General features: G+C 41.0%; 1 protein-coding gene across 6 annotated transcripts; it reads left to right on the top strand.

Annotated features, from left to right (window-relative positions):
- The first annotated feature begins 8390 nt into the window (after positions 1-8390).
- On the top strand, positions 8391-107138 carry SNX9 (sorting nexin 9). Of its 6 annotated transcripts, XM_073337768.2 has the most exons (20): positions 8391-8580; positions 28919-29022; positions 42759-42845; positions 46624-46698; positions 47582-47704; positions 58148-58231; positions 62619-62793; positions 65463-65616; positions 70119-70203; positions 71961-72086; positions 72488-72605; positions 75339-75469; positions 77162-77265; positions 80717-80820; positions 83629-83706; positions 91347-91423; positions 93299-93388; positions 94616-94730; positions 96053-96144; positions 105235-107138. In XM_073337768.2, exons 2-20 carry the CDS (start codon positions 29020-29022, stop codon positions 105280-105282), a joined length of 1869 nt encoding a protein of 622 aa, XP_073193869.1. In that variant the 5' UTR covers positions 8391-8580; positions 28919-29019; the 3' UTR covers positions 105283-107138. The 6 variants fall into 6 exon arrangements, with proteins under 6 accessions (XP_073193869.1, XP_073193867.1, XP_073193868.1 ...); XM_073337766.2 differs by lacking the exon at positions 28919-29022 and having other exon boundaries at positions 8393-8580; XM_073337767.2 differs by lacking the exon at positions 28919-29022 and having other exon boundaries at positions 8393-8580; positions 65466-65616.
- The last annotated feature ends 24003 nt before the right edge of the window (positions 107139-131141 follow it).

The following is a 131141-nucleotide window of genomic DNA, read 5'->3' on the forward strand; positions in this document are numbered from 1 at the left end:
GTTTCTGCAGAGATCTGTTTATTAGGCCATTTCTCCACAGATCATTTCTAAAGGAAACAGTGATTTACAACAAAGTTAACAAAGAAAAGGTTGTACTAAGGCCTGGTTTTATCACTTGGTAATGCTGCCATGAAAGCATGTTGCAAGTCCTTTTTCAGTGTCTGTTGTCAGAGTGGAGCAGTTACTTTACTGGGATGACATGACAACCGAAGGATTGTATATGCTTTAGCTAATTGTGTTTCCATAATCAACAAGTTCACTACTATGCTGACAACATGCTTTCATGGCAGCATTACCAAGTGATAAAACCAGGCCTTAGTACAACCTTTTCTTTGTTAACTTTGTTGTAAATCACTGTTTCCTTTAGAAATGATCTGTGGAGAAATGGCCTAATAGATTTCTGCAGAAACTTCCTGATAAACATGTTACCAGTTAGAGCTGAGGAATTAAACACCTTGGGACTGTCATTATAGATCTGCTCAGAGGAAAAAAATGATACCCTCAAAACAGTCCCCAAACAAGTGTAACTATATTTCATGTCTATGTTATAGAAGCACAGCTTTGGCACTGCATCTATCTGTGTTGCTTTAGTGCCATAATGTTGATGCTGCCTACATCGACAGAAGCAGTTTTTCTGTCATTATAATTAAAGCACTTCTCTGAGAGGTCATAGCTAAGTTGATGGAATAATTCTTCTGTCAACCTAGCCATGTCTACACTGGGGGTTAGGCTGACCTAACCATGACACTCAGGGCATGAAATTTTCACAGCACTGAGCAACGTAGCAAGGTCAATCTAATTTTTAAGTGTAATCTACCCCTAAGGCTGTCACCATTTTCAAAGGAGCCTAATGGAGTTAGGCATTCCAACTCTACTGAATTTCAGTGTGAGTTGAGCCTAAAGCCACATTAGCTGAGCGAGATTTGTCTTTTGTTAGTCATCTGAAAGAAAGTCCTAATGCCCCTCTTCCTTTAAACTTCAGAGACTGGAGAAAACAGGTCCTAATCTTTGATCTTCAACTAAAATCTGGTCTACACTTAAAAATTAGATTGTCCACAGCCCTGAGCAACATAGCTCGAGGTTTTTTTTGCCCTGAGAGCCATAGTTAGAGCACAGATGGCATAGATGTGGCTACATTGATGGCAGAATTCTTCCATCAATCTTGGAGAGGAAAATTTATTACATTGATGGAAAAACACTATCCATCAGTGCAGGAAACATCTATACTACAGTGCTACAGAGGCAACAATGCAGCTGTACTGCTGTAGCATAAACATAGCCTGAGTCTCATATCCTGCCAATAAGATTCCTCCTTGTCAAGGTTCCCTCCCCACTCTGAACTCTGGGGTACAGATGGGGGACCTGCATAAAAGACCCCTAAGCTTATTTCTTCCTTCCCCAAGGCACAAATCCTTCCTTGTCCTTGGATGGGTACTGCTGCCACCACCAACTGAGTTAGACAAAGATTCAGGAAAAGGACCACTTGGAGTTTGTTTCCCTAAAATATCCCCCCAAGTCCCTTCACCCCCTTTCCTGGGGAGGCTTGAGAATAATATACCAACCAAATAGGTAAACAAGGTGAGCACAGACCAGACCTTTGGGTTTTTAGGACACTAAAACCCAATCAGATTCTTAAAAAACAGACCTTTATTATAAAGAAAAAAAAAAGTAAAAGAAGCATCTCTGTAAAATCAGGATGGAAGGTAATTTTACAGGTAATAAGACTTAAAACATAGCAGATTCCCCCCTAGGCAAAACTTCAAAGTTACAAAAACCAGGGATAAACCTCCCTCTTAGCACAGGGAAAATTCACAAGCTAAAACAAAAGATAATCTAATGCCTTTCCTTGCTATTACTTACTATTCCTGTAATTTTAGATGTATCTTTTGGTAGGAGCTGGATTACTTGCTTGGTCTCTCTCTTTGTCTCTGAGAGAACACACACAGATCACTAAAACAAAGCCTTCCCACCCCCCACCCGATTTGAAAGCATCTTCTTTCCCCATTGGTCCTTCTGGTCAGGTGCCAGCTAGGTTAATTGAACTGATTAATCCCTTACAGGTAAGGGGATTCTGTACCTCTGGCCAAGAGGGATTTTATATTACTGCATACATGAAGGTTGTTACCCTTCCCTTTATGACACTCATCAATGGAGATAGCCACATAAGTACTAGAAGGTAGGGGAATGATTTCTACATTTGTGATTACATACCAAGAAAAAAATCCAGATATTTTCCTGTTATTCCAAGAAAGTTTGCAAATAACTGGTACAATATATTTTGTACTATTCATTAGTGGTACGTTGGAGTGCAGGCACTGACAAACACCTCAGATGAAAACCTTGGCCTAGTTGAAGTCAACAGAAATTTTGCAATGGATCAGAATACCCAGCCACTTTGATGTAGTTTACAGTAACTGTTGCTTTTGGGATGGTATCTTCTTGACATTACAGTTCATTGCAGCTGGCAGACTCCTTCCTCCATAATAGGTAAAACTGAAAATAAACCACAGATTGTTCACAGCCCTGTCCAAAGTGACCAACCAAAACTGATGGCTTTCTACCAATCAGGGTGCAAAAGTAGTCAAAGCACAATATATTTTGTCTACACCATAAAGAAAATGGGAACATACATTACATTCACAATCAACACAAAATAAGAAAAGGAGTACTTGCGGCACCTTAGAGACTAACCAATTTATTTGAGCATGAGCTTTAGTGAGCTACAGCTCACTTCATCGGATGCATACCGTGGGAACTGCAGAAGACATTATATGCACAGAGACCATGAAACAATACCTCCTCTGTGCATATAATGTCTTCTGCAGTTCCCACAGTATGCATCCGATGAAGTGAGCTGTAGCTCACGAAAGCTCATGCTCAAATAAATTGGTTAGTCGCTAAGGTGCCACAAGTACTCCTTTTCTTTTTGCAAATACAGACTAACACGGCTGTTACTCTGAAACACAAAATAAGTACGCTGGCCGAGTATATAATAAAGTGAGTTAGACCGAATATCCTCACTTTAGCCAGAGGAAGAAAGTGAAAAACAAATGAAACAGGACTGAGTTGGAAAAATTACAATGTAGTACTCCAATGTGGAGCTAAATAATTAAGTACTAATGACTGAGGTGCTGGACATCTCATTGTGATCAATTAGCAATCACAAGGAGTTGATGGGCTGAGGAAAGAAGTAAAGAAATTACAAACAAAGCTCTTCTCAGAATTGTTTCCTGGGAGATAAATCCCCAGAATGAAAAATTATAAGGGGAAAGTTCTATCTAGACCAGCTGTTAGGACCTAGAGAAGTCTGGACTTGACAACTTATGGGATTTCAAGGTTAGCTGGCCCTGCCAGTTTGACAGTACACATGTGATCTGATCCATCGTCATTGCTGTGAGGTGTGGAATAAGAGAGTAAAAATGTGTCCACATCTTTGGCAAAATCGCATCACATGAACTATAGTTTGCACTGAACATGAAAACACTTGTTTCAGCATGAGTTGCGATAGTGCCAAAATGAAGAAACTGATACTGAAAGGAATTCTTAGGTCTTCATGACCAAGGGATGAATTTTGTCAACTCCGATCACTGCAACAGGAGGAAAAGAACCATTTATATGTTCCATGGCAGCTAATTTAATGTATTTTCACAAATACTACTCCAGTTATTGTCACATCAAATTACTGTTCAGAAATACTCACAAACAAAAGGGATTCATTGCTTTGCTACGATGTTGCATTTGTATATGCAAATCAGTGTTTAGGTACCTCTCAGCAGTGGCTGGAGATGTGGGAAAGGAGCAGCTCGCATCACACCCTGGCAACTGGAATAGCAGTTACTAGGCTCAACCAAAGGCACATCAAATCAGCTAAGAGGAAGTTTGCCATGATTTCAGAGCCTTTGAGGTCAGAGTTAAATAAGACAAAATGTGTGTGTATGTGAATCCTGAAGGAAAAATAAAATCCATGAACTATTATGACTGAGTCAAAGATTAAATCATGAATGGACTGCTTTCAACCACTAGAAAGCTTTGGAAATTTGAGATTTTTTTTTTTTGCAGAAAAACAAGAAAAATGTTCTACTGTTAGAGGGCAAATAAGGTGATGAGGTTAAAGGGGGGAGAGAGTGAGGCTTGAAGTATTTTATACTTGTTTCTGGCTATTAGTCTTCTCTGATCCCATAACAACATCTGGAAGAACAGTAAAGATTTTGCTGGTGGAGCTTTTGTCAACTTTGCCATAAAATTTTGTGGTATGAGACTCTCAAATATTACACAGTGACACAATTCATATAGGCATGAGGCAAAGATGGTGGCACAGGTAGCCTTTTAACCTTTTGACTTTAGTGTGGTAATGATAATTTACAAAACATGTTGGAAAATAAAGAACTAATGGAATTAACTGTCACTGTGTCTGCTGTCAGGAATTTAGATTATACTTATATTTGACGGAAGCTTCCATTTGCAAAGTTGTCTACTGGAGTATTTCCAGTTATTTCATCTGATGTAACAAGTTTAGTTTTAGAACAGAATATTTCCATGGCTGTGGTAAATTCCTCAGCTTCCTTGGCCATTACCTCCTTAGTTCAGATTGTAGCATTAAGGCACTGCCCTTTGTTGGGGGCAGTGGCTCTGTCAAACTAGAGGGAGATGCTGAGGAAAAGCCCTTAGGACAATGCAGAAAGAACGCCCTTCTATAGCTGACCAGCCCTGCTGTTCAGCAGTGGGTAAAGATCTGGTCCTGCATTTACTCTACCCTACCAAATTTGGATAAGCTAGCACCCATGGCAGCATTAACCCTCTGCAGCCCTTGTGCTCAGGGTTGTTCAGGAGCTGCAACTGTGGTCAGAATCTGAGCAGGAATGAGAAAGATTTGAGGAATGCTCTTTGCCCCCTTTCCGATCACAATGGGTGGCCACAATTCATCTCAAATATAAGTATTTTGAATAGTGTGTGTTTGACAACAGGGTCTTCATTTAACTAATTCAGCCCTTTCTAGTGAAATTGTTAATTTCTTCACTGGATTCTACTGAAGTGACCATTTATATCCCTGGAAAATTTAGTTCAATAAACTGAACCACAAGAGTACATATTTACTAGGAAAAGTCATAGCGAGGGGAAATAACAAAATCCAACATATGTGCTTGCTTAACAGCTTTTATGGAAAGGAGATTTTTCACTTCTAAAATTTATATTGATACCTCAATTTGAGGTATGGGGCTTTGGAAGTACAAATTGGGTGTTGAGTAGCTAAAGTCATATGTATCAAATAGAAAATATGAGCTTGATTCTGCAAAGTGCTGAGTACTTTGGCCCTTATCCAGCAAATTATTTAGGTATATGAACAGTCCCATTGAAGTCAGTGGAATTACTCATATGTTTAAAGTTAAGAATGTGGTTAAGTCATTTTACGAACTAGGGCCAAAGTCCTCAGCACTCTGCTAGGCAGCAGAGAGCTCACCTATGCAAAGGGTTTTAGAAATCACTTTAGGTGTCTCCCCTTGGCAGTCCGTTTGTGCTAAGGCTTTTGTGTTAGCTTATAATGAAGGTTTCAGCTAGGAAGAGAAATGTGATCTGGCAAGGATGTAGAAATAAGCAGCTGTAAGGATGCTCCTATCCACCTGTAAACTTCTCCAGTAAACCTTCTTGTTAGGATCAGCCTGTGGAGGAACATTGTCTAGAAGATCAGAGATTTTAGATGTGTAAAGAGGCCTTCAAATCATTACTTTGTTTCTATGTCTAAGACAGACAAATGTTGTTTAAGTGGCCATCAGTCCTAGAGTATGAAGCCCTTCCTGGTAGTTTTCAGAAGGCAAGATGTTGAGAACAAAGTGGAGAAAGATTGAAGCATTAGGAGGAAAGGTGTGTGTATGAGAGGTTCACTCTCAAGACATGGTCTAAAGAATGAAACAACTAGAATAAACACACCATAGCACATTTGTTTGGATTGTAAAACTAATTGAAAAACCACATCAAAATGGAGTTTGAATGTTTTTCAAATTAATCAGTCCTGACCGTTGTTACAGCAAAAAAATGGTGTGGTTGCTGCTAAACAGCTGCTTTTCAGCTCTGCAGCAGCCACATATATTTTTTATTGCTCCTGTTCAAGATGATAGCTAGAAAACTGCCCATATATTTCACTTGATCTACATAAAAGGTGGGGAAAGTTGCAACTTCATTTTCAAGTTAAAAGACTTGTGGGTATGCTGTTTTTCTGTTTTATTAAAGTTGTCTGGCTCAGCAGAAAGAGTTACCAATAGCAAAAGAAGCTTGTAAGCACTTCAGATACGGAAATATGCATGTAAGGCATTATGTTGCTTCATAATATTATACATGATTTTTAGGAATAATAATGTTTGGCTCATTGACAATTTGTACAATTACACTACCTTTTTAAAAACTGGGATTGAAGGTGAGACCTTGCTTGCTACTGATCAAAAACCAAACAAAATACACCCTCAAATAGCTATATTTGCAAACTATGCACATAGATAGTCTATGCAAAATATGTTTGCATTACAGTCACTGTATTCTGTCCCCCTCCATTTGTTTCCCCCTTTTACCTAAGACTGTAAATTGATTGGGATAAGAATTGTCTTTTACTATAAATTTGTATGATGAGACCACAAGCCATGATGTTGACCAGTATTGTCCCTTTGATTTCTTGTCCTTCTGCTTCTGTCTGTATCTTTCTGTGGTGTCTTGTCTTATACTTAGGGTATGTCTACACAAAAAAGCTACAGTGGCAGTTGCAGCTCCACCACTGTAGTGTCATAGAGTAGATACTACAGCGATGGAAGGGGATTTTCCATTGCTGCAGTAAATCAATTGCTCTGAAAGATGGTAGCTAGGTTGACGGAAGAATTCTTCCGTTGACCTAGAGGTATCTGTACTAGGGCTTAGGTCTGCTTGCCTGTGTCTCTCAGGGCCTTGAATTTTCTGCACCCAAGCAACGTAGCTAGGTCAACCTACATTTTAGGTGTAGACCAGATCTTAGTCCCCGCCCCAAAGAGGGTAGTCTGTCTTTTTTGTTCTTAATTTGTACAGCACGTAGCACAATGGGGTCCTAGTCCATGACTGAGATACTGGGGGTATATCCAGACAGCCTGTGGCAGCGAGACACCCAACCTGGGTCAAAAGACTTAGGCTCACACTACCACGCTCAAAATAGCTGTGTAGACATTGTGGCTTGGGTTCTGAAGTCCATCTCCCTCCCTCGGCTTCAGAGCCAGAACTGCAGCTCTAACATCTACACAGCTATTTTTAATGTGCTTTCTGCAATCCCAAGTCTGTGGACCTGGGCAGGGAGGCTTGCTGCCGAGGGCTATGGAGATGTACCTCTAAGCACTAAGGTCTTTTGCGTGTAACTGTAATACTATCAGCTTGCTGAGGCCCAGATGACACACAGATCACAAATGAATTACACATCAAAAGACAGTAATAGAGGAAACTTGATGTGATAGTAGATTCATTTCCTTGAGGTCCAATTTTCTGAAATTACTGTTCCAAGACTGCATGGAAAATACTTTCATAGAAAAAGCAACCCCCCCCCCCAAAAAAACAAAAAAAAACAAAAAAACCCAACAACACACAGACAGTCAAATGTTGTTTTGTCTGCATTTTAAAGAAATATCTGGCAGTGGGAATGGTTGATTACAAATGCATTCACTTTTGCATTAGTGGTATTTTTTTGGTAGGAAGGTAAATATGCCAGCAGCTTCAAGTGAATCTACCAGTGGAGATTCCTCCAGTACATTAATGGCTGAAGCAAAAAGAAGTTGAATGAGGATGCTGACGCCTCCTCCCCAAAAAGCGAGATTTCAGATGGCTAGAGAGATTGTACAAACTGCCTAAGAATGTTATTTGCCACTGAATGCATCGGATGAAGTGAGCTGTAGCTCACGAAAACTTATGCATTGGTTACTCTCTAAGGTGCCACAAGTACTCCTTTTCTTTTTGCGAATACAGACTAACACAGCTGCTACTCTGAAACCTAAGAATGTTAATAACCCAAAGGACCTAGTCTTCCAGCAAATGGGCGAGGCGAGCTGAAGCAAGTCTGAATATTCAGGGCTAGATTCTGTCATCAAGTATGCCAGTGTAAATCCGGAGTCACTCCGAATTTACACCTATGTAAGTGAGCAAAATGCGGCTCACCGCCTTTCTGATTCCAATAATCTATCCTCACAAAGAAACAAGGGCTAAACAGTGCAAACAACAGTGTGTGTGCCGGGGGGGTGGTGCGGGGTAGCTGGGGGAAGAAATGTGGGCCGCGGACGAAGCGGGGGTGGGCGAGAAGGGGAAGCGAGCAGGAGGAGAGGAAGGAGAGGAGCGAGCGGGGAGGGGCCGGGACACAGCCTGGCCGCTGCCCGGGTGCTACATTAGCTCCGGCCCGCCCAGCGCGGCGGGTTTCTGCTGAGCAGCCAAACAGCCCCGGCAGCCGGAGGGGGCGGTGGCGGGACTTGTGACTGGGCGGCTCGGAGCAGCCGCGGCCCAGCAGCGGCAGCGGCAGAGCCGGGCCCGTCGCGGGGCAGGGGAGGCGCGCGGCGGGAACCCCGCGCCAGCAGCACCATGGCCACCAAGGTGAGGGGCCGCCGCGGGGCCCGGCCCGGCCCGGGCTAGTGCCCGGAGCCGCGGGGAGGGGAGCGGGGTCGGCCTCCCCCGCCCCCCCCGTCGGGGGCGAGTCCCAGGAGACCCGCGGTTGGGGTGGGGGGAGGCTGGTGTTTCTCTGCCCCCGGGCCAGGCCCAGGGGCCGGCGAGGAAGGGGCTGGGGCAGCCCCCGGGGCGTTGTGGGGATGAACCCCCGCCACTTCGGGGCTGGGCTCGGCGGCCCCCCCCCCCCCCCCGTGTAACCGCCAGGGCCGGGGGATCCCGGAGACCCTCACCCCCGGGGCCCGTGTGATTGTGCCTCGCTTGGGCCCTGGACCCACCCTCGGGCCAGGCAGGAGGGGAAAGGCGTTTCCAGCGTCACAAAGTTTTACAGTCGTCCCCCCCCCCCCCGCTCTTCGTGGTGTTTCGCCTGACCCCACATGCTGCAGGATGGTCTCAGCCGCCCCCAACGTCAGGCCAGGGGCACAGTGCCCGGGGTGACTTGTAACCCGCAGATCAGAGGGGACCCCCTGAGTTACAAAACCCAGTGGCACCTCGTTTAAACACCCTCCCCGCCGGATACGCTCAACCGCAGCTTCCGAATCTGTGCTGCTAATAATAGCTGGAAGAATTAAAATGTGTGTCGCTATTTATCATGTGGGCATGGGCATTTTACCCTGTCCGGACGGGGATGATAGATTGGTCAGTTTCACTTTTGCGTCTTGTTTCTCTTTGGTTCTCCCGAGTCCTGATATGGGCAAGAGTGGCATGATTTAGTTGGGAACATTGTGCTTGGATTTAAAAACACTCCCCCTAATGTTCATTGAAATTTCAAAGCAGTGGCATGGACACATTTCTGTTCATGTTAGGTTTTGTAAAACAAAGAAATAAATGTTTGGGGGCTGAAGTACCTTAGGTTGTCCCTTTAATTTCACAGCTGTGCAAGCAAAAAACCTGGGCCTTGGCTTTTCAGAGTTGCTGAACTCCTTGCTGCTCTTGTTGACTTTAGTGGCAGTTGTGACTGACTGGTCAGCGCCCTTGAAAAAGTCCTTACGGAACCAAACTCTAGACATTTCAATGTCATTCAACTTTGCGTTTTGTTCTGTGTTTTTCTATACAGTACTCAGCATTCAAGCAGGAAGGAAAATGACTGTGTTGTTAGGTCTGGCCTACACTTGAGATTTAAGTCTAGCTACATTACTCGGGGTGAGACCCCGAGAGAGACATAGTTAAGGTGACCTAAGACTTGGTTTAGACAAGAAGCACTGCAGTGGTGCAGCTGCAGCACCTTAAGTGTAGACATAGCCTTAGTATTTGATACAATGACTTACATTACAAAAAGATCAGACCCAAGACTCAGTTGCTCAATGGAACTCTGCCTTGTCTGTGGTTATGTATATTTGCCTGGAAGTATTGCTTGTTTTCTGTATATAGCATAGTAGGTTTATACACCTGATAATGGCCAAGTATAGAAGGTGTCTTTTCCGGTCAGTTTGATTGCAGTGGGATAAATTCATTTATTCTCTTCTAGTGATGCATGTGTGTGTGTTCCACTTTATAAAACAAGACTACCACTAATAGATTGGAAAAGGCCACATGTATTCCACAGTTGCTCTTCAAAGAACTGATGCATATTTGTTTTATATGATCTTCTGAATAATGTTCTGTTTTTTGTAGCTCATATTAAAAAACTGTTTTCCTGCTGCCATGTGATTTTTGTAGCATGTGAATTAGCAGTGTTAGGAGTTCTACGGTCTGATTTTGATTTGTAGTAGTGTATTTGGTTTCTAAAAAGTATGAGACTAAATTATTTTGCTTTGTTTCTGAACATTATTAGAAAACTAATGTAGTAATTGGACTTTGCATATCTGAAACCAGTCTAAGTAATCTACAGTATTTATTTGCTAACTTAGCTGAATATAAAAGATTATGCTGTTTTCATTAAAAGGTGTGTTGTCTGACTAGTAGTTTTTTATTTTCTTAACTTTTTAAAGGCCAAACGTACTTATTGTGACGTGTCACAATATTGGAAACAATGCTTTTGGGATACAACTGGTTCCATAAACTAGTTCTGCAGCTTAAAAAGTTCCATTTTGTTACTAGTAGACCCTATCCATAGAGAATAGTGATAGTATATGATTCTGGATGACTTAATATTTGACAAATTCTGTATCTTGTATATATCCAATTTAGTGCATTAATAGTATTGTATAAATAGATGCACATTACTCTTTAGATAAGAAGCCTAAATCCCAAGTCAGATAGGTGCTTTAAAAATTTTACTGTTACACCTAAAATTGGAGTGTATATGCATCAGAGGTTTAGAATGTTGATGTTGGATTTGGCTTGGTTTTAATATTGTTAGTTTGAACTAATTTGCGATAAATGTGTATGCGTGTGTGTGTGTGTGTGTGTGCACGGACACACCAGAACACTTCTATTACTTGTGGTAGTTAGAAGGAAAACTGCATTACTTTTGGCATATATGTACTTCTGCAATTGCGGTAATCACTTCAAATGGTGCCTATTTCAATGTGGAATAGGACCTGCACTGTATTGAAAGGAGGATATGAAGGACTACTGTTGATTCTGTGCCTGGAAAGAAGAGTAATTTAATTGTATAAATGTGGAGACTTAAACACTCTGTTTTTCTTTAAATAGCTCCCCAGTTTATAACTTCTTCAGAAACTAAAGACAGATTATGCTATCCCTGATTTAGCTAAAATTATATTGTGGGTAGAAGAGCAGCAATTATTTTTCCTTCTTTATTTCTTAATTTTTGGGGAAAACTGTTGCATATTACTTCCTGATTTTAACCTTCAGTATTTGCAAATTAAAGACTTGTTTTTTTTGTTTTGCTATACTGGTAAGTTAAGTTTCTATTAGAGTGGTGCCAAACTATTAAGTTTTTGTTGTATGGCATGCATATGAGATACAGCTATTTAGGGTTAAATTTGGTAAACTTGTTTAATTGTCAGCTGTGATCCTTGTAGAAGCAAAAAGAAAAGGAGTACTTGTGGCACCTTAGAGACTAACAAATGTAGAAGCAATTGACCTATTATATTTTTCTTTTTAATGGTTGGTGCAAGAAGACTGTTTGAATTTCAATACCCAGTGTTCAGAAAGTTAGCTAAATAATAATTTACCATATAAATGAAATAGGATTGTATTTATTATTTTTAATCCCAACCCTTCTGAAATAGCTGACTCCAATGAGAAACATGCCAAATGTTGGAAATACACATGCAAAAATCTGCAGAACATAATCCTAGAGTAGGGTTGTTGACCTTGGATATTTATTTGTCCTAGTTTAATAACATTTTAACCACTGTATACATAGATTCAAAGGCCAGAAGGGACCATTGTGATCAGCTAGTTTGACCTCCTGCATAACACAGGCAACAGGACTTCCCTGAATTAATTCTTGTTTGAGTTAGAGCATATCTTTTAGAAAAACATCCAATATTGATTTAAAGATTTCCAGTGACGGAAAATCGACCACAAACCTTGAAGTTATTCTAATGGATAAGTACCCTCACTCTTAAAAAATTTGAGTCTGAATTGTCTAGCTTTAACTTCCAACCATTAGATCTTGTTATACCGTAGTCTGCTAGATCGAGGAGCCCTGTATTACCAAATTTCTTTTTCCCTGTGGGTACTTAAACTGTGATCGAATTATCCCTTGACGTTGTCTTTGATATGCGAAATATACTGTATGGAGCTCCTTGAGTCTTTCTCGATAAGGCTTGTTTTCCAATCCATTTATCATTTTTGTGGCTCTCCTCTGAGCCCCCTCAGGCAATTGTCAGCTTCCTACTGAAATAATAGGAAATACAGGAGGAGAGTAAAAAAATCCACATTTTGTGGCTGTGACCTTTTAAGCATCCTTACAAACTGAGTAACCTGTTTAAAGGGAGGAGCTATGGCCCAGGGTTGGGATGCAATACTGATAGAGGACTGGGGTATTCCTGACTCAGCTGTGGATTTTCTTTCTGACTTCGGGCAAGTCATATAGGCCAACATTTTCAGAATTGTTCACTGATTTTTGGGTTCCCCAGTTTTTGGATGCTTAACTTGAGATCAGTAGATCCTGATTTCCATTAAGTTCTGAGGGCCAGCACCTTTCATTGACTTAAATGGAACGGATGGTTACTTAGCACCTCTGAAAATCAGGCTCCTAGGTATATCAGAGCGGGTACTTAACATCTGAGGCATCCAAAATTAGTGGACATTTTAGAAAATGTTGATAACTTCTCTGTTCCTCAGTTCTATGTATAAATGGGGGAGAACACTTCCCTAATTCACAGATGTGCAGGGAGGCTAAATTAATACTTGTAAAGTTTATTTCTATACAAGAGAAAAACACTAGGTTTGCTTCTGTGGTACCCTTTCAGAAAAGACACTTTAGATCAGAGGTGGGCAAACTACATGTTGCGGGCCACATCCAGGGAACTGGCCCCTGAGCTCCTGGCTCGGAAGGCTAGCCCCCAGCCCCTCTCCTGCTTTCCCCCGGCCCCTGCAGCCTCCGCCCACTGCGCCACTGGCACAATGCTCTGGGTGGCCTGACCCAGCGCTCTGTGCTGCGCGGTGGCGTCGCTGGCTCCAGCCGGGCGGCGCGGCTGCCTGTCCTGGTGCTCTGGGTAGCACGGCTGTAGCGCCGCCAGCCACCGGTACTCCAGACAGCGCAGTAAGGGGGCAGGAAGCGGGGGGGTTGGATAGAGGGCAGGGGAGTTTGGGGTGGTGGTCAGGGGGCGAGGGTGTGAGTAGGGTTCAGGGTGGTCAGAGGGCGGGGAACAGGGGGTTGAATGAGGGCAGGAGTCCCGGGGGGGGGCAGTCAGGAAGGAGAGGGGGCATTGGATGGGGCAGGGATTCTGGGCGGGACAGGGAGAAGGGGTGGTTGGATGGGGCAGGGGTTCCAGGGGGACAGTCAGGAATGAAAGGAGGGGTTGGATGGGGCGGTGGTGGGTCTGGGGGCGGTCAGGGCACAGGGAGCGGGGCGGGCGGTGGATGGGGCAGGAGTCCCAGGGGGGTCTTCAGGGGACAGGGGGATTGGATGAGGAAGGAGTCCCAGGGGGGCCGTCAGGGGGCGAGAAGCGGGGGGGTCGGATGGGGGTGGGGGCCAAGCCACACCTGTCTGTTTTGGGAGGCACAGCCTCCCCTAACCGGTCCTCCATACAATTTCAGAAACCCAATATGGTCCTTAGGCCAAAAAGTTTGCCCGCCCCGAGTTAGATTCTTTCTGCATTTGCCTACTTGATTTCTTGGAGGTAATTGACCCAACCATTTTTCTCGTTATTTGCAATGTTGTAATTTCACTTTTATTATGTCATTTGTCACATTTAAGCTTCATTCAGTTGTGGGGTGCTGGAAACACCAAGGAGCTGTATGCTGACTTCTCAAGAATGTGATCTCAGGCTCAACATATTTTTAGAGACATATGTTATTTAATAGATAATTCCTTTCCTTGGGAGGTCTAGTTTGGAATTTGCTAAGTCACTCTTCCAGCAGGAAAAATAAAGACTATAATAAGAGGATCCAGTATGTCAAGTACACTGTGCTTTTGTGGTACTAATGTAAGATCTGGATTTTAACTTGAAATCAATCAGCCTGACTGATTCTCTTGGTCCCATTGGAGTCAATGGGTAAATGGCACTACTTGCGTGAGCAAAGACACTTGTTTTGCAGGATCAGATCCTTAGTTGCCAGTTTTGGGCCCTATTCCTCAGGGAGATCTATACAGGCAGATCTTTACCCAGCATGGAGTCCCATTTTAGTCAATGGGACTCTGTGGGCTAAGGTTCCACATGTGTGGATCTGTTTGCAGGATTGGGCCTTTTTTTCATATGTTGAGGTGTTTTAGGAAGAAACTTTTTAGGACACAGAGTACACTTTGGTTCTTAGAAAAAAGTGTTAACTGGCATATTTTTAATACTTGCAAACAAATAAATGCACTTTTAAGGAGGACAGAGAGAGGATCTCCAAAATTTAGAAGTAAAGCTTTATGCTCCCTATCTGCACCCTTATTTTTTAAAAATTTTAATTCCTTAATTTCCTTTCAGTTTTAGTCTTTTTCACTGTTAGGTTTGCTGAAATGGGTAAGTTTTGAAGTGTTCTCAGCTGTATTCTTAGTGACAAACCAAAGTAGAACTAGTTCTCTTCGCTGTCTTGTGTGCAGAAGTGAACTCCCCTTTGGGTTTGTTGAGATTAATTCAAACCAAAACTGAGAGGCATCTCTAACAAATGAACTAAATTAAGTGTTCTAAAACTGTCTACTCCTTTGTGCAGAAAAAATTAAACCTTTTAAAGACCATCTTAGCTATTGAAATTGATTTCTTATGGAGGAGTATTTAACAAAATATGAATTGTGTCTTAATAGCATTGTTAGGTGGAAGGGAGTTATACAAACCATTTCCTGCTTCTTTCAGCACTCTCCACCCTTTGGGAGTTCAGTGAAGCAACACGTAATACAAGAAATGAGATCACTATGCTGTAAACTGTATTTACAAACAAAGAGCTTGCTCCTGTGCACCCTTATTCAACAAGTAGTCAATTGAAATCAGTGGGTTTACTAATGTGAGTAAGGATTTGCAGGATTAGGCCAAAAGAAAACAAATGCCAAGATGTTAACAGCAATAAAAATGTCAAGCAGGAAGAAGATTTATTGGGTAAGAATGCTTGGTAATGCAAATTTACCCTAAAAAACCACAATCCACCCATAGAATGAGAAAAACAAATGTGGACTTAAACAGGGCCATATAAAAATAAGTTAGTTTGGTGTCATGCCTCAAGTGCATGACCCACTGCTTTCTTAATTTATTTCTAGCTGTTTTTGTTTATAATCTTCATAAACTTCCTGCAGTCAATGGATACGTGGTTTCCCTCACATTTTGGCGATTGCCAACATGAGTTTGTTTTCCTTGTTGCTTTTGTTTTTTAATGGACCTGATCTTATTGTCATTGAAGTCATTAGCAAAACTCCAGTTGACGTACATGGAAGAAAAGATTGGGTCCTGTATGATGATTTGCTCAGATGCTGCTGCTGCCTATATGACTCAGTATTTCTAGGTTATTTTTACCATCTAGAGATTGAGTCATCAGAACATCATTTCCCCAGAGCATATCATTATTTAAAAAATCTCCTGTTTACGATAGCTAAAGGGGAGGAGAAGTCTTACCTATGCAGATTTCATCTTGTTTGAAAACTTGATTCTTAACATTATTAAATGTTTGTAACCAGATAAAATTCATTTCTAGTCTCTCCATATACTGATTTAATTTCTGGAAAAAATAAATAAAAGCCCTTTTAACTTGTGCCTTTGTTTTTGCTTTACCAATTACATGGCTTACCTCAAGACCATTGTGGTTTTTTAAGACGAATTGTAGTACATCTTATGAGTTGTTCAATAGATTTCTATCTGTGAATTTTCAGAGTAGTAGCCGTGTTAGTCTGTATCCGCAAAAAGAAAAGGAGTATTTGTGGCACCTTAAAGACTAACAAATTTATTTGAGCATAAGCTTTCGTGGCATGCATCCGATGAAGCGAGCTGTAGCTCACGAAAGCTTATGCTCAAATAAATTTGTTAGTCTCTAAGGTGCCACAAGTACTCCTTTTCTATCTGTGAATTGTCTGCCAGTCTGTTAAAACATCTAATTTAATGGTCTTTTGAAAATCTTATTTAAAATTACAAGATATGCATAGGTATATTTCTTTTGTTTACGTGACTTTTATCTGACCAGAAACAATTTTGTTGTGACAGGAAGTTGTGTAATTGATCTTAATTACAAAGGGATAGAAGCCATCACCTCTGAAATTTGTCAAACTACTGTGAGAACTGTATTGTTAAATATGCTGGTTCCTTCGTGTCTTATTTTTATAAGCTATTCCAACTTTAGTACTATTGGAATTGTCACCTCATGAACAGGTGACATAATAGGTTTCAGTGTTGTAAAGCAATGGGACTATCTTGTTGCTTTGAACAGCTTTCCACAATATAAAATACCATGAAATTTAGAGAACTAGAACTGTTTAATCAAATTATTTGACTAGTTGTGAATATTTAGTGTCACAGTTAAAAATAAAACTGCTCATTTTACAAGTATATTCCAAAACATAGATGGTAAGATTGCTTTGGACTATTGAGGCACTAAGCTTCATAATTTAAAAAAATACTTCTTTCATTTTGTAAGTGGCAGAAATCTTGGCTCATGTGTTTCTATCTTCGGGTATTAAACCCTGCCAACATAAACAAAATAAAATGTGTATACAGTACCCCAACAAATAAAGCTAATGTGCTACTGGAGAAAAACAGATGTTTTTAACACACTAAATATATGCTTACTCTATATTAGAACCTAAGTTAGACTTGCCCATATTCTTGCCTCACCAGTTCCAAAAGCAGTCTCCCTGTGTTTGGGCTTTGTAAATAATAAATTTCCCCAGTATAGGAAGCAGGCATTAACACCAGAGTCCTCTTCCACTTTGAAGTCCAGCCCAAAGTAATGGATTGTTATGGCTTGCCTGTGATGGGGGGGGGGGGGTGTCCATGATTTATAAGCACCAAGAATGAAACTCCCTATAGAAAGAGTTGAAGTTTCCATATTGTAATTGCACCCAAAAGCAGTGGTGGATTTAGAGTTAGTGGGGCCCTGTGCGCAGCTTCATTTTCGCCATGGCCACCCCCCTTTCCCCCCGATCAGCCAAGAAAAAGAACATTCGCACTTATCTCTCCCCCCCCCCCGCTTTTCATTCTTTTTTTCTTCCTCCTCCTCCTCCTCCTATATTATAAGAAATGGGAAGTAAATGAAAATAAAGTGAGGTACCTTGATTGGGGCAGGGGTGCAGGAGGGGTTGGGGGGGGGCTTTGTGAGGAAGTTTGGGTGCGGGCTCTGGGCTGGGGAAGGGGGTCGGGGGCAGTGCTTACCTTGGGTGGCACGCCTCCCACAGCGACTGGCACACCCCACCCTCCGGCAGCGGATCCTAGGCGGCGGAGGGAGGGGCCCAGAGGATCTCCCTGCACTGCTGCCCGCAGGCACTGCCCCGCAGCTCCCATTGACCTCAGTTCCCAGCCAATGGGAGCTGCGGAGCCTGCGCTTGGGGCAGGCATAGTGTGTGGAGGCACCCTCCGGAGCTACAGGGACATGCCGGCCGCTTCTGGGAGCAAAGCGGAGCATAGGGAGGGAGGCAGAGCGGGCAGGGAGCGTCCAGAGATGTGCCAGCAGCCAGCTGCTTTCGGGAGTGGCGTGGGGCCACTGGCCATGGCATGCAGACAGCCTGCCTGCTTGAGCCCTGCTGCGCTGCTGGGCGGGTCTTGGGGAAAGGTTGTCAGATATTTGTTCTGTGTTTTGGGGCCTCCCTGTCATTGGGGGCCACTGTGGTTGCTTTCATGGTAAATCTGCTCCTGATCCAAAGAGTCATTATTGTGTGAGTTGAAGAGCTTTCCTTTGTCTGGCAGGTTCATTGATTCGTAGGCCAGTACTCTGGCGCTCCAGCTGGGGCGCTGGGTTGGTCCTGCTCCAGCCGGGGCGCAGGGTCGGGGGCCACACCGCGTGGCTCGGCCCTGCTCTGGCACTCCAGCCAGGGCGCAGGGTCGGGGACCGCTCCATGCGGCTCCCGGAAGCTGCGGCATGGCCCTGCTCTGGCTCCTACGCACTCCAATGGCCCCCTCCAGCACTCCAATGGGAGCTGCAGGGGCGGTACCTGCAGGGACAATATCTGCAGATGGGGCAGTGTGCAGAGCTGCCTAGTCGCGCCTCAGTGTAGGAGCTGGAGAAGGGACATGCCACTTCTTCTGGGAGCTGCTTGAGGTAAGTGCTGCTTGGAGCTTGCACCCCGGAACCTCTCCCCATGCCCCAACCCACTGCCCCAGCCCTCATCCCCCTCCGACCCCCTCGGTCCCATCCCAGAGCACCCTCCTACATCCCAAACTCCTCATCCCCAGCCCCACCTCAGAGCCTGCACCCCCAACCCGAGCCCTTACCCCCTCCCACATACCAACCCCAATTTTGTGAGCATTCATGGCCCACCATACAATTTCTATTCCCGGATGTGGCCCTCAGGCCAAAAAGTTTGCCCACCCATGATTTAGACCATCCTTACAGTTTAAAATCTCCAATGATGGAGATTCCACAACCTCTGTAAGCAATTTATTCCAGTGCTTAACTAGCCTGACAGGAAGTTTTTCCTAATGTCCAACCTAAACTTCCCTTGCTGCAATTTAAGACCATTGCTTCTTGTTGTATCCTCATGTTAAGGAGAACAATTTTTCTCCCTCCTCTCTGTAACAACCTTTTATGTACTTGGAAAAGGTTATCATGTCCCCTCTCAGTCTCCAGTCTAAACAAACCCAATTTTTTCAATATTCCCTCAGAGGTCATGTTTTCTAAACCTTTAATCATTTTTGTTGCTCTTCTATGGACTTCCTCCAATTTGTCCAGATCTTCCCTGAAATGTGGCGCCCAAAACTGTTCCAGTTGAGGCCTAATCAATGTGGAGTAGAGCAGAAGAATTGCTTCTCGTGTCTTGCTTACAACACTCCTGCAAATACATCCCAGAATGTTTGCTTTTTTTGCACCAGTGTTACACTGTTCACTCATATTTAGCTTGTGATCCACTATGACCCCCAGATCCCTTTCTGCAGTACGCTTTCCTAGGCAGTCATTTCCCATTGTTCCTTCATAAGTGGAGTACTTTGCATTTGTCCTTATTGAATTTTGTCCTGTTTACTTCAGACCATTTCTCCAGTTTGTCCAGATCATTTTGAATTTTAATCTAATCCTCCAAAGCACTTGCAACCTCTCCCAGCTTCGTATCATCCGCAAACTTTATAAGTGTACTCTCTATGCCATTATCTGGTTATACAATAACCACTAACAGCTTTTGGTGTAGAATTTGAGTCTTGCTTGCGTAAGAACCAGAGATCTTCATAATAGTCACTAAAAAAAAAAAAAGTGTACCTGTGCAAGGATTAAGCAGTGAGCCACATTATTCTTAGGCTATATGTGTGTGGCTCAGGTGTGCTGAGGATTGATGCCAGTCCTTCAGCCACTGAAGATGTGTCCCAGTTGCTCAGAAATGAACATACTGCTATTCTGATATGTTACCTTAAATTTTAAATGTCACTTAAAAAAAAAATCCTTTAAAAAATCCTTTGAAAGAGTTCAGTATTTAAGTAACAGTTGACGTTTCAAGAAGTCCAGCCACTCCTGAAATATTTTGAGAACGGCTGACTGCAACAGGTGAAAAGTAGCATTTCCCTTTGAAATTGGTCCACCAGCTTAGTTCCCACCTGCCTTCTGAAGCTGTTTTTGCTTGAAAAGGCACATCTGTTCATTCTACTGTCTTAAACTAGTAAATTGTTTTGTCCTAACTTTTAAGTAAAGGATAGCACAGGTATAGCAGTATGCTTTGCCAGATGCAGTGGTTAAAAATTGCTAATATTTTCTATTAGCTGCTGTTAACATATACAAGACAGACTGAATTCTCAATTGCTATGACTACAAGAGCAGGCCTTCAAAGTGAAATGAAATACTAGTTTAAGCCTGTTGGCTTTTGCCAAGTAATGATGTAATAAAACCACAACATTTGAGTACGTTATCTGAAATGAGGCTTTGTTACTTGACTAGTATAAGTTGGATGACTTGATATTTAATAGTAAAAAAAAAAATTGTATTTATTTACAGTTCTTTGCTATTAAAGCGACTACTAGGAGCAGTGCACGATATTTAGTTCTATTCAATATAATCCTAGATCTATATGTATGTGACCTTTTTGAAGTTTTCGCTATCCTTTATTTTATTACTTTGTCTTTATGGACCAACGTCAGCCATTTATCCATGAGCTTGAATTACTCTGTCATTTCTTTGTCTTCAATTTATTTAATACAAATTTTGCACACCTACTTATTCTTTTTTCCAAATGATTAAGCCAGAGAGAGTACAACTGGAGGGTGTGATCCAAGGATCCCTTGGTGCCAATTGACAAAAGGCACAAGGAGTGCATGGGGCTTTACCGGAATCACCTGGATCAGATATATGCGTGATAGTTCACCGAAAGTTGTCATGTGAGGGCTCTACTGAGAGCCAGTAGCCCACTGGTGGTCTTAGTCATTGCGACATATATGGAAGGATAATCTTTAAGGAGTTGTGAATCTATACTGAAAATTGTGTTCTTGTCGCCTTGGCATTAAGGCAGATCTCCAGGTGGTGACATACTTAGGGTGACCAAATGTCCCGATTTTATAGGGACAGTACTGATTTTTGGGTCTTTTTCTTATATAGGCTCTTATTACCCTCCACCCCCTGTCCTGATTTTTCACATTTGCTGTCTGGTCACCCTAGACATACTCCTTGCCTGAAAGGAATATTTCCAAGGTAACAGACGCCTATCTCTGTGTCTGGTTATTTTGCGTATCATTTGCCTCACAAGGTATGCCTGTTTGCATGAGCCACTGGCAAAATAAGAGATTGCAAAATCTACAAGAAAGGAAATCTATAGGATGAAACAAACAATGGGGAGGGGTGTGTGTGTTGGTCCCTGTTTATGAATAAAGACAAAAGATTCTTTTTGTATATCTTGGGGTAACAAGCAACACACGGGCTCTTTCACTGAGGAGAGAAACAGCATGTTTCTCATGAAAAAAGGGTCACAGCGAAACTAGCTGTAAAATGCTTCAGGATTTTGCATGAGGAGTACTTGGTTAGACAGGATAGTATCTTGTTAATTAAGTCTAGACTTTAGAAAGCATGTTATGATTTTATTTTACATTTTAACATTTGTTTCCAATACTTTTACTTGAATCTCTATTCCTTGTTAAATAAACTGACACTTGATTTCACTGTAAACATACCTGTAAGAACAGTGATCTGTGGTAGACCTGGTGAGCTGGGTTATACTGTTTCTCTGGAAGGAGTGAATTTCTGGATAATGTGAGTGTGCAGGGGACCAGTGGCTGTATATTACAGGTTGAAGCTTGGTGGGTTCGAGGCTTGGAGTGTGCCTATTGCTAACCTGTAGAATATCAAAACATGTGTTCCATGTAAGAGTAACTGATTTATTAAATAAATTACATGAATTGAGCTGATTGTTTCTAGTCACTGTGTCCTTCAGGATTTTAGAGTTAGCCAGATCTCCTCTCACACCTCAGTTTTATTCATAGCTTGGAGAGAAAAACAAGGCTTCCTTCTTTTTCAACTCCCAGTTAATTTCTCAGTTTTGAATGAAATGAAATAGTCTTTGAAATGAACTAGTTCAATAGACTGAAATGAAGAAAGTATTTTCTCTGCACCTGCAGAAGAAGCTTACTGCTGTCAAAAGCTGGTTTAGCACTTCAGCAAACACTGGCTCCGGGTGCTTAGCCAGGGACTTCCACCAATTCAGTGGTTGAACTTTCTTTAAAATTTGACAGCAAACATGTACTGATTAAATTAGAAAGTAATATTGAATTGTTTTAATTGATTATAAAATTTATATAGATTAATATTATTAATAATTTAGATTAATAGGCCTTAATATAGATTGTCTTAATAGAAAAATTAGTTTTAATAGGTTGATTTTTGAAATAAAAATATTTAATTTAAATAAAATATTTGATTTAAATAAATTTTAATTTTTTTTCAATCAAGTTTTTTTAATCCACCCAGATTCGTGGGTAAGTTCCTAATCAAGCCCTCAGGCTAAACACTTCCAATTATAAATGGCAAAGTGTGTGTTGAAGTTGGCTTTTGGCAATTGCTACTTTGTACCTGATATTCACTACAAGAAAATAATTGTAGGTTAGGTTCAAGAACTCTACCTGCTGTATACCAGAAGCTAATGTAAACTGAGATTGGTTGCACTATGGTTACAGAAGTCTCCAGTCTTCTCTAGTGCCCTTTGAAATAATTTGACAATTTCTTACAACTAGAGAACAGCTATCCTTGTCTCTGTTTATAGGGGTTATTGTCAAGTACATTGCCATCAGCTTTTTATATCGAATTGTACCCTCTACCATCCCCACACTCGATTCTGGTATCTCAACAAATGAGCTTATACCAAGAACTCTCTAATTAATATTCGCTAGCAGTTCAGTTTTGTGGAGGAATGGAATTTCATCTCCTTTCCTTTCAGTCCTGCAGGTGGGGGGTGTATTCAGAGGCTTCCTTGAAGTGGCTGGAGGCTAGCTTGTAATCACAAATACAGTTTTTTACTTCTTGAACAAATATTAACTTTAAAAGTGTCACTGCAGAGCATTTAAAATAAAGTCCTTCTTTAGGCAGCCTGCTACATCAAAGAGCTGAATATCAACTTGGAGAGTTTTTCCAAAGGAAAGTGAGGAAAATAAGAAAAGGAGTACTTGTGGCACCTTAGAGACTAACCAATTTATTTGAGCATAAGCTTTCATGAGCTACAGCTCACTTCATCGGATGCATACTGTGGAAAGTACAGAAGATCTTTTTATACATACAAAGTGTGAAAAAATTCCTGCTGGTGGGGTGGGAGGAGGTATTTTTTCATGCTTTGTATGTATAAAAAGATCTTCTGTACTTTCCACAGTATGCATCCGATGAAGTGAGCTGTAGCTCATGAAAGCTTATGCTCAAATAAATTGGTTAGTCTCTAAGGTGCCACAAGTACTCCTTTTCTTTTTGCGAATACAGACTAACACGGCTGTTACTCTGAAACCTGAAGAAAATAAGTTGCTGTTTTATAACTTAGTATAGATAAGGCTGTATTTATCATTTTGAAAAGCTGTCAAGTCATTTCCCTTATTTAAAAAAGTCCAAATATAGATATAGTGTTTTGATAATGTAATCTAATTTTAATCAGCAAGATGCCAATGGCATCAGCTAGGGCCTTAGCACTGCCTCATACTCTACCAAGGCTTTTTGAAATGTGTGTTTCAGCAGCCATTTTAGAATCTGTATCAGTGCAGATTAAATTGTTTGAATGCCCAATGCATTTAAGGGGTTCTTACTAAATTTCTGAAACAATAGTTAGAATAACACTATATATGTAGAATCCAACGTTAATATATATTTTTTTAAAAACCTCTGTCTACAATATTTAGACACAACACTCTGGAAAAGAATATTCTCTCATCAGAACTTCATCTACTAGCAGGATAGAATGACTCAAATCTGTTCCCTGGCTTTTTATCAGTATTAGTAGAACCCTTAATATACGTATTTGTATTTAACTATTTAACAACATTCTGTTTTGATTATAATTCACCAGTGGGTGATGAACCAATCAGCAGAATTGAAGATGAGTCATAAAGAGGGAAGGCCTTTCAGCTTCTTGCCAAATGACGAACTTAGACACGACTCTAAAGTTATTAGAGTAGCATGAGTTACACATGAATCCATCAATTACAGATGGAAGAAAATATTATTCACATAATGGCATATAAATATAATGATTTCTATTGAAGGAGTAGTGGTGGAATAGTATATCTGAGTAAATAACACATCAGCACTTGTTAAAATTAAGAACTGGTGAAAGTATTTTAAAACATGTTTTGAAGGAGCATATAATTTTGACAATCTTACAGGAAAATAGATTTTAAAGAAAAATCTAATATAAAAGTGACATTAAGTAAAAATTCATCACATTTTAAAAAAAATAACTGTTAGTTGTCACTCAGATCACCCTAAAATGTAAATCCATCTTGAGAGGAGATTTCAGTTTAATTAGATTTTCAACTTGGTTTTATGCAAATATTGTTTGTATGTGTTGAGCAGATGCAACCATTCTGGTGTATGATCTTGTTGATATACTGCTGTAGAAGCTGTGGGTCTCCTTTCCCATACACTCCCTAAAATAATATGACAGGTGAATAGCTACTGTGTGTGCAGCGGTAAAAATATTAAGTGTATAAATGTGATACATTGTTCCGTCACATTTTGAAAAGGTATGTTTTAAACTTTATCATTTCCATCCAACCACATTCTACCCTCCCACCCTGCATTTCATGGGTTTGCTCTGGGAGAGTAAAGTAGGAACCTTGATGCTGGAATTCATCCTCAGTGCTTTCTTCCTCAAGCTGTCTGTCATCTCTCATTTCAGCTGCTACAACTGCCATGGAATTTTCAGAACCTGACATTCCAACCAGCAGTTCTCCAAACACTGTATTACTCTCTTTAGAACTCCCTAGGTGCTATTCTCTAGGGGAATGTTAAGAGAAGGGGAGGGGCCTTTCTGTCTTCCCTCTTGAGTTCTTTCCCTTGCTCTCACCTGTTTCTGTGCGCTTGTCTAGACTATAAAATTAAGTCAACTTTACATTGGCATACAGATACCACAGTAATTACGTAGCTTATGCATGTCTACATCTTGCTACTTATGCTGGTGGTGCGCGTCCTTACCTGGAACACTGGTATCAATTGTACTGTCAGTGTGGGGCATTGTGGGAAGGCTAGTGAAAATCAGTAACAGTCAACATGAGTAATGCAGTGTCTACACTGCCATTGCATTGACCTGCTACATTGATGTTGGCTCTACTCTGCTCAAGGAGGTGGAGTTAAGATAGTGTAGCTGGGCAGTTACATCGATGGGGAGTGAAATGTAAGTTACTTCTATAGTTAGCTTGACATAAGCTGCCTTGCATCAATCTAACTCTGTAGGTAGACCAGACCTGTCACTTGTTTCTCTCAGGTTGGTTATGGAAAAGGGCATATGTGTCTGGGTGCAGGGATTTCGTAATGTTACCATTTCTTCATGAAATTAGATTCTTCCGATCTTTTTTCTATGCTATATTCACTCTAGCTGTGTTCACACTAGCATTCTTCTTCAAATTTCCTAGTGTCATAGCTCCATCAGTAATAGTAACAATAGGAGAGCCAGTGTGGGGCATTTCATCGTGCCCTGCTCAGAGCTGGTCTGGAGGACACAGTGAATAAAACGCCCATGGCCTATCCACATTGTTGCTTCTGGCATTGTTACAATTTGAAGAAAAATGGTAGTGTAGACATCCCTCGGGTAAACTGGTGTAGTTCTGTTGACTACAGTAGAGCAAATGCGAGTTTGTCACTTGAGGATCCAGCCCTAAAAGTTAACAGTATGCTTTTTGGGATAGTGGTAGAATCTAGGACTGCAAAGACAGACTAGCTTTTTGCTTATAACCATCTAGCATTATGTGTTTTTTTTCTTAATACTGATATTCACTAGACTGATACTTTTTTTTTTTTTATAAAATATCCCAGCATATTATGCCACATCTTCTGTAGTCTTGCAAAACTGCTAACAATTTTTATACCAAACTATCCACACTTAAATTCCACAATAACTACTGTAATCCTTGAGATGCAAAAGTCAAATTCTTCATTATTGAGATGTTTTGACAGACATAATTAAAGTATGCTGCACACTTTTGTTTAGAAATTATTAGGCAGCCAAACTTCTTCAGTTCCTGCCTGATACCACGTGGGGGTCTTACGATAGAATCAGAGAAATGTAGGGTTGGAAGGGACCTTGAAGGGTCATCTAGTCCACCCTCTTGTGCTGAGGCAAGACGAAGTATACCTAAACCTATGTGACAGGTGTTTGTCCAGCCTGTTCTTAAAAACCTCCAATGACTGGGATTCTACAAGCTCCCTTAGAAACCTGTTCCAGAACTTAATTATATTAACCAATTATATTTCCTTAATTAGAATTCTTTTCTTAATATCTAACTTGAATCTCCCTTGCTGCAGATTAAGCTGATTACTTTTTGTGCACCTGCTTTATAGTAATTTCATCTAGACTATATTTCCCTTATTTGCTAATGAGAATGTCATAAAAGACTGCATCAAAAGCTCTAGTGAAATCAGGATGAATCCCATCTACTGCTTCTTCCCATACACTAGGTCAATAACCATGCCAAAGAAGGAAACTAGGTTGGCTTGGCATGATTTGTTCTTGACAAATCCACGTTGACTATTGCTTATTATCCTCTAGGTCAGTGGTGGGCAACCTGCAGCCCGTCAGGGTAATCCGCTGGCAGGCCGCAAGATAGTGTTTACATTGACCGTCTGCAGGCATGGCCGCCCGCAGCTCCCAGTGGCCGCAGTTCGCTGTTCCAGCATGTCCCTGTGGCCCACGCCACTTCCCGCAGCTCCCATTGGCCAGGAACGGCGAGCCGTGGCCACTGGGAGCTGTGGGCAGCCGTTACTGTGGATGGTCAATGTAAACAGTGTCTTGCAGCCCACCAGTGGATTACCCTGATGGGCCACAGGTTGCCCACCACTGCTCTAGGTGCTCACAAATTGGTTGTTTAATAATTTGGTCCAGTAGCTTTCCAGGTATCAGTGAGACTGACAGATCTTTAATTCCTCGGGTCCTCTTTATCTTTAAAAAGGGAAATAGGTTCTCCTTTCTCCAGTCTTCCAGGACTTCACCAGTACTCTCTTAGTTCTTGAAGATAATGGCTAAAAGGTGCTGAGATTGCTTCAGGTAGTTCATTTAAGTACCCTAGGATGAATTTTGTCAGGCTCTGTTGCCTTGAATATATCTAATTTAATTAAAAATTCTTTAACCTGTTCTTTCTCTGTTTTGGCTTGTTTTTCTTTTCCCATGTTAATATGAATTGTGTTAAGCATCTGGTCACAATTAACTTTTTTAGTGAATACTCAAGCAAAATAGGCATTAAGCACTTCAGCCTTAATTAATGCCTTAATTATTAGCTCCCTTTCCCGGCCAAATAGTGGACTTATACTTCCTTTGTCTTTCTCTTGTTCCTAATGTATTTATAGAACCTCTTCTTAGACTTTTATGTCTCTTCCTGTTCTTTTATAGCCCTCCTTATTATTCTTTTATAGCCCTCCTTAGCAATTTGTCTTTGTTTCCACTTTTTGTAGGATTTCTTTTTGATTTTCAAGTCATTAAAGAGCTCCTGATGGAGCCATATTGGCCTCTTGCTATTTTTCCTATCCTATCTTTCCTTCATATTGGGATAGTTTGCTGTTGTGCCTTAAATATTTTCTTTGAGAAACTGCCAGCACTCCTGAACTTCCTTTTCCATTAGAATTTATTCCCACTGGACCCTACTTCACTAATTATCTTGAGTTTAAAACCCTGTTCCTCTGTGTTCCGTTTCTGTTGTTTGTCTTAGAACCACATATGAATTCTGTGACTCATTTTCTAAAAACAAAGCAACACATTTTGAGAATTTATTGCTTTAATATTTATAAATTCAGTTGTAAATAGAAGTGAACACTAACTTTAATTTTTATTTCAATTTAGTTGCATTTTTAACTGCTCTTAATATAATGCACATACAATGTTATCTCTCTTTTATAATGTGACCACAATTTTAAAATTGTGTCTTTACTGCAAAACCTAAGTTTCTGTGTAATCTGGTGTAAATGAGGCACTAATTATTTCTGAACATTTATATCAATGAGGATATCGTGATTAAGAAAAACATACATAGAATGTAAAGGTTATATACTCGGCTCTTGATGGGAATTTGCTTATTTTTGACTTGCTAATGTGTGTTCTACATGAAACTTGGCTGCAAAAGTTTTGAATGCTCACAAAACAAAAAGATTTTCAAAATAATACCAGTGTGATTGGTAGCATACGTATTTTAAAGAGTGAGAACTGCTGTGACAGGATTCAAAGGTTCTCTTTCTAGTTGGGCTTCTAACATACTCATGCTTTGCTGAATTGTGGTTTTAACCTGTTTGACTTTGTTTACCCACTTGATATATATCATAAAATGGTAATGATTTTTTTTTAAAGTGCCCAACTAGATGGATTCCTTCTTGCTTCTCATGGGCATTGTGAAGATGAATGTTTGAAGTGCTTTGAGACGTTTGTCTGAAACGTGTTAGATAAACAAACATAATTATTTATATTTTTTTAATTTTGGGGGTCTGTTAAAGCTGCTCTTCCCTTTCATTTCTGCTTTTCTCCTACCTCCTCTATCTAGGAACTGTATAAGATGTTTAGAGAATATAATAAAACCCAGTCTTGTATAATTCAAAATGAATAAAACAAATTAAGGGGAGAGAGACCCAGATGAACTGTTAACCTGAGTTGTCAGTTTCAAGGGCTCCCATATTACTTGGCCTATTGGAAAATGCTTTTCAGGTTATCTGTATATGTATTATTATTTGCATTTGTAAATTTGTCATCAACTCTAGCATCTGGTTACGTTACAGTTAATTGAATTCCTTGAGAGGGCCAAAGCCCTTTCATTACCCTTTCCTCTGAAAGTTTTTAAAATGGATTTTCTACAAAATTCCAAAATCTTGTTATGCTTATAAGAAGCACACAGGATCTTTTTCAGGGAAAAAGGCAATATGCCGCATTTATTGAGAATACAGCAGTTAGCATATGCTTTTCAGTTTCACACTCACCCCCCTCTCTCTCTGCCAGTTGATGTTACCATCCAGAGACTGGATCAATCTAGTGGCCAGCCAGATTCGTCACAGAGGGGAGCCTGGCTCTGTCGGTCGCGAGCCGATGCTCCTGGAATTATGGCAAGTTGAACCCAAAGCCCCATGGCCAAGCACCCTGTTCTTATAGTCTTTTTTTCTCTGTTGAAGTATATGGGTTTTGCTGTGTCAGTTTGTGACCGGTTACTCCTTAATTGGTGTTATCTTTTGATGTTAACATTCCAAAACACCTCTTAGAGGGTCATCCTGTCCTGGTTTCGATTTAATCAATTGTTTTGTCTTTAGGGGGGCAACCTCCACTTCAGGGTCCTCAACCTGCCCTTCCTTCATTATGGATGCTTGTTGATGGTTTTCTGGTGTCGTTAAGTCTCTTCGCTCCTTCCTTGACCATCTAGCTATAACAGTGGCCTTCACACCTTATCTCTTCCTGATGCATACATTCCTCATTCACACAAATACAGAGACCTTTTACAGAGACCTTCAAAGGTATACAGCAGTTGAGCAAGAAAGGCATTGTAAATTAAACCTTACTAAATCTTGTAATCAAAACAGTTCACATTGTGGCCTGGGCCTTCAACATTCCTCTAATCTCATTAACATAGACACAATACAAGATCCTGTCTCTTACTTACTAAACCTTAAAACAAAGAAATGCATATTTAACTAGAGTGCCTAATTTATAATACATATAGGAAACCATAGTAGACATTATAACTTATCCTAAAACGAAAGGGTGACCATAATCAGTCATAAGGATTGTTCTGGTCTGTCCCTGCCTTAACATCAGTATAGACACTGGCAGTCTGTCAGATGCGTTTCTACCAATGTCCCAGAGGGTCATTCCTTTCTACTATTCAAAAAGGGTGGCTGGCAGGATGATCAAATCGTACATTAATTCTTATAGTACAAATATAAAATCCTGCTCTTACAATCTTACCCATGGCCCAGGCCATCTACTACCTTGGGATATTGCTTGCAATGAGAGAGCTGAGTCTGTGTGCAAAATCAGAACTAATGAAACGGGCAGTAACAAGTGACAGAAAAGCTGCTTACAAGCTCTTTGGGAAGAGCTCAGCTCTAAGGCTCAGGAGTTCTTCCACTCCACTCAAGAACTGACTGCAAAATAAAGGCCAGCACTGACTATAGGAATTTCATGACAATAACACTGTCTCAGTTCAAAGTCACTCTAAGACCTTAAACAATCATTGCCATCTCTCCTGGAGGAACTAACCGCTTTCTTGGTGGTATCAGTTTTCTAACCTCCAACAGATGATTGAAACAGATGAACCCATTTCCTTCCATATGGTCTGGTTTTAATGTGAAAAATACCATTGATCAGTTATGGTTCTACAACGTATTTTTAACTACACTCCTTGCTGTTTGCCTTAGATTAGTGCATACTGTTTTGTAACACCAGACTTTTAAAGGTTTCATAGTGGTAGCTGTGTTAGTCTGTATCAGCAAAAAGATTGAGGAGTGCTTGTGGCACCTTAGAGACTAACAAATTTATTTGGGCATAAGCTTTTGTGAGCTAAAACCCACTTCATCGGATGTGTCAATTCCAGGAGAGGCAAAGCTGCTTTTGTCCAGGAAGATTGAAGTGTCCTGTAGTAGGTGGCTTCTGGGTACCTGTCTCCCCAAGCCCTAAGATGCAACCAAATTTGCTCCAATCCCTCAGACAGAGACAAACACCTACAAGATCTTTATCAAGCATTCTTAAAACTACAATACTCACCTGGGGAAGTGAGGAAACAGATTGACAGAGCGAGATGGGTACCCAGAAGTCACCTACTACAGGACAGGCCCAACAAGGAAAATAACAGAACACCACTGGCCATCACATACAGCCCCCAGTTAAAACCTCTCCAGCACATCATCAACGATCTACAACCTATCCTGGAAAACGATCCCTCACTCTCACAGACCTTAGGAGGCAGGCCAGTCCTCGCTTACAGACAGCACCCCAACCTGAAGCAAATACTCACCAGGAACTACACGCCACACCATTGACACACTAACCCAGGAAGCAATCCCTGTTACAAAGCTCGTTGCCTACTCTGTCCCCATAGCTATTCTAGCGGCACCATCAGAGGACCCAACCACATCAGCCACACCATCAGAGACTCATTCACCTGCACATCTACTAATGTTATATATGCCATCATGTGCTGGCAGTGCTCCTCTGCCATGTACATTGGCCAAACCAGACAGTCTCTATGTAAAAGAATAAATGGACACAAATTGGACATCAGGAATGGTAACATACAAAAGCCAGTAGGAGACCACTTCAGTCTTCCTGGACATTCTATAACAGATTTAAAAGTAGCCATCCTTCAACAAAAAAACTTCAGAAACAGATTTCAAAGAGAAACTGCAGAACTAAAATTCATTTGCAAATTTAACACCATGAATTTGGGCTTGAATGGGGACTGGGAGTGGCTGGCTCACTACAAAAGCAGCTTTGTCTCTCCTAGAATTGACACTTCCTCATCAATTTTTGGACTACATCCACCCTAATCAAATTGGCCCTGTCAACACTGGTTCTCCACTTGTGAGGTAACTCCCTTCTCTTCATGTGTCAGTGTAATAATGCCTGCTTCTGTAATTTTCACTCCATGCATCTGAAGAATTGGGTTTTTTACCCACGAAAGCTTATGCCCAAATAAATCTGTTAGTCTTTAAGGTGCCACCGGACTCCCAGTTGTTTTTGTGGATACAGACTAACATGGCTACCCCCTAATAATTTGGGTAATCTGTCTGTACAACCTATGAATTCTAGCTGATATTAAGAGACTGTTACTATGATGATTGCTGTATCATGGAATGCCTCTAGGTCTGTGTATCCACCATTGCTGGCCAGTCTTTAAGCAAGTCCTTCCTAGAGAAAGAAAAGTAGCCTATTGTTAAGGCTATCAGCATGTGAGCGGCTCTTACCTGCGGAGAACAAAGAGTAACTGCATCCTAGAGGAAGCCAGTTTTCTCCAACATTCTTCATTTGGAGAATGTAAAAATCCCAAAATGTAGGACAAAAAAGCCAAGTTATTGAGGCTAGCCTTTAAAAGCCGCAGAGTGGGAAGACTGAGGGCTTGTCTACACTGGCAAGTTTCTGCGCAGTAAGGCAACTTTTTGCGCTCAAACGGCAGACCTGAACATGCTGCCAAGCCACTTTGTGCACAGAAACTCCTCAGTTGCAGCACTGCAAAAAACCACTTTGACGAGAGTCGTAAGGGTATTTGCACAGAGGCTCCAGAGCTCTATTGCCAGTGTAGACACTTGATTGCTTTCTGCCCTGTAGTTTCTGACAGCGTTTGCATGCTGTGCAGATCTGCTCTGGGACACAAAGCAAACCATTAATGTGGAATGCTCATGCTGTTGAACACAGGGGTGTGTGGGGGTGGGAGAGTGAGGGAGAGTGCTGTGCAGAGAGCCCAGGGAGGGAGGCGGGGCTGATGTCAGGGTTTCCCTCTGCCTCAGGACTAGTTGCTTCCTGCCGCTGTATGAACTTACAAGACAGCATGGTGACACACACTCTGGCCCCCAAAATACTGTCTCTCTCCCCCATTCCACCCACCCACCCACACACACACCCTGTCACACATTCGCCCCACTTCAGTTGAAAAGCAGCTGGCAATGGAGTAGGATGCCCATGGAACAATGGGATTGGGAAACCTGCATCGTGTGCCTGCCCCATGAGGTATTGCAAACCCTTCCCAAAGCACCCAGTGGCCAGTTGCACAGTGGGATAGTTACCACAATGCACTGCTGTCTTTTTGTCATTGCAAGAGCCGCTAATGTGGATGCACTCCAGCATCACAAGGAGCACAGTGTGGACACACAACAGCGGTTTAATTCCAGCTTTTTAATAAAAGTGGTATAACTTGTGGCACAGAAACTTGCCTGTGTGGACATACCCTGAGGGTATGTCTGCACTACAAACCTAGGTCAACCTAATATAGGTCGACTTACAGCTGCTGCAGTAATTACTGTGGTGGTGCATGTCCACACTACCCTCCTTGGGTCAGTGGTGTGTGCCCTCACCAGTGTGGGGAGCTGAGAGCCCAGTCTCTCAAATCTGCTGGCAGGAGCCTGGCTAGATTAGGTCTATGCATCTGTAATTAAAAAGTGATCATTTTGGGAATTGTTCTCAATTGTCTGCCGCTCAATTGTTAGTCCTTCATACTTAATCCCTGTTAGACCACTGTAGTGTATTGGGTAGAAAACGAACACACTAACTTTTAAAAAATAAAATGAATCCATTTTTACATAGCTTGATGGCAAAAGTTAGGATATGTATAGTGAACCATTAAGATGGAAGTTGTCCAAAATCTTGCCTTTTGGAAACAGAGTTTGCATAGGTGTAAGAAGAGAAAATAATACTGTAGACTCTGATGAAATGTGTTTAACTGTCATGTGAATCATTCTTGTCAAAAGTTCCTTATCCATATTTCTGTGCAAAAGACTTGAAGGTACTTAATGTACAAAAGAAAATGTTCTCTTGTTTCACTGCCTGTTAAATCTATAATCTGAGACAAAGGACAGATGATCCTAGAGCTTCAGGGTGATGTTTGCAAAACTCCTGGATGATTTTCTTGTAATACATTCTAATAATTTACAAGCTTGCACTAAAAATTTTAGATGTTTCAAAAATCACTAATCAACTTCCCTTAATGTGTGTTGGAACCATAAGCTTTGAGATACTCAAGCTATGTACACACTACCATTTATGTTGGGTTGTGAATAAGCCACTCTCCCAGAGTGATGTAAGTTACACTGATCTAAGCGCCGGTGTGGACAGCGCTATGTTGGTGGGAGAGCTTCTCCCGCTGACATAGTTACTACTGCTTGCCGGAGGTGGAGTAATTAAGTTGACCAGAGAGCTCTCCCCTGTTGGCTTAGAGCATCTGCACTAACAGTGCTACCAGGGCACAGTGGCAAGCTCTGTAGTGTAGCCATAGCCTCAGTTGTGGTTCTGTAGCCTCAGATCTGCCCACATGTGTTTGATTTCAGTTATATTTTTACATATTGCTGCTAATTTATAATTTTGCAGGAGAAAGTTTGTCTAATTCTAAAATACTTGTGGTATGTAGAAATCAAAATAAGAATTAAAAAGTCATACTACTATATACAAGCAGAAGATTAATAACTTTTATTTCTGTATCATGGTTTTCATTTTGAAGGACCTCAAAATGCTTTACAGGTTAAATATGTTCATATCAGTCACACCAATAAAAGACTTAGTGCGCTATCTTATTACTACATTATAGCTATACCAAGCAAAACTGATGATACTCAGAATTTCTGAAAATGACATCAATTTCATACTACAATTTGACATGCCTGTAAATGAGGAAAGGGTACTCCAGTATTTTTTTTTCCAAATACAGTTTAGGTTGATATCTCCTGATTGCAATGAATAAAATCTAGTGATGATGCCGTGCTGCAGAATGATTGGTGGTGATTTGTTTTTCTTTATTGTGGTACCCAATAGGTCCCAAATCAGGATTAGGTCCCATTGTGCGAGACCCCATACTAACGCATAGGAAGGTCTCTGGTAACTGGCCTGAAGAGCTTGCAGTTGGATTTGGTTGGAAAATTTTGACAGGATGAACCGTTTTCCATTGGAAAGTGCAGTTCTGTTGAAATTGAAACACTTTATGAAATGGTTTGGATTTCACAGCAACTTAATTTTGGAAAAAAACTGGAAATAATATCGGCGGAAAAAATTCCAGCAACATCAAGACATCCTATGTAGACGTTTTTATAATGAAACGGTTAGGGTTTTTTTGTTTTGAAATTACTTCATTTTGAATTTTAAATGTATTATAAGATAAAATGAAAAAAGTCAAAATCATAACATTTTGATTGAGTTGAAACAAATTTTTTAAAATTTTCTGTTGCAGAGAATTTTGAAATTTGTTGGTTTCGTTCTTATTTTGAAATCTCAAAATGCTTTGCCAAAAGGAATTTCTGTCTTCTGTCCAGCTTTATTTGCAGTCTAAGTTAATTCAAGATACAAGAAGTGAATCTAATGATACAAGTTGAGGAGGGGGGAGGATACATAGATTATATGTAAAGGAATTTGAATTTGAAGTTGGTTGAAATAGCCCATAACATGCAAACACCATTTGCGTTTGAAAATGTATTGTTGCTCACTCTTGCTTTTTACCGGGGTGTGTGTGTGTGTGGTGAAAATCAAAGTTTTGTTTTATGTTGGCTTTGTCAAATTCATTATTAGGGATTCAGAACACCGGAGCACCAAGCCGGCGAGTACATAAACCGCCAAAGGTACTTTTCAATAGTGCTGCAAGCTCTGGTGGATCACAAGGGATGTTTCACCAACATCAATGTGGGATGGCCGGGAAAGGTACATGACACTCGCATCTTCAGGAACTCTGGTCTGTTTCAAAAGCTGCAGGAAGGGATTTTATTCCCAGACCAGAAAATAACTGTTGGGGACGTTGAAATGCCTATATGTATCCTTGGGGACCCAGCCTACCCCTTAATGCCATGGCTCATGAAGCCGTACACAGGCAGCCTGGACAGTAGTCAGGAGCTGTTCAACTACAGGCTGAGCAAGTGCAGAATGGTGGTAGAATGTGCATTTGGACGTTTAAAGGCGCGCTAGCGCAGTTTACTGACTCGCTTAGACCTCAGCGAAACCAATATTCCCACTGTTATTACTGCTTGCTGTGTGCTCCACAATATCTGTGAGAGTAAGGGGGAGACGTTTATGGCGGGGTGGGAGGTTGAGGCAAATCGCCTGGCCGCTGGTTACGCGCAGCCAGACACCAGGGCGGTTAGAAGAGCACAGGAGGGCGCGGTATGCATCAGAGAAGCTTTGAAAACCAGTTTCATGACTGGCCAGGCTACGGTGTGAAAGTTCTTTGTTTCTCCTTGATGAAACCCCCCGCCCCTTGGTTCACTCTACTTCCCTGTAAGCTAACCATCCTCCCTTCGATCATTGCTTGCAGAGGCAATAAAGTCATTGTTGCTTCACATTCATGCATTCTTTATTCATTCATCACACAAATAGGGGAATGACTACCAAGGTAGCCCAGGAGGGGTGGTGGAGGAGGGAAGGAAAATGCCACACAGCACTTTAAAAGTTTACAACTTTAAAATTTATTGAATGCCAGCCTTCTTTTTTTTGGGCAGTCCTCTGTGGCGGAGTGGCTGGTTGGCCGGTGGCCGCCCCACCGCGTTCTTGGGCGTCTGGGTGTGGAGGCTATGGAACTTGGGGAGGAGGGCAGTTGGTTACACAGGGGCTGTAGTGGCAGTCTGTGCTCCAGCTGCCTTTGCTGCAGCTCAACCATACACTGGAGCATACTGGTTTGGTCCTCCAGCAGCCTCAGCATTGAATCCTGCCTCCTCTCATCACGCTGCTGCTACATTTGAGCTTCAGCCCTCTCTTCAGCCCGCCACTTACTCTCTTCAGCCCGCCACATCTCCTCCCGGTCATTTTGTGCTTTCCTGCACTCTGACATCATTTGCCTCCACGCATTCGTCTGTGCTCTGTCAGTGTGGGAGGACAGCATGAGCTCAGAGAACATTTTATCATGAGTGCGTTTTTTTTCTTTCTAATCTTCACTAGTCTCTGGGAAGGAGAAGATCCTGTGATCATTGAAACACATGCAGCTGGTGGAGAAAAAAAAAGGGACAGCGGTATTTAAAAAGACACATTTTATAAAACAGTGGCTACACTCTTTCAGGGTAAACCTTGCTGTTAACATTACATACATAGCACAAGCACATGTGCTTTCGTTACAAGGTCGCATTTTGCCTCCCCCCACCGCATGGCTACCCCCTCACACCGCCCCGTGGCTAACAGCGGGGAACACTTTCTGTTCAGCCACAGGCAAACAGCCCAGCAGGAACGGGCTCCTCTGAGTGTACCCTGAAGAAAAGCACTCTATTTCAACCAGGTGACGATGAATGATATCTCACTCTCCTGAGGATAACACAGAGAGATAAAGAATGGATGTTGTTTGAACGCCAGCAAACATACACTGCAATGCTTTGTTGTACAATGATTCCCGAGTACGTGTTACTGGCCTGGAGTGGTAAAGTGTACTACCATGAAGGACGCAATAAGGATGCCCTCCACAGAAACCTTTTGCAAAGGCTTTGGGAGTACATCCAGGAGAGCCGCGAATGCCAGGGCAAAGTAATCCTTTCACATGCTTGCTTTTAAACCATGTATAGTATTTTAAAAGGTACACTCACCGGAGGTCCCTTCTCTGCCTGCCGGGTCCAGGAGGCAGCCTTGGGTGGGTTCAGGGGGTACTGGCTCCAGGTCCAGGGTGAGAAACAGTTCCTGGCTGTCGGGAAAAGCGGTTTCTCTGCTTGCTTGCTGTGAGCTATCTACAACCTCCTCCTCCTCATCATCTTCTTCTTTGTCCCCAAAACCTGCTTCCGTGTTGCCTCCATCTCCATTGAAGGAGTCAAACAACATGGCCGGGGTAGTGGTGGCTGAACCCCCTAAAATGGCATGCAGCTCATCATAGAAGCGGCACGTTTGGGGCTCTGACCCGGAGCGGCCGTTCGCCTCTCTGGTTTTCTGGTAGGCTTGCCTCAGCTCCTTCAGTTTCACGCTGCACTGCTTCGGGTCCCTGTTATGGTCTCTGTCCTTCATGCCCTGGGAGATTTTGACAAAGGTTTTGGCATTTTGAAAACTGGAACGGAGTTCTGATAGCACGGATTCCTCTCCCCATACAGTGATCAGATCCCGTACCTCCCGTTTACTCCATGCTGGAGCTCTTTTGCGATTCTGGGACTCCATCATGGTCACCTCTGCTGATGAGCTCTGCATGGTCACCTGGAGCTTGCCATGCTGGCTAAACAGGAAATGAGATTCAAAAGTTCGCGGTTCTTTTCCTGTCTACCTGGCCAGTGCATCTGAGTTGAGAGTGCTGTCCAGAGCGGTCACAATGGAGCACTCTGGGATAGCTCCCGGAGGCCAATACCGTCAAATTTGTGTCCACAGTACCCCAAATTCAACCCAGCAAGGCTGATTTAAGCGCTAATCCACTTGTCAGGGGTGGAGTAAGGAAATCGATTTTAAGAGCCCTTTAAGTCGAAATAAAGGGCTTTATCGTGTGGACGGGTGCAGGTTTACATCGATTTAACGCTGCTAAATTCAACCTAAAGTCCTAGTGTAGACCAGGGCTTAGGATAGTACAGAAGGGTGATAACTAGGAACAGTGGGTAAAATTAAGGAAAATTCCCTCCCCCAAAGGAATGGGTTACTTAAACAATTTCTGTTAGTGTTGTGTATGGTTAACTATATATTGCATATGATAAATATACAGCTTGTGGTTAAATTTAATTGGATTAATTTGGGGAGTAATTCAGGAATCACTTATTGATTTTATATTATGGCCAGTCCTTCTCTGAATCCATTAAGCAAATGTTTGAGTGCCTAGAAGTTCCTGTAACAGTTGAATTGTTACACTTTTTTTGTTGGGCTCCTCTGAGACCCTCTTCCACTCAGTTACAAAAAACGCAGTTTGACTCTGGAATTTGTCACTCAGTTACCTTTTATTTGGCATACAGAAACACTGTGCCCAAGCTGGCCAGGATCAAACAGGGAGTGGATGCAGGGTACATCACAAATCCAAAATTACACAGCAAATCTTTTTCCTTATATACATCTTTTCTAAGACCTGCATTTCTGGCTATACATTGCATCACTTGCATCTAAGTTAGGCTTGCACAACATAATCTGGATGTGCTGAAAGTCTCCATTCATAGGGGAAAAGTTCCCCGTAGTGTGTAGTAAGTATCAAATTTGCCCAGAACACATGATTTCTTAAGAATGGTGCACTTGATTAAAGCAGAAGAGTATTTAATAGCTTGATGTAATCTTCATGTTATGTAGACATAGGATTAGGTTCAAATCCATATGATGTTTTTTGTTTTCCCATTTTTGCTTCTCTTTAAGCGTAACTACTTAAAACACTAATTTTTATTTTAGACTTTACAGAAACATTTCTATGTGTACTGACACTAACCATGAGAAATTTTACAGCTAAAATGAACCTTCAAATTGAGTTTGGATATGAGAGCAAAATCTGAGGGGATGCTAGCATGCCTCCATAATGACCACAAAGCCATGTGTTACACCAGTATTCTGTGCTGGTGCTCTCTTGCTCTCCTGTCCTCTGCTTTCTGTTTGGAGTCACATTGTGCAGCCTTAGGGTTTGTCTACATGGTGGGGTAATGCGCTCGATAGGGATGTAATTTCTAAAAGCGCTCTCCCCCCACATGGGATCTTAGAGCCTTGGTTCCAGCCCAAGCCCAAACCTTTACACTGCAATTGTATAGACCCACAGCTTGAGCCCAAATCGGCTGACCTGGGCCAGCCACAACGGTTTTATTTCAGTGTAGACATATCCGAACAAAAAAAAAAACACCATCTATTTATTCAGATCTGTAATTGGCTATCAGGAGATGCTATGAGGCAAAGCTCAAGTTGACTTGTTCTCATTTCCTAATGAAGAGTGTCACTTTGTATAACATGTTTACACTAGCCTATTCTGAGGTCTTTTCTTCCCTGCTAAATGGCTATTTTTACCTCAGGATAACAAACACATGAGCTATCCCAAGATTAAAACACACAGTGAAAGACAAGGTATTTAGTTTTTCCAGAAGGTAAAAGTAAAGTGAAGTCTTGAAAGGGGTTGAGGTAAAACTAAGTGAGGTCAACTGTAGGTAGAGTTATAGGGCTGACTGTGCCTAGTTTTATTGCTGTTTTATTTTATTTTATTTTTTTTAACCTTGGGTTAGGTCATATGTTAATTACCCTGCAGTAAAAACAAACAAGCAAAAAAATACCCAACACCTTTTTATAGCAATGAAGACAAGGCATAAATTCTTCTCTCCCAGTATATGGCAGTGTTCATACAGTTTGATGTATGTGATTTTCTAGGAATAACAAAGCTTATATTTTGCATGTTACACATTTGTTACTGTTAAACTTGTAAGAATGGGAGGAATAGGATAGAATCGCTATAAAGACAATACATTGTTTACAGGAGAAGAAACATTCATAGGGACAAGTTTTGTGTTACTGCTGCTCCCCTGCTGTGGACTTCAGGCTCACAGAAGTGGAACTGTTCTCTTCCTACGCATTTTAGGAACCTGGCATAGAAGAATACTTTAGGCATGCAAAAACTTTCATTACTCCATTTTTATCTTTTTTTAAAAGACTGATTTCTCTTTCCATTAAATAAATTCCTACACACAAGATACTAAACCTCTGACTGTTAGAACCTGGGACTAGATGACAGGAGATGAATCACTCAATAAATTGCTCTCTTCCATTCACCTCCTCTGAAGCATCTGGCTCTGGCCAATGTCAGAAGACCGGATACTGAGTAGATGGACCATTGGTCTGACCCAGTATGGCCATTCTTATGTTCTTATGACACAAATAAAACTGGAAGCTGCTGCATGAATAACTTGCTAGTTGCAAAAAGAATATTTCCTCTTGGAAATGGACTGATTATTATATTTATCATTTATATTTTCATAGTACCTTGGAGCCTGTCATGGGCCAGGATCCCACTGTGCTCGGTGCTGTACCAAACAGAGAACAAAAAGATAGTCCCTGCCTCCAAAGAGCTTAGCATCTAAATATAAGACAAGAGACAACAAATGGATACAGACAGACCAACAAGGAAGTACATGGAAACAGAGACACTACTGGTCAGCATGACAGGCAGTGGTCTCAGCACACCAGCCACCTAAGATTTTTTTAACTTTATTTTCCTGTTTTGTTTCAGTTCCACAGGAAAAGACTTTTGTACATGGCTAAAATTTTTTAAACAGCTAAGATATGACATGACACTTACAGTTAACAGTACTAATTTGGACCTTCTAAATTAAATGTTTTAGTATTCTGTGTTTACTGCTGCTTGGCACTTCTACAGTGACATCCACCAGAGCAAATCCTACTTTAATTATCTGTGCACCCCTATGAGCACCATAGGTAGAGAGAGGGAGTGTTTTATAAATGACAGCTTTTTGGTTTAGTGTGGATTGTGGTGGTTTTTTTCCTGTTGGGTTTGTTTTTGTGGGGGAGGAGTGGGAGGTTGGTAGGGGTGAAGAGAAGTTGGGGATGGTAAATAAATATTGGTACTTTTGGTGGGGATAAGGATATGTCAATATATATGGAATATGTATAAATGTAAACTAAAATTTTGATCCTAAACCTCCTTCAAGATGTTATGGGGGTGAGGAGGTGTCCTCAAATTATCTCAACGTCTGTTTCAAAAGTTAGAGAAAAATGAGATTTGATTTATTTTTATATTTCTGCCTTAAATGTAGAGTAAAGATTCAGGAAAGGGAATTTGATGGAAGAAAATTAAAGTAGTAATATAGGTGGAATTCTGTATGACTGTAACGATAATGTGTCTTCAAATATGTTAAGGGCTATTAAAGTAATTGGCTTACTCTGCACCAAGGGGGATTTAGGTTAGCTATGAGGAAGAACTTTCTAACTTTCATTTTCTAGTTAAAAATGGATTAATAACTCCCCTTCTTTATGCAAAATACAGTTTATTTGCTCCAAATTTTGGCACATAATGTAAGTAAAACTGTAATTTTCAGTATTTTCAAATCCTATTAATTGGCTTCCGAGTTCTAAGCAGTTAAAAACTACCTTTAAATAGTTAATTTGGAGTTTTACAAATTTTTTGCCTTAAAAAGACTGTAAAGGGCCAAAAATGTGTACCTAGTGAGATTTTTTTTGTGAGCTATCTTGGTTGGTCTCGTGTGCTGGTGGTAAGTTTGTGGAAGAGTTGTCTGAAGGCTGACATCCCTAGAGGTGGTAGAATTCAGGTTTTGGTGTGATTAATGGTGGTTCCAGTGGTGAGGTGTCCCTCTCTGGTGGAGCAGAGGGGAGGTTCTGTCAGTTAACTTTAAACTCAATCTAACTTTTCATTTCTATGCTTTTGTGGTTGTGCTTGATATGTACAGACCAACCTTAACTCTCTCACCAGAAAATGTTTGTGTATTACTAAATTATAACTTAGATTAATTTGTAAAAAACCAAGTTGAACTACAGTTAGGTAAAGGCTAATGGGTGAGCACTGTCTACATACTTTGGGGATGTGTATTCTATTTAAGTTAAAACTCATATTGTTCAGTATTTATTTCCTTTAACTTACAAGAGGAACAATCACAATAAATGAATTGTAAGATTCATGTTGCTTTATGTATAGCTGTGATTACCTGAACATGTAAAATGACTTCTGTATCCTCTTTTTGAAATGCTCACTTCATAAAAGTCGTCCTACATGAGTCAGAGTAGAAGTGTTTCCTACAGAATAGCACATTAGGGGAACTGATTTTCTTCTGCCTCTAGCACTGAAAGAAGATCTGCTAAAAATCAGAGTATGGGCTCTCACTTTAGTTCTACCAATAGGTCCTGCATGCTGCAGACAGTGGTTCATCTGGCTGCTTGCTGAGATATAATGCTTTGGCTGTAGAATTAGATAATTGCTGTTTGCCTTTTGCAGAGAGCTATACATCGCGGATCCTGATTTGTGGGATATATCACAGATCCTGATTTTGTGGGGGTGGCTTTGTTTTTTGGATGCATTTTAAAGTTTTTGCTGGAAGCAGATTTTGGCATTGACATTGTCAAGTTCAAATGCACATTGTATTAAGATTTGTGTGATATGTCATTTGTGTTGCTCGGCCCACGCCCTTCTTTCCTCCCACCCAACCATTTCTCTTACTGGTTATGAATCATGAAGTTCTGCTGATATTTTCCAGTGTGAATGCTGAATATTTAAATAGCTTCTTTCTGCCCATAGGCTCGGGTGATGTATGACTTCGCTGCTGAACCTGGAAATAATGAGCTGACAGTTAATGAAGGGGAGATCATCATAATTACCAATCCGGTAAGAGAAATCAAATGGAAACCAGGCTACAATGCACTGACCTACTTCTAGGGGTTTGTGCTGAAAAGAGAGGCTGAATGGCATCTAATGGGAAAGCTCTTGCACAGTCTCCCTTCCTCCTTCTAGGGTAAAGGCAAATAAATTAAATGCAAAAGATTATTCCAGTAATGGTAAATTTAAATTAATAAAAGCAAGCTCAGAGCGCAATTAGGCATGACTTTACTTCTCTGTACCTAGGCATGTTAGTGGTCTCTGATCATCAGTATTGTCCTCTCGTACCATCTGTACTTTAGTGCCATGTCACAAGAACATGCTAATGATAGTGACACCATTAAATCTGAATTTATTGTCTTTTTGGGGTTGAGGTAGTTACTCAGCATTTTTATGTAGTCTCTTTTTGCATTGATTATTGTTTGTATCTAAATGGTCATTCTAAAATACTGATGAATTTCAACTTAAAAAACATTTTTCACATTCAAATCTAAATGTTGTCCAAATGCAAGGACACCAATTTATACAGGCTTTAACACAGCAAAACTTCTGTTTCTAATTGATCCTTTTATTGTTAGGGCAGTGTTCATGGAGTGGGAGAGAATATTAAGGCTCTGATCTTGTAAAAGCTTAAGCTTTATGCAAAACTTTGTGCCCTCTGAGTAGGTCCATTAACTTTAATGGGACTATTCAAGTGGTATGAGGCTCTCTACAAGCAAAAGTCTTTGCAGAATCAACAATTTTACTCCTAACTAAATATCAGTCAGATTTTAGGAAAATTTTTAAATCTTCTCTACCAGAATTACTGGTAACACTTGCAAAAATTTTTTTTTTTTTAATTCACACTTTACTATTTATGCTGTATGTATTTTTATGTTTCAGTCATCTTGGCTAGTGAAAGACTATTCTTTTGCTGTTAGGCCATTGTTGTTAGTCCATAGTCTCATAGTAAATCTCTATAATGGGTTGTTGAAACTCTGTAGGAATAGATTTTGCTTCTGTACAAACACTTTGATTGAAATTTGGCATCCATAAAAAGTAATGAGAACACTCTATCAGGTTTTATAGAAAACCTTTTTTTTTGGGATACTGAAGTGTTCAGGTTATAGGCTAAAAGTAAAAAGTTAGAGTATATCTACACTGCAGTGTAAGCCTGTGCTTGGGTCTGGGCTCAAGTCTAACCCCCCTTATGTCTACACTTTAATTGCGCTAACCCAGGGCTTGAACTTGGGGTCCAGGCCCCTAGAGGGTGTGAGCTCGAGTTAAGCTGGGACCCCAGGGTACGAGCCCTATTGCTTTGTGTGTAGATGCAGCCTTGCTTGACTTAAGTTCTGGGAGTCAGCCAGCAGTATCCCACAGTTCCATGAGCCAACTTCCTTAGTCCTCTCTCTCTCTCCCAGCAATCTGCAATTTACTCCATTAAAAATGGAAGCCACCCTCTCTTTGCAAAAGGCAGCAGCTCAGGTCAGTGTTAACCCATTCTCTTCTGATCACCGAGCTGCAAGCGCGCTATCAGAGAGCCCTCTGGGTTTGCAATGGAGAGCAAACCGATCATAACTTTTATAAAGCAAGCTTCTTCCTGATGATAACGTGCAGAATAGGCAGTACAGTTTTCCCACAGTGCACCATGGTCCTAGGGCTAGAGTAGCCAGGTGTGGGGGTGGGCATTAGGGACTCTGGGATATGGTTACTTTGGTCTACTCAGGTCTACAGTGCAGTGTGGACACCAGAGCCCTAGGTTCGAGCATAGGTTAGAAAAGCCTTTACCTAGGTTTAAAATACCATGTAGACGGGGTGGTCAACCTGTGGTTCCAGAGCCACATGTGGCTTTTCAGCAGTTAATATGCAGCTCCTTGTATAGGTACGAACTCCGGGGCTGGAGCTACAGGCGCCAACTTTCCAATGTGCTGGGGGGTGCTCACTGCTCAATGCCTGGCTCTGCCACAGGCCCTGCCCCAACTCCACCCCTCTCCACTCCCTCCCCTGAGCCTGCCATGCACCCGCTCCTTCCTCTCCCCCCCCAGAGCCTCCTGCATGCCACAAAACAGCTGATGGGGAGGGCAGGGGAGGCGCTGATTGGCAGGGCTGCTGGTGGGTGGGAGGTGCTGGGAGCAGGGGGGGAGATGATGGGGGACTGCTGACATATTATTGTGGCTCTTTGGCAATGTATATTGGTAAATTCTGTCTCCTTCTCAGGCTCAGGTTGGCCACCCCGATGTAGACATCCAGGCCAGGGTTCCCTAACACCGGTCAGCTGACTCGAGTCCCACTAACTCAGGGCTTACATTGCAATGTAAACATACCCTTAATGTCCAAGCACCTGTCTTGTGCACCAATCAAAGGTGGCCTTAAGTTTTGGGTTCTGGTTCATCAAAGCACTTCAGCAAAGTATAATTCCTACTGAAGTCATTGGAACTACTATGTACTTAATTTCAAGCACTTGCTTAAATGCTTTGCAGAGTTAGGGCCCTGGTGAAGAATAGGGTGCTGGAGAGCAGCAACAGTAAGTGTTTTCAAAAGATAGTGCAAGACTTTTTAGAACTTCAGGAAACTGCTTATTCAGTGGCTTAGCTTGGTTCACATTGACCAGGCAACCTGTCTGTAAATATTATCAGATCATTCAAACAAACAAAAACCTTCAAAAACTGTTTCAGGGAGTGTTAACTGGGCCTTTGTTTATATATAAATTTCCCTTCAGTCAGATGTAATTGAAGATTTGTCATCAATATAAATCACCATTTATCTGTATATAAACTTCATTTGGTTTTGTTTTTTTCACTTAATATGCTGAAAATGAATATATATTAAAACAGTTGAGATTCAGAAATTTGAAGGCCAACAGAGATCTTTAGCATACACAGGCCTAATTTACCATATATGAATCAGCTCATTGTACAACCGGTGGTTGAGAGACGCTTTGATTTCTAATAGGCCCAGTTTATTCCAGGTCATGTTGTCCTGCTATCAACCCTAGTCAATTTCTTTTATGAAGGCTGCAAAGCCTTAATTATCTTGTTGTTCTTTAGTATACATATTATGCTAGTGTGGAGTGGCTCCACTGAGATCTAGCGCACACACCCCCCACCCCTCCCCCGGTCTTAGGCACTGTACAAATACTTAGCGAGAAACAGTTTCTATCTCTAAGAGCTTACAAACTAGACAGACAAGAAAAAGGGTGGGAGGGACTATTCTCTGAGTTCTTTGGTATGGCATTCACCTGCCATAATGCATGAGACAATCCTTACTCTTCCTGCAGTTCCCTGCCTCCATTCAGTTCCAACATCTGCAGCAAATGAGGTGGAGATCCTACAAACAGTCTCATTGACTATGCAATTCTGATTCATTCCCTGAGCATTGTCTATCCTGTGTGTTGAATGAGGCAGGGGTACTGTACGAAGAGTATGTGATCATGTAATTTAAGTCTTTTATCACCATGCATGTGCACAAGGGGGATGAATTAAGGTTGTGTGTGCAACCTAAATTTTTCACGTTCTTTTGACTTTGCAAGCTAGCTAATGTTCTGTTAACTTAATTTTTTAATTTCCTACAATTTTGAAAACAGTTAAAATTCACATCATCTATGTGAGGGAGGCCTGGTTAATATTATCCTCCTCTTATAATGAGAAAATTGATGCTCTGGAAGGTTTAAATGAATTTGCCCAAGGTCTCAGTCATATCTTTCTCTCAAATCCTATTTTCAAGTATCAACTACAAAACTATAGTAGATGCTGAAGTATGCTTTAATCTAGAGAAAATATTTGTATAATGTTTATTTTTATTTCTTTAGGACATAGGTGGAGGTTGGTTGGAAGGAAAAAACAGCAAAGGAGAGAGGGGACTTGTTCCAACAGATTATGTTGAAGTAAGAGACCACAATATAACAATACAGAAATACTTGGTAAAGCAGAGCTAAGGCAGATTCCATGCTTTTATTTTATTTATTTATTTATTTATTTTAATATTGGAAACCTTCATTTAATTCTCTAGACTGAAGCCGTGATGAAAGATGGCAGTACTTAGTTCCACTAAAAATCATTTTGTATTAATAGTTTAGAAGGTCAGAGTAAACACGTATCTGAATACCATATACAATTACTATTTAAAAAAAAAAGTCAAGTGATCATATCATGTTTACTGCCTATTCTAAGTATAGAGAGGGGATATAGTAACTTCTGGTAAATGCTGACTTTTCAGTGTTGCCTAGTGTACTGTATCTCCTTTAGAGAAAGGAGAAGTTGTACGTAGTGGAGATTGTTTAATCTGTAAAATGTTAATGTCACTGGTAGTTCACAAGAGAACCAAAAATAATACGCACATCCTGTTCCAGAATAATTGAACAAGTACAAGAATGAGGATTTATTTAAAAAAAAAAAAAATCTGATTCTGGTGTAGGCTTTTTTTCCACAAATTATCTAGTGATGCAACTAACATGGCCATACAACAATAGACTTCTTCCTGTCCTCTTCCAGTTCCCATAAAACAATGGGCCATACTTGCTGTTAATACCCAAATTTGATAAATCGTTGAATGCAGGAAGTGTACACAATGCTCTGGATTGTTAGTTTGGAGCTGATTCTATTGTCTGCGGTTAAAGATGGAATTCTATCAATTCATTTTTAAAATCCTTTAATTTCAGTAGTTCTAGTGACCCTGAGAACAATTGAAGTAACAACAGCACATAAAACAATGTAACTTATTTCCTATAAGAATGACAGATGTCTTAAAACAGCTTTGTCTGTTTTCAGATTCTAACGGAAGGTGCAAAAGATGGATTTCCTTGTGGCAATTCAGTAGCTGACCAAGCCTTTTTTGATTCCCTTTCTTCAAGTACAGCTCAGATCAACTCAGCTGCTAAAAACAGTAACCAGGTACATCGTCAGTTTCTTTTTGGCACTGTAAGCATAATAGGCTCTATTGACAATGCTACTTATGCTCTTAAATTGCACTGTACTATATTCGTACAGTAAAACCTCAGTTACGAACACATTGGGAATGACGGTTGTTTGTAACTCTGAAATGTTCATAACTCTGAACAAATTGTTATGGTGGTTCTTTCAGAAGTTTACAACAGAACATTGACTTAATATAGCTTTGAAACTTTACTATGCAGAAGAAAAATGCTACTTTCCCTTTTATTTTTTTAGTAGTTTACATTTAACACACTAGTGTACTGTATTTTCTTTTTCTTTTTTTTTCTGTCTCTGCTGCTGCCTGATTGTGTACTTCCCATTCCAAATGAGGTGTGTGGTTGCCTGGTCAGTTCGTAACTCTGGTGTTCGTAACTGAGTTTCTACTGTAAGTCCTCACAAAAAGCATGGAAAAGGCAATTGTGATGGAAGTATCTAAAATTTTGCTGAAGATTAAAAAAAACAGCTCATTTGTTCATATTGTGTAATTTTAGAAAAGCTGCTCCTGGAAAAGCTAGCGTAATTCTAACATAAATAATTGCTTATTTTCTTATTTCTAATTTTTGTTCTTTTCCTGCATAAAGCAAAATCATAGAAATCTGTGAACTAAACTAAATCTCCTACCTATATTTTCTTCTTTTGTACCCTGATCTTGTCAGAATGTACACCTCCACTAATTTTGGTTATTAGCAGCATCTGCTTGTAGAATTGCAGCTTCTAAGATCTGATATTCTGACCTGTATAAAAGAACTCTACCTTCTGTTCTACTTTTCTGTAGAGTACCATGCAAGTTTGACATTGTAGAAATAATATTATACATTTTTATCAAAATAACTTTTCAGCACTCAGCAATAAAGGTTTTCTTTTTACTTGGCACATCTGGATCTGGTATTTGCTGTTAGTTTACCATGACTTTATAGCAGGTCAGTTCAGGACTCAGCAGCGTGCCATTTTGTGAGTAGGAAACTATCTGGTAAGTGGGGAGTTTAAACCGTCTCTTATGGCTGCAAAATAACCCTCCATAAGTGAACCACTGCAGAGCTGTCTTCCTGAGTCTGTGGACAGATGACTGTGCTTCTGCTGTTAGTGGCAGAGTGAAACTCATAAGACCCTGCTCAGTTTCACTGCTGCTTTTGATAATCCTGTGGACCTCAGTGAAACTGACATTAGTCCTGTTGATTTCACTCATCTGCTGCATGGAAAAACTATGAACAGTGATTATGGAGTTATTTGTGGGAAGATTTCTCAGGATGTGGGGAGGGAGAGGTGGGAAGAGGGGGTCAGCTATTAGTTCCCTTCCTTTCCAAAGTCAGGAGGCTTTCAGGGTGTATGGAGAATGAAAAGAGTAAGATTCTTTCCACATCCCGAGTGGGTGGAGTTTCCAGTTTATTGGGCTACTGCTATCTGGAGGTCAACATTATTATTATTATTATTTTATTATTTATTATTATTATTATTAATAATAATATGTATTACCACAGCACTTAGGAGCTCAAGTCATAGAGACAGAACTAAAGGACTGCATTCAGCAGCATCATTTGCAGCGGTTGAAGGGGGAGGGGCTGATCTTCTTACCTGGGCACTGTCCTCGACCTTACAAGTGGGGCATATCCCCCTCATCATTTGATTAGCCTTTGGCTAGTAAATTTTAGGTACCTGGCTAATATATATCTGGTAATCTCATATGGATCTACAAACTGTATCCTTTCACATGTCGAAATCTCGGTAATAATTCAATTTTTTGAAGTCCAGAGGTCAACAGCCAAATACATTATTCTTTCCAGCAGTGCAGTGCAGTGCAAAGGTCTCACATGTTGGAAAGAAAATAGCTTTCTTATCAAAACAGTTGTAGAGGCACATCCAATTCATGGAACTCTCCAAAAACAGCTGGTAGTTTTCTGAATGTACTTTATTTATTTGCACTGCAAGACTGCGTAAAATGGATGGAGATCTTTCACAACTCTGTGTACTAGGGTTTTGCCCATGAGAGTGAATGCAATTGTTCTTTTGCTTTGTAATATGTATTGGTCTCCCCAGCATTTTCAACTTCTATGTGAAGCCATCGGGTATGTCTACACTTCAGCATAAGCCCAGAATCTGTTGGACTCGAGGCTGCACTCTCAGTGTTTGTGAGTACGGGCTTGAGCATCTACACTGAATATTCATCCTTGGTTTAGAATTTCTGGACTTGTCCGAGCATGGGTGTGAGTCCTGTCTACGCTACACTACACAGACCTGAGTCAATCCAGCCTTTCTCTGGCATCATAGTGCCATCCCCAGCTGTAGCTGTTCTAGTCGTTGGTTCTGGGGGCACTGGGAAAACTTGACTGGTACTTTATAGGAAGTTTGTTGTAGCCTGCCAACGTGTCCTGCCAAGCCGTCTTTTGGGTCTGTGCACACCTAGCAACTGGAGCCAGCAATGTGGAGGAAAACATCCATGAGATGGTAGTGTACGTTTTGGTGGCATTTTCTGTCCTACCAAAGGCACCTGCCAGAGGAAGATGATACAGACGTGGCAGACTCAAACTAGCTGATGCTGCTCACAACTGTTGGTATAGCTACTGATGCTCCCTGTGTAGACTGCTTCTAGAGCATGACCATGAGCACAGACTGGTGGCATCACATCGTCATGCAGACATTGGATGACCAACAGTGGCTCCAGAACTCTCATATGAAGAAAGCTATGTTTCTGGAGTTTTGTGAGTAGCTTACCTTGATCCTCCAGCATCACAACACACACCCGAGGGCGACTATGAAGGTTCGGAAGTGAGTTGCTATAACTGTCTGGAAGCTGGCTACCCCAGATTATTACCGTTGCTAATCAGTTTGGTGTTGGAAAGTCAACAAAGTGGAGACTGAGGTTTTTGAGGCAATTGGATGTGTGATTTACCCAGAGGTGTTGGGCATAAACAATATCCCTGAAATAATTGCTGGTTTTGAGAGAATGGGGTTTCCAGACTGTGGTGGGGCCACTGAGGGGACTCATGTGCCCATAGTTTTCCTTCCTGAAGGAGCACATGAGTACATTAATCACAAAGGGTGTTACTCCATTGATATACAGGCCTTTGTGGACCACAGAAGCTGATTCATAGATGACAACGTGGGCTGCACTGGAAAAGGTTCTGATGCCAGGATTTTCTGCTAAGTGGGAGTCTACCTTCTTGGACGTGGCAGGGGCACTATTCCCATTAAAAGACATTGTCAGAAATGGAGTAACTGTCCCCACTGTTGTTCTAAAGGACCCTGCATACCACATTTTGCCTTGGCTTATGAAACTGCTGTGCTATGGACTTTATTTTATTACTAGTTTTGGTGTTGGTTTATTACTTGTGTTTTCATGTTATAATGGTAGCTTGCCTGTCTAGCAGTGTTTTAATGTGTAAGGCCCTACTTGAATTGCAGGATGATTGTCAAAAAATTGCAACTAAGTTGCGGACAAGCCATGGAAAATTGCAGAAAAGTAATAATGGACCTTATTATTGTAAATAATAAAAGTCCACTATTACTTTTCCGTGTTTCTGCTGTCGACAGCTCAGGGCTGAGAGTGGGGACCTGAGCCTGAGAGCAGCCGCCCAGGGCTCCCATTGTCAGAATTGTAGTGGAAGCATAATATTGTGGAATCTGCAATATTGCAAGTTAAGCAGAGGCTTATTAATATCTCTTTTTTGGTAGTATAGCCATGTTCACAAATAAAGGCTTTTATTTTAAAAGTTTATTACTATCATTGCATCACATCGTATGATGTACATTTTGAAGCATAAAGATAAACATCGTAAGGTGCAATGAGGAAGTTGTATCCAAACAATTTCTCAGTACATCTGTTCAGATCAATCCATAATGAAAACCCAGAATTCATGTCATTAAAAACCACTCCCTCTCCCTTCCATGTTGTATAAGCGATCATCACATCCACAATTGACAGTTCATGACAATCACACAAACACCCCATTCGTAGTGTACAGCGAGTACTTTAGTTACAGTAAAAAGTGATGTGCAAATACATAAACATACTATTCTTCCTCTTCCATTCAGCCATGCAAGTCCACAATGTGAGTGCACAAAGCTCCCTGATTCTGTTGCCTGGGTGCATCCTGCTCCAGCTGTGACAGGTGCACTTTCTGGCTGAGTGTGCCAGTTCAGCAGTCCATTACTGTCAGAGGTACATTTGGGAGAAAATGGCTCCCCTTTTGGATTCCCAAAGATCGTGACGAGCACAGCAAGCCACAATAATGCAGACAGAACTGATGACACTGGCATCCAAATTGTTCCGTAAACTGTGCCAATGGCATTTCAGTCTGCCAAACACACATTCGGCCACCGTTCTCCTCCTATTGAGAGTGTAACTGGACGTTCCTTTCTGAGGACCTCTGAGATCAGCCAAACCCATGCAAGATTTAGTTTGAGTATGCTAATGGGAAGAGGGAAATGCTTCAAAGAACTTGCCTTTTTTTGTAACATTGTCCACTATCTAGGACCTCAGATTATTAAAAGTGTCTATAGCCTTGGAGTTCCTCTTTCAGAGATTTATAGAATTTAAGGCCAGAAAGGACAATTAGATCATCTAGTCTGACTTCCTATATATCATAGACTATTAAATTGTACCTAGTTACCCCATTACTGAGCCCAACCTGATTCAAGCGTATCTTCCAGAAAGGCATCCAGTCTTGATTTGTACGCACTGAGATAAAAAAATCAGTCATTTCCCTTGGTAGTTAGTACTCATAGCTAATCCTTCTCACTTTTATAAATTTGCACTTGATTTTTACTTTGACTTTGTTTGGCTTCAGCTTCCGGCTATTAGTTCTTGTTTTGCTTTTCTCCACTAGATTAAAGAGCCCTGTAGTACTCTGTATTTTCTCCCCACCTCCCACCCCATGAAAGAACAGCAACTCAGCACCTGCTCCGCTCCCCTGTCTGTCTTTCCACATCCTGTGAAAACAGTAGTGTCTTCAGTTGCTTTACACCCTCCTAAAAAAAGAATTAGCACTGCCTAAGCTATTATTCCATTCCTTCCTGTCATCACCCCCAGAGGAGACCTTTAGTGCCCAGAACCCCTTGGTGCTTTCCACACACCACTGTTGCCAACTCATGATTTTATGAATGCATCATGGTATTTGTTTTTCTTTAAAGCCTTAGCTCTGGAAGTCAGTTGACTTGCATGAGAATCTGTTTTCAATTTAAAAAAAAAAAAATTCTAGCTCCCATGTTTGCAGAGAAATGCTTGAAAATGTGAGTCAGATGCAGTCTAAAGGCTCAAAAACCAGAAGGAAAACAAAAAGGTTTCGATTTTTTTTTTAACTCTCTTGATATTTAATTTTTTGGTTTGTTTGATGGCTGACTCATTTTGGAGCTGTTGAGGTTGGTGATACTGAGAGACACAGGAAAACAAAAGCGTCTACCTCAGCTTACCCCGCTCTGATCACTTGCCGGGAACCTTTTGCCTACTTACCCAAAATGACCAGGCAGGTGGGTTTTTAAAGCCCTTCATCTAGATGTGCTTTAACAGACTGAAGTATTCAAATGGGACAGTGCGTGGTCCCATCCTAGGTGTGCCACAGATGTAAAGTGATAACACTTCACACACAAATGTACTTTCTGGTGATGAGAGGTAAAGAAGGAAGTTCTGCATGGAGCCCTGACAATTCTCCCGTCCTTCTTTCCTTCACCAGTCTCTCTAACCACTGGCCTTCCAGTGGCAGATTGGACAAGATCCTCAACTGCACAGCTTCTTAAAGGGACTCTGTCAGTTTAAGTTACACATCTGACTGAAAACTTTTACCATATGATCAATAACACCAATGATTACTGCAACTGAAAGATTAGAGAGAAGAAAACACTTTTTTTCAGTGGTTACTTTGTGCATTAGACAGTACTTCTTGTAGTCCGTTTCATTGTTTCCTCTATCTAGACAGTTTCCCCTTTTGTTCTCTTGTGTATGTGGGGAGGTACCACTCAGCAGGAGGGGAGAGGAAAAAGTCATCAGAAATAGGAAAATGTGATTGTAAAACTACAACAATTGGCAGGAGGCTGTGGGCAGATATTATATCAAACTTCTTTTAACTAGCTTTGTTTTTCTTTAATTAACTAGGTTTCAAGTTGATAACCTTTTAAGTGCCCAAGATCGTGGTTGTTGCATGGTACTTCAGTGAGTGTCTGCCCAACACTCTTCAGCACCTGCAGTCCTAGAGGGGGCCAGAAATCACTGGGGTTTTGCCCCAAGTGGCAGTGCAGACACACTAGCTTTAGACCACTTGGTGGATCAGTCCTAATGGATAAATGCATTGTATCTGCTAATCTTCTTGGAAAGGCTTCAGAATTACATAAATCGATTCAATATTTTATGTGAAAACTATTGGTACTCATTAACACAAAATTTAAAATAACATTATTTACAAGAGGTAGCTAAATTGGTGCACGCTAAACCAGATCTCGAAAAGTATGTTCGAGAGAGATTAGAAACTTGGTGGTCTTCACACCTGCCATACTTTCCCTTGTATACTGAAACAAAAACAATGGAATTTTCTTCAGCTTTGATTTTTGAGTCACTTCCAGGAACTGTAACCACAATGGATTTCCTGTTATGTAAATACTGTACTTTATTTATTCAAGATAGTTTCTGTCTTACGCAACTGTCTTATTGTCTGACTGTCTTACGATATCATTTATTTGCAAGGAATTATGTTGTCGGATCTGGGGCCAATTGTCATGTCCAGTTGTTAGTAGATTTAAAAAATGTGGACTTCATTATTGTTTTAGGTCAATATTTGGTTAGAATACAAAAAACTATCAGTATGATCTTCCCATTTTTTCTGAAAAGGTAATGCCTGCTTCGTAGGATCCTGTTGATCTTTGGGACATTTCAGAATGCATGCTTGAAATATAAGTGTTTATATTTCATTCTGGTTGGCTCTGTTAAGTAATCCTTATGAATTTTTCCTTTTGGTGATGAATAGTAATGTTACTGTAATCAAGGGTCTGCCAACAATTCTAATGAACGTTTCCCAATTTTAGTGTTTGTATTCTAACAGCAGAGTTTGTCAGGTGGAAAACTGGTAGTGAATATAAGATCTCTTTGCATCTCACTGAACAATTATGGGATTGAGATGCTTGTTGTGCATTTATGCACCTTAACTTTTTTTAAAGAATGTAAATAAATATGAGTGTGCTATTTGTTTTTTGTATTTTGAGGGGAAAAAATCACTGAGGTACTTAACTTTTGAAATAAGACCACTGTACATGCGTATTAACAAAATTACAAACCAGTTGGGCCAAACATTCTTAGCAAGACGTGTATTTATTGTTCAGGTTTGGCCATACTACAGTTATGAGCAATCTTGGTAAAACCAATAAATGCATCTCTAAGTTATCAATATGCATGATAGACCATAGTATGTGTGTGGCTACCAAAAAAAGAAGCCATAATGGGTATGTCTCCACATATGGTAGCAACTCTATGGTCTTTGTTATATACCTTTTTTTAAAAAAAGACCAAAAAAAGGACAAAAATAATTGAGTGTATTTTTGCTTGGAATATTTTTAGTGCGTAGCAGGATTTTACCTTAAGTAAAAGCTAGAAACATAGTATGACTAAGATTTATAAGCTTGCTTGCTAGCTACTGCCGGTTAAAACTTAAAGGCTATCCTTCTTTGTGTTTCAGGGCATAAGCTGATCACCAGCTGTCATTGAGGGAAAAGCTCTGCAATGTGGCAGTGACTTTAGAGTATCAAGCATTCAGCTGTATGTTGGTAATGAGGAGTATTTAGATAAGTTGTGCTTTTTAGATTAGTTTTGCTTCCATTTTCTTGACACCACTTCTCTGATGAGGGGCAAAATTATTTCTGTCCCAAAATGACTGTGTGGCTCTCTAGTTCCTGATTAAAATATGTATACTGCAAGTTCAGCTTTTTGTGAATTGGAGGTTTAAGACTCTCTTCCATTCTCCACAGTATGTCCTGGCAGGCACGGTTTCCTCTTTCTAAAAAAATAAATAAGTAAATAAAAAATCTTGGAATGACTCTTTCCATACATTGTTCAAAGAAAGTTTGAGCTAAATAGTATTGTCTGGTTTTGAGTTATGAGTGTGTGGGAAGGGGATGTGGAGGTGGAGGGAAATAGCTTGTATTTTTTTTAGCAATAGGAAATTTGTCACTTGTATAACAAACTCAAACTTGGCATGACAACTGGCCTCAGTGAGGAATGCGAATCAAGGCAAATTTAGGAAAAGATCTTGTATCTTTGAAAGTGAATAGCAGTTAGTTATGTGTTTGTGTGTGCAAACACAACTGTATAATTTGATAATTTGCCTTGGGATAAAAATAGCTAATTTTGTTCCAATTTGGCATAAATTACATACTGTGTATTAGGAGCTGGGAGAAGGTTTGCAGCTGGGGGAACTCTGATCTGTCCATATAGTGGAAGGAAGGATTTGGTCAGCATCTGAACTCTCAATGGGGACAAAGGAAGCGGTTCCACAGTGCTTGGACTCTTTTGCATGTTCAGTGGAGGGTCAGAGGAGCTGCTGGAGTCCTACTGTTCCATGGAAGAACCAGTTGTCTTATCTGTACTCTGCAGTTCTTACAGGAATGATACCAGTGCACAGTTACTCCTAGTTAGTAATATGGTTTCTTAAGAACTGTGTCAATGTCTGAATGTACGTCCGAGAACTTTGCACTGATACTGTTTGATGAAGTTCAGACTTCATTTATTGCCTGGATGCTCGAAGGACTTCTGGAACCCTTCCTCTTTCCACTCCGCTTTATCTTACAAAGACATTTTGTCCTAGCCCCTGTGAAAAATTAAACACATTTCATCAAAATGTTTTTGGGGCAGATCCTCAGCTAGTGAAAATTGCAGGCAGTGGAGTCATGAGAACACCAGTTGAGTCTGCCCTTTTGTGTTTTGGGTAAAGGTTGATAAATGAATAATGTGGAAGGAAATTCTCAGAATGAAATTAATGTCACTGTAGAAACTTTACCATTTTGCATATACTGTGTGGGTGGTGATGTGGTTGGTTGGTTTTTTTTCTTCCATGTACTGTAATTTTAAACTTTTGATGTTCCCTGATACTTATGTAGATACTGTATATTTCATGGTATGCACTTCAGAAAATAACACAATGCCCTTGATCCTACACATTGCTCAGTGCAAGAATCTGTCCATGTGGAGCTATTGCAGGATTAGGGCCTAAAGCATTAATTCACACACTTCACAACACCGATAATCCCTCCCCCCTTTGAAAATATTGCATATGTGCAGTATGCCAGAGTGAAGAGTCCTACAGCAATGTTAATCCATATTTATTGCCCATATGTAGTAGTTTCTGTTAAACAGTTAGTTACCATGAAATGTTCCTTTTGATTGAATGTCACCACAAAATAGACAGGTTGTCCAGTGTGGAAGAGTTAACGCAATTATAGGGACTGTATCTTGTGAAGTGTACTAATTTTTGCTACCTTGGCTTCTCAGGCTTAACTTTTTGCATAAAAGTGAGTGTATAAAGACGTCATACATTCAATATAGTCTAATAAGGTGCATATTATAATTACCAATAATGTAGCATTAAGGGTTGAAATAGTAGTTGTTCAAAAGTCAGAAAATTCCAAAGAGAACCTTAACTTTGCCTCTTCACATGTGCATTAAGTGAGTTATTACATGATCACACAACTAAATAAATAGAAATTCATGAAATATTTCTTTAGAAAATGAATGATTCCACCCTGACATACAAAAGATGCTCTTTTCTCAGAGTTCTCTTTAATGTGGTCCAAGTTGGTGTATCTGACCTCCTGAGAGCAGAACCACCAATGATACTTTGGCATATACATTGAAGTTCTAGAAAGCAAAGTGTCAGCTCTCAGCAGAGTGTGAGATAGGCATGGGTTCTTTGGCTCTTCACCAGATCTTTCATTGTGGCTTTCCACTGTAAACACTACTGTCTTTCAATTCCCCGTTACAAAATGGTTGCACAACTCTATGCTCCATTTGCAGATTTGTTAGAATGGAACAAATACAAAGCAGTCTTAAGACTGGAAACTTAACTGGACTTCTTCCTAAAACAACTAATATTCAGCAGCCTATGCTGATTGCATGCTTTTGTTGTTGTGGGGTTTTACCCTTGCTTTTTCGTTTTCTGTAACATGCCATTGTGATCTGGAACTTTGCCAGGTATATAAAGAATGCTTAGAACCTGGCAGCCATGACAGTCACACTAGCCTTGTATAAAAGTGTTTTGCCTTGCATGCCATGCACGTTTGTGATGCTCTGAGGTTTGTGGCATGCATGAGTTGCACTGATCTGCCTCACTGCAGAAATGAGTTTGCTGCATTGTATTGAAAACTGATATGCAGTCTCTTCTTCCCTCCTGCTTTTGTTTTTCTTGTTCACTGAGCACTTCTTATTTTAAGGTGGACTCTTTGGCACCTGTTGCTCAGACTGGTAATCTGGAAAACCTTAGCCAGTCACCTCCTTCAACTCATCCTACAAGACAGGTAAAAACCAAAACCACCCCCACCCCCAATCCTTTATTACCATGTAAAAATACTTGATCCCTTCCCTCCTCCCCGCCCCCGCAATTTTTCTTTTAATCTTCATCATTACATGAATCTGTATAACTCCACGGACAAGGAAGTGGGAGCAGAACAGAAGGAATCCTGTCCTGCACTGGACTAGCTCAGTTCCCGTCCTATTCGTCCTTTTCCTGCTCATTCTGGAAGTAAGCATACTCTGCCACTTCTGTCTGTCTTCCCAGAAGACTTTCCATCAAATAAATAAAGGAAGGAAGCTCTCAAGAGGGAACCTGTAGCCTGGGACAAGGGCTCAGAATCTCAGTAGCCAGTCCCATTCCCTCACAGGAGTCAACTCAGCTTTTTCCTCCTGCGTTCTCACCTCTTTCTAGCCCTCTGAGTGTGTCACTTTTCAGATCTACCTGAGCTTGTCTCTGCTCCTCACCCTCATCCTTTTTAGTAGGCCACTCTATTTTTCTTTCCTCACTGTTTTGCATCAGAGGTTAGATTTCCTGTGCCATCCACTCACTGGGTTCTTTACTCTCCCTTCCGTCAGTCTTCCCACTACTGAGCTGATCACTACCAATCAGCTGAGCAGTGTACAAGCAAATGAGTATTATGCAAGCAGTTCTTTCCTAGGTGCTGCATACGTAAAATCTCTTGGTGGCTGGTTTTCCCAAATTATTGGTCTCAGTATATGCACTCCCTTTTTAATCAGCATCTCAGATGCTCCATTGTGCCTGGACTATGTGTCCATCCCTGCCTATGCATGTACCAAATAACCAAAGATGCAAGAACAAATTCAGATTCCACAGATTACAGATTATTTCCCTTAGTTTGAATGAGAGCAACAATGTTTCAAATTAGGGCCAAACAGGAACAGGAGGACCCCAGTAACCTAGCAGTTTCTCCGAGACAATTCTTCTCAGATCAATTGTGTCTGTGGGTTTGAAAGTCCTCGTTGGCCATGTCATAAATCTAAAAGGAAGGGTAAACACATTTAAATCCCTCCTGGCCAGAGGAAAAATCCTTTCACCTGTAAAGGGTTAAGAAGCTAAGACAATCTCGCTGGCACCTGACCAAAATGACCAATGAGGAGACAAGATACTTTCAAAGCTGGGGGGCGGGGGAAACAAAGGGTTCTCTCTGTCTGTGTTGTCTTTTGCCGGGACCAGAGCAGGAATGCAGGTCAGAACTCCTGTAAAAAGTCAGTAAGCAATCTAGTTAGATATGCGTTAGATTCTGTTTTGTTTAAATGGATGATAAAATAAGTTGTGCTGAATGGAATGTATATTCCTGTTTTTGTGTCTTTTTGTAACTTAAGGTTTTGCCTAGAGGGATTCTCTGTTTTGAATCTGATTACCCTGTAAGGTATTTACCATCCTGATTTTACAGAGGTGATTCTTTTACTTTTTCTTCTTCTTTTAAGAATCTGATTGCTTTTTCATTGTTCTTAAGATCCAAGGGTTTGGGTCTGTGTTCACCTATGCAAATTGGTGAGGCTTTTTATCAAGCCTTCCCCAGGATAGGGTGTGTAGGGCTTGGGGGGATTTTGGGGGCAAAGACGTTTCCAAGTGGGCTCTTTCCCTGTTATATTTATTTGTTAGATGCTTAGTGTGGCAGCAATAAAGTCCATGGGCAAAAGGTAAAATAGTTTGTACCTTGGGGAAGTTTTAACCTAAGCTGGTAAAAATAAGCTTAGGGGGTTTTTCATGCAGGTCCCCACATCTGTATCCTAGAGTTCAGAGTGGGGAAGGAACCTTGACAGGCGAGAAAAAGCTTATAACCTCAGAAGAGCCCCAGATCCAGCTCTCTGCATGATGCTGGCCTGGCATGGAGGTAAATAGATTTCACTTTTTCTGGCTCAAAGGCAAGTATCTAGTCCTCCTAAGAGGCACATTTCCCCCCCCCCCCCCCCCCGGATAGATTCTTAGCTGGTTACATTGTATGCAAATTGATCCCTACTGATTTGAGGTCTGGTTTCACCATCCAACATTTGCAGAAATTTTATTTAAATGTGTGTGCCTCTCTCTGTAAAGTAGGTACTTACATGGCCCCCATCCTCGGAGGTTCTGAGAACCTCCCAAGTATTGCAATGGTTCCCTAGTGTAGACAGTGTATGTGAAGAAATTTTTAGGGAAAGCTAAAGCCAATAACTGAGTTCTACATTCAGTCCTGAAAGTGGTGAGGTCCATGGTCATTCTTGGCTTTTGTGGGAATGAGTTCCACAGTCTAGGTCCAATTCCTTTCAATCTCCTGCACTTGTAAGCCTCCCTGTGTTGATAGACTGTTTCTTTGTTCTGGTGGATGTTAGGTGTTCTGGGAGGTGCTGGTTGAGGGGAAGAGGTGATATCCTAGGTACTATAACTATTCACAGTTCTCATGGAGGGTTTGAATATCAAAGCAGAGCTCTTTAACTAGACTATGTGCATTAATTGATGGAGCCAGTGCAGAGCTCAGAGCACTGGGTTGAGGTGTTCACAGCCATCTGTGCTGCTAAGTAGACTGGCTACTGCATTTTGTGCCAGCTGGAGCTTTAGGGTGTGTGGCTTTGTTCATATGTATGAGTTGCAGTTAATGGAGTTGGCATGTCATGAATGTGTGGATCACCACCATTGCCAGCTCTGTGTTGGATAGGATGGGGTGCAATCTTGAAAGTGAGCAGTTTTATTAACATGGCTATTTTGGCATCCAGTAACATTGAGCAGTCTAAAAGGACTCCATGGCTGCAGGCTGCATTTCCTCCATGCATGAGATTTGAGGATTAAAACTTTAAAATAATTAAGTTTCTATCAATTTTCTGTTCAGCTGTAACTACACAAATCTTTTTTCCCCTATCAAAGACCCAGATAAGCACATATCATTGAAATAGTCATGGATGAATATAGACTTAAAACTGCCAAATGAAGACGGGGGGAGGATATATTTCCCATGGTATACCATCAGTCATTTTCAGTTATCCCTCCTTAATGGTCCAGTATGGCTGCACTTTGAGGAGAATTTAAACAATTAACATCCCCATACATATGCATTCATCCCATCCTCAGACAAGCTGTGATTCCCCTCCCCCCACACCCTACCAGTGCAGCTATTGAAAAAGTACCAGGCTAACTAGTGAAGTTGTGATGAATGAGAGCCTCATACAAGTTTTAAAAATCTTTCCAGAATCCCCATCCAAAGTGGCCTGCACATAAATCCTCGGGATTAGATGTCTGAAAAGTTTCAAATTCTAAAGTTCAGCTGTTCTGATTTATATTTGTGGACAAAAAATAGTCTTTTGTATTCTTTCCATGCTTGAGATAAAATATTTCAACTTCTCATAACTGAAACAGTGAAGCAGATTTTGCTCAGACCTTTGCACAAGAAGAAACTTATTTTTAAGCTGTGACCAAGCATGGAAGACTTCAGCTGGGAAAAAAAAGGGGTTGGGTGGGGAGAGAAAAGTGTGTATGAGTGTTTAAATATAAAGTTATGATCATGTGAAAAACTCTGCAGTAGGGGTGGGTGGCCAGGAAGAAGTTGACAGTGTTTTGTAAGATCTTAATGAAATCTTACACCATTTGCTAGGGTAGACTGCTGTAGGTAGTCAGTATTGTAGTGTGATAGAAATTCATTGCTCGGGATTGCCCAGTTGGGATGCTACTGTGTGACAGAAGTGTTGCATTCACTGCTTTGCAGAGTCTATGCAAAATGCAAGAATCTCCGGACTAATTCTGAATTGTCTTGTTTTTCTCTTTGTCAGAAAATAAACATGACTGTCAGGTTGTGTTTTGCCCTTTAAATGTAATATCTCTGGTAGAGTGCTCTTCTTTGCACACAAGTAAACATTTACCTATTTTATTAAAGTACAAATCGCAGAGGAAAATTTGTATTGTTCAGCTTTTAAATATTTGATCATTGGTTTAGTGAAATAAAGGTAGCAAACACCCATACAGGAGTTGATGGAATAAAACTTCACATAAAGATGTCAAGACTTGGATTTTTCTTTGATCTGCACATACTTTCAGGGCAACTGCTGTGGATAAAAGTGCTTTAGAAAATTGTTAGAACCGATAATTTATTGACTTAGCTTTAAGTGATTAAAGCAATACTGTTTTCAGTGATGTCCCAATGTCACTATCAGTAGAAAGTTAATCATAATCCATCCAGATATTTATATGGTCCTCAGACCTGTAGTATATGAGCATTTGAGATTTGCCTTGGTTGGGTTACGAAGTCATTGCCAAGTGCTGAACACAGAAAACTTGTAGTCCTTTTTTTTTAATTTAAGGAATTTTGCTCTCTCCAGTGATGAAGATTTAGGATACATTTCCCCTTGTGTTTCTTCAGCAGCTTTTTAAATTTTTTTTTCTTTTTTATTTATATGTTGTAGGTCAACAGTGCCCATGACCCCTGGTCACACTGGAAATCTGGAAATGTGGACAATGCGAATTCTGGTGATGGCTGGGCAACCAAACCTGAAAGTGCAGCGGGGCAGAAAAATACCACTTCAAACAACTGGGAGGGTGCAGCACAATTTGGGCACCCACAGGCCTATCAAGGCCCAGGTCAGCTAAATGCTCCCATGAATGATTTGTTCAGTCTCTAAATAATCTGGACCAGAATGTTGGTATAAATGAGGATCACCTGTACAGTAGTGTCCCTTTTCTATACCATGAAAAGTTTATAAACATAGCAAACCATTCACATGGTAGGAAAGGGTAGGCACATTACTCAATGATGAGGGAAAGACAATTGCAGAAAATGTTGCAATGACCAAAGTGTTAAATACCGTTTTTTCTGTTTCCACCAGAAAGGTTAGCAGTGATGGGACCACTAACATAACAACAACATAACATAGTAGATGCATGGAGTGAAAAATTTTCACTCCATGCATCTGAAGAAGTGGGGTTTTTTTACCCATGAAAGCTCATGCCCAAATAAATGTTAGTCTTTATAGTGCCACTGGACTCCTCGTTGTTTTTGCGGATACAGACTAACTTGGCTACCTATCTGATACTCACTAACATAATGAACATCAGTGTAAATGAGGTAGGGTCTGAGGCTAAAATAGGAAAAGAACAAGTTAGTTAGGTGTCTTTAAGTTGGCAGAGTCTGATGAAATACATCCTAGAATACTTAAGGAACTGGCTGAAGAGATTTCTGAGTCATTAGTGATTATATTGAGAACTCGTGGAGGGCAGGAGAGATCCCGGAGAACTGGAAAAGGGGAAAATATAGTACCCATCTATAAAATGGGAATAAGGACAACACAGGGAATTATAGACCAGTCATCTTAATTTCGGTACCTGTAAAGATAATGGAGCAAATAAAACAATCCATTTGTAAGCATCTAGAAGAAGAAAAGGTGATAACACATCAACATGGATTTGTCCAGAACAAATCACGTCAAACCAACCTAATATCATTCTTCGACAGGGTAAAAAGCCTTGTGAATGGGGAGAAGCAGTAGATATGACGTATCTTGACCATAGTAAGGGTTTTGGTACTGTCTCACATGACCACCTCATAAGCAAACTGGTAAATGTAGCCTAGAGGAACATTCTCTCAGGTGGGTGCACAACTGGTTGGAAAACTTTACTCCGAGAGTAGTCGTCAATGGTTCACAGTTCAGCTGGAAGGGCATATGGGGGGAGGCGGATCTCCGCAGGGATCTGTCCTGGCTTCAGTTCTATTAAATATCTTCATACATTATTTGGATAATGGCATGGAGAGTACACTTAAAGTTTGTGGACAATACCAAGTTGGGAGGGGTTGCAAGTGCTTTGGAGGATAGGATTAAAATTCAAAATGATCATTCAAAATGATCTGGACAAACTGGAGAAATGGTCTGAAATAAAGATGAAATTCAATAAGGACAAAAGCACAGTACTACACGTAAGAAGGAATAATCACTATCCCATATACAAAATGGGAAATGACTGTCTAGGAAGGAGGACTGGAGAAAAAGATCTGGGGGTTATAGTGGATCACAAACTAAATATGAGGAGTCAATGTAATACTGTTGCAAAAAAAAAAGTGAACATCATTCTGGGATGTATTAGCAGGAGTGTTGTAAGCAAGACCCAAGAAGTCATTCTTCCACTCTACTCAACCCTAAGGTCTCAACTGGAGTACTGTGTCCAGTTGTGGGCACCACAGTTTTGGAATGATGTGGACAAATGGGAGAATCTCTAGAGGAGAGCAGCAAAAACGAGTAAAAGTCTAGAAAGCATGAACTACAAGAAAAGATTGAAAAAATGAGTGTGTGTAGTCTGGAGAAGAGAGGACTGAGGGGGGCATGTGATAAGTCTTCAAGTATGTAAAAAGGTTGTTATAAAGAGAAGGATGATAACTTGTCCTCTTTGCCCACTGAGGATAGGAGGACAAGAAGCAATGAGGCTTCAGTTGCAGCAAGGGAGATTTAGGTTAGATATTAGGAAGAACTTCTTAACTGTATGGTAGTTAAGCACTGGAACAAATTACCAAGGGAGGTTGTGGAATATCTGTAATTGGAGGTTGTTAAGAACAGATTAGACAAACACATGTCAGGTATGGTCTAGAATAGATAATACTTAGTCCTGCCTTAGTGCAGGGGACTAGCTAAGATGATGCATCAAGGTCCTTTCCAGTCCTATGATTCTAATTCTATGGAGAAAAGTGGTGGACTCCTAAAATACTTCCTATAAAATGGCAATGATCTACATCAGTGCACCCTTTCAGAACTGCATGAAAAATTAGCAGGTGAGAGCCATGAGTGTTAAGAACAGAATCTTAGACATGTTGTTCAGCTCACATAGCTGGATCTTTGTGGGCAACATAAAACTTTAAATCTGTGTGTTCCTGTTTCTGCCAAGGCATGGTCAGTAATATAAGCCCTCTATTTTAAAGCATTGCAGCCAGTATTTCAAATAACTTTCTAGTCTTTTTAACACTGGAAGTCTGTGTGAAGAGAGAGATTTATATTTGGGACATATTAACTGGGAAAGTGTCAATTAAGTGCCCAATTAAAGAAAATATTGGTGCATTAAGGCAATCTATTTAATAGATTTGTACTGTTTTATTTGGATGTCTAGGTTTTTGGGGATACATTTTAAATGAGGAGACAAAAAACATTGGGCTGAATTAGTTCTTTGATTTTTCGTTGGAATATTGTGGTGGGGGAGAGCAGTCTTTGGCTCAGCAAAATTAGTAATACCTTTTTTCCTATCTCTTTACCCTTCTCCTGCTCCTTCAGCAGCTGCTGATGACGACGATTGGGATGATGACTGGGATGACCCAAAATCAACGGCACCATCTTACCTTGGCTATAAGGAGAGTGAGTCTTCTGAGGCTGGGGGCCCACAGCGTGGAAATACTCGTGCAGCTGCCATGAAATTACCACTTAACAAGTAATGATCAGCAAACTGGGAAAAACAATGTTTGAGATTAGAAGAAATTAAATATGGGGGCAGAGTTAAAATTGTAAAAGTTTATTTGAATAGGAATTCTCCTCTCCGCCCCCCTGCACATGATTCATTTTGTCCTTCCACTTAAATGTGCAGTGTAAGGGGTTGATGTGGAGATGTCACAAATTCAGCATTATCATTTCACAGCAGGAGCATGTAGAGAAAGATAGAGGCTACCTGACAACACATGACATAGGCATGTGTGTCTGGTGTGTTGTTTGTAGCCAATTAACTCATGAGTTTCCAGGATACTTATTGCCTTTCTAAACTTAAGGCCTAGTCTACCCCTAAAACTTTGGTTGACCTAACTCTGTTGTTCAGGGGTGTGACCCCTAAGGGACATAGATAAGCTGGGTTGACAGAAGAATTCTTCCATCAACTAAGCTACTGCCTCTTGAGGGGATGAATTTACCACAGTGATGGAAATACCCTTTGCATCACTACAGCAAGTGTCTGCACTACAAATGCTACAGTGGTGTAGCTGCAGTGTCACAGCTGTGCTAGTATAGTGCTTGTAATGTAGACCTACCCAAAGTCTTTTAATTTAGTGGCATTTAGTTGTGTATTTAGTGATCTTGGTAGGTGAGGTCTCTTATCCACGGAACAGGATGGACTGTGCCTGGTGCTCCAGAGTGTCGTCTTATTGCACTCCAACTCTGATCTGAAAAGACTACCACCAGGGATAGAGGTAGTACAGTCTTTGCAACTGCTGTGACAACTGCCAACTCAGCAAGGGTTCCAGTTGTGGCGATATTGCAGAACTGGTTCATTAGGAACCAGAGTGAAACTAGAAACTCATTCTTGATGCTGTCTGCTGCATGGCCATCAGTTGTTGCTGATATAGGGGCCAGCTTTAACAACCTAGACCTGAAAGGCCGTATTACCCCATAATCTTCTGAGCCTTGCGATCCCCCTCTATTAGTTTTTTCTGTTTAAGATGTGAAATCAAGTACAATCAATTACACTGTACAACTCCCTGAATTTCTTTTCAAGAGCACAGAATTCCCTTCTCCGCCTTCTTTTGATAGATCTTTTCCCCTCCCCATCCATGCTTAACAGAAACTATTGGGGTTCAGCCCTGCAGCCTTCAATAGAGTGAGCCAGATTTTGTTCCCAGTTATGCCAAATTGGCACTGCTTTAACTCCAGTGGAGTCACTGGAATATATCAGTAATTGGTGCAACTCTGTTAACTCCAGTGGAGATGTGCCAAATTGATACCAGAATAACTGGGAGCAGAATTTAGCCTGGCATCGTGTCATAATTTAATAACCCCTTTCAGCTGTGCCTTTGTGGTTTAAATGTGGGAGGAAAAAGAAAATCTAGTCTAAGTTTGCACAGATCTCAATTTTTTAAACAGTCTTTAAATATCTTAATTTTAAAACTTTTGAAAGATATAAACACATTACAGGTTTTAAAGTCTAAGGATGTGTCAACACTGCAATGTAAACCAAGGGTTAGAAACCCTGTTGGTTCCTGGGCCTAGGGTGACCAGATGTCCCAATTTTTATAGGGACATTCCCGATATTCAGGGCTTTTTCTTATATAGGGACTTATTACCTCCCGCCCCATCCCAATTTTTCACACTTGCTATCTAGTCACCCTAAGGTCAGCATGATTTGTATGTAGACTGAAGGGGGGTTAGGCTTGAGCCTGAGTTCGAACCTTAGGATTTCATTACAGTGTAGACACCCTACATGGTGCTGGGGAAGAGGCAAAAAAGACACTTGTAGAATTGTGGCCACTTAGCTTTCAGTTATCACTCCTGTTAATGTAGAAATGGATGTTGCATTATCCTTTAACCTATTTTCTGTGTCACAAGGGATTTTTTTAACTTATTAATTTAAAACATTTTATTTTGTTCTCAGCATCCTGATGTCATTTCCTTGGGAACAGCGGCAACAACAAAGCTCTTATAACTCTTGTGTAATGCAGAGGCTTGAGTGCGTTGTTGTTGTTTTAATAAAAAAAACTGTCTCCTGATCCTCAAAGAAATACTAAATTTTAAAAATGTAGGAACATATTCAAACTAATTATTACTTAATAACTTTTTAATACCCATTGATGTACATGGGAAAAGACTCTCCAGTCCAAACTTGTGTGGTTCTGCTGCATTGCTCTGCAAGTCAGTACTTAACTAGTCTGAAGCCTGATTGATTTTTTTTTTTTATGTTTCTTTTTAAGCTTTCCAAAGATCTTTCATAATGTAATTAACAAAAAAAAAGGTCCAGGGAAAATGCAAAATGCTTGAATAGTATATATTTTTAAATGTAAATTAATAGTATGTTTTAATGTTCTCATCCCTTTGAAAGGTCTTTTTTTAATACAAAGTTACTCATCATTTCCATATCTCTGTTTGGGTCTACGCTATCATGCGTATTTGAGAGTCATTCACTTTAGCAATGAGCACTGCACATCTGTGATACTCTCCTTTTTTAATTTGGTTTTGAATCTAAATAAGACTAGCTTCCTTTAACTTTTAGGCTAATAACCAAAACTTTATAAGGCAGTTTGACCAAATGGCAGCATCATTCTCTAATAGAAAAAGAATAATTGTCTCTTGCTAGCTCTTGATTTTCTTTACATGTTCATAATAGATAAGTTAGAATAGAGAGTTTTTTACAGTGTTTTTTTAAGTAATGTAAGTGCAGTGTCTCGCTTTCAGACACAGTTCCTTCACTTGTCACTTCATTCTTTTTGGACTGAGATTTGGTCACGTTTATCTTTATTATATTTATCCATTATTCCTTATAGCTATAACCAGAATGGTTATTTAAAGTAAATCAGATTGAGCATAAGACTTCTGCAATCAATGACAAAGGTCCCAATCTGGCAAATACAAAATTAACGTTCCTCATATGAGAAGTCCCATTGGTTTCAGTGAGCCTGCTCATGTGCATAAAGCTATGCACTTGTATAAACATTGGTAGGATTGGGGCCTTTGTCACTGTACTGCAAGAGGGATAGTTTATGTTGAATAACTGTTTTGATTCGTTGGATTTGTACCTTTTTGAAAATACTGAGCTTAAATCTACAACCCTTCATGTGAATAATCCTTGCTCAAGCAAGTAGTTTTACTGACTTTAATGAATGAATACTTGCATGAATGTGTGTTGGAGAATTGGGCCTGTTATTACAGGAAGTCTAATTTTATTTACCTTACCCATTTAAAGTTAGTCCACATTTTAAAACAGGATGAAATCTCACCTAAGATCAAATAGAATATTACCCCCGGAATAATAAATAGGTATAAGTGGATAAGCGTCTATCACTGGTTTTGAGTAGCTGTTACGTAGTTACAGTTGAATGTCAGTGGAATAGAAAACGGATGCAGGATAATGGCCCCTGCTATGTAGCTAGTAGTACAAGCCATGCGTTTTTGGGAAACTGACTAGGTAATACAGACACAATGGCTTTTCAAAGCAGGAGGTACTTTTGGTCCTGTCCTGTGACAGTGTTCTTTTACAATGATAAAAGAAAAGGAGGACTTGGGGCACCTTAGAGACTAACCAATTTATTTGAGCATAAGGATGCATCTGATGAAGTGAGCTGTAGCTCACGAAAGCTTATGCTCAAATAAATTGGTTAGACTCTAAGGTGCCCCAAGTACTCCTTTTCTTTTTGCGGATACAGACTAACACGGCTGCTACTCTGTAACCTTTTACAATGATATTATTTCACTGTTGTATACTACAACTTATTTAAAAATCCAGCATCACCACCAACAAAGCCCCCTATTTTAGGGGCATTGCAAACTAATTTAAATCACACTTCATCCGTGTTGTTGCTCCATGCAAACAGCAGCTGCTTAGCAGCACTTCAAGGGGCTAGCTGTTTTTGGTCCAGTCTTTTCATTGAAAAGACTGAGGAAATTGGACTCCTCTGGTTAGTTTTTGTAATGTAAACTTTGATTTGAGGGCACAATAGCTTCACTTATTAATTCTGGTTAGTGGATAAAACATGAGTGTCACACTTATGTCATGTCCAGAACTACTAGATAAAATTATAACATTGTCGTTCATAGTAAATCGTTATTACTGTTTATCAGATGAAACTGATGTGAATTCAAATCATTTTGGCTGATGAGTGATGATGTAATAGAATGGCAGTTGCTGCTAATTATTCCACTGTCATACTTATTCTGATTGGCTTTGAGTACCAGACCTATTGTGCAGTTCAGCCAATCAGAAACAAGCTTAGTATCCTGTACTTTCATGAATAAAGATGATTACTCAATAGCTGAAGCTTTACTGGGTTTTTTTTCCAGTGAATAATTAGCCATCAGAGCAATCTGTGATTAGCACAGATTTCATTTAGTTTAATTAGGCTATCACCTCTCCTTAGCTCATCAGGAATAATGAGTTTTTAAAAACATGGCAGGAAATTGTGAACCTGTCAAAGAAGGGATTATGAAAAAGAAATTCAGTCACTTTATTTCTTTGATTAGATTCCCTGGATTTGCAAAACCTGGAATGGAACAGTATCTGTTGGCAAAGCAGCTAGTAAAACCCAAAGAGAAAATTCCCATAATTGTAAGTTTTTTTTTTTTCCTCATCTGAATTATTTTTAAGACATGTTGAGGCTAAAAGAGGGACTACTGAGGGACACTAATATAAATAAAAGCTTAGAACCTAATGCCTCGTGTACTGCAGACACTGTTTTTTATGTATATTATTTTATTTGGGGAGACTGTGCAGTTAGGGCATGATCCTGCCAAGGGTTGAGAATCTCCAATGCCACCCACCTGCCTCAACAGGTGGGAAACTTGATGGGGCCATTGGTGATTGGGACAGCCCCAGCTAAATGGGGACAAGAGCACCCACTAATAGGATGCAGAGGTTGTCCCTTCCCCTCCAGAGTATCTAGCCATTCATTGGCCATCTGAAGGGAGGAAGGGTGCTGATTGGTTCCTCGCCCTCCACTTTCATTAATTTAAACCCTAGCCTGGGCCATGTGGAGCCTCTTCTTACTCTGTTCCTGCAGCCCATCCTTTGACCCCTTACTGATAGCTTTGGAGATGTGTTTTGAGGATGCTGCAGGTCTGACTGATCACCTGTTCTGGGATCAGGAAGGAATTTTTTCTCCCCGAAGAGACCAAAATGGTATATGCCTTGGGAGTTTTTCGCCTTCCTCACAGCATTGTGGAGGGACAACTAGGTTAATTAGGAATAGGATTTGTTAATTCGTGGTAGTACTTGGTAGGCATGTTAGTTTACTGCAGTTTACACCTAGTTTCCAGGGCAGTTAAAAGGTTAAATAAAAGGAACAGTTCCCAGAATTAAGACATGGGATTTTGCTGATGGGCCTTGTACAGATGGGATGGGGGAGACATTATGGGCTGAGGTCCTCCCCCCCCTTTTAATATCCTCTGTCCCCATGCCGATGTGAGGGGTGGTGGTAGGACTCTGAGTGAGCTGAGTGCTGGGGGTAGGCTGAGGAGAGTCTACCCTGGTGAGAATGAGGGTATTTCTTCACTACCTGCTGGATCGGTGGGCGGGGATCGATTTATTGCATCTAGTCTAGATGCAATAAATTGATCCCCAAGCGCTCTCCCGTCGACTCCTGTACTCCAGCGCCGCAAGAAACACAGGCAGTGTCGACGGGGGAGCGGCAGCAGTCGACTCACCGCGGTGAAGATACCATGGTAAGTCGATCTAAGTATGTCGACTTCAGCTACATTATTCACGTAACTTAGATCGGTCTCCTCCCCCCCCCCCCCCCCGTAATGCTGCTTACAATGTATTCTGCTTGGTTGTGCAATATGTAAATGGGTCTAACATATAGGTAACATAAAGCCCAGTCTGCAAACCCTCACTCGTGCAACTATTGCCATCAGATACAGTGGGAATACTTACATAATGGTTTAGAAGATCAAAAGACCTGCAAATTACTCAGTGGAGAGAGTTGGGAGTTTCTGGTGAAAAGTCATCAAGGGCAACATCTTCCAGTTGTAGCCTTTGTTCATTATCAGCTATTCTAATGCAGGTACATTGTTTGCTACAAGAAAAACACCTTATGCTATTCAAAATTTTAAACAATATTTCTAAAAGACATTTCAGTTACATTATGTACCTCTGATTAGATTTATAAATGAGAGGTAGTGGACTCTGCAAGAGTCTAAGGGCCATGCTTCGAATAGCCCTGAATGCCTCCTGCAAGCTGCTGAGCACCCTCAAATATCAGTATAGTCCCTGGATGCTTAGAATGTCCAACACACGTTTTAATTGTTTTCTTGTTAAGGATGGTCTGTTTACATTTATAAAATTAATATTTTTGAAACTATTTGCAGGTTGGAGATTATGGTCCTATGTGGGTTTATCCTACCTCTACGTTTGACTGTGTGGTGGCAGATCCCAAAAAAGGTTCCAAAATGTATGGCTTGAAGAGCTACATTGAATATCAGCTAACATGTACTGTAAGTGTGTGTGTGACACCGGACTTCCATTCTGTGTGTAAAGTTGGGAAGATGGGGAGTGTGGGGAGATGGGGAACTATGACAGTAAATAATAGCAGATAGTTTAAGGCAAAGTTACTTTTTCCCAATTGGTAACTGTGCTATGGGTTTTAGCCCACGAAAGCTTATGCCCAAATAAATTTGTTAGTCTCTAAGGTGCCACAAGGACTCCTCATTATTTTTGCTGATACAGACTAATATGGCGACCCCTCTGAAACCTGTATTTAAAAAGTAACTATTTTGAGACTTTGTGCTAAAGCTTTACTTGAGCTAGTTAATCACATTAACCATTTGTTGTGACTTTACTTCAGTTTTTTAAAAGATCCATCAAAAGTCAGAATTTTCTTTTGCCTGTTCCACAGAACACTAATCGATCTGTCAACCACAGATATAAACACTTTGATTGGTTATATGAGCGTCTTCTGGTTAAATTTGGATTTGCCATTCCAATCCCGTCTCTTCCTGACAAGCAAGTCACAGGTAAATATTCCAGCTGTGAACTCAAAGAAAAAAATCTCACCTGATAGTGACCTTCTCCTTATTTATCAATGGTTTTGAAAAGTGTTCAGAATAATTCTTCTTTTGGTGATGGTGGCTTGATGATAGTCTAACTCATGGCATATGTCAAGATCTGTTCAAAACTCAGATTTGATCCTTTTGCCACTGGCTGGACAACTAAGCACTACGGAGGAGTGTGCTCAGTCTTGGTAGTGGAGAAGGTGTCATCGTTCTGAAACAACCCCGTGGACAGTTTTGGGAGTGCCATGATTCAGAGAGACCATTATCATGACACGGGCCTTTCAGTTGGAAAGAGAAAAATAATAAAAGTGAAAATTGGTGCGGGGGAGAGGCAGGACCCTCAGACAGAGGGTATGCTGTTGCTTTTCTGTTCATAAGTAAAATGTTACATATGGGGTTTTTAATAGTTTAATTTCACACTTGCCAAAAAAGGTCACATGAAAAGTGTTTTCTATTTATTTAACCCTCTGCCCTGATTAGTGCTACTAAACAATAACGGCTTGACACGAACCCTTTTGAAATCAATGGGAGCCTTGATTTCAATGGATATTGGATTGGACCCTCAGTGATCTCAGCAGCTCAGTCATCATAGTCATGTGTAATCTCAGAATCTGTGCCTTTTGGTAGAATTCTGTGGCACATTAACCAGGAATGTATTTGTTAACAAGTGCAGTGATTTGTGCATTTAGTGGAAAGTGGAGACCTGTGCTGGAAGAAAACATGTAATTTCTGTTTATATTTAATTAATGCTGCTGCTTCCTCTTTTTTCTGGTGAGACTTTCACACACACACGCAGGCATGCAGCCAACCATGTGGCTCTCTGTACCTCTGAAAATGCAATAGCCTCTCAGTGTGTGAAGAAAGTTGAGCATTGATGCAAATGCTGGGATAAATGCCGAGGAAATTGAAAAGTGAGGAAGTGATTTTGTTTTTGCTTAGCTAGCCTTATGCTTAGAATTGCACCAGTATTTTTATTTAAACACGTGCACATGAACTAAAAAGAACCCAGAAGACCTGATGTGTGTCTAGCTTTCATTGTAATCGGATCATAAAAGACTCAAAAGAGAATCTGGCATCTCAGTTAACCTTTTGTCTTTGGTATTCTGTGAGCAAGGGTGATTTTCTCGATTTGTGCCAAGAAAAGGGTATTTATTTCCTTTAGAAATTAGCTTAAATAAAACTTTCTTTTAAAATGGTAAATATCTTTCAGCATGCTCAGGAGGCTTCTTTCAGAGGACGGCTGGACAGAAAAAAAGCTATTCTAGACACTAGTCTTTGGAAAGCCTGCTACTGTGCCAGCTAACTATTACTTTTGTTTAGACAAGAACTAGAACAGGAATTCTGTTTTTGCTGGTTGCTATGGATTATGGATATGATTTGCAAAGGTTCCAAATAGGTTACCATTCGTGTCTCCGTACACTGACTCAGACGCTACTGCAGCTTTAGTGCAGCTGGATGATAAAGCAAGTTATAGTTATGGAATATGTTGTCTCATCTTTCAGTCTTAAATTATTCTGTTAATTGACTAGATGCCATTAAGTGTGGATGTAGTTTCCTATTGTTTTCAATAGCTCTGTGCATGTCTATCATGCTCCGCTCTGTGTTTGTATCTCACCACTTGAGTTTTCTGTGGGGGTTTTAAGCTGCTGCCATGCACCTATGTCAAGTTTATGTATATATTTTTTTAAAAGTGTACTCCTTCAAGGACTGTTATCTACATTGCTATGTGGATCAGAGCGGTTAGTATGCTGTAACAATGCCTTAACCTTTTCAAATGTATACTATTGTGTACTATGTTGGACTCATCAAATGAATGAGGTTTGTTTTTTCCAATTTTAACTATAAAATGATATTGTCTTTTTAATTTTAACAAAACAAAGGTAATTATCAATACACAATGGCAGAAATTACTCTCTAGAAATAGCGTTTCATCAATTACCTACTTTTAAAATGTAATAGTTTCAATGATATGTGCTAAATATCTCTGTAGTTACAAAGAGCTGGCACTTCATAAATGCCAAACTTTGCTATTCTTTGAGCTTCATCTTTTCTAGTTTGTGGGGGAAAACATCTTGGTATGTTGGTGGATACAATATTTATACATTTTGAAGAAGTGAAAAGGTATTTATATGGTGGTGTTGGTGGGTGTTGTCTTTTGTGCATCTGCCTTCCATGTATGAACTTGATGGATGTTGGACCTTTCAAAAGCATTATAAACATGACATATTACCATATTTAACAAATAAATGCTACTCTATCTTGTTTCTACACTTTCTTCAGAAATTCATATCTGTTTCTGTTATCTTCTTGACTGAAGAACTGAATAGATTGCATTAATCAAAGGCCTGCAATTTGAGCACGCCTGTCAATTCTGTGTCTTGGGTCAACTAATTAGCTATGTTCTCTGGAAAACATACAAATGACGTGCCATTATCCTTTTCTGTTTCAAAATCAGACAAAACAAGAGAACTCTCTAAAATGTGTCTTGGCCATTATTTAAAAATAACAATCCTACTCACCAACAGCTGATGCCTATTACTCTACAGTTCTAATTCTCCAAGCTACAGAAATTACATAAAGGTAGCTGTTTCACAATCCACCAAATTTAGGTGAAAAGAGCCTGTTTTTATTTTAAAGATATGTGTGGATGCTGCTAAAGCAGAAATGTAGTAGTTATTATTCAGTATATTGCAGGGCGCTTTGAAGAAGAATTTATCAAAATGCGCATGGAGAGGCTGCAGGGTTGGATGACCAGGATGTGTCGTCATCCGGTTGTTTCAGAAAGCGAAGTTTTTCAGCAGTTCCTCAATTTCCGGGATGAGAAGGTAGGAAAAAATTCAGCCTTGTTACAGTCAGAAAAGAGAGATGAAAGAAAGGGATTTGGACTGATGAGCTCACTTTGTACAGGAGAGTGATGTTAAATTTTGTAGCCTACAGATAGATAATGAATGTTTTGATTTCTGTCTGCCCCCCAGTGGGCAATAGACAAGCTGTAAATTGCCATGTGTTTGGTAGACTTGGTTCATTGCTTAGAAGAGGAATAGGTTTGCCTAAGGAAATATTATTGCCATCTGTCCTAATAGATAGGTATTCTAAGGTAGATTTTTTTCAGAATTAGCAGAATAACCATTTCTAATTCTCCCTCCCCCTTCACTCCTCTCACACATTGTATCTCCAGTTAGTGATATTTCTGGAAGAGAAAAATAGAATGAGTAAAACTCTAATAGTAGCAGTTATCTAAAAATGGGTGAAAAAAAGACAACCCAAGGGAATTTTTGCTTTCTTTAACAAAATAAACTAATGTGCCCTTCCAAAGATTTCTGTGACTATTGGACTTGATCAGATCTGACTCTGCTGAACTCCATTATTGTTGGTTGACTCATCAGTCAGTGCGGTCCTAGTGATCTGTACTGTTCTGCTGCCAGAAACCATTCATTTTGCAGCAGAGCTTAAAGGTATATGGTTGTACTACTGCATTAAAAAAGATAGAAAAAGGGGTTGACCCTGATGGTAACAAGATCAGGCAAATCTGTGGCATGATGATAGAATCATAGAAATGTAAGGCTAGAACGGAGCTTCAGAGGTCATCTAGTCCAGCCCCCTGCACTGAGGTTGGACCAAATATACATAGAACATAAGCTTGCTTCTTCAGTTTCCTTGTTCCTTCTCATTTTGTTTCTTTTTCTCTTGAGGGTAGCCCATTTGCTAAGCTCCAGAACTAGTACCAATCTGGTTATATGTTGACTGCTAGGCCTACATAACTGGCACCCTTTTTTAAAGAAGAATTTTTTTTTAATTTAAAGTATTCATGAGCAATAAAGGCAAAATGGAGTGCATGTGTAGAGTGTACATGTATCCAGAAACTGTTCTGTTAGCTAAGATAGGGTCATGCAGTTGTCCTTCTAGCTTGTCAGCAGTTTCTGTTGCTAAAACCTGTGTGGCTGGCTATTGGCATTCTTATGACTAGTGACATGAAATACAGAGAACTGATGCTGCAACATATCTAGGATTTAAAAAAATAATTCCAACTAAGCATTTTACAGTGGCAGTTGTCAAATCTCTGTCTCCTGCTGCTGCTTTTATTTAAACAAATATGACCAGCTGGGAAAATTATAGTAAAAAAATTAAGTTACTCGGTCCTTTAACCAATTGGATGATGACAATCCAAAGATATCACACATTGCTGTGTGTGTGTATAAGTGGAGTATAATTTTTAAAATGTAAGAATTTAGATATGTGCATAATTTTTCTTTTGTAATTCGGTTATTTGAAAAGTAGTTTGTGTTGTGTATATACTTATGTATTGCACAATGTATAATTCACATTTTCAACTTAGTGCTATGATATAGAAAATTAAATGCATTTTTTAAAAAAATTGCAATTCTGTCCCTATAGAAGAATTGGCAAAACTCCCATTGAAGTTGCATTCATTGCTTAGGATATATGTTACTCTACTATGGGTAAACAGTGATGATCACACTGCACAGTATGCATTGTCCCATTGTTCTTTTTCCAAGGAATGGAAAACTGGGAAGAGGAAGGCAGAAAAAGATGAGATTGTGGGAGTAATGATCTTTTCAACTATGGAACCAGAAGCTCCTGACTTGGACATGATAGAAATGTAAGGTGGCACTCCCTTCTCTTGCACTGATACTACATGTCAGCAGTCATATTACAAAATGTTATCTCCTGATGGAAAACTACAGAACTATCCATATAACACAAATTTAAGCTTGCATGAGTACACATACTGGTGGCATCAAAGGGCTTCTGGCAGTAGGTCACTGAGGTGAAACTGAAAAATGGTAGCTTTCTTATAAAGTGATCTTAATTTAAGATTTGGTGGAGACCTTTCCAAATGTGTTAGAACTCTGACACGATAAAAGGATATTGCACAGAGATCTGCACATGCAGGATCGAAGACCAGATTGAAGGCAGATCCTAAAAGGACTTTTTTGCAACTAACTTGAATCGGAGTTGATGAGCACTGGCAGGATATTGGTGCAGAAGCCTGCCAGCATGGCAGTTAAATGGTCTGTTTTGTTCTTTATTGTGGCAGTTCTGAATCATTCCAAAGCAACTAAATGTATCCAAAAAAATTTAATGTGAGGTAGACAGTCCTGTCAAACAAGACACACAATCCTGTGCATAAAATGAAAAAGATAATGTTTAATTCATTCAGCAACGCATTCTGATGGGAGGGACCAGCAGAAATCTATTACAAATGAGGGAAGAGTGACTTAAATTATCAGACTTTTAAAAACTTTTTAAAAAAGTTATATAAAAAATTGGGCAAATTCTATAGAAGTGTAAAGGAATGTGCGCGCGCACACACAGACTTCTCTTAGCTAACCTTAGGGCGATAAATTGGATTTGCTTTGCAGTTCCTGTCTTTAATTCCCATAATCTTGTTTTAGAAAGACAAATGAGGAGATATGTATGATTTGCTTCCCATCTCCCCACCCCCCCATCTACTGTAGAACATGGGTGTTTACATGGATTTCCATAATGTCTGTACATCTGTGAAAACATTAAATGTTTGTGGATGAGCTGATGTGACGAAATGAAAAGTGTTTATAATAGCAATATCATACTGTACCTACACTTAGAAATATATGAGGCCTATGCTGAGTATTTTGTGGGTAAAGCAACGTCATTGTGGTACATAGCTATTACTCCATCTATATTCAAGGAAACGGTCTTGCCCTAGCACAGAAATGAACTTCTAGGTCTCTTCCATTTCAAAATCAGTTGTTAATCCTCACCCTTAATTATGTGCTTAAATACTATGGTATCAATGTGGTACAAAAACCCTTGGTACTAAATAGATTTCGTGTGTGCATGAGAGAATGATGTGATGATAAAGCTCCAGGAGAATTGGTTTCTAAAAATATTATCAAGAGGCATAACATTTCTCATCTGTCAGGAAAGAGAAATGATGAGGTTGTAAGGTGTTAGGGCCTCTAAGTTAGGAAGCTTATTATTTGTTTTTGTTTGAAGTGCAAGTCTCAATCTATGTACATGCCATTCATAATATATCTTTTAATAATGGGAATAAAAAATAGTAGGTTTGTATGCCTTAATTCATAATATTTCTGTGAATTATCTCCTTTAATAGAAGAAAGCAGGTGGTTATAGGGCAACTTCAAAAATACTTAACAAAAAATGTATTTATTCTGGGGCTTACCACTCTGATTTTTCATTAGCCATTCTTTTCTCAACCATTCTGCCCTATTAATCTCTCTCAACAGACACCGTGGTAGAAAATCTGCCAATCAACAAGGCATCTATTTTAAACTAATTCAATCTAAAGTACTCGTAAACCAACTTAATTGTCCACATAAGGGGCTTGCACTTATAACTTAAACCTATACTTACTTATTTGTAAATTAAATCAGTACAACTTTTGTGTTTAGACAAGACTTAAGTCTTCTGAACATTTATTTCCTGGAAGGGAGTCAGATCACACACTCATGGCATATGGGTTAAATCTCACTTTATAGTTATCCTAATTTCAACATTTTTTTCAGTAGAGTCCATAGGGATGTAAATATATACCCTTCTCTATTGGTTTAGTCTCCTGTCCAAGGAAAAAGTATTGACACTTCATTTCTGCATATTTTATTTTCACTATTATATTGTAAGTCAGTCTTCCCATTAAGTGGTCAAATCATTTAGATCACCTTTCACTGAGGATCCTAAAAACATGTGGCCTAATTCTTGAAACAATTACTTCTATACCTATTCTCATATGTAGTCCTATTATAATTAATTGGGTAGCACATAAACAGGGTAACTTTTTTTTTTTTTTGGAATGCGGGCCTTATTTTTTGTTATCGCATTCTTCAGTGTTTGGGACTTTGCATGAAAATAGGATCTAGGCTTTTTAAGAGTTATGCTGTTTCATTGTTTTTCCTGTTTTAAAGTCACAGAAACTTCCCCAGTTACAAGTTGGGATATTGCAAACAAAGAATTGACATTTCAGGGAGAAACGTCTAGTAAACTAAGCCCAAAGCTGGGATCTAGGAACCTTTTGAGGTCTAGTCTCAGCTCTTCCAATGACCCAGTCTGTGATTTTGACCAAGTCACTTAACCTCTTGCTCTGTCTAAAATAGAGATGATAATAATTACATCATAATGGTCTCATGGGCACTAGATAAAACATGGTATAGTTGCGAAAAATTTTAATGAAAATGTTAGGACATTTATAGAGCTACTCTGTTAATTGCTCAGCGCATTCCTGTGTGTACAGTGCTATACAAATAAGTATGGATATTTTAATGCAGATATCCTTAGTAAAATGAAAGAGAAATACATAAATTGGAATCCAGGCAGATTGTTTTTGAGCACAAAATATTTGCATTTCTTCCATGAGATATCAGCAGCTCTTTATCCTAAATCATTTAGTCATCTTCAGGTTGAGACTATATTTGTATTCTCCCTGAAGAGGTAGTCTAGTTTTGATGCTGATTTGCATATCAGATTCACTCCTTGTAGACTGGTCTGTGTGAGTATCGGATATAGCTGCTGTTTTTGTGTGTACCATCATTTTAAGAAATCAGACTTCCATTGTTTTAATTCTTCACATTTAAATTTTTAAAAAATGTATAGCTAGTGCACTGGGGGTGCATTTTCTTCACAAAATTTAAAATACAAAACAGCAATGATCATATATCCTTTATATGCGAGACTGCCATAAAGGATAATGTTTTGGATTAGCTATGTAAACCTTGTCTTATTCATAAGGATCCAGAGCAAGAATGATAATTCAGTAGCAGACTCCTTTTAAAGGATGGAAAGTATAACGAAGCATCAGGCAAAGGACCTGGAGTGAAATTCTGGCCCCACTGAAGTCAGTGGCAAAATGGCCATTGACTTTGTGGGGCCAGGATTTCACCCTACTCTTTTACTAGTTCTGTGAGACGCTTAACATACTCTTGGGCGTTGTAAAAGTTATTATTTATAATAGTCATGTAGTTGTTCAAAAGTCCATTGCATCAGTTTAAATGCCAATTGTAGCAAATTGGAACAACTCTGTATCTGTCTGTAATGGGATTACCGTTATTCCACAGAGAACAGAAATGTGATGCAGTAGGCAGATTCACCAAATCCATGGATGATGGAGTTAAAGAGTTGCTGACAGTGGGACAAGAACACTGGAAGCGTTGTACTGGACGTAAGTGTCACTTGGAAACTTTACAAGTTTACGTCCTCTCTGCCTTGCTTTTTTATTGCTATTTAGATATATTTGTGTATTTATTATTTAAATTTGAAATGTATTTAAGTCTACTGAATTTGAGAACATCCTAGGTTATGATGAAACCATACACTGAAAATTACTAGTAAGGCATACAATGCTAAAAAAGATAGCACCTTAAAAGCACATTATGTTCTTTCCCTTTTCCCCTCCTTTCCCCACCCCAATGTTACTACACCTTAACTAAATTTCCTGAGTTTATAACACTTGGTTTGGACATAATTGCAAGATCTCTGTATTGTATTTTACCCTAAATTATTAATATATGCTCTCAACAATAACTACATCTTAACATGATTATTTACAGATAAAAACTATTATTTTAAAGCTCCAAAATGCTTATTACTAAAGTTAATCTTATTATACCCAAAAGACAACTACTTTGGATTCCTTGTTTACTACAAAAATATGGGGCAGGGACCTAATACAATGGAGTCCTGGTCTATTGTTACTGCAATATAAAACAATATAATAATAAACTAATAAGTGGCCAGCTGAGAAAATGTTTTAATATTTATGAACAGAAATTATTACAACAGTAGTGGAATATAGTTAATATTTTACCATTGCAGTGAAATTCCGGTTAACAAAGTGTCCATTATATCCCCACCAGTTGCACTGAAGAAGAAACTTAATATCTATAGAATTCAGGAATTGCATAAACTAAAACACACAAACCGCTGCCTTTTTTTTTTCTCCTCCTTCAGTATCTTGGATGGAAGAGGAGACAAGGCATGGAACAGAAGTTCTGGTTCTGTCTCCATGCCTTGTTCTTTTGTTGTTTTAGCAGTCCCCGTCTCCTCTTTTTGCTTGAGTGCAGTGCAGCTCCATTCTTGCAGGGTTGGAGTGCCACAGGAGTTGGAATTTCAGGGATCCCTAGATATCTGAATCCAGCTTATCCAAAAGTTCTTGGCTATCCCTTTAGTCCTTCTTTTTTATATATTCACTTTCATAACACATTTTAAATGACCCATGGTGGTAGAAGGAAATATTGGAAATACAAATTTTCTTTGTTGGAGTGGCCACTTTGTCATAAATTCACACTGCCATTGCTGGGGATTGCATAGGTCTCAAAACTGAATGGCAATGCCTTGGCACACTGAAGAAAATTGAGGATGGAGTGTTGGATTAATGGGGCATACGGAGGGATAGTACTGTGAATGGTACACAATGCATAGGAAATGCCAGTCCCAAGAAATAAAAATTAAAACGTGATGCATCAAATAATTCTTAGCAAGAATTCTACTAACGAAGGTATTCTAAGGATACTAATAGAGAGACCCACTATATGGTGTAAAAAGGCATTTACCTTGGTCTGAACACTAAAATGTCAGAGCAATTGAAAACTACTTAGTTCCTCTTTTATCCACACAATACACTTCTCCAAATACAAATTTAAAAACAAAAATGAAAAAGCAAACATATCTCAACTTCTGACTCTTTCTATAATGGACAGCTCATACAAGCAAAAAATTATTTTCATTTCAGAGATTACATCAGGCCTTTGAGTCTATAGTATATGAATTATGCATGCTGTTTATAATTTTAAAAATTCAGCCATAAACCACAGCAATTCTAACCTCATTGTGAAGAAATAATTTGTGCATGCATGGCTGTGTAGGCATAATAGAACACCAAATTGTATAATACACATACAAGTGCATTTTGTTAGCCTTATAATTGTATGCAGTGTTGTTAGTTCCTACTTTAAGTATTAAATTTTGAAACCTTGATAGCTATCTTTTTAAGAGGGTTCTTTTTTCTTTTCTTTTTTTTTTAAGAATATTATGAAGACCTTTAACATTGCAGCTAATACAATTTCTTAGTATAAAAGGTTGTGTCTTCATGTTACTAACTCCAGGTCAAGGATATATCACTGAAACAAATTTATTTTTAAAAGGCTCACTTAAGAAAAAAATCTCTCTGTACTCCTGGAATGCATTTGTATAGGTTGTATGAATATGAATTTAGAATAAGGTGATGCTCTCCCCAGTTTTGGGGTTCATTTAAACACAAAATATTCTGGTTTCTTCACAGAAGAAATGAAGGAATGCTTTTAAGTTTCCATGGTAGGGGACATTTCACCTGAATCAAGCTTTTTAAACACATTTGTTGCTTTAGATAAGCAAGTATGGACACATATGGTGACCTTTTCAGTTCTTTCCTCAAGATGCAATGGCAAAGTGTTCTTAGAAAAGTGGGGGGTGGGTGGGAGGGGAATAGGAGTGGTGTGTGTGTGTGTGTGTAATCTGTATATGATATTGAGAGAGATATAGACATACACATGCACAATATGTCATGTTCATTATATACATGGAAACAGATACATAGGTTGTATACACAGAGACAGATCCTTATTTGGTGTGTGATTTTTAAAATATGTACTTACACACAGTTATATTTTGAAATAAGTGAAATAAGGTTTTTATCTTCATGAGTTTGGAATGGCCAATTATTCAGGAATGGATGTGCAATACTACCCTTTGTACGAATACTATTGCATCTCTTTGAGCTAACTATAGAAGGACTAAATTAAGACAGTATTTTATCTTTTTAATTAAAGATTCATAAAAGGTAATACATACATATGACTTATGGTGGACTTCTAGAACATTTTCCCCAAAAATAAATGTTTAATATTGAATAGCTGTTTTGTACCAGAAATGCTGTATAATTCAGTGAAAGTGTAAAACAGTATTTACGTTTTTACTTTTTTTTTTTCTTCAGCATTACCTAAGGAATATCAGAAGATAGGAAAAGCCTTACAGAGTCTGGCACTGGTTTTCGGCACCAGTGGTTACCAAGGTACTTTATATATTCATTTGCACTGTTCTTTCATCTTAAGAAATATTATGTCTAAAGTGTCCTATTATATAACATTTTGCTGTCAAAATGTTATATTATTTTGGGACCTTTTAATTTTTAAATCTCAATATAAGTAACATTTTCCTTATCTAGTTGTATTGACTGAGTACCCATATCTTAGAGTTTCAAATGGCATGACATGTTTACAAAAGGAATGCAAATGAGAATTCAGATCCAAACATATCTTACAATAATTTTTGTTTAACTTGAGGTATTTACAGTGGCAGTCTGATCTAATACTAATTTGTAACATTGTCATTGATCTAACTGACAATCTACTGAAGCATGTCTTTTATGACCAATACTTGTGTGTTACATTACAGAAGAAATGTGTGGATATAAAAACATCGGCCATCACAAAAGTATAGGGTGACATTTTAAAACCATTTTTTGTAATTAACTGGATTATGTTCACCTGGTTTGGAGACACTTCGATTTTTTTTTTTTTTCAAAGAGCCCTATCTACACAATTAATAAATGGAGACTGTCATGTTGGGTTGTAGTGAGGAGGAGGGAAAGAGGCATAAGATGAAAACTAATCAGTGGGCACTTCTTTTTGTTGGGAGTGTTTTATGCATTATCCTAATAGAGTATCCATATTTTGGGCCAAACTTAAATTCCACTTTGGCACATTTCTACTAGGCTGATGATCACACTTTGAGGTTTCCAGTTTGCTTGTTCATTATACATACATAACTTGCTGTTTAGAAGCATCAGAGATCAAATCTGTATTTCATAATACACATTTATTAGCACAGTGCTTCTACTCCCCGTTTCTTTCCACAGGACTGGAGCAGAATTGCTGGCTACATTAAATATAGTCACTCAAATTCTGCTAGTGTTTCCGCAAGCAATGTGCAGAAAAAATTCTTCAACATGATGAAGAACCTCATTGGGTCACTCTCCTGTGTGCCCCTTCTTCCCCCCAAATTCTCAGACCAAAATTGGAATCTTTCTCAGATTTCATCCCAAAATGAACCTAAAGATTGGGGTAAAGATTGGGGTCTGTAGAATGTTCTCACTGAGTTTTAAAACTATTACTTTTCTTTCAGATCACTTTATTAACTGGCATTTTACAGACATTCTGAATTTTTTTAGACCTTTGATTTAGTAACTTATTCCAACTGGGATTTTCTGCTTGGTTACTACTAATTAGTTCCTTGCTTTGTATCCTTCTATAAACTCTGCCTGTTAACTCTGATTCCATTTTAACCTGTGATTTGAAATTAGGTTCTTTGCTGTGGGTGTATGTCCTGTATTTTTATGTTCTTCTGTACCATACTTGACGTAGACCTTAAATATGTAAAGTGTCCTGCATACAAATTCGGGCTGGAGCCAAACAAAACCTGTAGCATGAATCTTTGGGAAGAGACTGAAATGTTACTTTGGTAATTATAACACACATTCTTTTACCAGGGTAAAGGGAAAACAAAGAATGTGGCTTTAAAAGCTAGGATGCAAACTTGCAGATCAGCCTTACGAAGGAACCCGGTCATTTGATTTTCAGCATCTTTGAATGGTATGGAAAATAGAGACCATGGTAATTGGGAAGTAGGCAGGGATATTTCCCCTTGCTACTCCCTTAGACATACCTGGTTGCACCCTAGTGTCTTGCTAAGAGAAACTGCTTCCTTCCAGTTGTTTATCCTCTGTCCTGATCCCATATATTTTACTACTTAATACACCTGGTACAACAGTCTGTTTTCCTTAAATTAAGTATATGGGATTCTTCGCTTCAAAATTCACTTCTCAAAAAAAAAAAAAAAAGACCGAACAAGTGGAGTGCACAAATTGCTTTAAATCTCTTCTTCACTACTAGTCATTCAGCTGTCTGCTGTTAGTGTGCAATCTCATGTGATGACTGGTTTGGATGCTGTTATTCTGTGATTGACTGGACATGCAGAAGAATGAGGACATAGACACATGAATCGATTTTAAAGCAGCAGGCTGCTGCTTTAACTTTAATATTAAAGGGGGTGCTGAGACACTCCCCCTCCCATCCACAAAGTTGGTTAAATGGCTTCACACCGTATAGCCGAAGAATCAGGATTGGCTCCCTTACCCAACCCTCCACCACTCAATTCATGAGTCAGCCCGGTGCTGAATCCCATCACCCTCCCCCCTGTGAAGAGGAATGATAGGATAGATGAGTATGTGAAGACTTAACACCTCGTCTGGAGTCCACCAGTCCTTCCTGGGTCCCCTACTCCTGTTTATCCTCAGAGCTCTCCCCTTGCAGCCATTTACAGAGATGCCAGCAAATTGCTTGGTTGCATTCTTCCCCCCTACCCCCCAACTGTCTGGCAGCTAACTCTTGTCAAACCTGGTCTTTCTTTTTGATAGCTCAACCACATACTGGATCCTTTATCAGATAAGTGGACTCTTTTCCCTCCATGGTTAAGGGACATCATTCCTGCTCTCTTTGACCATCATCACAGATCCAAAAGAGGCAGAAAGACTGGCAGCTTCTTGTTTCATGGTTCTCCTGATCAAATCTATTTGTGCATGTCTGCCAGCTCTCTGACACATCTGCCTTGTGAGTGTTTCTGACCAGACCAACCTGGTCCTTGGCCATAGCTATGTAATCCACCCTAAATCCCACTGACTGTTAATTTTCGAATTGAGCCTGGTGCAAGTACTAAGATAAGTCTTCCCTAATGGACTAACGGCATGCTAGGCAATGTGAAATGTCCACAGATCAGTGCAAGAAAGAGAGACAGGAATGTCCCATAACATGCTGCTCTTGCCAAGCGGGTATAGAGACCTTTGGCTCTGAAGCCCAGCTGAGACCAGTCTGCTGATGTAACCACCTGCTTATCAAGCCAGTGTACCATTGAGTACCCACAAATCCAGAGAGCTACATTAATTCTGATTTCCCCTAAAAATGAGAAACAGGATTTAACATATGCTCCCTACTTGCTCTGCTGACTCCTCCATCGCGTAGACATAGGCTCTCTAACATCTTACCTTCAGTAGCCTGAAACATCCAAAAATCCATGCCCATGGAGGCTGCACCAATCCTAAAGAGAGTATATGCTAAATTTACTTTACTGAGCCCTAGATAAGAATCCCTTTCTGATCATACAGCAAATTGAGATCTTGTCAGTTCACTAACACGCCCAAATACACATGCACAAAGCCTGCCTCATGCATATGCAGAGGCAAGCACACCCTCCAAGTTTTCACTGGATACACCCATTCATCCAGGTGTTCCTTTAACACTGTCATGATCCTGTGTGCTGTCTGATCTATTTTGGGAATCGCTGCTATAGGAACACAGACCCTTGTCTGAGCCATGCACCAGCCGGTTCCAGAGTACTCCCGTGGCACAGGGACCACACTGCAGTACTTGTGGCATTCTTCAGTGTAAAGGAAAGGAGGCTTAAATAAAACAGCTTTCCCTCTACAATGGCAAAGTATAGGCAAGGCCCTAACTAAACCAAATCTGAGTGGCTATGGGGGTGCCAAACCTACATGCTGGGTCCTCTCACCCTGGGCAAGTTTCCCTAATAAAACTCCCCACATTATTCTGCAAATCCTGTCAGCTAGCAACAGACGGACTGGCCCCATGGTGGATGCTGCCAACCTGTGGTGCACTAGTCATACCACATATCTCACCACCAGGAGCTTTTGGCAATGGGCCAATCCTGAGCGGATGCCTTTCCTAACTCTGAACTCAAAGAAACCTGCTGTGAAAACCTAGAATGTCTTTGAGTCAATGGAGTTCTCCGCCAGTGTTTAAGGCTGTCAGTAGCTATGGTTCCACAGAGAACAGGGTGTTGGTAACCAGTTTTGACTGGCAAACAGCATTAGTTACCAAAATCTGCCCTTCTGAAATTGAGAGCATTGGCAAAACCAGTATCAATACAAAGAATTTGTCTTGTGGTGAAAAGATATTTAATAACAGTGCAACACACAGGCGCATAACCTCTGCATTAGCTGCACAGACTTTACTAACTGGCAGCTAATGTGTACACCCATTTCAAGTCACCCCTTAGGCCACTTTTGAATACATCAATCCTCTTGATAATGTAAAACTTGAGTTAACACCAAATGTATCTATGTATCTCCAGTTGGCTTGCTAATATGACACTATATTGAACTCCTTCAGGAATTCCCCCCATTTCTCCTGCCCCACCCTCCTCTCATATCTTGTTTGTTACAGTGACAAACAAGGGCTGTTTAACACCTGTGGGGGCAGCTACTAGGTTTTCACAGGATGCCCTGTTGGGCATTTCCACCTTACAGTCAAATTTGGATCCCTTAGGATCATCTGTAACTGTTCTTTAGTGGGTTTGCTGCTTTTAAGAGCTTTTAGTTCCCTGAATCAATACCCATAAGCCCTCTAATTATCCCCAGGGAGGAGGGATCCCTTCTGCTATGTCTAATTCTATGCTAAATATGTCAGTTGTTGCATGTGAATCCTTTTCTCTTTCCTTTATGGTTAAAGGGAACCCCAAACATCCTGCCATCTGCTGAAAGATTCCCTGCCGCTGGACAGACTCACCTGGCCCATATCTCCTCTAGTGAACAGGAAGCTTCAAATAGTAATCAGTTGGGGTAAACACACTGCACAAATAACAGCCCATTCCCGCATTATACAAAACCGTTCAAAAGCTGGGTGTGATATGGACAGCTCCGGGGCAGGGCCATATCTGAGTAATAACAACCCTTACTCTGAAAATCACACAGACTAAAGTCTTAGTTCTACCCTCAGGCAGATTCACCCCTAATTCACCCTTTGTCAGTTGAGCACCCCGGCCACATTTATTTTAACCTTGCACATAAAAGCATTTAATGAGGAGTAGCAGACCAAGCATAATAGAAGATTCACTAAGGAGCCTTGAGTGAATAAAACAGTATTCCTGTGAGGCCCCACCTGTAAAGGGAATAACCAAAGATTTGGCATTGGAACTCCTCCTACTTTCCCACCAACTTCAGCTACAAATTCTTGTTCGTGTTTGGCCCTAACCACATGGTCCAGCCCCCAATTTGGCTTCAATTTCTTGGCCCAAATGTGAACTCTCGCCCAGAATGAGGGATTAAAAACTTGCCCATTAACATCTGACCTGTCTGCCCTATTGGAATAAACCAATGTATCTAATTTAATGGAGATGGGGATTTTTGTAACATTGCCATATCTATCTCCTGGTCCTGCCTTGGACTTGAGGATCCTCCTCCTTTCCCCTGAACTGAGCTTTTCCTCTATCACTGCGTGCTATGGGGGCCTCCACACATTTGCTTAATTTTGCACAATGAATAAAAACATTTCCTTCTCCCTTGTATTTGTGCTTTCCTATCACTGAAAGGATCATGTGAACCAGCTTGGTTGCGATAGAGGCAAGACCTCATGCCCTCTGCTGATGGTAGCCTGTGGAACCCCTTCTGACACCACCTGTACCTTGCCATCTTCCACCCCCTGATTCCTCTCTAAAGAGGTGGGTTGGGATGCCCTATCACCACACTATAGCTATGCTCTGCTCTGCTCCACTCTCCCCAGCTCCAGTCCATGAAGGTTTCTTGAATGCATTATGGACAAGGAAGAGGAAAGTGAGGGGCAGTCCCTGATAACCTTGTCCACCCAATCAGAAACACACATGCATATACCCTCCCTTGCTAAGATGGGAAGGGGCAAATGTTAGCGTTCTGAAAAGCCAATCAACTTGTGATACTCTTCTCTCTCTCCCTCCCCCCCCCCGCCCTCATTAGAAGCAACACCCAGAACTTCCTTTTCTAATTCAACCAGTGCTCCATTCTGTCTCAAATATAGGCACCTTTCTCCTGGGCTAAACAGCAGCTTGTCTTTATGTTCAGAAAGATTCCCTCGTGCAGTTGTGAAATTGCGAAACTAGGAAATTGCAGTCCTTGAAAATTTTCCCTGTAGTTCAAGCCTCTGAAGGGATCGCCTCTGAATTACATATCTTGAAGTCTTTTATTGTGAAGATATCTACCTTCAAAATTATTATTTCAAAACTCCAGGCAGGCAGAAAATGGCATGACTAAACATTTTTAAAACATTGGAGAAAGAGAAACATTTTTCAGACACCATTCTTATCAAAGTCAGAAATTCAGATATTACTCAAGTTCTGCAGCTTATAGCAGTGCACATCTGGGAGCTCTCCAGTTTCTGAAATCACGCTAATGAAACAGTCTGAACATTGGATCTGATTGCTACTCTGTCTTCCTTTATTTCCTCTCCTCCTTTAGGACATACCCTGACTTTAATATCTCTCCCTCTTCTTAACACTGATCAGTTCACACAGGTGAGAAAAAGCACCTGCTAAATTTCAAATTGGTTCTTTTAGTAAAAATATGACTCCTAAATCAGTTTTATTCTGGTGCATCTCTTCAGTTGCCAAACATTAAGCCCTTGCTATTAATAATAGGTTCTGTCTTTAGTAAATAAGATCTTCAGCAAATGGAGAAATACCCCTATATTCAATGTATTTGTATCCATAATAATACTGTCAAACCATTTGTCAGGCCAAAAAAAAGGAGATAGTTAGGATCCCTTTTCATGAGAAGGGGATAGTGTGCAGTTGCTCTTATATAATGCTTACTGGTAGCCTGTCAGATATGCTCCACCAGCTCATTTTCATAACTCTCTGTTGGCCAAGAAAACTTGAACAAGCTCAGGCCAGGATGGAAAATCATTACAATCGTTCTTTGGGAAGACTCAAAAATGCCTTAAGAAGAATTTCATGGTTATTACGCTTTGTTCTGCGTAGTGCTCTGAGTGTTACCAGCTCATACAGTATTTTGGTATTTTTCTTAAAGCCCCAGTTCCGGGAGGCATGCAATCGTGAGAATCTCCACCTTTATTTTAAAAACAAGTCTCTCGTCCTCATGGTTGAAGAGCAAAGTTTGAAAATGTGACTGAAGTGTATCCTAAAGGCTTAGAAACCAGATGGCAAAGAAGAAATAACCCAAAATGTGTGGGGTGGGTTTTTTTGTTTTGTGTTTTTTTGGAAATCTCATGATTTTCCGGTGCCTGATTCATTACTTTTGAATGCTTGGGATTAGCAATACTGCTAGTTAGACCATCAAAGAAAAGTCATTATTTATTAACTGCGAGACACACATCTTTTTAACTATAGGGTTTTGGGTTTTTTTGTTCTCCTAATTTTAATAAAATGCATCTACACAGGTTCTTCCCCTGCTTTAGTCGGCTTATCTTACCCTCTGACAATCCCTATCCTTCCTTGTAAATGCAGTAATTAAATATTTTTAAAATAGGTGTTATATTAAATATTAAAAATATTAAATATTAATAAAAATGTTAAACACAAAGCGCCGGTCACTGTAGTTAACTTATGCAAGTTGAATGCCGAATTTGTAAATATGCCTTTTTATCACGTTAGTAATTTAAAAGCCATCCCCTCGCTAATGATACCAGTATACCAGAATTGAACAATGTTTGCTCCCTTTCTCTTTTGTATATTTTTTGTAAATATATAATAACTACAGCAGCACACAGGCTTTCATTACTCGAGACTAGCCTGATTTTGAAATCCATTTGTTTATTCAGCAACTGTATTTGTGAATTTGTTACTCCACCTTAATTTGAAATATATTTTTAGGAGAATCTGATCTCAATGAAGCAATAACAGAAGCAGGAAAAACATATGAAGAAATTGCCAGTCTCGTGGCAGAACAGGTATGAAAACTCTAATAGAATGCAAGTCAATCCAGTATACATTACATGACAACATACAATGGGATTTGATCACGTTTTCCTTCTGCTCTGACTTTCTTGCAGAGTTACTTAATACATTTTTACATCCATAAGAAAATCAATATTTCAAAATTGCCTTATAATTTAACTTTTTTAATAACTTTACTCCTGGGGACATTCTGTGCAAAAAATTGAAAAATTTCTGTGGATAATATTTTAAAATTCTGCAAACTTTATTTATCAAAATAATAACACCACATAATCACACCGGTTTCAATTATTTTGGTAATTATTTCAAAATACCTGTCAGCAAGTATGTCTGAAACAAAACACACACACACACTCACTCTCTCTCTCTCCCCCCCCCCACCCCAGGAGTAGAGAGTTAAAGAAACTCCTATGATAACCCAGTTTTGTTTCTCTGTCCCTTCTCCCCCCAAGCCGAGCCCAGCTACAGGGCCCCTCCCTGCCCAGATACCCAAAACCCCTCCCCCCCCACAGAGCCCAGGGATCCAGAGGGAGAAACAGTCTGATGCTTGGTCCCAGGCTTGCATGGAATTTCCCTGCACACTGCCATCTCTGTCCCTCAGGGCATGCTGGGAACTGCAGCTGCTAGGAACCCTCTAGCTCCCTCCCTCCCTTTCTCTTCCCTTCCCTTCCCCCCTCCCCCCGCAAACACACACACAGCATCTTCGATGTATAAGCTGGGCTCTGTCAGGTCCACCATCCCCTAGTGGCAGCTAGCAGCACAGCCCATTTCTGCGGGGGAAACCAAATTCTCCACACTCAATGTTAAATTCTGCATTGCGCATTGGCACAGAATTCCCCCAGGAGAAATAACTTGCATTATAAATTATTTCTCTTCTCTATGTCAGCTGAAAGAATGATGCTAGAAAAGGATCTCCTTTGTATCAGACGTCTTGGCCTTCAATAGATCAAATTGATTATCTCCACAACTGATTAAATGCGACTTTGTGGTGTCAGCACAGGCTGTCTACTAGGTCTCACACTGTTACTAATGCCATTAAAGCAATGATGGGAAATTTTTCAAAAACTTTTAGTATAGACAGTGGCTTGGGTCTAGATCATGCTGCCCCTCATATGTATTGTTTTGTCTCATTACTTCATTGGGTTTAACTTTTAAGTCCCTAATTTTAAAAAATGGATCCTGTACCTGCCTCAGTGTTCAGGCCTTAAATTTGGCTTTGTTTAGGACCTGCTGACTGTTCATGTAATGCTTAATCTCCAGAGTCCAAAGTTATTTTCAAATCCATCGTTACATTAGGAAGTGATGTGGTTTTTTTTAAAACACCTTAACTTTTTGAAAGTAACAGCTGGTTGGGTACATTTATCTGCACTGTATTTGTGGATAATGATTTGTTTTGTCACTGCTGAGGTTGGAAAAACTCTTCAGTGGAACCTTGAGATTACTAGCTACAATAATTTAAGTAAAATATGGAACACAAGCTTTTTAAAAGTGGCATTGAGTGTTTACCCTATTGATTTTATGTTCACTGAGGCCCCCGAACTTCTGTTCCCTGATATAGCCTTATATATTAAAAATAATGGGACAATCTTCACTGCCTTTACATGTATTCCAGCTAAAGACTGGACATTAAAGTGTTTTCAAAATCCATAAATTCTTGTCTTTATCTAGACCTAGTGTTCTTTACATTGGGTGGCAGCGAATTTTAAATACAATAATCTTTTTCTCATGTTATAATTTTTTTTCTTTTGCCTCTGGATATTTTTTTGGCCTTACAGCTCTTGTTCAATATGTGTAACTTTCTATTCAATTCTGACATTAATATGACATAAATATTTCTTTCTTAATAATTGCTGAATTCTCTTTATTAGCCAAGGAAAGATCTCCATTTTCTGATGGAAACTAATCATGAATACAAGGGATTTCTTGGTTGCTTCCCTGACATTATAGGAGCTCACAAGGTAACTGTTTTTGGGGGTGGAGTATGGATGGGAGAGGAGTTCACAGGACAGATGAAGTTGGGGGCATAGTGGGGAGTAAAAGGGAGGGATGTGCATGTATAAAATCAATACTTTGCCTGTCCTGCACTCAGATATTTAATTTGCCCATACCCCTAATGTCCATATTGCTGGAAACCTGTAGGAAGATAGCAATGGAATCTTTGCAAATGAGAAATTCTCAGGGGAGGAGGGGATTTTTTTTTTTTGAAGGCCTTTTTCAAAACTATTGTTCTTTTAGCAATAATCATGAAATTTCTAGCTTTTCATCAGCATTTATTCAACCTTAAAAGTAGTTTATAGTGGTGGAGGCTCGTAATGTCCTTTACCTTTATACAACTAATGAAGCTAATGTGACCATCTGATATAAGAATAGACCAATATTAATACAAAAAAAATTATAGTATAAAGAATTGTATGAGCACAAAAAAGGGGCTCATTCTAAGTAGCTGATTTGCCAGGCACACCTTAATTCTCCCACAAATAAAGTACAAATGACTAAATATTCCTACTAGTCAAAGGCTACATAAACGTCATTAAGTCACTGATAGTAAATGGGTCCTTTTGGGAAATAAGTTGTCTTGAAGCAGTTTACATTGCACAAATCTTGGATGATTAGATAATAGGTCCTAGAAGCATTTGGAAGCTGGAAGTGTTTAGATATGGTCCATCTAGAACTCCATTATATTTTGGAAGCTTGGCCTATTATCACCTCCTATAAATATGCATGTTAACTTTTGTGTATCAAACCCTGTTTCAGTGTGCTTGTAATCAGTGCTCATGTCTTCTGCCGTTTCCCCCCACTGGCATAATCAGAAGATATCTAAAATTAAACAACACATTTTGGGGGAAAGTACTGAAAGGCAAAATCAGATTTGTACACATGCTATGGGTCTGTCGAGTTGTTGTTTTAAGCCGATGGTTCTCAAACTTTTATACTGGTGACCCCTTTCACATAGCAAGCCTCTGAGTGCGACCCCCCCCCCCTTATAAATTAAAAACACTTCTTAATACATTTAACACAATTCTAAATGCTTGCGGCAAAGCAAGGTTTGGGGTGGGGGCTAACGTGTAATAATCTTGCAACCCCCGAGGAGTCCTGACCCCCAGTTTGAGAACCCCTGTTTTAAGCTAATATGATAACCTTTAATTGGTTGTTGTTTTAATCATCCTGCATTTTGGTCTTAACAGGGAGCAATAGAAAAAGTGAAGGAAAGCGATAAATTAGTCGCAACCAGTAAAATAACACCACAGGATAAGCAGAACATGGTGAAGCGTGTAAGCACCATGGCTTATGCATTACAAGGTAAAACAAACTTGAAGTTCAGTGACAATGTTACAGACTCTGAAACACTAGTTAAGAGGAAAATTTTAAAGGGAAATCCTGTGCTGCACTAGGAATAAGAATATGTAGCACTTTTCATCCATAGATCTCAAAGAGCTTTACAAATTAGGTCAGCACCGTCACCTTTTACAGATGGGTAAACTGAGGTAGAATGGGACAGTGACTTGCCCAAGGTCATCAGCAGGTAGTGGCAGAGTCAGGAGTAGGATCCAGGCCTCCTGAGTCTCAGTCCAGGACTCTAGCCACTAGGCAATGCTGCCTCCCTAGGAGGTTTGCTAGTAGAATTTACTTCTACGTAATGTCCCCAACTGCATTTGCTATTGAGAATTCGAGTCTGAAAAACAGCAAATGGTATTTTACTTCGTACCAAAGTGCTTGTTTTTTACAGCCAAAGTTTTAGAGTTGGTGCAAGTACATTTTAGTTTCAAAGAACAGGAGTAGCTGGAGTCCTTTATGGGAGAGAGCTGTACTCGGAAAACTTTCCAGCCCAAACAAAATCTTTTAAGTGCTTGCCTGCATCAGGATATAAAACTAATGAAGGCCATTGATTGTTTCTTGATGGTAGATCTTATCTGCTGGGTATTGATTGTGTTCTGTAGAATTACTTCCATACCTAGCCACAAGCCAAACTGCTACATTCTGTGATTCTATCAGATCTTGCAAGTTAAATAGGCAGGCTGGGTCAGTATTTGAATGAGAGACCAAGATGCTGCAATTCAAGATGTTGAGGATTCGATAAGTGATGCTCTTTCCTCAGAGTCAACACTGAACCAATGTTTCCATACAGTATTGGGTGACCGTGCTTGACAGCAGCAATCTTTGCACTAATTAATAAAAATTACCACTTTTCACTTTTCATAAGAATGTGGATGTTAACCCCAACATCCTTGCCAAATTCCAGTTTAAGTAATTCCATTTTTGCCTACAGTTTTTAGATTGGATACAATATCCTTTTTATTTCATTTAGTAAACTCTGTTGCTGTGTATTATTATATAACTGTTGATCGACACCAAACGTGGCTGCATTTCAGTGACTGATGAATCCCTATAGTGTGACTTAATTTGTTTGTAAAGTAATGTAAGCTCCATGGAGAAAAGATACTATAAAAGTGCAAAGTAATAGTATTCCCAAAGTAATTGCACTGACTGCATTTGGTGCTGAATTGGGTTAAAAAAAAAAGACTGCACTCCTAGTTAACACAGTAACTAATCCGAACTAATGAAACTGCTCTTGTTGATGAGCATTTTTCTAAATTAATTTGTATCCTGTGTTTTGACTACAGCGGAGATGAATCATTTCCACAGTAACCGGATTTATGACTACAATAACGTGATCCGCCTCTACCTGGAACAGCAGGCACAGTTTTATGAAACGGTAAGTTGCAGCATATCAATGCTGGTTTCTCGTGCATGCTGTGAGGCCACTTATTTTATCTGTCAGAAACGCTAGCTGTGTATTAATCATTCTGCATGTGCACATCTCTTTGAAAGCAGTTGCTTGAAAGGCAATTTTACATTTAATTTAACAAAAAAGTACAGGAACAAAGGATGAACTGAAAGAACATTTTCTGTAGAGACTTCCAAAACCAAAACTTTGCAGCACATGGAACTTAACATATAATATATTACACTCAGATTGACTTCTTTAAAATAACATTATTAAAGCTGCTAAGTCAAGCACTGGAAGTTAGGAAATGCTTATGCTCACCTAATGAGCAGTTTTTTGATATTTTTACTCCTGGGGAAATTCTGCGCAACTGCAATGCAGCAGAAAATTGCCCCCTGCAGAATCCCTTTGCTTCCTTGCAGGAAATGGTTTCTGTGGGGAACCAAAGAGAAACTGCACCAGTGCTCACTCACCCCTCATGGCAGCTCAGACACGTCTGTTCAAGCAGCTCGGGGAAGAGGGGTCTGGTGATGTCCTGGCCACCCAGGGATCTTAATCCCAGTTTAGGGAGGGGGGGGGGGGGAGATGGAGTTGCACCTCCTCCTTCCCTGCATGGAGCAGCCAGAGCTGGGTCAGATCAAGCCCCAGAAACTTCCCCTGGCTGATGGAAGCTCTGCACCTTGGGGGGAGGATGTGCCTGTGTGGGGGTGAGGCTTGGGGGGAGAGTTCCAGGTGCAGAGTGGGGGTGGCGGGGAAGCTCCCTGTACAGTGACCCCTCCCCCCACCCATGCACCTGGAACCCCCACACCAAGCTTCCTCCATTTCAGGAGTTCCCTGCACCCAGAACTCCTTCCCCAACCCCACTGAGCCTCATCCGCTGCATCAGGAGACCCCAGACCCCCACCCCACTGAGCCCCAATTAGCTGCACCCTGAACCCCAACCCCACCAAGTTCCAGTCCCCACCCCTACTGAGCCCTAACCACCTTCACCTCGTGCCCCCCCCCCGAGTCTCATTCCCCCTGCACCCAGAACTTCACACCAAGCCCCTGTGCACCCAGATTCCCCCCTGCACCCAGACGGCCCACTGAGCTGCCCACACCCAGACTGCACCACACAGAACCCTGGTACTTTTGAGGGAATTCTGCACTGAAAAATTTAAATTTCTGCAAGATTCTGCATATTTTATTTGTCAAAATAACCCAATATAATCACACCATTTTCAATTATTTTGGTAATTTATTTCAAAATATTTGTCAGCAAATAATTTGAAAATGGTGTTGTTTTGACAAATATACAGAATTTTGCAGAATTGTAAAATATTGTGCGCGGAATATTTTTTTGGTGCAGAATTCCCTCAGGAGTAAATTTTGTTTTCTCTTTATTCAGTATGGGGCCACGCGCCTTATTTACTGCACGCTCTTCAAACCCTGTTTTGAAGACAGACTTATTACTTGCCTCATGGACCTTTCTATGGTGCTCAACTGAAGTCATTGGGAGCTATGCTTTGAACGTATAAAGTGCTATATTATGCTAACTACTCTGAAAAATCAAGTCCAAGGCATCTCAAATAAAGTACCTAAAATTTGTGGCTACTTTTGACCTTCATCTCTCTGTGTGTCATCTTTCTGTCTGTAAATGGGAATAATACCCCTCGCTCATCACACAGACATTGTGAAAATAGATTAATTAGTGTTTGACTAGTGTACAGTAAATAAGTCCTAGAAACATACATTGACCAACAAGGAGAAAAACTAAATATTGAATAGTTGTTCATTAAGTGAGTACCATCCATCCAGTGCATTGAATGGGGGGGAGGATCCTGTGGGAAAAACTAGTATGTGATCATGTAATCAAAGACTGTACAATGGTGCATACACACAAAAGGTCTTGCTAAGTTTGCACAGGCAACTTTAATTCTGGCTTTTTCTAACTTTTGAATGCTTCACTTAACAAATCTGATGTAGTATTTGTACATAATTGATTAGGGTTTTTCAAAATGCAAACTGATAAGACAGAAATTTCGTCATGTGGCATCTTATTGAAACCCCCCCCCCATGAGTCATCAGTAGAATAGGAGCCTTTTATATTCACAGCACATAGACTATTGCCACTTGAACTAATGGAGTAACTAATAGCAATAATAAATTGTCATTTTCTGTGGGGACCAGCACTAAAAGGTGAAGAGAAACGCACTTTGCCAGTGGATTTCATGGATATTTCCTGACAGTAGAAGAATGGTTAGTCTCAAGAAACCTGGGTTTCTCTTCAGGCTCTGAAGGGGGAGTGTTAGTGGAACATTCTTCTGCCTGTTCCACACCCCTGGCTCCTTGTCCCAGTCCTATTCTTCTTGCCTATCCAGTCCCAGTCTCCATTCTTCGGGCTTCTTGTTCCAGGCCCATTTTCCCTGTCTTCCCAGTCTGCTTGTCCTAGTTCCAGTCTGCTTGCCCAGACAGTCCCAGTTCCTTTCTCCTGCCCCCACCCCCTCCGAGCTCCCAGTCCCACTCAGCCTCCTGCCCAGGCTCCTCATCAGATCTGTCTTCTCCTCACTGCCCATTTCCCTCATCTGAGTCTGCACCCCATCTGCTTGTCAAATCTGTCGTCCTTTTCCTCTGCCCCTCCTCCGCCTATTGGTTTACAGTCTGTCTCCCCTATCTCCGAATCTGATTTTAGAGACCACTCCCCTGCCAACTGGTTCCTGGCTTTGACCCCCATAATTTCCACACCATCTCCCAGCCTCTTCCCATCCCCCAGTCAGAGTTTCTCTCCTCCCCGCCAGCCCAGTTTTCCGAGACTCTTTTTGTCCTAAACTATTACTGTCCTACTTTCCCTCTCCCAGTCCAGCTTTTCCCCCCCCTGTATTCATATCAGACCACTTCCTCCTCCCTATTGCCTGGGTGCCAGTAGGGTCATCATTGGGAGCACAAGAGACCGGCCCCCTGCTCTGTTCTGGTGTCTGGACCAGAGCAGCAGGGAGGAGCAGCTATTACAGATTTTGCCCTGATGGCTGGAGCAAGCTCAGTTGCCCTGTAAGGATGGTGATGCAGTCAGGGGAGCACTAGGAGATAGGAGGGATTGAACATACACATTGAAGACTGAATCTTTAGAGAGTTTAGCTGTTAAACTTTTACATTTCTAGTGGGCATGTGTGAACTGCAACTTCAAAGGCTTAGTTTTACCAAATTTGGTTGGATTTTCATGGGGACAGCACAAGGCCCATTCCTGATACAAGATACAAAACACCAAACACTGCCTAATTTTAAGTCTCCGTTCCAAAGCATGAGCTCTTAAAAGAAAAGGTTGCTAGAATTTTTTAACATGTGCATAACAATGTATTTTTATGTCAGCTCATTCCTAGAAATCGCTAAACCATTTTCACTGAAATTTTCAAAAAGATTCAGCCTGTGCCAGAAACCCAGCCTGGGAAATTTCAGCCCAAGTGGTTAAAGTTCGGCATACAACTGAAAAACAGGGTCTTACAGTGTTGGGCAACTTCAATAGGTAGTGCTACCAGATTTTACAGCTGTCTGACAGAATCACACAGAGAAAGGTGGTGATAATGATCCCCTATCTGCCAGCAAGGTGATTTCACTCTCTGGTGCAGCTGCAGTTAGCATTACCCCTGCTCTCTCCAGAGTAAATGTGGCCAAAACTGCAAATTAAGCGCCACCCCATACTGCCAGGCTGGTGTAAAATAGATTTAGCGTAAATGAGAATTGGGTCCTACAAGTTTAATGGCAAGTGGCCAGACTAACTATTAATACTATGAATAACACATGAGAACATGCAATAATGGTATGTTCTTGAGTAAAATAATAACTGGCAGCTAAGTGACCCCCTCAGAAACACCTAACTGATTGAAATTATTGTCCAGACATTACGGTCGTGTGTGTGTGTGTGTTTGGAAAAACCACCCAGTGTGCATGACAGATCACACCTAGCCAGTCTGTTAAATCCAAGCATGAATGGGTTTATGTGTATGGCCCCCTTTTTGATATTAGTTCAAGAATTCTCATCCACCAAGTAGTAATGTAAGTTGCATCCACATTTGCTGGCAGGAACTCAAGACCTTCTTAGCCTAAAGAGTTAAGCTTTAACGGGTGAGATTTTTTTTTTAATCAAAGTTGCATCACTGCCTGAGCAAATGACAATTGTCCAAATACTGAAGAAACAATACACTGTTATGGTTTGGAGCTTTATCTATTAGGATTAAAGTTAAACGTTTTATTGCTGAATTTCAGCAGGGCATTAATTGGCTGTTAGTTCCTATAACTACCCTTCAAATTCCTTTAGGTGATCAACATGAAATTCTAAAACCAGAACTTAATAGATTACTGAAAGGAAAGCAAATGGTCTTGAATTAAGTGTGTATCTAGCTTGCGTTGATATTCCCATTGTCAAGCTGTCTCGAGTGGCTCAGGATCGTGAGTACCAACCAGCCTCAGAGCAGACCGTTACAAACCAGGGCACAAACCCTGGAATTGGCGGCTGTGATTGCAGAGCCATTGGCCATTATCTTTGAAAACTCGTGGCGAACCGGGGAAGTCCCGGATGACTGGAAAAAGGCTAAGGTAGTGCCAATCTTTAAAAAAGGGAAGAAGGAGGATCCTGGGAACTACAGGCCAGTCAGCCTCACCTCAGTCCCTAGAAAAATCATGGAGCAGGTCCTCAAAGAATCAATTCTGAAGCACTTGCATGAGACGAAGGTGATCAGGAACAGCCAGCATGGATTCACCAAGGGAAGGTCTTGCCTGACTAATCTAATCGCCTTTTATGATTACTGGTTCTGTGGATGAAGGGAAAGCAGCGGATGGATTGTTTCTTGACTTTAGCAAAGCTTTTGACACGGTCTCCCACAGTATTCTTGTCAGCAAGTTAAGGAAGTATGGGCTGGATGAATGCACTATAAGGTGGGTAGAAAGCTGGCTAGATTGTCGGGCTCAACGGGCAGTGATCAATGGCTCCATGTCTAGTTGGCAGCCGGTATCAAGTGGAGTGCCCCAAGGGTCGGTCCTGGGGCCGGTTTTGTTCAATATCTTCATAAATGATCTGGAGGATGGTGTGGATTGCACTCTCAGCAAATTTGCGGATGATACTAAACTGGGAGGAGTGGTAGATACGCTGGAGGGGAGGGATAGGAGACAGAAGGACCTAGACAAATTGGAGGATTGGGCCAAAAGAAATCTGATGAGGTTCAATAAGGATAAGTGCAGGGTCCTGCACTTAGGACGGAAGAACCCAATGCACCGCTACAGACTAGGGACCAAATGGCTAGGCAGCAGTTCTGCGGAAAAGGACCTAGGGGTGACAGTGGACGAGAAGCTGGATATGAGTCAGCAGTGTGCCCTTGTTGCCAAGAAGGCCAATGGCATTTTGGGATGTATAAGTAGGGGCATAGCGAGCAGATCGAGGGACGTGATCATTCCCCTGTATTCGACATTGGTGAGGCCTCATCTGGAGTACTGTGTCCAGTTTTGGGCCCCACACTTCAAGAAGGATGTGGATAAATTGGAGAGAGTCCAGCGAAGGGCAACAAAAATGATTAGGGGACTGGAACACATGACTTATGAGGAGAGGCTGAGGGAGCTGGGATTGTTTAGCCTGCAGAAGAGAAGAATGAGGGGGGATTTGATAGCTGCTTTCAACTACCTGAAAGGGGGTTCCAAAGAGGATGGCTCTAGACTGTTCTCAATGGTAGCAGATGACAGAATGAGGAGTAATGGTCTCAAGTTGCAGTGGGGGAGGTTTAGATTGGATATTAGGAAAAACTTTTTCACTAAGAGGGTGGTGAAACACTGGAATGCGTTACCTAGGGAGGTGGTAGAATCTCCTTCCTTAGAGGTATTTAAGGTCAGGCTTGACAAAGCCCTGGCTGGGATGATTTAACTGGGAATTGGTCCTGCTTCGAGCAGGGGGTTGGACTAGATGACCTTCAGGGGTCCCTTCCAACCCTGATATTCTATGATTCTATGAAACCTCAAACTGGTTGTACGTTCTATACTTAGATTTCACGAGTATTAAGTGTCCACTCCTTAAGCACTGTCAGAGCTGTAACATGGAGTTAGACTGGAGTACCCAAGAGGACTGTCTATCTTGCCACCTAGTTAAGCCTGCCTTTGTGATAGATGGTGCCTTACACCTGAAATCACAGCAATATTCAGGTTGCTCAGAGTCCCAAAAAAGTCACTTACCCCAAGTCAGTTGTACCCTACATCTCTCACAAAAGACAACTAAGAAAAGAAAAGAAATTAGTTATTTACAAGATTAAAGTAGGTAAATATACATACACAAGAGTTAGCCTAATGATCCAAAAGGGTAACAGAAGATGCTGTAATATGCAAGCTCATATGTCCTTCAGGGCTAACCCAGGCCAAGCCCTGGGGAGCTCTTGTTTATGCTTAGAAATCTTCACCCCTCAGAATTCAAGCAGCATAGAGATACAGTTCCTTCCATCAGGGATATTTTACTCCTGGGGGAATTCTGCGCCAAAAAATTAAAAATTCTGCACACTATTTTAAAATTCTGCAAATTGTATTTGTCAAACACTACATAATCATGCCAGTTTCAATTTGGTAATTTATTTCAAAATACCTGTAACAATAAAGACACTCATTCACTCTGTACTCCTTGGGGGGGAAGAGAGTGAGTTAAAGAAACGCCTAGGACAACCCAGTTCCTGTTTCTTTTCCACCCCTCCAAGCCCAGCTGGGGAACCAGACACCCACAACCCCTCCCTCTGAGTCCAGCCATGGGGCCCCTCTCCCAGCCAATATACCTGAACCTCTGCCCAGCCCCCTCCCTCCCAGAACCCAGCTGCAGGGCCAACCCAGTGCACACACTTCCTCCCAGAACCCAGCTTTGCCCCTCTCCCCCCAGCCCAGACACCCTTCCCCCTACTGCCCAGGGATCCAGAAGAGGACCCATGCTTCTGGGTCCTATGCTTGTTTGGAGTTTCCTGCGCACCACTGTCTCCTTCCCTCAGGGCATGTTGGGAACTGCAGGTGCCAGGAATCCTCCCGCTCCTCCTCCCCCTCCCCCTCCCCACCCTGCAATGTCTTCTATGTATGACCTGGGCTCTGCTGGGTCCAGAAGCTCCTAGTGGTGGCCAGCAGCACTGCAGCCCATTTCTGTGGGAGAAAGGAAATTATGCGCAAAAAACATTCATTTCTGCAAAATTCTGCATTGTGCAGTGGCATTGGATTCCGCCAGGAGCAATTTACTCTCTCCCTTCAGAATTCAAACTGATGGGATGAGTCCACCTACATCTCTTCATGGTGTGTGTGTGTGTGGTGTGGGGGGCAATCAACAAAGTCTTTGTTCTTTGAGGTTTTACAATGGCTGATTTTGTTTCAGTGGGCCTTCTTGGTGGGCAGGACCAACACCTTCTGTTTCTACATAGCTGTTTGACGACTTACACAATTACAGAGCATTACAATGTAAATACTTAATATAACCTTATAACATCTGTACTGCATGTTATAAGATGAAATGATTGTAGGATGCTGTATGTATTAAAGTCTAAACACCAAACACATTCTTATAAATCTAATACATATTTTAACACTAACATACTGGTGAGCGAGACCGGTTTTTGGCTATGCATTTGTCATTTTTCAGTGAGGCCTAGGGGCATTGGCATGAGCTGGCACCTGGTCTGCCAGCGTCACACCCATCAAAATGAAAATTCTCTCCAGTTTAAATGTAAAAACAAATGTGTGCAAATCATTGCAAGTGACAGTATCTCAAAGTACATCTGAGGTCAAATCACAGATCCAAATATCTGTAAACAGAAAGTGGTAGGAGTCTAATCTCCCCACAAATCAACAGTGACTGATAGTATGTTGGGATATTATGTGTGGAATAAGTTTATGATTTTAGTCCCTACAAAGGACTTAAGAAGAAAACACTAGCACCACAGTATAGGGTTGGATTTTAGGGGATTTCCAGAAAAGTTCTTTCCTGGTTGTGTGTGTGTTGCCTTCTACACTGGAAAGGAAAATGACGTGCCAGCAACATGGGAAAGTAGAATAAAGGAAATATGACTTCTTTACTTTGGTTCCCGGTAGCTGTATAACTTTAAGTAGCTGAAAGAAAGAGTTTATATGCTTAGTCTCCACTAGCCTTTTTCCCTTAGTCTCAGACTCCTAGACCTACTTCAGACTTGCATATTTGTAAGTGGTTTCAAAATGATGTGATTTACATTTTGAGGCGCCAGAAGATGATGTGGCTTAAAGTATAAGTAAGCTTACTCTAATTTACACACTCTTAACTCCCTTTTCTTGCTGCTCTTGGCCCACTTCTTTCAGTCCTTCAGTGTATCACTAGTAGTATAGGTGGATGGGACCTTGAATGGGTTTTATTTGGCGTAACATACATGTTGTGAGAGCGTCTTGAAGTTGTAAGTTTTGAACTGAGACTCCTATGCTCAGATGCCCCTCTGAATTTATACCAGAATATTTGTGGTTAAAGCCACTTAAGAGTCTAAAAAATTATTTTTAGTTACAAAAGAGAGAGGAACTGAACAGCTCAAAGGCTTGGTAATGGAATATGAAACCTTTTGCCCCTGGGTGAGCAGAAATGGTTGTTGCTATTAGGTGGATCTTCAGTCTAATTGTTTGTCTCACTGCAGTTGCTACTGGATATATCACAAAAAGCATCCCATCAAATTGCGCTAATTGGCAACTATGGGGTCTCTGCAGAAAAGCACCGAATGGGCCTTAAGAATTATCGAACCTCTTGCCACTGAAGTGTCCCTCCAAGTCAGGGCTAAGGCACATTGGTACAACAGTGTAGGAACCTTGCACTGGCCATCTTGTGTTCTGTCACTAGCTAGAGGTATGGAGAGTCCAGAGCTGTCAATCCGATATCTTTCATGAACACTATAAATACACAGAATCGTTAACTGGGGTAGGAAAGCACTGCATCCACTAATACTGTTTTCCTAAGTTGAACATTTAATATTTGAGGAATGAATCAACTGAAATTTTCTTGGCAGAGAGCTCTAAGATGAGCATGAAAGCTATGTAATTTAAATATGTAAAGTAGTCATGCTATTCATGTGTTCTTTTTGTTTGTTCCAGATTGCACAAAAACTGAGGCAGGCACTTGGCCGCTTTCCGGTGATGTAGAAATAAACTGGGATGGATAACGAAGAACAACTCCGAAGTGCTTTTCTGATTCGGGGGCAATGCGACTAAAAAGTTTTAGTGTTTGCCATCCAAGAAACCAAAAAACACCACACCAAAAGGAAAAAAATCTGAATTGCAAAAAACAGTTAAAATAATTTAAGATGTTTACTGTTCTCCGCATTAGTCTTTGCCAGCCAAAAAAACAAAATCTGAATTGCAGAAAGAGTGAAACTAATTTGATGTTTACTTCTTCAGTCTAAATGCACCAGTTATTTAGGTATATATATTTATCTTGAACACTCTCCCTCCATATCTATCTTTTAAACAAAAGCTGTCTCTTGCTAGAAAGTGCTCTCAGTTGTAGGGCTCGAAATTGTCAAACTAGTCTGCATTTCCATGGATTACAAACAGATTCATGGTTTGTCATTTCTTCCGGATCTTAACTAGTGTCAGATCATGAGGTATTTTTTTCATTTAAAAAAAGTGACTAAGCCAGAAAAAGATGGTTTTTATTTTTTTTATTTTCCTTATATACCATTCAGCCTTTTGTTGAAATTCCTTTCAGCAGTCATGTAAAGTTTGTGTATGTTTCAGTTGCACACTCAAGATAATCTCTTAAGATTGTTGTTTTGTTGATCATTTTGCTCTATATGGTTATGCTTTCCAACATGTACTTCCAGCACAGTCTCCATAACATGATGGCTGGCAAATTGTTCACTTTTTTCCATAATTACTTAATATTCCGTTCTTGTGGAACAAAGCCTTAGAGCTTGTGTGCGTTGGGCTCTCCCTCCCTTCCTGGCCATGCACTGTGCAAAGAAGAGACATTAACCAAGGAAAGAGCCATTCCAGGAAACTGGAAAAATATTCTTTCACACCAGCAGTCTGACTCCATTAAATATTATTCAGCCATGGGCTACCTCTGATAGGGTACTCAGTGCTGTGTCCTGGCCATCATCTTCCCCTTTGCCATACAGAAGTCAGAGTATCTGCAGAGATGACACTTCCAGTCACTTTTGACCCCAAGTGACAGGAGTCCCCAGATTACTACCCAACTCAGGTTTTCACATAGTACTACAACATGCTACTGGCTCCCATTCAGCTTAAAAAAAAATGAATCTACAGCCACTAAAAGGAAGAGGGGGGGGAAAATTCTAGTACAAACTGAAGCATGACCTCTGAGGTGTTGAATGAAATCCAGGATGTGTGGCAAATAAGTTATTAAAAATAATACTGTAGGTGCAAATGAGGTATGGTGTTCACCGCACATGAATGGCACAATTATTGTCTTTACTAACGAAGTGCCACTAAACAACTACACTTTAGGCAAACTTCTGATAGTTACCGTCCAGTATTTCACTTAATGCCACAAGCAAGCCAGGATGCCAAACTGCAGCTTTTGCTAGAATCTTCCTTCAAATATAAACAACTTAAGGAATAATTTATTTTACTCACAAAGCCATGATAAGTGACGGGTACATTTTGTTGATTCTATTGTTGCCTTACTATGTTGTGTATTGCTGTTATTTTTGTGAAATATTTTTACAATAAAAGAAAAATCTGGATCTGCCTGAATAACATGAAAACAAAAAATCACTAAGCCTGAGTCCAGATGCTCTTTAGTAGCACAGGTTTTGTTCATATTTTATAAATACTTTGTTTTCCCTCAATTTAGTTTTCTTCCAAATTCCATAGAGCAGTGTTTGATACAGCCATTTAAATATATGTAAAAATTGTAAAGAATGTGTATAAATGTTTTACACCAAATGTAAGATCTTTCCTGCATGTAGAAGCAACCTATAAAATAAATTGTTACGACGTGTACAGTAAATTCTGAAAGCACCTCTTCAAACCAACATTTTTTCAGCCTTTGTATATTCATTTTTCTGTGATGAAAGTTCTTTGTAACTGGTTCTTAGCTGGGGGGAATTCTTTTACCAAGCTTTGAGCTGACCCTGATGCACAAGTTGCAGGTTGTGCATCTTTTAGTGGAGATGGTTTGGGAATCTAAGCATAAGGTGTGCATTTCCAGTGTGGGGAAGCTGTGTTTGTAACACCTATGTCAGACATATAAAACTATTTAAAACAAGCAAATCTGTTTAAGTCCTAGAAAATAAATTCCTTAGACTAATATATATTTATGTATACCCATAAGACTGTTTTCTTGAGAAGATCATACAGCTTCTTAACTTGAAGATGTAGCGTGAGGTGCAAATGTGTCCTACATTGCTTTGCTTCATCAGGTTATGCAACCTGGGCAGCAGAAGAATGAAAAAGCATCCTCACTTTTTCCATAAAGAATGTAGGAGAGAAGGCAAATACCAGACTACTCAGTTTTGCTGCCTGCGAGTTAAAAAACAGTCAAGCAGTACGTTGGTATTGCTAGAGGAAGATGGGTCCATGAGAAGGAAGTGGTCTACTGAATGAAAATGTCGGCAGGTTCTCGGCTTAATTATTTAAATGGGAAACGAGGGGATCATTCAGTTAGTTAGCACCAGAGATTTGGAGAGCACAGCAGTGCAAGACTTTCCTAGTGTTAGTACTACAGCTCACCATGCCCACCTGTAAGCAATAAAATGTGAGAAGAGTACACTGCTGTGCAATCACTGCACAGTTTATGTAGTAGGATGAGGGTGAATGATACCCACAGAAGTTCCAAAATGCCTTGGAAATGCATTTCTTGGCATATTATGTTTGTTTTCCTATAATTAATAAATTATGCATCCTATCAAACATTGACAGCTCCATGTGTGTCAAATTTTGAAGCCACTTCCTAAAACATTTAGCACCTTTTAGGAGTTAGATTTAATGCCAGGTTGGTTAACAAATGCTATCCTGTGCAGTGATTTGGGTAGTCCCCCTTTCTCCAAGTGCTAGTGTAGCAAAAATATGAACATAAATGTACAAATGGTTCCTTGGAGAACAGTAGCTGCCTAATTTCTTTGTCTGCAATGACATCACAATTCTAAAGGAAAAAAATACTATTGATGGGAACTTCTCCCCCACCTGCCATAAAGCAACTCCGTACTTAAGTGTTAATAGGCTTACTTCTGACTTCAAAAGGGAAATAAGGCCTGGGTAGGGATCACTTCTTCCACCATCAAAATGCAGTAATCTGGGAAGTAGAACATGCTAGCTATTTAACAGTGCAAAACAGCTGTGTCCAGGAAGTGAAGAATTTCACCATAAGCAATTGAAACTGCAGGGACTTAGTCCTAGACACCCTTTAAAATTATTCTTGTTTTCCAGGGTAGACTCCACTGAGCCATACTGACTGTTCTAGAGAGAAGGAAAAACTTTCATGCTGCACAATGGCAAATGAAAGGGGCTAGGACTCTAGATTGGCAGAGCCTACCCTAGTTACTAGAAGTGGAACGTGGCTAGGACACCTATACTACAGCTCATCCCATAAGACTTTGGCTGCAAGTGCTGTTCTTGGTGAGGTGTAATACAGAGAACCCCCTACATGCCACTCCAGGGGCCTGGTTCAGCACTGACTCAGGTAAAGGTGTGTGCCACTGCTGAATCATCACTGCTTTCTGCAGCACCAAAGAATCCTCTCATGTGAGCACTGACCTCATCTGACCTTCAGGGGGCAAGACCTGATGGAATCACTTACTTTAACCTGTTTCCATGTATAGATGTACAAACCAAAAGAGGAGATGGAAATGGAGAACTGCTTCCATGGTAAATAAGAATGTGTTCTTATTTAGCAGGAGATAGCAACAATAACTGTCTTCCTGTGTAAAGTTTTTATTTCCTTTCTAGATGCTGATTATAAACTTACTCTTAGCTCTGGCAGAGAAAACAGCATGACTGTAAGCTTCACAATCACAGGTGAGACCATCTTGCAGTCTGCCATCAAGGAGCTGCTGTACTTGAAAATAAATGTCCAATATAAATATAAAAGCTTTAGCTCTGATTCAAGACTGATGTAAATCGTGAGTTATTCCACTAAAGCTAATGGAGCTAGAGACAGCTGTAAGCAGATTGTGACTAAGGCCTTGGCTACATTTGTGAGTTACAGTGCAATAAGGGCGCCCCGGCTCACTACCCATCCACACTGGCAAGGCAAGTAGAGCACTTTGGCTCCGCGGCTACAGCGCTGCTGGTACTCCACCTCGGCGAGTGGGATAATGTTTGCTGCGCCCTCGCTGGAGCGCCACGGCGCCAGTGTGGAAGAGGTGTTGCATTACTGTGCTCTGATCAGCCTCCAGAAATGTCCCATAATCCCCTTAAGTCAAGTGGCTGCTCTTGTCATTGTTTGGAATCGGCTGTAGGAATGCCCGTTGAAAGCTCCATTTCTGACAGCTGGCTGCTTATCTCCTCTGAGACAAAGCAACCATTAGTGTGGCATGGTGTGTATGTGAGAAAGCGAGGCGGGGGGAGGAGGGTCTGCTGCTGTCTGAACTTACAAGACGACATGCTCTCAAAAAAACACTCTCTCTTTCCCCCCTATCTATACAACTCACTCCACGCTCCCCCCCCCCTTGAAAAGCACATTATAGCCACTTGCATGCTTGGATAGCTGCCCATAATGCATGGCTCCCAATGCCGCTGCAAGTGCCGCAAATGTGGCCACGCCAGCGCGCTTGCAGCTGTTAGTGTGGACAGACTGCAGCGCTTTCCCTACTGCGCTCGCCGAAGGCTGGTTTAACTCAAAGTATGCTACAGCTGCAAGTATAGCCATGCCCTTAGAAAGTCAGTGCTGAAAGCAAACGGGAGGGCAGTTCATTGAGATGAAAAAGGGCTTCTGGGGAGGGTAGAGGTTCTGCACCCAGAACAATGAAAGGGTAGAAAGGCACTTTTTATTCACAGGTGGCTGGCTGTCCAGCCAAGTTCCTGCCTGACTTGTTTATGTTGTGTTAGTGCTACAGCTGTGCTAGATGAGGTTTTTTTTTTAACAATTTGTGAATAAAGAAAGGACCAGGATTGCAAAAAAAACATGCTGACATTCTGTGAAAACACGCCCAGGCCTCGCAGAGAGCAATCCAGAACTGGTGTTAGATCAGACTTTTCAATCTGCAAGTGATTTGACCATAAAGCACTCATTTCCCCATCTGCTGCTCTTACTGACACAGAAGCATACTACTCTGTAAGGAAGTTTCAGAGTAACAGCCGTGTTAGTCTGTATTCGCAAAAAGAACAGGAGTATTTGTGGCACCTTAGAGACTAACCAATTTATCTGAGCATAAGCTTTCGTGAGCTACAGCTCACTCCATCGGATGCATACTGTGGAAAATACAGAAGAGGTTTTATACACACAAAGCATGAAAAAATGGGTGTTTATCACTACAAAAGGTTTTCTCTTCCCCCCACCCTACTCTCCTGCTGGTAATAGCTTATCTAAAGTGATCGCTCTCCTTACAATGTGTATGATAATCAAGGTGGGCCATTTCCAGCACAAATCCAGGGTTTAACAAGAACGTCTGAGGAACGGTGGGGGAGGGAGGGCACGGAGGAATAAGCAAGGGGAAATAGGCTTGAATAGAGACTGGGAATGGTTGAGTTTTTCTAAAAAGTAACCTAAGTTAATTGTATACAATTTGCAAATTAATTCCAATTCAGCAATCTTTCAGAGTCTGTTTTCGAAGTTTTTTTGTTGAAGGATAGTCACTTTGTGATCAGAAATCAAGTGACCAGAGAAATTGAAGTGTTCTCCAACTAGTTTATGAATGTTATAATTCTTGACATCTGATTTGTGTCCATTTATTCTTTTACGTAGAGACTGTCCAGTTTGACCAATGTACATGGCAGAGGGGCACTGCTGGCACATGATGGCATATATCACATTGGTGGATGTGCAGGTGAACGAGCCTCTGATAGTGTGGCTGATGTTATTAGGCCCTGTGATGGTGTCCCCTGAATAGATATGTGGGCACAGTTGGCAATGGGCTTTGTAGCAAGGATAGGTTCTTGGGTTAGTGGTTCTGTTGCGTGGTATGTGGTTGCTGGTGAGTATTTGCTTCAGGTTGGGGGGCTATCTGTAGGCAAGGACTGGCCTGTCTCCCAAGATCTGTGAGAGTGTTGGGTCATCCTTCAGGATAGGTTGTAGAAGTGTCATTCTTGCTGACTTCAGTGGTGCTACTCAGTACAAGGAAGGGTGGCACAGTTGATGAGGGGTGCTTTTTTCTGTATTGTCTGTAAAATGACACCCAACCCTTGTCCCCTGCCTGTTTGCTGCAAGGCTATTTCTTTTAGCTACCCCCCCCCCTTTTATTTAACTAGAGGTGTGGGGGGGGGCAGGGGGGAGATGCTGAACTCCCACCTTTTGTCTATTATCTTTGTCCACCTAAGCCCTTTTAATGCACCTCTCACACTGTTATCTAGGAAATATCAGCCCTGTATTTTAAAACCAGGGGCATTTTTTCCTGTTCTCGTCTCTTGCCTCTTCCTAGATTTACACTCTTCTCTGTTCTTCAGTCTCCTTTAGCTCATCATCCCATTCCCCAGTGTCTTCCTACCCCCTTCTTTGTTTCCTTCTCATGTTCTGGGAGTGTTGCCAATACTGCTTTGAAACAATCTATGATCCCAGTTTTACTTCATGCAGAGCACTAATCAGAGGGAGTGAAAGGTACTAAACAATATTGGACCAGGAGACGCCACTTCTGAAATGCGAGATACAGCAGCTCAATGTAGTGAAGCCCCAGGAGTTAGAGAGATCATATGAGTCACGTGAGATTGCATGGAAACCTTTTGAAGAATGCAGAGGAAATGCTGAAAGCTAAAACACTGCCGTCTCCTAGTGCCATACACTGTGATGTTGGAGCATTGCACTTCGATTAGATGGATTTAACTCTCAGAGAAGTGATCTGAGGATAAATGTACTCCTACATTTGTGAGGAACAACTAAAGACTTCTTCCTATACCATCTTCTATTCTCTCACTTCCCTTCTTCACCACATTAAAGTACAAACTGGCATCAGAAAAGAAGGCTTGGCCCGAGATATTTTTAAATGGGAGCCTTGATGTCAACAGGCGCTACCGGGTGCTCAGACTTCATGACACAAGTCACTTATTTAGGCCCCTAAATACAGAATTAGAGACAACTTTAGGCTCCCATTTTTTGTCTTGGTCTTATTCCCTGAACACAGTGAAACCAGTCTTGAGAGACCACTCAAGAGATTGACACAGATCTGCTGTTTCATTAGGGTGACCCTTCATCAAAGTGGAGTAGGACTTTCTAAGCTCTGGCTGAACCACAAGTTACAAGGAATCAACTGGTAAAATTCTCTGGCCTATGTTACGATCATAATGGCCATTTTTGCCTTTAAAAATCTATAAAACCATTAACTATTCTCAGCATGCTTAGGGCTGCTTCTTAAGCTAAAGGTTGCTCAATAAGGGCTGTCTTTTGTACTAGTTTCTCTGTAATTAGTGAACATGTTATTTTATCAGTAAAATCTTGCCTTTATTAAATAGATTTTAGTTACTCATGAGAACATAAGAATGGCCATACTGGGTCAGACGAAAGGTCCATCCAGCCCAGTATCCTGTCTACCGACAGTGGCCAATGCCAGGTGCCCCAGAGGGAGTGAACCGAATAGGTAATGACCTAGTGATCTCTCTCCTGCCATCCATCTCCACCCTCTGAAAACAGAGGCTAGGGACAAGAGCATTCCTTACCGATCCTGGCTAATAGCCATTAATGGACTTCACCTTCAGGAATTTATCCAGTTCTCTTTTAAACCCTGTTATAGTCCTAGCCTTCACAACCTCCTCAGGCAAGTAGTTTCACAGGTTGACTGTGCACTGAGTGAAGAACTACTTTCTTTTATTTGTTTTAGTCCTCTAAATAAGGACAGGGAATGCTCTGTGGATTAACTATCCTGAAACTGCTTCTGAAGGCAGGATCTATTAGCCTCGCCTTTCCACATGGAACTGATTTACCCTAGTTTTTGGGCCCTTCCAAGTGAATTATAATAAATCACCAGAACCGGATGGTATACATTCCAAAGTTCTGAAAGGGCTAAAGGAAGAAGTCACTGAGCTCCTACCAAAGATGTGCACAATTTATTATTTAACACAGCTATGCTACAGGAAGAGAGGAGGGTCACCATCATTGCACCCATCTTTTAAAAAGACATGGAAGGTGACCATAGGAATTACAGATCAGTAAGGTGTCCGTCCCCCGGACCAGGATCAGTACTTGTGAGAATGCTTAAAAGACACTCAAAGTACCTAAATGTGTACAATATGTTCAGACTAATAGGAGTGTGTATGGGCCAGTCATGCCTCTCTCATCATTCTGAATTCTTTGAAAAAGATTATTTAAAAAAGGAGATAAAATTTGTTTACACTTTCCAAGGATTTTAAGTAACAACTTCCCTAACAAGAGGCTGCAAGGAAATTTGGTAACTATGGTTTGAGTTCCAGTCCATCAATTAAAAACTGTTTAATAAAGGAAAGGAATGGGGCAGTCAATGGCCAATTCTCAGCACAGAAAGAGGTTACTAATAGTATGTCAAGGATTGGCCATGTAAGCAACAATAGGACAGCGGAAATTCAATGCAGATTAATATTAGCTATTTCATATTAAAGGGCGCAATTGAAGCTACCTATTCACATTTGGTAGAATGTGTAGATGTGCCTTTGTTAGTTGTAATCCCTCAGGAAAGGGACCGCTCTGTCACTGTGGGCAGATCAGTTACAGTTAGGAAAACTTAAAAAGTTCAGGTGAGATCCTCAACCCCACTCTTGGCATTTTATGCTAGGTAAAAAGTCTGGAGCCTCATAAAGGGCCCTAAAAGACCCACAGCTGGTTTGGGGAGGAATCTCCCACCGTTGGCACTGTAGAGAAAGCCATAAGGGCTCCCTCTGAGGGCCCCCTTGCAAACCCTTGTGTAGGTGGCATGCTTGTCCGCAATCAGGGCCTGCAGCAAAGGGGGTATCCTGGTAACCTCACAAGCACAGCTGAGCTGCAGCAGGGCGCCTGACTGGTTGCACTGCTTGATTGGTTGGAAAAGTCAGCAGATGGGCTCTTAAGCCCACCAGGAACAGTTCACCAGCTGCTTAAAGCACTTGCTCAAGGTTGTGATAGCTCCTGTGTCCACCTTGGTCCCAGCCCTGCTCCTGCCTTTCCTCACTTCAGGTAACCCAAATCTGAACCTGGGCTCCAAATCTTAGCACCCTTGGCTCTGGCATCTACAGCTACTGACTTCTGTTCTAACCACTAGGTATGACTCCTGCTCCTACGACTAGGCATGAATGTCCATATCCCGGTCATGACGGAGAGTTGTCAGGTTAGAGTTACAGCATACAACAGTGAAGAGATTCTGGGCACCGCTGGGGCCACAAGAGCATACCTGGGAGGCTGCCATAACAGACAAGCCTCCAGAGCTATGCGATTTATGCTGGAGGCCCCAGCACAGTCTAGGATCAGGAGGACACAAAGGTAGCTTAAAGCCACCTTAGGGCCCCGCACCCATTCCCCATGGCTGCCTCTTAAGGTATCTCTGCACAGCTGCTAGGAGTGAGCCTCGCAGCCCAGGCTGACAGACACTAGCATGTGAAAAATCACAATGTGAGTATTCTGGCTTGGCCAGGAGCTCAGAGGCCAAGGTCTACACAGCAAGACCTACAGAGCTCTTTTTACAGCACGGATCTCATGTTCTCTTCAACCAAATTCTAAATTCTTTACAATGGAAAAACAGACACATCCCTCCAGGCACCTACCCACAGGGACTCAACTTTTTTCTTTTGTTACACGTAGCATCATCAACAGCCATAGGACAGACTCATGCAGGCCTTTCTACCTCCTACATAGGATAGTCCTGGTAGAACCATACTGGTATGACGCATGTGTACTATAGAAACAATGTAGTGAAACCTTCTGAACTCAGATGTGGGACTAGAACGCACTTCTGGATCTAGAAACATCCTTATCTCCCAAAATGGGAACCCTGAAAGTGTGTGTTACTTGTAGCTACATGAAGGGTTTCGAAAATATTAGCCACTATTTTAACAGTAAGATTTTGGGACACTTTAGTGAAATAGAAAAACCCATCTGTAATACAATAAAACAGCCAAACACTAAACTTGGCTAGTGAGCAGAATAAAAAGCGCATCTATACTTAAATCACACTATGTGCAGTATGAGTAATTGGTGTGTCAGAAATATTCTAACAAGCCAAACTGGTTGTTCAAATATAATAATAAAATAATATAAAAACAGTATAAAAATACAGTATTTCCTCTGTCATCCTCTGTCCTCATCCACTCCTCCCCTCCCTTTTTCTGCACTCAGGATAACTGGACAGCTCTTTAAAATAAGTCGTATTGACGTAGTTAACATTGTTTTCTATAGCTCTGTGGTTTTAACTTGTTCTTGTTCATTTATGTTAATTTCACTCTGCCACCTGCCTCTGATTTCACCATGTATGTTTCCTTATAGATTCAATTAAGTTAAATGGCTATAGTGTAATTTGACCCCTCCTTTTCATTTATATGGCTAATTCAGTCCACATCATTCTGATTTACGGGCCAAGTCCTGCAGTGATAACTGGGCCTAACTATTTACCCTAATTGTGAGCTCAACTGTAAAAGGATATGTGAAAGCTCATACGATGTCACAGTAACCCATAATAACAAATGTTGATGGGAAAAGGTACAAAATGGAGATGGACTCAACTAATCCAAACAAAGAGGCCTACTGACATAACTCAAGGACTGTTAAGATCATGCTCTGGCATCTTAACATCTGGCATCTCTGCCCCAGCCTGAGCCCCCTCCCACACCACAAACCCTCATCCCCAGTCCCACCCCAAAGCCTGCACCCCAGCCAGAGCCCTCACCCCCACCCCACCACCTCTGCCACACATCACCTCTATATTGGTGCACATAGCAAAATTCATTCTGCACATGGACGTTAAAAATTAGAGGGAACGTTGCAGAGTCCAGGCCATTTCAAGTAACACCTCCCCACACACAAAAGGAAACTTAGATGGTATCAAAGATGGAAGGTACGAATGCTGTCAAACAAGGGGTTTCCTCCCCTTAAAAACTTGCCAGCTCGAGGGAAAGGGAACAAGGGATGGTTTTTAAACAAAAGCCTTATTCAATACATTTCAAATGCTGTAACTGATTTTCCTTTTCTTTATCTTTAATAAAAGATTAAAAGGATTTTTAATGGTGTTTGTGCCAGGTGTTAAGCAGGCTGAGGTCTCTATACTAAGCCCTGAACCTTTTTTAATGCTGGATAGTGACTGAGTTATGTTAACACCTTTGGCCCATTCACTCCACCTAAATTAATACAACAGTCCTCAGCTGGTATAACCTGGAGTAGCTTGACTTACTACACTGATTTATACCCACTGAGGATCTGGCCCCACGTGTCACTTCAAACCACTGAGTAGAAGTAGTCAGCTTGTTATACCATTGTTCAGAGGTGGGATCACCTCAGATCTAAACTGTTATAGTTCAGCATCCATTTTATAAGCTTCTTCCAAATGTACAGAAATAGTAGCTAATTACTACAGTCAGTATGTAAACAGCATCTTTTAAGCTGATATACTCTCTTCTCCCCACCCTGTCCCCACTAATGTAAATGAAGACCTATAACTCTGCCCTATGCTCTCCCTGCCACTGGGTTTACAGAAACTCCTGCATGTCAAGTCCATGGTGAGGGCTCTGTAAGTTGGGAAGAGGCAGAAGTACCGTATTGCATCACTATGTAAAAAGGAAACCAGAAAAACAGGTATAACTTGAATTTAAAACCAATGTGTACGTTGAATTGGCCACAGGTAAACTGGAAAAATAAATATTGACATTTAACAACAAAAGAAAGTAACTGTGTATGATAGCACTGATTGCTACATACTGAATCCCCAGTCCAAAGCAATCTTCCCTCTGGGTTGGTCTCACAGTTTCAAGGTAACTGAACCTGTATCTCCCCCTGCCTCTGTGGTCCACTGCAGGAGTGCCCAGATGGGTGAGAGCTGGAGACCTGTCTCTGGGCAGGTACCCTTGTCCCAGTCACTTCTGACCAGGGGTTTCAAGGCGGCACAGCTCCCTGCCTTACACTGTGATGTCCCTAGCAAACCAGTCTGCCTCAAGGCCAGCACCCGTGCCTTGCTTTCTCTCTGAGGGCTATGACTAGGGCCCTACCAAATTCATGGCCATGAAAAATGCGTCATGGATCATGAAATCTGGTCTTTTGTATTCTTTTTCCCTATACTATACCGATTTCATGGGGGGAGACCAGCATTTCTCAAACTGGGGGTCCTGACCCAAAAGAGAGACGAAGCTGGGTCAAAAGATTATTTTTGGGGGGGGGTCGCAGCATTGCCACCTTTACCTCTGCACTGACTTCAGAGCTGGGTGGCCGGAGAGTGGCAGCTGCTGACTGAGGGCCCAGCTCTGCAGGCAGCAGCGCAGAAGTAAGGGTGGCAATACCATACCATGCCAGCCTTACTTCTGTGCTGCTGCTGGCAATGGCTCTGCCTTCAGAGTTCGGCTCCCAGCCAGCAGCTGCCTCCCTCCTGCTGCCCAGCTCTGAAGGCAGTGCCGCTGCCAGCAGCATTGCAGAAGTAAGGGTAGCAGTACCACAATACTCCGCAATAATCTTGTGACCAGCCCACATACACAACTCCTTTTTGGGTCAGGACCCCTACACCTACACCACCATGAAATTTCAGATTTAAATAGCTGAAATCATGAAATTTATGATTTTTAAAATCCTGTGGCCATGAAATTGATCAAAATGGACTGTGAATTTGGTAGAGTCCTAGCTATGACCAGCATACTGCCAGCAGTTACAAGTTAACACACAGCTCCTTTTAAGCAAGCACATTAATCCTTAAGGAATCATAGAATCATAGAATATCAGGGTTGGAAGGGACCCCAGAAGGTCATCTAGTCCAACCCCCTGCTCGAAGCAGGACCAATTCCCAGTTAAATCATCCCAGCCAGGGCTTTGTCAAGCCTGACCTTAAAAACCTCTAAGGAAGGAGATTCTACCACCTCCCTAGGTAACGCATTCCAGTGTTTCACCACCCTCATAGTGAAAAAGCTTTTCCTAATATCCAATCTAAACCTCCCCCCCTGCAACTTGAGACCATTACTCCTCGTTCTGTCATCTGCTACCATTGAGAACAGTCTAGAGCCATCCTCTTTGGAACCCCCTTTCAGGTAGTTGAAAGCAGCTATCAAATCCCCCCTCATTCTTCTCTTCTGCAGGCTAAACAATCCCAGCTCCCTCAGCCTCTCCTCATAAGTCATGTGTTCTAGACCCCTAATCATTTTTGTTGCCCTTCGCTGGACTCTCTCCAATTTATCCACATCCTTCTTGTAGTGTGGGGCCCAAAACTGGACACAGTACTCCAGATGAGGCCTCACCAATGTCGAATAGAGGGGAACGATCACGTCCCTCGATCTGCTCGTTATACCCCTACTTATACATCCCAAAATGCCATTGGCCTTCTTGGCAACAAGGGCACACTGCTGACTCATATCCAGCTTCTCATCCACTGTCACCCCTAGGTCCTTTTCCGCAGAACTGCTGCCTAGCCATTCGGCCCGTAGTCTGTAGCGGTGCATTGGATTCTTCCGTCCTAAGTGCAGGACCCTGCACTTATCCTTATTGAACCTCATCAGATTCCTTTTGGCCCAATCCTCCAATTTGTCTAGGTCCTTCTGTATCCTATCCCTCCCCTCCAGCGTATCTACCACTCCTCCCAGTTTAGTATCATCCACAAATTTGCTGAGAGTGCAATCTACACCATCCTCCAGATCATTTATGAAGATATTGAACAAAACCGGCCCCAGGACCGACCCCTGGGGCACTCCACTTGACACCGGCTGCCAACTAGACATGGAGCCATTGATCACTACCCGTTGAGCCCGACAATCTAGCCAGCTTTCTACCCACCTTGTAGTGCATTCATCCAGCCCATACTTCCTTAACTTGCTGACAAGAATACTGTGGGAGACCGTGTCAAAAGCTTTGCTAAAGTCAAGAAACAATACATCCACTGCTTTCCCTTCATCCACAGAACCAGTAATCTCATCATAAAAGGCGATTAGATTAGTCAGGCATGACCTTCCCTTGGTGAATCCATGCTGGCTGTTCCTGATCACTTTCCTCTCATGCAAGTGCTTCAGGATTGATTCTTTGAGGACCTGCTCCATGATTTTTCCAGGGACTGAGGTGAGGCTAACTGGCCTGTAGTTCCCAGGATCCTCCTTCTTCCCTTTTTTAAAGAAGATTTTTTAAAGATTTTTTTAAAGAAGATGAAAAAACATTCCAGAGAAAACATAATAAAAACAATACCTAGATTTAATCATACCCTAAACATGCCAGGAGTTATCCATCAGTGTTGTGAGACAAAAGTCTTTCCAACCCTTCCACCATGCCTGGGGGCCCCTGCCAAACCAAAAAGTCTTGCCTATTTGTGGGATCAAAAAGGAGTCCCTGAGTCAGTTTAAATGCAGCCTTTTTTCTGCCAAAAGCCCTTTTTTTGCCTTTTATCCCTGGAAAAACCCATTTTAACCAGTACGTGCAAGCTTCCCCAGGGGGTAGTACCTCTTTGGAGGGTTACAACTTATCTGATTCCCCTTAAATCACACAATCACAGCTGTTTTTAGTTCCTGGAGGAGTTGTGGCAACCCACCCACTATGAAGTTGCACACGTCTGGTCCACAGTGTTACACAAACTTAATACAATTTGGCCCCCAAAGATATCATGGGATTGCAATATCTGACTCCATTAGTTCATCATGATATTAATGGTACTAGTTGGAAATTCCATCTGTCAGGTAAGATATAGCTTTTAAGTCCTGGACATAGCAATCCATAAAGATTCCATGGCACTTTTTATAAGAAATGAGGCAGTGGGTCATATACATAGTACATGGGTAGTGGGAAATAATGGCACCTAGTTCATAGGTGTATGCAGATTCCTTCCCTGTACAGTGTAGAATGTTGCTATTGGTAGTTAACTGTTGTATTCCACCACACAGTAGTGCTTATCAGTGTTGCCCATAATGCTGTTTATAAAGTGGTTTTAAAGCACATTGGGATCCTTCTGAATTTAAGTTAAAGTAATTGAAAATATTGTGGGTTTCCCCCCTCCCCTTCTTCTTCCCAATAAGACTCATGGCCAAAGTGCTCCAGCAGGGAGGAATTCTTTTTCTGTATCCTCCAAAAAATAAATATAAGCACTGAGCTCATGCATTCCTTGGCATTAAGCCTGGTTCTTTTGAAGTTTAGTCCTTTTCTCTATAAATCTATTGACTAAAGGGTTGATTTTAATAGTGCATGTCAGCATCTACTATTTTGAGCACACATCTTCTGCATATGCATCTACAAGGGATTTTTGCACAGAATGCATGTGGCTAGATAGATGGCCATCTAGCCACCCGTCCACAAAAATCCCCAAATTTACTGTAGGCGAGCTGTAAGTGTGCAAGAAAAAAATGTGTGCATGAAGTGAGACTCTATTTTTTAAAAATCAGACCCCATAAATCATGTGTGTATATTTCAGCACACACAGTATAGGATCAGCTAACTGAAGAAAATACAACCAAAAAAAATACTACAACAGTAAAGTAAATAGAAAACCAGCATTGAAAATGTCTCTTTCACTTAAAAGTGTTCATTCTCCTCTTGATTTTCTTGAATCACATCCACTAATCTTGATTCACTGAAGCTCAGTGGGAGATATTTTCTGAATGCACACTCACTTGGAGAGGAGACTATAACTCAATGGGCTTTAAATAAACGAACATAAATGGGAGCTATTTATGTGAAGAATGAGAGCTTCATTCCCATCCCACTCAATTTTAAATGTCTCTTTAAGGACTTATCTGTTCCTTCTTTGCAATGCGAGTTCTGCATGGTCTATTATAGGGCAAGAGAACTGGATACCTGTATAATTAAGATTTATTTCCGAAGCATATCTGGAAGAATCTGAGGCAAACATTTTCTCAAGAACTAAACCTTATTGCATCACAAAAATTCTGCCTCTGTAGGATGTCTTGCTTTGACTTTACTCCCGCTGCACCCTCACTACTCTTTTTCCTCTCTCTTTTTTTTTAAATATATCCATGAGTTGTCAAGTCTGAAAGATAATTTAAAAAAAAAAGTTAACTACTTCTTTTGATTAGTTCTTTGCATTGTAATCTGCTTCCTGCACTACTCTTGACATTTTCCAGACTGCACCTTTCTCTGGCTACTTAGCTAGCAAGGGTACCTTAATTGACAGGGCAATGTGCAGATTCTGAACAGTCAGTAAATGTGTCTCTACTTCCCAAAATATGGAAATTCAGTAGTTTAACCTAGGAGTAGAGGAATTGCTATAGTGCATCAGGCCAATGGTCCATCTAGTCCAACATCCCATCTCTGAAAACGGTAAGTAACAGATGCTACCGAGGAAAGTGCAAAACCCATAATGGAGAATTCTGGCACAATCTTCTCTTAGAATTTTCTTCTGATTGGTTGGTTCTTGGAGAAAAAAAAATGACCACCTCCAACCACCACCACTGGGGCAATCCATTAGACACTACTGCACCTGCCTTTTTGTACTAGGGGTGTTCACGGTCTATCAGAAAAAGAGCCCCATTCAATAAAAGTGCCAATTTAAATACTGTGTCTTTGTGTGTGAAGATCAAGCAATTCACTTTAAAGCTGGTGATTCTCTTTCACTTGGAGCTAAGTATTTAGTTTTTTCTTTAGAGTGCTTTGGAAAACTAGGCACGAAGCAGTGGAAAAAATTCTCCTCACTCTCTACTCCCTGTGGCTTCCAAGTCCTTTGAACATAACAGGCACACCTACAGCTAATTATAAACATGCCAGTCTGGATATTCAAACAAACAACCAACAAAATCTGGTTGTCCAGTCACTATTACTGCCTAAATAAACACAGTCTGGCTAATGCCAGCTCATCTGCACATAATTTTGGGATGAAGAAAGGCAAGTTTTAAAACAGCTGCTGTTACTGAAAATAGTCTTTTAATAGAAAAAGGGCTGCATCTGTGAGGGGAGTGAGCCTGCTTCTCCCTCTCAAGTACTGTACACACAGAGTTAAAAATATACGGACAAAGAGGTGAAAGAGAAAAACTACAATGGCAGTATTTCTTATTAGTAATGGTATCAAATAGCTAGCATTCTACCAGAGCATATCATAGCCATTTCTAGTAAAAGCTCCAAGCTTGAATCCAAAAACAGATAAACCACAGATCCAGTACTTGAATCTGGAACCAGACAGGCCTCTAAGCCAGTCTGACTCTGGAGCCAAATGGCTTCCTATCCAACCATCTTTAGCAACTGAACCTGAAGTGCTTATTCACATGAGTAGGCCATCAACAGCCTGCAGAATTGGGCCTTTAGGCCCTGATTCAAAAATGTAGTCAGTGGGACTACTCATGTGCTTGAAGTTAGGCACCTGCTTAAGTACCTTATTGAACTGGGGCCTCACCCTGTTTTACTATCCACAAAAGTTATTTGAGCGAAGTGCAATATTAATATGAATTACCTAGATCAGTGTTTCTCAACCAGTGGGTTGTGATCCCTCAGGGGTTCACAAAAAGCAGGGGTGGGGGTGGTCATGAAGAGCTGAAAATGTTGTCATAATCAAAAGCAAAGAAAATCTTGCTCCCCACCCAGACAGCTCACCTTTACCTTGCAAGATCAAGTATGCTCTGTCAGTCTCTTGAAATGGGCATGCACACACACTATACAGCTTTAGCACTATAAACATTTTTTACTCTTACTTTTATAGCAAATGTAAGATGATTGTGACCACTGACTTCAAATGAGGGATTATCAACCTAGAAGATTTGAGAAACAGTGACCTAGATTAAACTGTATTAGACTGCAACTATAACAAAGTAACAGATATTTTCTGCACAGAAAGTCCTGTGTACAACTAAAACAACTGTAACCAGATGGAAAAGAAATGACTTTTCCTCACTTTCATTGCAAATTAATATATTTCAGAAGAGGTTTCATTTTTTTAAATACAGCTAATTTCAGTGTAAAATTTTGGTCAGTTTCTTTAGCCTAGAAAATTAAGATACATAGTTTTGTGTATTGGCAGTCTGGTTATTCATTCTCTTGCAATGTCCTATTCAGGAACAGCTGTTCTGCCTCATTTCCTCCCCAGCTGACTAAAGGCAAAAGTTCTGGGAAAAGGAAAACATTTCAGTGATATTGTGGGCACATAGTTTTCTGATTGAATTCTTAATCATATGGCCATAAACCCATTCTAGGAAATGCTCCAGCACTTGATCACTGATGTTTAATTTCAAAGTTCAAAAGAATTGTCACTACTCCTAACTGAGTAAAGCTTGATTCAAACTACAATCTAGTTTGCTATTTTTATTTTAAACATTAAAGCATCTTTTTTTGTATTAGCAAAGGCTATTTAATAGTGCATATACAGATGGTCAAGGCTCATGGCCCGGCAGCGTTACAATACTACTACTGTTAGTCCAGGATGTGGCACTCACACAGCTCTGCCACGCCAGTCCACCAGAATGCTAACCAAGGCTCCCTACTATTCCAGCATGAGCCCCCAGGCTCTCTCTAACTCTGCTAATTCCTGCACTGCTGCTGTTCCACTTCTGGGCCTCTCATAAGCTTCCTGATATACCTACAAAGCAACGTATGCATGAAGAACAGCAAGCTTGACTGTTTTGATTGGCTGTTTTGTCTCCAGTGGCTCTGCAACAGATCCTGATGAACCTCTGCTGCTACAGGGTTGAAATCATTATAATGCACAGGGTGCTTCAGAGGTGCACAGTGAAGGGGTATGGAAATCTGAACCAAAGTGAAGAATGACCCAGAGGAACATGTACTGTAAATTACAGTTTCTCTTGGGCAGCTTTGCTTTAAACACCCATTGGTTTTTCAGCTGAGATAATAGCGGTATTGCCCACAGTAGCTGAAGAACTGTGTTTAAAATCCTGTTGAAACACAGTCCAAACCTGTCTGCAGCAAAACTGATCTGGAAACAAAGGTGAGTAAACAGGGACGGGGAGGGTGAACTGTGTTTTTAAAAGCATGCAAAGATTATTATTTTTTAAATGCGTTGAAACAGTTTGTTAAAAGGAGCTAAAGAAAGCTCTCTCTCTCTCTCACACACACACACACACACACACACACACACACACACACACACACACACACACACACACGGATGAGAGAGAGAGAGAGACTCCTGTAAAACTGCTCATCTGTTCTCTCTCAGCCTGAGATTCCCTCTGTGCCAGCTACACCTGAAGCTGCCACCTAGCTGGTGATGCTCTCTACATCTATTCCCTCGTAGCTAGCAAGGGTGCTGGTAAACGATGGTGAAAAGAGGGTGGGTGGGGGTAACTGCCAGGGGAAGGAGGAATGATGGAGAACCACAAAAAGGGGCTGAAGAAGAGCCAACATAAGTGGACTGAGGTGGAAGGAGGGGAGCTATCTATAAGGGAAGGTTGAAGAAAAGAAGGCCACCAAGAATGGAAGATGAACCGAGGAGAATAAGGCATTGAGGAGCAGGGATGGTGTGGCATGGATGAGAATGGACACTTTGGGATGAGGGAAAGGGAGCATTTCTAAGATGGAGAACATTTCCCTTGAATATGGAACCCAGTCATGTGCGACAACACCCATATACAAACTGGGCCACAGTCAAAGATAGCTGGTGTCAGAATGTCAATTAGAAGGCAAACTTCATACCACAGTGTTTTCATTACATTACATGAAAAATGGATTTACATACAGTGCATAAGACAAGGTTTGTGTTATTCAGATATTCTGATTTTGTATCCTATAAAATAAAAAAAAGTAAACCTTTGCAAACCGTTCCAGTATATATTTTAACAAACTGTCCAGCTTTCTTCAGCACTTTTCTCTATTAAGCAGCTTATGCTAGTTGCTCTCTTAGCAATGTAAGATTCCACTGTAGTTGCCTTTGAACACAAAGTCTATTTGAAGGACACACTACTTTCCACGGTAAACATCTGATGAAGTGAGCTGTAGCTCACGAAAGCTCATGCTCAAATAAATTGGTTAGTCTCTAAGGTGCCACAAGTACTCCTTTTCTTTTTGCGAATACAGACTAACACGGCTGTTCCTCTGAAACTACTTTTTCAATGACCAAAAAAAACATGCCATCCCACCCACGAACAAAGTATCCATCAAGTGAGAGAATGTGTTAATGGAGAACTGCTCAGAATGTGAGCTCCCTTAAAGAGACTAATGCCTTTCCAAAACATGAAGTAAGACTCCCATAAAAACAGATTTATAGACCATGCTCAACTGTATTGCACAGCTAAATTGTTTCCAATACTCCATCTTCACCTGCCTCTGCTTTTACATTTTGTTCTCTGAACCTGATTTGTTGTGCTTAAAAGAAAGTGTATTGTTACCACCCCAGTCCTATGCCAGGCAAGTATTTTCTTTAACAATTCAGATATTGAGCTCTCTGTTAATAATCCTGACTGGTGTCTTCATGTCACTAATGTTTTCTACTGCATATTGCAAGTACAAATGAATTACAACCACAGGTACTATTGAATCTCTGACATGTCATTGTCCTCCAAGTGACAGTACACTCCTAATGATGTATGGGAAGAGTTTAATCATGAGAACAGGATGCTCTAGCAATCATTCCTTGAAGGCAACAGACACATTTATACATAAGTGAATGATACAGCACCAGATTTACAAAAGAGCATGTTACCTATAAATCAACCTTCCCTCATCATCTAGGATACTGAATTATTAGGCAACTCTGATCCCACATGCGAGACTGCTGCCACTTAATCATAACTAGGGAAAAAAGATCATGGGGAAAGATGACAAAGATGGAAATAGATTCTTGGCCTGCCTGTCTCCCTACAAAAAACCCATGGTAAGAAAAATGTCCCTGTTCTGTTTAGGATGTGAAATGTTCATACTATTCAGTGCATTTCTTACATCCAGTGAAAACAAACTTTGAGCTGCACTTGTATATCCTCTCATCCTGGTCACTGACATACCCCACAAAGCATTTAATTTGAGTGACTTCCTATAGGTTAGCTCTCACTCATTCACCTAATCTTACATACTGTCCCAAGAATCCTAATCCAGACACAATGCCAAATTTAACACTGAAACCTACTGTTTCCACCAGATCCCATTACCATTTTCTTTCTTGAAGGGGCCCCATAAACTTAAATGTGATTTTTTTTTGTCTTTTTCTTTTAACTATTGCTACTAAGGTCTGGTCTACACTAAAGACCTATACTGGTATAACTACATTGCTCAGGTTGGGCCATGTGTACACTAGAGACCTTACAGCGGCACAATTGTATCAATGCAGCTGCACCACTGTAAGAGTGCTCGTGTAGCTGTTTTATCCCAAAAGGAGAGATCTCTCCCATTAACATCATAAAACCACCTTAACAAATGGCAGCCGCCGCGGCCGGTGCTTGGGGAAGGACAAACACCAAAGGAGGTTCCCAGTAAGTGGCTATTATTTTGGGAAGGAAGTTATTCAGTGTGGACTCTTGGAGCGAGGAAGATTAGGGCTGCATGCACGCCTAGATGCGGAATAGGGCGTTGATGTGCTCTCTCACTTCGCAGTAATCGGCCTCCAGGATCTCTTCAAAGGTTTCATCCAGAACTTGGACAATGCGCTTGGGCAGGCTTCTCGAGAGAGCCACTGTGGTCCTTGTCCCAGTCAGGCTAATTTGTCTTCGCCACGGTGCAGTGAGGGGCGGGGGGACCACTGCTGCAGAAAGGCAAGCTGCATATGGACCAGGGCGGAAGCCGCATTGCAGTAGAAGACCCTCCCTTGATTCCCAGGTCACCCACAGCAGTGAGATATCTTCCAGGACGAACTCCCATGGAAAATGTGGGTACAGTGTTCAGTATAGAGGCTCCCTGCCACTGTTGGCTCTCCCCAAGGCACAGAAACCCAGAGGACAGTACAGCTGTGAAACAATCAGTCACGCTTGACCCTGTGCTTACTCCCATTTTGGGCCTCCCGTGGGTTATGTGCGCTTGCTTTGGGATGGGCAAATTATGCTATTGTGTAGACTGTGCTTGCCCTTAAGTACAGGGGAATCATTGCTCCGTCTGGTGTCAACAATGCTGCCTCTGTTAAGTGTTACATTTTGCCTTTACAAATGCAACCTTGAGATCTCAGCCATCCGTGTTATCACTGGCCGAAAGACTCCGAAGAATCAGAAAGAGGCCACATAGAAGCAAGGAAGACATGTTGCATGAAGTAATGCATCATTCAAGTAATGAAAATCAAAAAGTGCAGGAGTGGTGGGACAGTAAAAGGAGGATCCGCCAGCAGAATGAGGAACGCCAGCACAAAAGCGTGGAGCTCCTGCAGCAAAGCACAGATCGGCTGATAAGAATCATGGAGCACCAAGCGGACTCTATCCAGGCACTCGTAGCCATGCAGGCAGAGCACTACTGTGCCTGCGCCCACCCCCACCACCCTTGTCCTAAAACTCTTTCCCTTGTGCCCCCACGTCACCTCCAACCCACTTTCCCCAATATCTGGGTTCTTATCACCACCAGCTGCCTCCAACACCTGCAGCTTCACCACCCAGCCCTGAAAACTACGACTCTTACCCGCTGTACTCAACCCCCATCACCATGCAGTATAGCCACCCTGAAGTGCAACACTCATTGCACAGCACTCCAGACAGGAAGGCTGAATATGAGAACAGGACATACGCAAATCTGTGATTGACCGTTCCCCACTGCACCACCTAGCCCTTTCTGTTTCCCAAGCAGTTGTGTTTCTTTTCAATAAATGGATTGTTTGGCTTTGAAAACATTCTTTATTATTGCATAAAGTAAAAGATACCTTAGCCCAGGAAAGAAACAGGCACTGCAAGTCAGCGTAGCAAATACAGATTCCTACTAACATTGGAATCACTGCACTTCACTCCCATGCAGGGCACCAGACATAACTGGTGGCTTTCAGCCTCAAATTGCTCCCTCAAGGCATCCCTAATCCTTGCAGCCCCACGCTGGGCCCCTCTAATAGCCCTGCTCTCTGGCTGTTCAAATTCAGCCTCCAGGTGTTGAACCTCCGTGCCTGAGTGAATCGTTCACTCTTCCCTTCTCAAATGTTATGGCAGGTATAGCACACAGATATAGCCACAGGGATGCGGTCATTGGCCAGGTCCAGCTTCCCATACAGAGAGCACCAGTGGCCCTTTAAACGGCCAAAAGCACACTCCCCAGTCATTCTGCACCGGCTCAGCCTGTTGTTGAACTGCTCCTTGCTGCTGTCAAGGTTCCCTGTATAGGGTTCCATGAGCCACAGCATTAAAGGGTAAGCGGGATCTCCAAGGCTCACAATGGGCATTTTGACTTCCCCTACGGTGATCTTCTGGTCTGAGAAAGAAGTCCCGGCTTGCAGCTTCCTGAACAGGCCAGTGTTCTAAAAGATGTGTATGTCATGCACCTTTCCAGGCCAGCCTGTGTTAATGTCAATGAAACGCCCACGGTGATCCACAAGTGCCTGGAGAACCATAGAGAAATACCCCTTCCGATTAACGTATTCTGAGGCTAGGTGGGCTGGTGCCAGAATTGGAATGTGTGTGCCATCTATCGCCCCTCTGCAGTTAGGGAAACCCATTTGCGCAAAGCCATCCACAATGTCATACATGTTACCCAGAGTCATGGTTCTTCTGAGCAGGATGCGATTAATGGCCCTGCAAACTTGCATCAACATGATTCCAGTGGTCAACTTTCCCACTCCAAACTGATTAGCGACCGATCGATAGCTGTCTGGATTTACCAGCTTCCAGATTATAATAGCCACCCACTTCTCCACCGTCAGGAGAGCTCTCAATCTCGTGTCCTTGTGCTGCAGAGTGGGGGTGAGCTCCTCACACAGTCCCATGAAAGTGGTTTTTCTCATCCGAAAGTTCTGCAGCCACTGCTCGTCATCCCAGAATTGCATGACAATGTGATCCCACCACTCAGTACTTGTTTCCCAAGCCCAAAAGCGGCGTTCCATGGTAGTGAGCATGTCCGTGAATGCCACAAGCAAACTCTTGTCATGTGTGTTACTTGAGGGCTCCGATCATGATATCGGCTCACTATCAGTTTAGATCTTAAGGAGTAACTCGACTGTGACATGCTGGCGAGACTCATCAACATACTCCTCAGCAGTTCAGGCTCCAGTCCCGCAGACCGAAAGGGAAGACAGAGCGCGCAGTACAAAAAACGTTGAAAGATGGTGCCAAATGTGGCAGAAGCACAGGGATTGCTGGGATGCAAACCGATGCATCACGGGGTATTGGGACAGGACCCAGAATGCCCCCCCCCCTTCCCACAAGCCACAGTGCCGGAATGGGAAGATGTGCTCTGTGGGATAGCTGCCCATAATGCACCGCTCTTTATGCCACTGCAAATGTGGCCACGTCAGTGCGCTTGCAGCTGTCAGTGTGGACAGACTGCAGCGCTTTCCCTACTGTGCTCTACGAAGACGGGTTTAACTCAAAGCGCTCTACATCTGCAAGCGTAGCCATGCCCTATGTCTGCGGGAGAAGCTCTCCTTCCAACATCGTGCTGTGCACACTACCACTTATGCTGGTGAAATTTATGCTACTCAGGGGTGTGGTTTTTTTCACACCCCTGAGCACCATAAATTTTACTGATAAAAATGGTAGAGTAGACATGGCCTTAGAGTTCTATAAACAGATTTCTTTTTTTTGAAGTTTGTTGAAGTTGAACTCCATGAGACTGTATTTACACTGTGTGTCCATAAAGGGACTAGCACACTGGAGTCTTGACTAATGTCCCCAGGCATTAATAAAAAGCAAATAATAGGCAGCATTTTGTGTTTCATTGTTTCCCTGAATACTTAAATTGGGGTTCATCCACACTACAACTACAGCCACAATTGTTTTGTAACTGGTTAGAAGCACAGTCACCTCAACTGAGGTTAAGTAACCTACTTCTGTTTGTTTCCACATAGCCAGCAAAGCTGTGTTTGCATATTTGCATATCCACCCACACCTGCCTTGCTATCTGTTTGTATTAATTGCATTCTGGGAAAATCTGGCAGCTCTCTTTTAATGACTCAATAAGGAAATATCGGAGGAACACTGCACTACTAGAAAGCGAAGGAGGTTCCTGGATAAAGCTAGGCAAATAATGGGATTTTTTTTTTTAAGTAATTGGCAATTTTAAAAAGTTCTTTAAAAAGTTATTTTGAATCAATCAAAATTTTTGGAAAACTGAAAAGTAAAAGCAAAACAAAACCACACACACATTTTGGGCTGAATAAAACTGTAGATTTCAAACTTTTTAATAAATCAAAGGAACTTTTGAAACAAATTTGTTTTCCAAATGAACAATTTTGCAAAATCAACAAATTTGTAAAAAACAGTTCATTGTCACCGAATCTGCATTTTTCTCCAAAAAAAGTTTCATCTTAATTTTTTTGCCAAGCTCTATTCCTGGACATTGTTAGAAGAAACAAGAGAATTATTAATTATAAAATAACATACATGTATATAGCATCTTTCAGCCCAAAGCATTTTACAAACTAGGGGTCAGAGCTGGCATTCACTTTGAGTGTGCAAAGAATTCTAGTATCTACTTACATAAATATAAGTCACCTGACCACTGAACTGCAGCCACTTCTGGAGAAAAATAGGGGAGCTGTTTAATAAGGCTACACAACTGTTTAGAACAGGAAGTGAGAAGCAATACAAGAAAACTGCCTGGGAAAATTTACCATTGTTGTTTGCAGCATAGTAGCGGTGTTGGTCCCAGGATATTAGAAAGACAAGATTTTATTGGACCAACTAAAAATTAAAAATATTTTACCTCACCCACCTTGTCTCTCTTGAGAAATTTAGGCAGGCGGGAGCTTGACTTCCACCAGTGCAGCTAGGACCATCCCAGG

The sequence above is a fragment of the Lepidochelys kempii genome, chromosome 3 (assembly GCF_965140285.1).
Source record: "Lepidochelys kempii isolate rLepKem1 chromosome 3, rLepKem1.hap1, whole genome shotgun sequence".
NCBI lineage: Eukaryota > Metazoa > Chordata > Testudines > Cheloniidae > Lepidochelys > Lepidochelys kempii.

Bases quoted from the DNA above. Each gene is read 5' to 3' on its own strand.
- SNX9 (XM_073337766.2), top strand. The intron at 65,617-70,118 runs GTAATGATCAGC...TTCTTTGATTAG, and splicing joins ATGAAATTACCACTTAACAA to ATTCCCTGGATTTGCAAAAC. The intron at 75,470-77,161 runs GTAGGAAAAAAT...TCTTTTTCCAAG, and splicing joins TCAATTTCCGGGATGAGAAG to GAATGGAAAACTGGGAAGAG.